At 41.2% G+C, this 144,179-nt stretch overlaps 2 protein-coding genes, 1 long non-coding RNA gene and 2 pseudogenes across 53 annotated transcripts in view; 3 read left to right on the forward strand and 2 right to left on the reverse strand.

Annotated features, from left to right (window-relative positions):
* Positions 1-28,787: 28,787 nt before the first annotated feature.
* On the reverse strand, positions 28,788-45,954 carry LOC117309450 (uncharacterized). Its single transcript, XR_012330474.1, has 5 exons — positions 45,859-45,954; positions 44,575-44,747; positions 40,860-40,990; positions 31,541-31,618; positions 28,788-29,327 (listed from the first exon to the last, which is right to left on the reverse strand). It is a non-coding gene; the product is annotated as an uncharacterized lncRNA (long non-coding RNA).
* Positions 45,955-46,181: 227 nt separating this feature from the next.
* LOC117309426 (UDP-N-acetylglucosamine--peptide N-acetylglucosaminyltransferase 110 kDa subunit-like) lies at positions 46,182-102,105 on the forward strand (annotated as a pseudogene).
* Positions 102,106-105,178: 3,073 nt separating this feature from the next.
* LOC117310007 (U2 spliceosomal RNA) lies at positions 105,179-105,284 on the reverse strand (annotated as a pseudogene).
* A 2,908-nt stretch (positions 105,285-108,192) lies between these two features.
* LOC141278113 (uncharacterized) lies at positions 108,193-111,329 on the forward strand. Of its 2 annotated transcripts, XM_073801653.1 has the most exons (3): positions 108,193-108,279; positions 108,750-108,890; positions 109,122-111,329. In XM_073801653.1, exon 3 carries the CDS (start codon positions 109,136-109,138, stop codon positions 111,071-111,073), a length of 1,938 nt encoding a protein of 645 aa, XP_073657754.1. In that variant the 5' UTR covers positions 108,193-108,279; positions 108,750-108,890; positions 109,122-109,135; the 3' UTR covers positions 111,074-111,329. The 2 variants fall into 2 exon arrangements, with proteins under 2 accessions (XP_073657754.1, XP_073657758.1); XM_073801657.1 differs by lacking the exon at positions 108,193-108,279 and having other exon boundaries at positions 108,782-108,890; positions 109,162-111,329.
* Positions 111,330-140,632: 29,303 nt separating this feature from the next.
* LOC117309453 (metabotropic glutamate receptor 7-like) overlaps positions 140,633-144,179 on the forward strand; it is a 141,911-nt gene continuing 138,364 nt past the window's right edge. For 40 of the 50 annotated variants that reach the window (XM_073801835.1, XM_073801834.1, XM_073801840.1 and 37 more), the window contains exon 1: positions 140,692-141,525. In XM_073801835.1, the coding sequence (XP_073657936.1) occupies positions 140,707-141,525 (819 nt within the window). In that variant the 5' untranslated portion in view covers positions 140,692-140,706. Of the gene's footprint in view, positions 141,526-144,179 lie in introns of all 50 variants that reach the window. The other 10 variants (XM_073801821.1, XM_073801823.1, XM_073801822.1 and 7 more) reach the window with 1 other exon arrangement.

Genomic DNA, 144,179 nt, shown 5'->3' on the forward strand with positions numbered 1-144,179 from the left:
GTGATCAGTCCATGGTCTGGAGACTTGGATCTCCTCACATAGTCCTTAAAGTCAGGGTGAGACAAAATGCCAATACAAATTATATTGATGACAGTATCAATGAGGTGACATTGAGTCCTTTGACCCAACGTGTGTCTGCAGTGTGCCATCCATTAGTAAATGGGCAAAGCCATTTGACAGATCTATCTGATACAATGAATGAATCTGACACTCATATTTTGAAAAACTGAAACTGTATCCATTTGTCAAGAACAGTGGCTACTTGTTCTGCTTTATTCCCCCTGGTAGAACTAGGTAACATTGCAGGCAGTAAGACGTTCCGGCATTTCACCCTGGAGTAGCCCCAAAACTGAAGAAGCTGTCTTATCAGTAGTTAGCTCCTTGTCACCAAGAATATTAAAGTAGATTTGTATGATTAGCAAATTAAAGAGACTGTAGTGCCTACCACTACTGTATTCACTAAGGCACCCAAGTTATTCTAAAGAAATCCTAATAATACATTAGGACCGTTTTGAATATTTTTATTTGATTAGCCGTAATCTTCTAGTTATAACATCCATCACCATTTTGACCACTGAAACTTGGCCTTCTTTTCTTACAGCCTAGCCCTGTGGTCTTGGGCTAATCACTAACCCGCTTAGATACAATTTTCTTCTCTATGAAATAGAAACAATATTATATGCTTTGAAGGACTGCAGGAAGATGAGCTGTAATGTTTATCAAGTGCCTAGTAAGTAGCCTGGCCCATAATAAATACTTGGCTAATTGTAGATGTTAGTTTCATTTTTAGTTTTATTTCCAAACATTGCTCTTTACTTTTGGAACTCTAAAATTTGTTTTGAGAGTGGAGGACTTGTTGTTTGGATTCCTCCAACACTCTCTGTATATTCTGTACTTCTATCCCTACATCATTTATATTAATGGAATAAATGATCTTTGGTCTGGTGATTCCAAGGTGACGAGGAGCTAAGTGGAGGTTCAGTATACACCTGGAAGTATGGATTTTCATGCCCAGTGCAAATGTGGGAAAGGCATTATTCCCACATTATAAAGGGGGTAAAGACCTCCAACTTGAGGAGACTCTGGGTTGAGAGATGAGAGATTTACAGGTACTGTGTTTATCCTACAGGGTACCACAGGGGCTTTTATGTTCTGTAGCAAGAATTTGCACCTTATACCCTTGTAGTTAGAAGTAAAGCATACCACATAACTAATATCTAGTAAGCATTAGAGTTAGAATAAATACCATTTATTTAACGTTTCCTTTGTGTTAAGCATTTTACAGTTACAACATATGGATGGATACTATATTGTAATGGTTAAGAGTGTAGTTTTTTGAGCTGGATAATCCTGGATTGGAGTCTCATCTTTATTACCTCTTTTTTTTTTCTGTTTTATTGAGGTATAATTGACAAAATTGTAAGATAGTCAAAGAGTATATCATGATGATTTGATATACATATCTGTTGTAAAAGGATCCTTCCCATCACGTTAATTAATACATCTAACAGCTCATGACACCTTTTTCCTTTTTTTCTTTTTTTGGTGAGAACACTTAAGTTCTATTCTCTCAGAAAATGTTAGTTATACAATACAGTATTATTGACTGTAGTAACTATGTTATACAGTAGATCCTCAGACCTTATTCATCCTGCAGCTGAAAGTTTGTACCCTTTTACCAGTCTTCCCCTCTTTTCCCCACCCACACCCCAGCCCCTGGCAACCAGTTTTCTACTCTGTTTCTATGAGTGTGGCTTTTTTTCTTTTTAGATTCCATATATAAATGATATCATTCGTATTTATCCTGTCTGGCTTATTTCATCAGCATAATGCACTCCTGTTTCCTCTATATTGTCACAAATGAAAGGATCTCCTTCATTTTTTTAAGGCTGAATAATATTCCATTACCTCTTAAATGAGTGACTTTTGGTACATTGTTTACACTTTCTAAGCCTCAGGGTTTCTTTTCTTCTGTAAAAAAAAAAAAAAATATATATATATATATATATATATACACACACTAACAGGTTATTTTCTGATATGTGGAATGTTTGTTGAATCAACAAATAATTAGTTGAGATCATAAATGTGACACTTAGCACTGTATTAACATTTATTAATACTCTCCCTGTTAATTTCTACAATAAATTGTATAATAAGTAACAATAATAATAGTACTACTAGTAGTTTTAGAAAATGCATAGGATGTGCCAGGCATCCTATACTGTACTACCCTCCTTCATGTGTACCACAAGTTACATGTGGATATCATCTTCCACGTTGTTTCCTTTAAAGAAAATTGAAGCTCAGCAAGATTGAGTAGCTTGCTCCAGATGTGAACTCAGGTCTGAATCACTCCACATATAGGTTCTTAATGACTCCATGTCTTTAATTCCACATCTGCATTTGTTTGTTGTTGTTGTTTTTAACTTTCCAAGCATCTGATCTGAAATTCCTTTCTCTTTGGGGAATTTTCCACTTTGTGGGTCTTGGTGAGAAACAGAGCCTTCCTCTCGTTATACAAGCTGAACATGTCAGATACACTGTTTACTCACATGCTCAGTCTCCCTTACAGATGGAAAACAGTCGGGCGACCTCAGGTTGGCCAACTGCACCCCTCTCTTGGATTTTGAATTACAAATAAATGATGTAAAGAAGCAAGGCCAGCAGTGCTGGGTCAACCTCCTGTTTCCTGTTCCTGCTTGGTAGCAAGGCCAGCTAGGACTTACAACATCACTTTGGCCTGATCCTATAATTGCAATAGCATAGCCTTGGCTTTCGGTTGTTTAGTCTGCTTCTAGTTACTGAGACCTAACCATAAACTTCCAAAAGTTTCCTTTTCTGCTCAAATTAGCCGTATCTGGTTCCTGATGATTACAAATAAGACCTTTCCTGATATACAATGGTGACCTACTTATCCAGGCAGATGTAACATCGTCCTGGCAGGGACAGAGGGCAGGCAAGTTCCTTGAACAGCTGAACAAGAAGAAAAAGACCTAAGAAGGAAGAATTGAAGCCAGTTCTGCTTGTGTTATAATTCTACCCGCAGCTGCCTCTGTTTCACAGACCACATGCTAAGGACCATGTCCCTTCCCCTGTAACAGACGAGCAAAGTAGACCCAGGCCTTCCAACCCAGAGACCAGCTGAGCTGTACCGTGGACAATCTAGGATGTGAAAGACTTCACTCAATGTCTTTGTCACTTGACACATTGTTCCTCTCTTTGGGAAGTAGCTTCTTTGTGTGACAAGAATATGCTAAACCAACACTTAAGTGGACAGAGGTGAAAGATGCCAAAATTAGCTACAGAAAAAAAGGCGTAAAGACATGTATTTTCTGTTATTTGAAGGTGTTAAGACCCCACATAGAATATGAGTCCTTTAAAGGAAAGTTGTGAATGGCCCAGGGAATGTTGAATTTCCATGTGGCAATATGTTCTTGATCGGTCATGATGATGATGATGGTAGCATCAGTAGCATTTATCAGTGTTTCCTGGGTGAGAGGCACTTTATCCTAATGACCTTTTATCCCCATGACGACCCTGTGAAGTAGGAAATACTGTTTCAGCATCTTCAGGGTTTTTCTTTTTCTTTTTTTTTTCATCAGGAATTTACCCTAGATCACAGTTGGGTGGTAGAACGACCAGAACTGGACACTAGCCTTTCCTGAATTCCCAGAGTGTGATCTTAGCAGTTGTATTGCCTGATGCAGAGCCATGTAAATGTTGCCAAAGCAATGAAACGTGTACCTATTTCTAACAGATTCTAACTCAGAAGCTCTGGGGTTAAGTGCAGAGCAGTTGAGTGTGATTGTCTTTACAGACAGTAGATAACTTAAGAGAAGTTGTTTAAAAGTATATTTGCATATTGCACTACACTGTCATATCTGTGATTGGTTAGCTATTGAGTAACTAACACAAATCCCAATCCCATCTCTAATCTCATTCATCTCTTGTATGATATTTGACCTAATTGAGGCAGTATTTTTTTTTGTTCTTTCCCACAAACACACATCGAACATCCAAAACATGCTTACCATTTGTGAGCATATTCTCTTAGTTATTTAGGAGTTGAGTAAGAGTGAGAGAGAAGGGCTTCCCTGGTGGCGCAGTGGTTGAGTGTTCTGCCTGCCGATGCAGGGGACGCGGGTTCGTGCCCCGGTCCGGGAAGATCCCACATGCCGCGGAGCGGCTGGGCCCGTGAGCCATGGCCACTGAGCTTGCGCGTCCGGAGCCTGTGCTCCGCAACGGGAGAGGCCACAACAGTGAGAGGCCCGCGGACCGCAAAAAAAAAAAAAAAAAAAAGAGTGAGAGAGAAAAAGACACATAAATATGAAATACGGTCATCATTTTTTTAATATCCTTTATGTTGTTAATCCCTCTTAGCATTTACTGCCATTCACTCATTTGTATTATTTGGGGTATAGCAGTTTATTCACACAGCATTTTTACATATGGCTTATCATTTGTATTCTATTTTAATAACACTAATAATTATAGACTATTGACAAACTCATCAGACCCTACATATTCATTTCAAAATCATGAAAATAAGGTGGAAAATGAGGTGTAAAGTGGAAAATCTATGTGTATGTTTTCATTGGTGGAATGAGGAGCTACCTGAATATCACTCCTTTAGCTTTTCCTTCAAATGGTGCACTTTTTCCTCCATGCATAGGAGTCCCTTCCATTAGGTAAACAGTAGTCTTGAGGGCAAACCTCAGAAGTAGAAACAGGAGAACTTTTCAGTTATGGTAAAATCAAACATATTTTTCTTCAGTAGTGAAAAAAAAATTCTTCATGAGAAGTTCAACCACCGTGAGTTCCATGGTGAAAAACTTTCCACTTATAGATGCAACTTCCCCCAGAATTCTGAGAAATGTCGGTAGTAGAGAGGGGTGTTGCATACACCTGTTTCATTTCCCTCTGACTTTTCCTTCTCCTTTCTCTATTGACATTAAAATCTATAGTGAAAGCACATAGTAAGCAGTCTAGGACAATTGATATGACATTTGATCTAAATCTCCAAAGTCTATTTTAGATGGGGATGCTATGAGAGTCACAGGAGGGGAAAAAATCTAGAATTATTCTTATGTGATCAAATGTACTAAAATAACAAAAGCAAATCTTATTTCTAGCTAATAAAATCACATTCCTTATATGATGTCATATTATGGCAGAAAAGAAATATATGCATCTATTTTCTTCTATATTAAAACTGCTAAGGAGTGGGGACCAATGAACTAAATCAATTGTTTTGGGTTCAAGTTGTAGTTTTTAGTAGCCATCCTTCTTAGCAAGTTTTCAGAAGCAAATGTAGTTCGTTTACTATCACCACTAAATGTGCAATTGTGTAGATTTGTGGAAAAAAGTATTATCAAATATATGTACTTCAAAATGATTTGTGTAAATTTATCTATTCATATTATTATTCTCCCCAAGTAAATCAAAATCTACTATATACTGTGTTTTTCTTCCATAGCTTAAAAGGGGAATGTATGTTGAAACTTATTCAAATATTTATTCGGTGTCTACTAAGTGCCAGGCACTCTACTAGGCAGTAGAGATGTTGTATTAGAGGTGGAAAATGTCCTTGACTTCCAGAACTGATACCCTTGTAAGAGAAGTACTGGGTCAAACTAAGTCAACAGTTTCTTTGCTACAGAGCTTTTTACGAGTCTTGTGAATTATGAGTCTCTGATAAGGAGATGTAGTGGACAACAGATCCCAAATTTATTTGAAATCTTTTCCTTCATGGACTGTCTCATAGGATTTATGATCCACTGAACACACCTTGAGAGACACTAGTGTTCTGCAGTGGTTAGTTAATTGTTTTCTATTAAACAACTATATACTGAATCCATGATATTATTATCTGGAATTTTTTGGAGGATACAATGATGTACATGGCCACTGTGATGATAAGGGGGTCCAGTTTAGTTAAGAAGAGAAACCACAGGAGCTGTAACTTAATGTAACAAAGAAATACACATATACATATATATATATGTAAATTACTATTTATATAGTATACAGTGTCTTCTGAAGAAGATAGAGTTGTTTGTAACTTGGGATCTCACAGGAGGTTTCACAGAGAAGGTAGACCCTGAGCTGGGCAGAATTTCAGTAAGTTAATTTGGTTCTGACCGTACGATAAAATCGGGTATCTGCACTGGTCAATCTGACCTTGATGGAACAGCATTCCATTTGCAGGGAATAGTGTGATCAAACATGCAGTGGTGGAGATTGCCAGATTGTAATATTCCAGTACCTGGAAAGTGTTGGAACATCTGCTTTCTCCACGGTCTAGAAAAGTGAATCTCGAGTGAAATGCAAGTATAGTGGAGGCCAGTGCTCTTTGCTTTGTACACTGCTTTGATTCTACAGCATGCAACAATGTAGTGATCTGTTTCAGATTGTCATTATTCGAGAGGGTTCTTAGTAACAGGAGTGGAAAAGGAAGACCTCTCTTCCTGTGTTTCTGCCCTATGCTCTTAAGCCAGAAAAGGTACCAACATCACTGACCTGACCTTGTCTCAGGTATCTATCAGGATCTACTAGAATCATTCTAGTGAAAGGTAACTAGACGTCCAAAGGACTTAAAAGATACACTATAACCTTTGTATACTTTATATACCTGGTGAAACAAAAATGTCACCTGAGTGGTCCCCTTCCCTAGAAATACCGGTATGTTTTTCCAGTGCATGGCAGAACTTTGCAGGTAAAACTGGGATAAAGGTGAAGAACAGTCTTAAAATTCTAGTCCTTGAACAGCACCTAACACACAACAGGTTTTCAATAATCTTAGCAACAGTATTCACAAATAATGACCATCAGCGTAACTGCTCTTTTGTGCCAAAATACATTACCATATTACTTTTTTTTCCTTCAGCTTTACAACTTGGGTTCTATTATTGTTTCCATTTTACAGATTAGGAAAGTGAGGCTCAGAGATGCTAAGTCACTTGGGCAAGGTCACAGAGCTTGTAGGAGATAAACCTGCACCCTTACTGTTGGATCCTACAAAGCAGACCATAATTTAAGTCCTTCAAAATATACCTCAGAACATTTGAGTAAATTAATGAATAAATCCTCCTAGTCAGACTGACCAGATCATTATATTAGGTTCAGCTATAAGTGGAGGAAAGTCATAATCATAGTTGGACGGTTAATACAGTAATTTACTTGCTTTGAATTTTCTAAATGATGTTTAGCTGGTAGCTTCATGATGATAACCATCGAATAAAAACAGGCATATTTTGGTGTTTGGAATAAGATCTCATATTGAGTAAAATATATATTGATTCCTAGACCTATATGATGTGAGTAACAAATGACATTGAGATGTCATCTAGAAGTACTCCTGTGCAGTTCATCATGTCAACCCAGCTAATAATTTTAGAATGTTCAGAGTGAATAATATATGCAACCATAAAGCATATTTCTAATCAATGCAAATAATATTTTTCCTATGCTAAACCCAGAGTTAAGTTATAACACGCATCATAAGATTAATGGGCCATTTTTTCTTCGTTACTTTGCTAAATGACTTAGTCTGGAAACCATTCAGAAGGTTGCGAATTGGAGCTGAGCAGTAGTAGTGAGACTGTGCCTCTGATGATGAAACTATTTCCACCCCGACCCCTACCGCTCCCTTCTTGGGAAAGAAGGCGACATTTCTCCTAGAAAAAGTCACAGGTTCATAAGCTGGCTTGTATAATACGTTTGGAGGAATAGTGTGTCTTTTAAGCAGAGCCTATCTCGGCATATAAAATAATTTTTACCTACCATTTAATGAAATTAACACTCACTTTGAGGCTAGGTCTTTTGCCATTTGACTCCTGGATCACGTCTATGGATATATTTTTTTCTTGAGACGAAGTGTGAACCCAATATAGTATCCATCATTCAGTCTATCTAGCTGATGTACATCATCTGAAGCACAAGCTCCCTGAGGCCAGGCACTTTATCTGCTCTATCAGTGTAGCCCTGATGCCTAGTGTCTAGCTTTTGGAGATTCTTAATAAACATTTGTACTGAATAAGGTATGTATATGGTGAGCAAAAGTTGGCTTCCCATTTTACAGTCAAGAGTATCCCACTCATGTTCTGTGAACACTGGATAGCAGAATCTTACTATGTTATTTTTCTGTTCCCTTTGCAAGTTTCCTGAAAGGGCATTCCTGTCCTTAGAATGTCCATCTCCTCCCATCTTCCTGGAGAATAACTCTTCTTTCTTAAATACTTAGCCCCATTATTGACTCTTTAAGATTGAATGTATTACCTCCTTACAAACAGGAAAATGCAGTGCTTTTTTTTTTTTTTTTCCCGACAATTTATCACCAGAAAATTATTCTAACACCTGAAATTCTGGACCTAAAATGCCTGGACTAGTGGTTCTCAAAGTCTGGTACCCAGAACAGCACATCAGCTGCACGTAGGAATTTTTAGAAGTGAAAGTCTTGGGCCCTGCTCCAGACCTACAGACTCGGACACTCTGGGGGTGGGGCCCACTACCTGTTTCAGCAAGCTCTCTTGGTGATGCTGATGCATACTCAAGTTTGAGACCCACTGCTTAGACCTAGAACTTAAGGTTTAGGCTTTGGACAGATCTGAGTCCTAAACACTACTGAGACACTGGAGTGACCATGAGCAAGTTACTTCTGGGAACCTCTTAGCATCTGTGTGCCTTGGTTAGCTAATAGTGATTTAAATTAATTAGAATAATGCACACGGTGTACTCAAGAGAGTAACCAAAGCATGCTTTATGTTCCATAAATTCTAGCTGTTTACCATTATCATCAGTCAGAGCTTACTGACACATCCTGAAGACATTCTTCTAATAAGTGTAATAATGTGGTTTGTAAAATTAACAGCTTAGAAGAGCATATTACGAAGTTCATCAGACAGGGTCTCAGCAGGAAATCAGTGGTACATCAATAAGGATAAATTGAGCCCAATGTAGAGAATCAAGAGATAGTGTAGTGCCCTGGGTTCAGTAAAAGTGTGGCTACTTTACAGGAGATGAAAGAGAAAGGAAGCCTTGCTGGAGAGAGAGTCCTCCCCAAAGATGCTGTGACGCCCCACAGAGAAGCACTATACGTTAGTTGGGGGATGCAGCCAACTCCCAGCAATTTGGCAAGAATTAATACCCTAACTTCACTCCCCTCCTTCATTCCCTACAATCTTCTATTGGTACTCTTCATTGGTGAGCCAAACAGAAGCCAGAGCAAGGACACTTACTAGGATAGGCCATGCAAGCCATCCACATAGAGTTGGGTGGAGAAAGGATGTGGAAGGGCAAATAGGACATATTTCCCGCAGGTGGTGAGCGAGCTGTAAAATCACTCGCCCTTCTGACATCATTGCCATTGCAGGAGCACGGAGGAGCAAGTGGTTAGTTCTGACTTGGCAGATCCAGGAGACTGCAGGACAGCACTGGTATAGGAGTTGGGCTTTAAAGGTAGATTTGAATTTTAATGGAGAGTATGGAGTAAGAAATGGTGAAGAACCAAAGGAAAGGGAGATTCATTGCAAATGGAGAAAAGAAAAGTGGCATAAAGACAAGAGAAGTCAAGACTTATGGAAGAGATAGCAAATACTCTGCGTGTGACTGGAGCAGAGAATGGGTAGACGAAGGCTGGAAGTTAAGATGAAGTCATCCTTGAATAACATTAAAGTTTCCTCCTTTAACCTCAATTTCCACCTTCTACTCCCTTCACTAACATTGGAAAATTAAAAGTGAATTTGACTGGGCTGGTGACAATGGCAGTATGAAGCAAAGAGAGGAGAATAAGAGTAAAAAATTTAGTAGTACCTTGGTGAAGCTGGGTAAATGATGGGTGGTGGTGTCACGTCAAAGCATGGGCAAGTGATTGTGACAAATATAGGCTTATTTCTTGACTATATGACTTCAGTTAAGGTACTTAAGCCCTCTAGGCTGCAGTCTCCCAACCTGTAAAATGGGGATAAAACCTCGCTTCCTCCAAGGTTTCTGTGAGGATCTAATGAGAAATGGAAGTAAGAGTTGAGTCCAGTAATCAGTTTTTAATACATATAAACTAATGTGAGGATAAGTGTAAGAATACTTGCTATCATTTATTGAATACTTATTATGTGTCCAATATTGTGCTAGTCTATTTACATATCTTTTCTCGCTTAGCTTTCTTTTCTCTTATCTGCCTTTCTATAGGCAAGAGATAACTGATGGCTCAGTTATGAGGAAACACAGTTGTGAGGAAAATGTCAGAGGGAAAATGTGCCAGAAAGTTAATTCCTAATGGATCTGTCAGCCTTAAACAGAGCATGTCTGTGCTAAAATGTGTAAAATATCTGTGCTAAAACTACTCAATTGGACAAGTTTTGATAAAGTATTAACTTAATGAATAGGCATAAACAGCTTGGAGCTTTTTGGAGGGTATGTGGTAATATTAGTATTGGTGTGATGACTTTTGAAAGTTCTATGGCGTGTAGAAGTCAAAAAGAAGACCCGGAAAGGGGGAAAACTCTCTCTGAAAGTTATTGGGGAAGTCTGGCTAGTAAGACTCCAAAAGGGAGAATCAGTAAGAGGCCAGGGTATTCATAGGCCTTCTAAGAATGTGTCCATGAGAAATATTTACAATGATTGGATGCCAGAATAAAGGAGAACACTGGCTCCATAAATGGTAACTTATTTTACACAAACAGGCTAATGATAAAAATAATGAAAATCTGATGGATTTTTGAGAGTTTCATTGACCAAACTGAGACAAAAGTGCATAACAGCTAGATGCTTATAGTTTTAATCAGTTCACTTTGGAGTCAAGCAAAGATAGCACCTGAAATGGTAAGGGACGTTTATGCAAGGTCACAAAGATTTTTGGTGGTGCATTTGGGATATAAACCCATTTCTGTAAGAATGCTTTCAGAGGTCAGATGTTTGCTTGTCAAAAATAGCATGAACTTACTTCCAGGAAAAGTTCCTAAGAAAAAATAATTTGAGTAATGAAGAACACTGATGTAACAGTTAATTTAAGAACCCAGAAATAGAGATAAAGAGTAAAGCAATTATGGGTTAAGAGTCTGCATAAATTCCCCTGGAAGGGGGATATGGTCAGAGATGGCAGTTTGAAAACAGTGAGTCACCAAAAGTAAAAGTTTAAATTACAAGCTGTTTTGGGGGTCTTCAAGAGAGATTTTATAGATTGAACAACAACAGCAGCAAGGATAAGATATAACGCTGTCATGTAGACTGCAGCCTGAAAAGGAAGCATTGCAGAGAAAGCCACATCATCCTGAATTTATATTTCCGTGCATTTGAACAGATTGGAGAGCAGTAAAGTTGTTTAAGAGCGAGTGATTTAAGTCAGCCAGCTTGTGAATAATACGAGATATTTTTGCATTTACATTAACTTATGTCCATAAATAACGAACTTTAACAATGAACAAAATCCATAATCCTGATAATGCTAAGAAAACTGGAAAGATACCTTTACCTTGAAAAGACAGGATAAAGAAGACAGCATAGAAATTTAGGGAGATTGCAGTTTTGGAAAAATTATATTAACATTTATTAGCTGCTACAGCTTTGAAATGTGATGATTTAAAGAAAGAAGTAGACTGTTGATTTCTAAAAGGTAATGTGTTGGCTGAAAGAGAAGAGAATCTTGTTGAGACCTAAAGTGTTCTTTTAAGGATATATTTCAATGTCATTTCAAAAAATAAACACATTTCCCATAACAAAACAGTGAGGTTAATGGAATAATGCAGGTGAAAGCTTTTTGGCCCAAAGGAGTTCCATCCTTTGGAACAAAGTTTTATTGTTGAAACACACCATGACCCAGGCCTGTGAGTGCCAGCACAGTGACTGTTTTTACAAGATCTGGTACAATATTCACAGTAGTTCTGGTCTTAGCACTAGGCAAGGATCATTCTTTTTGTATCTTCCTGATTGCTTCCTCTACAGAAATGGGATAATCCCTCCTCTTCTAAACTGGAAAGTAGTTTCTTCCCTCAATAAAACTAGTTTCTTCTCCAGGTTGAGCTTTTCCAACTCTTAGAGGTCTAAAATGAATGATATGAAACATACTATTTTTGCATCTATTTTTATTTAAGAGTTATCTAAGGAGATTTATCTAATAGGAATTTCCTAAGAGATGCCAAAATAAACAATCAAGTTTTCTTTAAAGATCATATATATTATATAACAAGATCCACCTAAGAGTTAAAATATAAGTAGGTATACAATTTAACTATTTGAAGATAATTTTTCTTCTTACCACTGAAGCAATAAGCAGGTAGTAGTACAATTTGGGGAAAACAGTATTTCTGGCTTTTGTTTGTTTTATTTTAATTTGTGATATTCATGAGATCTTTTGTGAAGCCTTTGGGTATATAGTAAAATTAATGGGTTTTTAACTTTGTATTGACTCGTATTTTTGTAGGTTTTAAATTTTCTTCTGGCTTTAATTTATACTATCTCCTTTTACTTCTTCATTGAGAAATAATGTATTTTTCTCAGGATTGCAATCTCAGTGCAGTCCTCTACTTTTCTATTTGTTGGACGTTCTCTTAGACATCTACATTTTTATCTAGTTAGTACATTTCTAGTTTTTTATACAATTGATAAGAACTCTTTAATCTTATGAATTCTTTATATTTTCTCTTTGGAGACAAGATTTATAGGGATTTCCTTGGGCTTAAACTAGAAAGAAAAACGAATTTGCATATGAAATGTTGAAGGCTTTGTTACAAAGTGGATTAACATTATATGTGTGTTTGAAATAAACTAATTCAACCAGAGCACCTTGCTGTTAACCTCCAGATTAATATCTATCATAAAATATGTGCATGCTTCCAACACATGGCATTGCCTCCTATTACTGCATGTCCAGGAGAAGTTGTTTTGTCTTGTAGCAAAAGGCATTAGCTCTTTGCACATTTTTTTTTTTTTTAATGACAGCTATCCAAAAATCAAGCTGAACCCTTGTATGTGAGGACAGAAAAGGACAATTTTTAGACAGGTCTAATATCCAGTTGTACCTTTCAGTCACTTAGAGAGAAGGCTTAGACCCCTGAAGCCCAAAGTCACAGGTTTTTTAGGATTATGGTGGTATATACCTCCAGTTTATAGAAAAAAAATGCGTTGTAGAAAATCCAAGTTAAATTAGGACTAAAATCCAAGTTAAATCTAGAACTAAAGTTTTACTGCCCCAAATACTTGTAAACTCTAGGTTACTGCTCTGTTGTCCATTTCATCAGTTGCAGAATATTGAAGTTAGTCTTTCAATGCTAACAAGAACATAAAAATGCATTATGTCTAAAAGCAGAACATGATTGCCAAGCCAGATCTGCGCATTACCTGAGAGTTTGGGGGGCCACCTAAGCGGCATCTACTTGTTTGCTACTGACCTTCAGTTAGACTTGCTTAAGAATTGTTACAATGTAATAACATACACCGTTATGTACTCTTGAATTTATTGAAAACACACAGCAAATGTGCACACACACACACATACACACCAGCACACCAGCACGCACCTACTCTAGAGCCTAGAATTGTAAGAGTCAGAACTTTTTATTTGCTTCTGGATTAAGATGGACCCTGTATTTCCTCAGCATGCTAATTAGAAACTCTATAAACAATTCAAAACCAGCTTCTTAAAATTCTGTTTTACAAAAATTGATGTTAAATATTGTCCTCAGAGAGTTCTACTCTGACTTTTCAAATTGTTTTTTTCTCCCTTCATGGGATAAACAGTTAGGGTTTCTTTTTGTTTGTTTTTTATCTCTCATTGTAAAAAATTCTATCTTAAAAGCTGATTTATTATTTCTTCCTTAGCATGGATGACATGGGAACAAAGATGATATTTCATCAGTCTTGTTTTTATTTACGTTGAAAGGTTATATATTTCTACTATCTACTGCAATAATGCTAAATATTTTTATAGTACTTGTAAATCTTATGACATTATTTTTTTAGTTTGTATTTAAGGCATTTACTCAAAAGGGACCATATGCTTCAGTTCATGTCACTCTATCATCAGTGTGTATGGTCACTCTATTTTCTAATACTTTTAAGATTGGTTTTGGCCCCGACGTTCCTCTGCCAGATTTATTTCCTTTATTTTCCCCTATATAGCACCATTTGGGCCATTTAATATGTAATTTCCCAACTCACCTTTCATAGTTATTTTAAACATATGTATATATTTGAAATACCGAATTGTTTTGTATTTTCTAATTTTTGCAAAAGTAGTATCGACTAAAAATCACATCCTATTCTTTTATTTTTTCTACACAAAGTTATTGTTTTAAAATTTGTGTTGCTCCATAGAAATTATTGCTTCTGGCCACTGTCTAATATTCCACCATATGTTAATACCATGTTTTGCTTATCCATTACCCTGGTGATACATACTTAGGCTATTTTCAACACTTTATGTCCACCATAAAGCATTAATACACTCTTTCCACATGTCCCCTTGAGTAACAGTGCAGAGTAACAGTGCAGCCGTGGAATGGCTGAGGTAGAAGTCATATATATGCCTTATTTCACAGATTCCTCCCTGGAATAGCTGTACCATTTTCCCCTCACCAGCAATACTTGGAATTTCTCTCTTGCCATATCCTTTGTCACCACATGCTGTTAATCTGCACTTTTAAAAATTAATCAATTTATTTATTTTTGGCTGCATTGGGTCTTCGTTGCTACACTGAGGCTCTCTCTAGTTGCAGCGAGTGGGGTCTACTCTTCATTGCGGTGCGCAGGCTTCTCATTGCAGTGGCTTCTCTTGTTGCGGAGCACAGGCTCTAGGCGCGCAGGCTCAGTAGTTGTGGCTCCCAGGCTCTAGAGCGCAGGCTCAGTAGTTGTGGCGCGCAGGCGGAGTTGCTCCACAGCATAATTTGCACTTTAACTTCTGGAAATTTGGCATGTGTGGATTCATATGAAGTAAGGTGTTTTAATTCTGCATTGCTCTGATTCTAGAAAAGTTAGGTCTTCATATACTTTCTTGCTATTCATGTTTTCCATTCTATGAATTGCCTATCATGACCTTCGCTCATTTTTCTATTGAGTATTGTGTGTCTTTAGAGATATAGAAGTTTTTGTATTCAGATGTTGAGTCCTTTGTTAGGTTTTAGATAATGTATATGTCTTCTACCCATCAACTGTTTTTCAGTCTGACTTTGGTATCCTTTATTGTACATAAAATTCTAATTTTTTATTAAAGTATAATTGATTTACAATATTATGTTAATTTCAGGTGTACAACATGGTGATTCAATATTTTTATAGATTATGCTCCATTGAAAGTTACTATAAAATATTGGCTATATTCCCCATGCCCTACAATATATCTTTGTATCTCATTTATTTTATACATAGTTGTCTGCACTTCCTAATTCCCAGCCTGTATCTTGCCCCTTTCGCTTCCCTCTCCCCACTGGTAACCACTAGATTGTTTTCTATATCTGTGAATCTGTTTCTGTTTTGTTGTATTCATTCATTTGTCTTATTTTTTAGATTCTACTTATAAGTGATATCATTACAGTATTTGTCTTTGTCTGACTTATTTCACTAGCATAATACCCTCCAGGTCCATCTATGTTGTTGCAAATGGCACAATTTAATCATTTTTTATGGCGGAGCAGTGTTCCATTGTATATATATGGCACGTATTCTTTATTCATTTATCTGTTGATGGACACTTGGGTTGCTTCCATATCTTGGCTATTGTAAACAATGCTGTTATAAACACTGGATGTGGGTGCATGCATCTTTTCAAATCAGTGTTTCTGTTTTCTTCAGATATATACCCAGGAGTGGAATTACTGGATTATATGGTTATTCTGTTTTGTTTTTATTAACATCTTTATTGGAGTATAGTTGCTTTACAATGGTGTGTTAGTTTCTAACACTTTATAACAAAGCGAGTCAGCTATACATATACATATGTCCCCATATCTTCTTCCTCTTGTGTCTCCCTCCCGCTCTCCCTATCCCACCCCTCTAGTGGCTACATCAGTTAACATTCCCACCAACAGTGTACCAGGGTTCCCTTTTCTCCACATCCTCGCCAAGGCTTGTTAGTTTTGTTCTTTTTTATGATAGCCATTCTGACATGTGTGAGGTGATCTCTCATTGTGGTTTTGATTTGCATTTCCCTGATGGCTAGTGATGTTGAGCATCTTTTCATGTGCCTGTTGGCCATCTGTATGTTTTCTTTGGAAAAATGTCTATTCAGCTCTTCTGCCCATTTTTTTAAATCAGATTTTTTATATTAATAAATTTATAATTTTAATATATAGTTAAATTCATCACTTTTGCTTCATACAATGTATGCTTCTTTATTTTTCAAAGATCTATTTCATCTCTTACCCTGAAATCACAGATATATTACCTTGCAATTTCTTTTATTCTCTCTAGATTTTATTTTTCACATTTAGATATTAAAACTATTGTATTTTAGTTTTGTACATTAGGTGGAATTATATAACATAATGGTTAATAGAATGATTTCTGTGGGGTTTAAGTTCCAGCTCCACCATGTACTTTTTAGGCTAGTCATTTTATCTCTCATACCTCAGTTTTTCCACCTGTAAAATGAGGATAATAGTTTATGCCTTGTGGATTTTCTTGTGAAGATTAGGTGAGCTATATAGGACTGGGTACAACATAAGTGATATCACTAGGTTAAGATCCAGTCTCATATCTCTTTTGAAAATGAGACTGTTTCCCCAAAAGCTGTAATTCAGCTTCCTCCATTGGACTATAATTCCATCTCTTTCATGTGCCAACTTCCTATCTGTATATAGCTCTATTTCTAGGCCACCTGTTTGATTTGTTTTCTTGTTTGCCATTTCTTCCAAGGGCATCACACAGTTCTTATCTATCATGACTTCCCAATATATCTTAATGTATAGGGCACGTTCTCCATTTTGAGCTTATTTTTCAAAACTACCTTAGCTGTATGGAGAACTTTATTCTTCCAGATACATTTTATTTTATTTTATTTTAATTTTTTTATAGAAGATAGAGCAATCTGCTCTTTTTTTTTTTCTTTTTTTTTGGCTGCATTGGGTCTTCATTGCTGCATGTGAGCTTTGTCTAGTTGCAGCGAGGGATGGGGCAGGAGGCTACTCTTTGTTGTGGTGCACAGGCTTGTCATTGCAGTGTCTTCCGTTGTTGAGGAGCACAGGCTCCAGGCTCGTGGGCTTCAGCAGTTGTGGCTCGTGGGCTCTAGAGTGCAGGCTCAGCAGTTGTGGTGCACCAGTTTAGTTGCTCCGTGGCATGTGGGATCTTCCTGGACCAGGGATTGAACCCATGTTCCCTCCATTGGCAGGCGGATTCTCAACCACTGCGCCACCAGGGAAGTCCCCAGATACATATTAGAATCACTTTTTTATGCTGTCCCTCAAAAAAAAAAAATACAAACAAGCTTGGCCTTTTATTACAGTTGCATTTAATTTTATAGATTAATATAAGGACATTTATATTATTATAGTAAGTCATCTCATCCATACCTGTGATATATATTTCTTTTACTCATGTGTCCTCTAATAAAGTTTTCATTATGAAGATTTTCTGCATAATTTATTAGGTGAAACCCCATACTCTCTATAGGTTTTGTTACTATGGTAAATTCATCTTGTATTGTATCTAGATATTGATGCTATGGAGGAACACAATTGATTTTGGTGTATTAATTTTTTTCCAGCCCCTATGTTGAGCTCTTTTCTTAGATTTAATAGCTTATTGATTTTCCTGTGTTTCCAATGACATACATAATCAAAACAATCTATAAATATGACATTTTTATCTATATTCTTCTAAACCTTCTCTCTCTTTCTATTTCTCTCAATACACAGCTCCAAAAAGTTCGGTTCCAATAGACCAGTAATGTTAGAAATCTTTATCTCAATTCTCTCCTTAAAGGAAATGCTAATTTTTAAAAAAAATTAGTAGTATAATAATTTTTGTTAGTGTATACATGTGCCATGTATTTTTGGTATATAGCCTTTATCAAGGAAAGATAGTTATTATTTGAATCTAGTTTTATAAAATTTACCCTACCCAATAGATTTTGAACCTCATGGGATGCTTTTTATCTCTCCTATCTAAAAAGAATGATGATATGATTTTCTCCTTTTATTTAACTAATACAGTGAATCACATGAATTGATTGGCTGATACTGAACCAACCGTGCATTCTCAAGGATAAACCCACTTGACCAAATCGTATTATAGTATAGATTAGCTTTTGCTGTATTACAAACCACCTCAAAACTTAGTGGCTTAGGGAGATCAGCTTGGTGCTTTGTGACCACCTAGAGGGGTTGGATAGGGAGGGTGGGAGGGAGGGAGACACAAGAGGGAAGAGATATGGGAACATATGTATATGTATAACTGATTCACTTTGTTATAAAGCAGAAACTAACACACCATTGTAAAGAAATTATACTCCCGTAAAGATAAGAAAAACAAAACAACAACAACAAAACCTTAGTGGCTTAAAATAGCAATTACTTGGCCATTTGGGACTGGATTCATCTGGGTAGTGTTTTACTTTTGGTTTTATCTGGGCTCCTTCATGCAGTTTTAGTCAACTGATGGATCAGCTGAGTGAGAGCTGGTCCGAGACAGCCTCACTCACAGGTTTGGTGGTTGGCTTGGACAGTGGGAGCACCTGGTCCACTTGTCTTCAGAACCTAGTGGGCTAGTTCTCGGCAACTGAGCCATCAAGCTCTTTTGCTATTGTCTCATCATGTGGGTTGAGTATGCCAAACCCAGTCCTGCTGAAGTGGTGACTCAGGAATGAGGGTGTCAGAAGGGTATTGTACCATAATTTTTGAAACATCCTATCACAATGTTTTTAATATACCTTAAAACTCTGTGGAATAATAGTGTATTTAGGTTTTTGACTTATATTTTTAATAAGGAAAATTTGATTGTAATGTTTTTTTATATTGCCCCTGTTTGGTATAATATTCTTCTTGCACCTCTAGCCCCATTATTCTAGCTTGGGGTACTTAAAATGTATTGAAGGGGATAGAAATGAGTATTGCATCTTAAATAAAATAGTCTTGGACAAGTGGTTCCCACTTATCACTGAGGTTGTTCAACAGGCTGCACTCTCACAGTGGACTATTGAATCCTTATGCACACCAAGCATTACATCTCACTTATACCTTACTAGCATTCTTGTGCTGGTTCCTTGATTTTAATTTAAAAAGTAATAAGTACTTGAAAAATACAAAGTAAGAACCAAAAACCCTCCATCACCCTAGTCTCTTTCCCTCACAGGGGAAGCAACTATAAAGTTAAGATGTCAATTTAAAAATATTTACAAGATGAAAATGATTCTTAAAAGTCCCTGGGGGCATTTAATCATTGAAGGGTATGCTGAAGAAGGTAAGTGACAGTTTGACCTCCAATCCAGAGACTATTGGCAATAAGTGTAAACAGTGCTCTAAGAACATGGCCTAATAGAACTATAGAACTAAAGAAAAAGCTAGGATTAGGATTATTGGGCCCAAATTCACATTGTTCCTAATGAAGAACCTTAAAATCATGAAATATTGACTGATCTCTAATTCTAAGTCATTCCAGAATGCTATTTTCTATGTCGAGGAGTGGAGTTTGAGAGAGAAATAAGAAGGAATAAAGTCCAATTTGGTTTTAAAGAATCATGGAGAAATGAAGATTATTTCTTTCATAATTTCCCTGTAGATAGAGCTCTTCTATGACTGACTGTTTCACTAAAGCAGGGAAATACAGGGTGTTATCCAGAAAATCATATCAGTTTACTTCAAGTCAGTCCTCTTCTGGGCAAACACATCTTTAACTTCATTTGTATTATATAGTATTTTAAATTATGAATTGTTTTGTCTTCTCAGGTCAGCTTCTTTTAGCCACGTGGGTTTGTTCTCTGTTTATTCCTTCCTCCTTCCCTCTCTTCCTTCTTCTCTCCTGTACTCCCTTTTTTATTAGTGAATTGGAAAGACGATTTCCTTATATACGCTAAACTATGCAATAGCAAAACCCCAAAATATAACTAACATTTTATGAAGAAGACAATAACGAAAAAAAATTATAGTGGAAAAATCTTAGGAAACTGGAAGGAATTTGGGGGTCTTTCTGTCTCGAAGTAGATTTGGAATGTGAATTTCAGGTTCTCTTTTTTAAGGCAGGGTTCCTAGTTGAGGCTTTATTTTGTTTCCAGAAAAACAATCAGCTTACATATTTTTTTTAACAAGGTTTGCTTCACCTTTGGAAATTAGTAATGATTAAAAAGAATATTATATAGTTAAGTGATGTCTAATTTTTTTCCTCATGGGTTCACCGTAGTTCAGGTTATAGCCCTGATCTGTTTAATCCTCCAACAACCCTGAGAGGGAGCAAAGGGGCAGATGTTCTTTCCTCATTTCACAGATGAGAAAACTGAGGTTCAAAGATTCAAAGTGAGGTTAAGTGCTTCTGCCAAGGTCATTCTCTGAGGTGAAGCCGGAGCCAGGAATAGCACCTCATCCTCTTGTTTTCTCTCATGTGATTCTCCATCCGCTGACCCACTCTCACTATAAAAACAAACTGTACCAGGCCTCACACAATCCCTGAAATGTCCTTTTAGTAGGATACTATGGTAGTGACAAGATTGAACAGATATAAAGAATGCTGTAAAAAAGGACCTGTCTTTTTTGTTGACTCCATCCCATTAACTTCCACAGCCACACTGCATGAGAAACATGAGACATCCATTAAGATCATGTTCCCATTAGTGCCCAAAATCTAGCTAGAACTAGATTTTGCAGGAATTGAAGACACATCTTGTGGCCTGACTGCTGAAAATGAGTGTCTCAGGAGTCAGAGAGGCATTGCTGCTCAACGAAGTCAAGAATGCCCTTTGCTAATTGTTTCTCCTCCATTTCTGAGGGAATTTAAATTCATGATCGGCACCATATATTATACTTCAATACTATTCATCATCCATCTTGTACGTATTTGCAGGAAAGAATGTTGCCCAAGTCATTATATCCCGCCATGATTCACAGTCGTATGACTTTGGGTGGCAGCTCAGCAGGAGCTTACCGGTGCCTTAAATCATCCCTGTTGTGGACAGACAAGAGCGTGACCTCTGACTTCCCAAGCTGTCTCTTCATGAAATGAAAATGGAACTGAGAGTTTAGGGGAAAGTGTCTGGCTCTTGTAGTCATCTAATGAGGTCCTCATTTCTAGCTGCTAAGCATGCCCTTTAATTGGTGGTTACTGGAAAATCAATGATAATATAACTGTCCAACTCTTTGGAGCTATTTTCCTCTCTGCTTTCTATCCTGCAAGTGCACGATAAAAGAAACCACCCATTCAGCCATTATCTTGTGTCACTTACTATTCAGAGATCAGTCTTCCTTTATGTGCTCTTTCAGGAAAGACCTGGGTTGTATTTTTCACTTGCATTTCAGGCAGAGAGTAGAGTCCTTGGCACAGATTAAGTCCTCAAAAATGTTAGATGGGTGGTGGGTGGGCAGTTGTTTGCAGCACATGAGCAACTACAGTAGCATTGTGATACATGACACGGAAATGACCTCAGTTAGGGAAATAAATGCCTAGCACATATGCCACCACTTTCCCCTTCCATCTTCATTACAGTCCTTACTAATCTATTATGACATTTTTTCCCATTGGGTCTAGACATGACCTCAGGATCCTTGTAGAATATAAACAGTCCTGTGCAATGTAAACCTTGTATAATGTAAACAATGCTTTACTGTTTGATTTGAGTTGGGACACGAGAAGAATCCTATTTTCCGTCCATAACATAGACGTTGGGAATAATAGCTAATGCTTATGTAAACATATAGATTCATAGGATAGAAAAAATAATTTTTAAGAAATGACCTAGTACAGACTCAGGGGGAAAATATATGTTACCTTGATTATAGAAATTTGGTTCAGCCACTCAGCTTCAACCTTCAGAAATCATGTCACTTTTTATTTTAAACCAACATATGAATCCAAGGTATAGCAAAATAAACCATAAACCTTGCAGAACAGGGCCCTTCTAGATACGATCTCGTTAGGACCTGATCCTCCATGGTTGTATCTACACAGAGGGGTAATGCCAGGTCCCCTACTGGGAAGTTGAATTGGGGGAAGAGATAGACATAGAGGTACTATGGATAATTCTAGACTGACATGGTCATCAAGAAGTCCTATGAAAAATAATTTCTGGTGAGTATAGAGTAAATCAGCAATGAGAAATGGAGAGGATTGGAATTAAGTAGACTCATCACTAGTCCGTGGTTATTACCAGTGTACCAATTTAGCAATGAATTACTCAAGGTAATTGATGCTAGGTAGTCTAACAAACACTCCTGAAAGCCAAGTGTCTTAACTTAATAAATGTTTATTTCTCTTGTCAGAGACCAGTGTGAATTAGGTGGTTCATTCTTAGCAGATTGCTTTCAAGTAGTGAATCAGGAACCCATGCCCCCCTCCACCTTGAGGTGTTGTCTTAAATGCATGACTACCTAAACTACAGCAGAAGGGAACATGGGCAGTCATGCATAATATCTCCTGGCCAGGCCTGAAAGTGGTAGACCCATACACTTTCAACAAGAATGCAAAAACTTGACCTCTGCCTGGCTCCAAGGGAGGTTAGAAAAGGTCATTGTTCTGTGTGTCCAGGAAGAGGAGAATGAATGCATCTCACTAGTCTCATCCATAGCTAAAGGCAGGTAATCTGTGAGAGAGAGCAATGTTTGCAGATGGTGATACATGAAGATTGAGGAAGATTGATTTCTCAATCATTGAGGAGTACTGTTCCATCTAACTGAGTTCGGAATGGTAATAAAGTCATCCACTGAAAACTTACCAATCTAGTTTGTGTGCAAGATATTATGAATTATAGTCTTACCATTAATTTAGCAGACCCACAAATATTTACATCTACCAAGCACCGTGCTGGCAACTGCAGCTTACCAGTACTTCTTTCCTGGGCCCTGGATAATTTCCAGTAGTTGGTATCAGAATCTAAGCTATCCACTTGATGTGGACACTAGTCCCCTTGTAGCCGTCTCACAGGAGCCTTTAACCATTCGTGGCCAAAAACAAAGGAAATGGGCAAGAGTTACTGCTCTGCTTATCAGAAAGTGTCTCCTAAGGTCTTGTCTCCTAAATCATTTTTCTGGCCCCTTTATACTAATTCTTTCTTTATTCACATTTCTTGGCCTACTGAACACTATAATCAAATCCTCCCTCAATTTTCTTTTTCTGAAGTATATAAAACTACATTTTCTTCAGCCTTTTTTTAAACAAATGATAATTATCTTGTTTATTTGTATTTGGAAAATCTAATGAGGTCACATATTTAAAAATCACACTACTATCAAAAGATAAATAGTAGTAGTAATTCCTTCTGGAATATTTTTGCCCCTCATCCAACCAATGTTAGGTCCCTTACGCCCTTTCTTAGCAACTTTTATTAATTTCTTATGTGTCTATCAGAAGTTTTTTGTGGCAGAGGTACATGTGTATGTTTCAGAGGTTACTGTTGTCATGAATTCACAGAAGCCAGAGCCTGGAAAGCATTAAGTGGTCCTGAGCACCCCATTTCCACTGAGAGAGCGTAGCAGTGCTCAAACGGCTGGGTGTCCTATAATTCAACTCAATTCTGGCACTATCTACCTGTAGATAGCATCAGATCTCACATGTTAAGGGCTCAGTCCAGCAGGAATGCACACACACACTTCAGGTGTCAGTCACCAAGTATATGTTACACCTGTGCTTCTGACACTTGTACCACAGGTCAGAGGTTCCAACGACCCCCTTCTTAGCTTTAATTAATTTGCTCAAGTGACTCATAGAACTCACAGAAATATTCTATTAACTAGATTAACCGGTGTATTATAAAATGATAAAACTCAGCAACAGCCAGATAGAAAACATGTATAGGACGAGGTATGGGGAGAAAGCATGGAGCCCACTCTCCCCAAATCTCCATGTGCTCACCAACTGGGAAGCTCCCTGAACCCTGTCCTTGGGGGTTTATGGAGGCTTCAGTACACAGGCGTGACTGAATAACTCATTGGCCATAGGTGATTGAGCTCAGTCTTGACTGGCTCTTCCGTGCCCTGAGGTCAAGGGGGTGGGACTGAAAGTTCCAACCTCTAATCACAAGGTTGGCTCCACAGGCTGCCTGCTCCCTTCCTTAGGTGCTTTGCAAGGATCACTTTGTTAACATAACAAAAGGCACCATTATCATCTCATCACTTAGGAAATCCCAAGGGTTTTAGAAACTCTGTGGCAGAAACTGGGACAGAGACCAAAAATATAATTCTTATTACTCCTAAAGCACAGTTATCTAGGTAAATGTTTGTATCACCCCAAACAGGCAGTAGTCACCAGGGAAAATAAGTTAATTGCCAGTCTTTTCTATTAATTTTTAAAAATCAGATTTAAGAAGAGAATTTTTTTAATGGCCAGTGAAAATGTCTCTTACTTTAGCTCTTCCCTTTTTCTACTTATTATTTTTTCAATTTTTAGTTTAGTTTTGAAAAGTGTCTTTAAGTTATTTTAAGGTTAGAACCGAACCTTCCAGGGTTAAAAAAAATATTGCGTCTCTTGAAAGAGATTATTTTAGACTTAGTGAAATGGATTTGATGCTAGAGAACATGTGACATCATACATTTGACCTGTTTGAAATGATTTACATTATATTAGCTATATTTTAAGTCCAGCAACTGTAACCAAAAACAAGAAAAAAAAACCCTACTAATTAAGGCAACTTTGCAGATTGATGGCATTAGATTATCAATTAAGATCTCAGTTTTAAACCAGATTTTTCCTCTAAATAGTGATCCAAAGAACACTAGTTTTATGGTCATTCTAATTAGTCAGACAGCCTTCTGATTGTTTAGTGCCTTCACTTGAAGTTTGTTAAATATTTTGAATAGCACCTATGCTCCCATGGGACATTAGTGAATGTGAAGTCAACAAAAAAGAAAAAAAAGTAAGAAAAAGGATTTTGTAGTAAAATAAACTTGAGAAATCCTGGGTTCAGGAAATTTAAACATGTTTCGTGACTGGAGGACTTTTGAGATGTGGAATGAGCTATAATGTGCTCTGTGAATTTCACTGTTAAGTAGAGTTTGGTCTGAAGTGTTTTTAAACTTTATTTGGCTCTACAACCTTTTGTCAGTGGAACATTTTAAAGGACTCTTTGTTTCTAGCAACTTTGGAAAATGCTGTTCTGGTCTCAGTTAAGCCGTTGAAATCTTAGCATTTGGAAGGAGATCCACACACAAGCTCATCCAATTTCTGGTACAGAAATCTACCATGTATCCATGCTATAGGCTCACTAGCTGTGGATGAGTATTTTGATAACAAAATGCTCACTACCCATAAATCAGCTGATTCTGTAGTCGGAATGCTGGTCTGTTAGGAGGTTTTAACTTTTTAAGTGCCTTTTACTCTTAGAAAATTTTAAGTTTTAAAATTTTGTCTATTGGACCTAGATCTGATCTCTGGATTAAGATAAGTCCTACTCAAGTAAAAGAATCCTTATTTTTCAAGGATGATTTGTACATGAAAAAAAAAATCCATATACTTAAAATCATCTGTAAATAGTGACTGAAGAGTAGTTGAAAATGCATTTGAAAATAATTTTCATTTGTCAAAATATGTTATTATATAAACGAATCCAGTATATTTTCTCTTATAGCCAGTAAAATTTAGGTTAAATTTTAATTAAGCACAAGTGCTACAATTAAAAAAAAAGAATTACATTCTGTTTCGAGTGATTATTTCAGCAAAACTGGTTTATGGGACAGTAAACCGTCCTTCCCTGCATGTTCAATGTTAGCAGCTGAAACAGGCTAATTCTGGTAAAAATTCAACAGTTTTCCAAGGCCTTCTCTTAATTATTTGATACTCAGTTGTTTTTTCTTTTACTTCTATTGTATCTCGTCTTTAAATTGTTAACTGCACATCCTCATTTATCAGTGGCTTTGTATGTTTAACCCAGCAGATCTCTGGTATTATTTACAATGGCTTCATGATATTATATCTTTAAAATTCAGAATTTCACTTTAAAGTTGATTTGAATTTTATTTCTATTATACGGTATTATGTTTATGTTATGAATCCATCTGTGAGTAATTTTCTGAAACAGGATGAGCAGTTTGCTGACTTAGAAGGGCTGGAATCTATAGACACCTTAAAATTAGGATGTACATAACGAATAGTTGGATGACAAGAAACCCTGTTATATGAAAACAGGAATAATGAGTGTTCCAAATCTTATCTTTTGTGTTCTTACTTTTCTCCAAAGGTTAGCTCTAGAGTCCTTAATTCTCCATTCAGTATTAAATTATTGACTATTTTGCCACAACTACTGAGCCTGTGCTCTAGAGCCTGCGAGTCACAACTACTGAAGCCTGTGTGCCACAGCTACTGAACTCCATGCACCTAGAGCCCGTGCTCTGCAACAAGAGAAGCCACCACAATGAGAAGCCTGCACAGCGCATAGAAGAGTAGCCCCCGCTCACCGCAACTACAGAAAGCCTGCGTGTAGCAATGAAGACCCAACACAGCCAAAAATAAAATAAATACATTTATTTTTAAAAAAGTGGATGTATTTAAAAAAACCCAAAAAGGTCCTACTGTATAGCACAGGGAACTATATTCAATATCCTGTGGTAAGCCGTAATGGAAAAGAATGTGAAAAAGAATGTATATAAATGTATAACTGAGTCACTTTTCTGTGCAGCAGTAATTAACACAACACTGTAATTCTACTATACGTCAATAAAAAATAAATTTTAAAAAACTGCCATAAAAATCACTACAGAAGGGGGACTTCCCTAGTGGTCCGGTGGTTAAGACTTCACCTTCCAATGGAGGGGGTGAGGGTTCGATCCCTGGATGGGGAGCTAAGATCCCACATGCCTTGCGGCCAAAAAACCAAAACATAAAACAGAAGCAATACTGTAACAAATTCCGTAAAGACTTTAAAAATAGTCGACATCAAAAAAAATCTTTAAAAAAATCACATAAATCAGAAACAAATGAAACATAATAAAGTCCACACATTAAAAATAAAGAGCATGGGTTCTGGTCACATCCCAGCTTCTCACTCACTTACAGCTGTGTAATTCTGGGCAACTCACATAATGTCTCCTCATCTATAAATGGGTATGGTAATAGTTCCCTACCTCATAGTGTTGCCGTAATCCATAAACACGGTTAAGTGCCTTGGTAAATTGTTTGATGCTCTCTGGTTATTGTGAATTAAAATATGTCAATGGCTTCTGGCCATACGATTTATAATAGTTTGACAGTTAACCAAATGGTAAAATTTTCTATTTATTATTCCCATCTCTTTTTTACCCCTTACCCTGTTTTGTTGTTTATGTTTTCTCCCACCACAGAGTGTTAGTTCCAGGAGAGTAAAAGCTTTATTTTGTTCACTGCTGAAAGCAATAGCACCCAGAAAAGTACTGTACATATGAAGCCCTCAGTAAACACTAGCTGAATGAATGGTGCAAACTGTCACAAGGAAAAATACACCAAAACTTTCATTATAATAAAAAAGTATAGATAAATCTTTCTCTAATGGCTTCCAGTCTACTTTAAAACACCATATGCTATAATAAAAACATAAGTAATTTATTAAAATTTGAATGCAAAAACATAATTTTAAAAGATTTAGACCTATGTTAGGTGTGATGGAATATGGATGCTTTCTGGAAATTCACAATCAGATCCAAGAGTATCACTTTCAGAATGTTCTAGTAGACTGAGTTTACTTTTAGTTGTCTTTGAAGAAACAGTCTCTATTGTACTCTTTCTTAACAGAAATGTGTTTTTTCGAAGACTCACTTCTAATTGGTTCATTAAGCAAAGAATTATTTTGCCCAATTCCTTTGCTTTTCTGCTTTACAGGTGAGTCAGAGCAGGAATGCAGGTCCTTCCCAGGTTGTTTCTTAGCAGAGTAGTTTTTGGTATATTATGCTCTGGTCATTTTCTCTGAAGAAGACCTGCTATTTCTAGGTAATTCCTCTTCTTTTCTTTGACTTCCAGTTCCAGAAATGACGTCTGCTGAAGGAGAACATGTTCTAGCAATGAAATCTTCAAGACTCCTGCCGCTGCTCTGTGACTGCGACCCCCAGGTTGTCTTTGGAAGTTTCTAAGGCCTCCTGAGTAGAGACTGGAACATGGAAGGAGTCGAGAGGCAAAGGAATCCCAGCATCACCTGTAATTTTCTGAAACTGGAGGGAAAGACAAAAGACAAGACAAAAATTCAGTGATGAACAAAGCCAACCATTAAAAAGTAGAGTTCAAAACTTCAATGTTACTCTGTGATCTTATTATTAACACAGTCAATTGATTCTTCAGAAGATTTCAGAGCCACTTTTTCTCTAATTATATCCTGCCAAGTGATTCTCAGCTTAACCTAGCTATATCCAAGGCTGTGTCCGCTACATTTTCAGACTTTGGTGACTGGGGTAGTTATTACCCATTTCCTTTCCCTCACTAAAAATAAAACCCTACTCTGTAAGAAAATTAATTTCTTTGCTATCCTCCAGGCACATGTAAACAGTATATAATATAGTTTGTGACCAGACTGTGTTCTCAAGCTGTCAGTTCCCAAGACCAGTCTGAGATTGGCTGAGCTGGGCGAAGGGGGCTCCAAGTGAGGCTGGAGGAAAAGCTGACAGGTTTCCCCTCCCATTCCCATGACCAGGTGAGTCACTATAATATCTTACGTATCAGCTATGTCAAGATTACTTATTTTAAAAATTATATTAGTACGTGTACCTCCATTAGTGTTCCTTCATTATTAAGCTGACTGCATACAAATAGAAACCTAGATAAAATATGAATAGAACAGACATTTATACAATTTAAAATTTGGAATATTTTCTGTAATGTTTTCTTTCTTCATTAAGGAGAGTTTGCTTTAACTCATACATTTTCTAAAGAACTTCCAGTTTTCTTATGTACAACAATACAGTATCATGAAACGGGCCCACATTTACTAATCTCAGATTTGGAGAGGACTCCAGAATCTTCTAGCTCCCGAGCATGTGAACTATTAGAGACTGACCATTATTATTTTCTCTCTGACTTGGTCATTTCCTTTTTGCTAATCACTCTTAGAATCCTTAAGTGCTGTCCTCTCCACTTGGAGATTTTGCGTTGGTCCTGGGGCACTCTGCTTTGATTCTGATTTTTCTTCTTCAAGTGCCTTCTTTTTTTCTTTAGGTGGACTACTAACAGTAGAATTCATCTGGGGACGACCTAGTAAATGAAAATCTGACTGATCTATACCAGCCATTGTGGCTAGCTGCCCAAGCCTGGACCAGAGGAGGAAAGGAGAAAAGACAAAGGTTATTATAATCACAGAAGAGCAGTTTAGATTTCCCCAGACCTACAATCATGAAATACTTATAAAATTTTAAAAGCCAACATCCTACTCCACACTATAAGCCTCTCTCTCCCCCAAATTCTCAGCCCTTTCCAGATTCATCCTCTAGGAAACATCCCACTGTCTCACTAGCAGCTTCAACATGTACCACGCACCCCGTCCACTGCCAGTCACACCTCCATTCCCACACTTCTTTACCTTTCCTCCAGTTTCCAAGAATGTGTGTGTTCCTTCCTTCCCAACACCAACTCATTCACTGACAAAACACCACTCCATCAACTATCAATCTCCACTTCCCTCTTTCAGCAAAATTGCTCACGGTTGAGAACCACTGACCTATATCTTCCCTGCAGATTAATAATAATTTTTATGTCTAAGACAAAAATAACTTTAATTCAAACTTATCAAACCAGCAAAGTAAATGAAAGATAGGAAAATTCTTACCCATTCCCGAATATTTTCAATGAAAGCTGCCTTCAATTTAGTCTTTACAAAAAACTGTCCCTACTAATTACTCTGTCTACAGGTTACTCTTTTATAATGGGCTCCCCACTCTACCAAAACAGGCTCCCCTATTTGCATTTCTTAAAAAATTTAATTCCTTATTTTAAAACGTCAACTATATTACCTATAATTACACTAAATTTGGCTAAATATGGCCACGTAAGTGATGAAAATTGCTCCAGTTCCTCAGCAAACTACCATTATAGTCGCAAAGAGAAGAACGCCATGAAGAGAAATGAACTAATCCAGCATCTTTAAGGAGATCCAAGAAAGCATGGAACTTCTGAAAAGAATTCTCAATGCTGCCTAAAACACCTTCATCATCCAGGATCATGCTTGTCAATGAGTGGACATGAAGGGCTTCAGACAAAGAGAAATTTACATTTCTTAACTGGGCATTTTCATGTTCCAGCTATAAAAGAAGACGGAAAATGTCTGACATGATTTTTTCTCATTGTCATCAAAAGTAGTCTTGTCTAGTTTCAAGTAACAAAACTAAAACACTCAAAATGTAATTAATCTGTAATTAACCTAACTCTCCACCAGTAAAGACAGAGACCATATCACATAATAACAAAAACCCCAGGCACCCAACAAAGTTTCCTATATAACGCTTAGGTGGTATATAAATAAACCAAAGTTATCATTTTATTAATGATCTTTCACAAAAGATCACATTTCTAACTGGTTAAATTCATAATGGAGCCTCATTCCACATTAGAAAATTGCCTGCTTTAAGTTTCCCTTAAATTAGAAAGTGAATTATAGAATCTGATCTGAACAAAACATATTACAACTCTGCTGAATGTTAAGAATTAACTTTAGTGAGCAAAATATCTAATGCTTACGTTTAAAAGTCCTAAATTATACCCAACCCAATTTATTAAATGTACGATCACCAATGTTTTCTTTGGCTCCTTCAAAATATTCACTCCCGTGCACTCTTCCCCTTCCGCTCATCACCTATGCACTTAAAACCCCCTATAAGCTCAACTCCAGTATTTCTCAGAAAGGCTGTTACGTTCATGATGCCCCTTTTGCCTTATATAAGCAGGTGCTCACCATTTATTGAATGAGTGTCCGCCAATCCAGTGGATGCACTTTGAAAAATTCCTGCCTACACTCAACCTCTGATAAAGTATATTTAGATACAACTTTTTAGATTATGCCCTGCTTTCATGCACATTACCTAATGTAATTCTTATAGTATATATTTTTATCTTTCATTGCATTCTTAGAAGTTTTCCAATATCTTAAATTTATTTAAATGATTCACTTTCCTAATTCATTGCCAGGAGAGTCTCATCATGTCTTTTATGCTACTGTATATATAGTATATGCACAAAAAGTGCTTTCTTGAATCAAAGAATCATGAACAGAACATAAGCTAATGTCATAAAGCACGCACGCGCGCGCACACACACACACACACACACACAACGAGATTTTCACATTTTTAAAAACATGCTTTCTGGAATATAGATCATATGATCACTAAATACCAGTAAATGCAAAAGTCCGTATGATACAACCAATTTGCAACATATTACAGTTTTAGTTTACAAGCTATGTGTATATGGATTAAAATCAAATCAAAATAAAACCAAAACACTCCCAAAAGTATAAGAAATTGTTTACTTCATTGACTCATTTATCAGCCTTCAGTCTTATTACTCTTTCCTCCTTTAACTGCTTTAGGCACTCCTCCAGGTTTTCCTAAACAAACAGAGTAAATGTTATAAGTAATTCGTAGTATAATATCCAAAAGCCTTTCCAGCTATTGGTCTCATCAGGATTTAGGGGCAGAGCCAGAAGTGAACTCAGATTTTAGTCTGCTACTGGTAATATCATACCATGCTCGTGAAATGAATTATCAAAATCTATCAAATTAGCATAGTAAAGATTTATTTAAATTCCACTTTTTCCAACATAAATTTGTGGCAGCCCATCATAAAAGGCATATGCGTATAACATAGCAAGTCAGAAATAAGAAGACCAAGAAAGAAAAATTCTATTTTTATTTGTGGGTCCCTTTATAGCAGGAAGTCCTATTAATGAACATGCTTAACATACCTGAATTGCATAACTGCAGATTCAAAAGGATGTTTTTAAAAAGTAATCACTTTTAAAGCAATTTACAGTCAAGCACTGTTCCTGGAGTTCCCTGGGTATCAAATAATCTAATCATCAAAACACTAAGAGGGGGCTTCCCTGCTGGCACAGTGGTTAAGAATCCGCCTGCCAGTGCAGGGGACACAGGTTCGAGCCCTAGGCCGGGAAGAACCCACATGCCGCGGAGCAACTAAGCCCGTGTGCCACGACTACTGAGCCTATGCTCTAGAACCCACGTGCCACAACTACTGAAGCCTGCGCGCTAGAGCCTGTGCTCCACAATAAGGGAAGCCATCGCGCCGCAACGAAGAGTAGCCCCCGGCTCGACGCAACTGGAGAAAGCCCCCGAGCAGCAATGAAGACCCAACGCGGCCCAAAATAAATAAATAAAATAAATTTATAAAACAAAAAACCCTACGATCACTAACTCCATGTTATTTTACAGATGAGGGAAACAGAGGCAGAGAAGTAGAGTAAGTAGAGCAGCACAGCCAAGGTCGCACCACTAAGTAGCAGAGCCACACCGTGGACTCAGGAAGCTGGGTGCCATTCCTGCTCACAGAGGTGGTAGTCTTCCCATTCACCAAGGTCACTGAAATAAAATGAACACTGATAAACTCTATTAGGAGTTTTAGGAACTAAGACACTTTGGTCCGTGAAGTGGGGACACTGCTTGCAATAGGCAGAATTCTAACAGAGCCCCTAAGACTCCTACTTACTGAAGTACACAAACCTTCCACTTATCCAATCAAACTCTAAATCTAGGTGCTGTAGTGAAGGGATTTTGCAGATGGAATTAAGGTTCAAAATCAGTTGATTTTTTTAAGATAGGGAGATTATTCTAGGTGGATATGGCCTACTCAGGCACCCCATGAAAAGGACCTGAACTCTTCCTGAATTGAAGTACAAAAGGGACAAGAGGGAGACTCTCCATTGCTGGCTCTGAAGAAGTCAAATGCTGCAGCAGGGAAGGCAAGCGAGAGGCCTCTAGGAGCTGAGACTGTCCCCCGACTGACGGCCAGCAAGGAAATGGGGACCTCTGTCCTGCAACTGCAGAATCTGAATTATGCCAACAAGCCGAAGAAGCCTGGAGGCATTCTTTCCCAGAGCCTCTGGATGCTAACACAGCCTGACTGACATCTTGATTTCAGCTCTGTGACCCACACAAACTATGGTGAACATCCAACGTTTGGGGCTCAATGTCTTACACTTAAATTTCACGTGCTTTAACACTCTCAGGAGGGAACCCACATGTTCCCATGTGTATCTGAGCAGGAAACCCAGTCACGCTGTGCCTGGACTTCTGACCTGCAGAACTGTGAGCTAGTCAAATAGGTACTGTTTTCAGTCAGTAAGAGTGTAGTAAAAGAATTAATATTCTACTCAACCTCCAGGTTCGTGAACAAAATAAATGACTGTCATTGTTGTAGGCCACTGTTTCGGGGTGGTTTCTTATGCAGCGATAAACAATCAGAATACCTATACTTATGAAAACAGTACGGTATATTTATACCTTTTAACTGCTCTGAACAATCACTTAAAGAATGAGGAACTCTATTATATGCCATCATTGGGAGAGGAACTGGTATCACTTTCTGGAGAGTAGCTCTTGGTACCTAACAACAATCCTACATCAGGAGTTTACCCTAAGGAAATCAAAGATGTGGGCAAAGATTTATCTACCAACATGATGTCATAAGATTGTTTATAACCAAACCCTAGAAGAAAGCTAAGAGCCTCCAAATTGGGACTGGTTTAAACAAAAACAGCTCACCGTCTGAAGGAATGCGCTATGAAGCCACTAAGAAAAGAATGACAACAGGTGTCAACCAGAGTTAATGAATGGGCTTCAGGAGTTCTTCTACATTCATAATGTATCTGTGCGTTTTTCCTGGGAGACGGTGCATAAGCTTAATCAAATTCTCTGATGTAGAAGAGTATTTAGTGACATGGCAAAATATTTTTGATACTTCTTTAAGACAAAAGAGCAGATTAGGTGTGTGTACATGCAGAGGTGCCTTTTATTTCCTTCAATGAGTTGTTCATTGTTTTCAAAAATTTGCTCAACGAACATATATTTTTATGTTCAGATCATGTTCAAAAAACTGACAGTCTAAGAACTTCAAATTCTTTAATGTTTCATTACTAAAGCCAGCCAAGTTTTCAATGGGGAAAAAGGGGAAAAAATTGCAAAATTCCTCTACTTTCAATATAATGGTTCAATAAATCTTCAAAACCGATTTTAAAGAAATTCTAAACAAATAATCAAACAAACAAAAAAACCCTCACCACAGTCAGAGGAAAGTAGAGTAAAACATCCTGACTGGTTCTAAATAGCACATCAAAGTGCAATTACATGGAATAGTTTCTCCCTCTAATGGAGGGAATTAGTACACAGTATTAAATTTTTGTGAAAAACTGTGTCCCCTTACTACAAAGTATTCATAATTCATGTCCCTTACATGGAAATATGGAACCAAAAAAGTTAGAAAGTAAAATTGCTTGATATTCTATTACTTAAGTAAGACTAATGATAAGGCTTTGGAATAATTTTCCTTCCTGTCATCTGCTCTCCTTCCTCCCTTCTGTACACCAGCTAGGGTGATTTTTCTGGGACAAAGCTCCCATCGTATTGGATATCAAATTTTATGTTCACCTTTTCTCCATTTAACATTGAAATCAATCATTTCTCATATAATCAGGGGATTCATAACCTTGATTTTTTTGTGTGGGCTACAAAATATTCCACTGAGTGGGTTTACTGGTTAACCATTTTACACATTTAAATTCTTTCCAACTTTTCAATATTATCAGACAAAATAACCGTTTTTATGCATGAAGGTTTTTTTCCATATTGAGAATAACGTTCTTGCAATAAATCCATAAAAATGAGTTTCACGTCAAAGCAAATGAACATTTTTAAGGCTCTGAGATACCTATCTCCAAACTTCTTTCCAAAAGATGTCTGAGATTTTATACTGCCATCCATCAGCGATGTATCACTTGGTATATAACCTCTACTATAACTGTTGGCTTATTTCCTCACTTAGAGTGCAAGTTATCTGAAGATAGGGGGTGTATTTTATTAAGTGTTTATTCCCAGCACCTGTGCCTAGCACAACGTAGACGGTCAATAAATAATTGCTTAATAAGGAAAATCCCTGCCAATACAAGATGTACGTGTGTGAAAGACAGACTGTGTGCTTTTCTCTAACTGGACAGATGAAAACTTGTCATCTTCTTTAATGTGCAATTTTTTTGCTTATAATTAGTAATTAAATTTCTTTTTTAGATTGTATTGTAAAAATTCAGACTCTGAGGCAAATGGGCCTGGCACTACCCATTAGCTATATAACCTTGGACAAGTTCTATAACTCTAGGCCTCAACTTCCTCATCTATAAAATGGAGATAAGCTCCCACATCACAGAGCTCTTGTGAGGATTACATGAGTTAAAACACATATAAAATTAGAAGAGTGCTTGGTACACAGCATATGTTCAGTTAAGGCTGAATGAATGAACATGTGAACGCAAGCAGTAGTGAAGGGCTTAAAATGAAATAGTCTCATCCCACTCCCACATCCAGCAGTCAAGAAGCAACCGATTCTTTACTCAGGTTTTTAATTGTAAAATACGATAATGTGTACTGAGAAGTGCTCAGGACAAAACTGTCAATGTGACAAATAAAAAAAGAATACTTACATAACCACTACTCGAATCTGAAAGTATTGATACTTGTCAGCATCTCAAAACGGCCCCCCCCATATCCTTTTCTCATCACAATCTCCTTTCCTCTTTCAGGTTAAACACCATCCTCACTTCTTGACAATCATTTCCTTTAACCTGCATTCATCCCTAACAAAAGAGTTTAGTTTTGTCAACATCTACCTTTATGTAGAGGATCATAGTATATGAAGTCTTTTCTATCTTATTTCTTTCTCTCAACATTGGTTTAAAAAATTCACCCACATTGCTGCCTGTAGCTCTAGTTCATTCAATTTTATTGCTGGATAGTTTTCCCACTGTACGAATACACAAAATTTATTTAATTTTTGACTCTTAATAGACATTTGGTTTGTTTTCAGTTTGTGCTAATGCAAATCATGGACAGGAATCCTGCTGTACTGGTTATTCTGATGCATTTACACAGGGCTGCTGGCTCACAGACTATTTATATACCTTCAGTTGATGGAGAGTGCTAAATGCTTTCCAAAGTAGTTGTGTCGATTTATACTCCAGTATAAACAGGGTAGAAGATTCCCATAGTACTCCAGGTCTACAATACCTGATACTACCACACTTTATTTATGTATTTGTCAAACTGATTGGCATGTAGTTTCATTGGTTTTGACTCACTTTTCTCTTATTACTTAATGAAGTCGTACACTTTTCTCTGTTTACTGGCTGTTTGGATTTCCTTTTGTATGACGTTTACATCAACTATTGTTATTTTTTATTATTTTTAAATTATTATTTATTTTTGGCTGTGTTGGGTCTTTGTTGCTGCGTGCAGGTTTTCTCTAGTTGCGGCGAGCAGAGGCTACTCTTCATTGCAGTGGCTTCTCTTGTCGTGGAGCACAGGATCTAGGCACGCAGGCTTCAGTAGTTGTGGCACATGGGCTCGGTAGTTGTGGCTTGCAGGCTCTAGAGCACAGGCTCTGTGGTTGTGGCGCACAGGCTTCGTTGCTCCGCGGCACGTGGCATCTTCCCGGACCAGGGCTTGAACCCGTGTCCCCTGCCTTGACAGGCAGATTCTTAACCACTGCGCCACCAGCGAGGTCCAACTATTGTTATTTTGAATTCTTCTCCATTTCCAAGTAACACTCTTACATGACTATTTTCTCACTAAATTGGAGGCATTATCTATTCATTTCCTATTTTACTAAGTAAGGGTTTAGTTCCTTTACACTGTTTCCACACTGCTTAGTAAAGTTATGTCATCATTAGTTTTCCACTGCTCAGGATCTCTTTGACTTGTAGTGATATACTTAAAAACCTAAATTGTTGATCAACTATAAATTCTCTCAACGTCACGCTTTGTAAAATGAGGACATTCATACCATCTTTCCTTCTTTCTACCTCCTGTCTACCTTCCAGACCTAGCTTTTACATTGTCAAAGTTGAAATTTATATTCTGTTCTATGTGCAGTTAAGTCTTCTGTTATTTGAGAGTCAGTAGGGAGTAAGGTTTAAGAGAACAGGCAGAGAGCCTAAACTCAAAGCCTCGATCCAACCCTAAATTAGGTACAGCCTGGGCAAGTTCCTTCCCTGTTTTAGCTTCCTTTTCACAAAAGTGGGAATGCGGCTTCCCTGGTGGCGCGGTGGTTGAGAGTCCGCCTGCCGATGCAGGGGACACGTGTTCGTGCCCCGGTCTGGGAAGATGCTACCTCCCGCGGAGCGGTTAGGCCCATGAGCCATGGCCGCTGAGCCTGCACGTCCGGAGCCTGTGCTCCACAACGGGAGAGGCCACAACAGTGAGAGGGCCGCGTACAGAAAAAAAAAAAAAAAAAAAGTGGGAATGATATTAGCACCAACCTCATAAGGCTATTCAGAGGATTAAATGAGTTAATATATGCAAAAACACTTAGAGCCTAATATATACTAAGTACATACTAGTAGTACACAATACATTTCAGTACATACCAAGTTAATACAAATACATACTAAGTATAGGTTAGTTATTTGTTATTACATGCAAGTTGACAATAAAACCGGCAAACCGAGACAGTATTGCCATTATTACAATTACATTAATATTGCCCGCTGCAGATGTACTCTCTCTGTGTATAGACTACACCTCGTTCCATACTGTGTCAGTGTCACTGCCCTTGTGCAGGGTGACCACATACCCCAAGCCGCCTTGGGCTGTTCCAGTTTATACCTGTTGTCCTGATGTTACAGCATTAGAGCACCTCCTTACACTATTGAAGTGTTCTGGTGTGGACAACAAATTAGATAGGTGGTCATTACCCCTGTGTGTCACTGAAAAGGGGGACATCTATAGTGTCAAGTTTAAGTGGATTCATCTATAGTGTCAAGTTTAAGTGGTTAAAAATCAACCATAGCTTAGTTTGCTTCAGGTTTATGTCCGTATAGCCTTTTCTCTGGAGTTCAAGTTCCTTCTCCTCTTCCTCTCCCTCCTCCCTTCCAACAGTGCCTAATAGCTAGTAAGTACAATATGCCTCAAGGTGTTTCTAAGCTCTCAATCACACAATCAATAGAAGCCTCTCCAATCTAGACTATCTGCTCTCTGCACTGAATCCCCTATTACCCTACTTCTTGGTTTATTGCCTCATATTGCTGGATTATTTCTATAAATAGCTTAAGGTGTAGCACAGGAGGTCAATTTTTCAAATATCTTTGTGTACAAAATATCTTCTTCAGCCTCCACTTATGACTGATAGTTTGGCTGGATACAAACCCCTAGGGTGAAAATTATGTGCCTGAAAAACTTTGGAGGTATCTTTCTAATGCCTTCCAGGATCCATGGTGCTGATGACAAGTATGATAAAGTCAGATTTTAACATTTTTTTTTAGGTGACCAGTACTTTTCTCTCTGGAATGGATGTATCCTCTCAGTATTTTATTGTATGTTAATTTATTTTTTCAGTATTTTAATGTTTCACAGTGAAGGATGCCTAGGTATGAGTCTATTCCTGTTTATCTTGCTCAAAAATTGAGTAACTATTTTCAATCTGAGGCCTGATGTCTACTTTCAGCTGTGGGGAATTTTGTTGCCCTTTGATAGCTTCCCTCCGTTGTTTTTCTGGGTCTGGAGTTTCCAATAGTAACATGTGGGATCTCCCAGATGCAGCCTCTCTAACATATTGCTATCACATTTTCCACTGTGTCTTTCTTTTTCATGTACTGAGAAATTTTTAAAATTGCTCCTGAATTTATTTCAGCAACCGTATTTTCATTTTCAAGAGACCTCTCTTGCTTTCTGACCATTCTCTTTTTAATTAACACCCTAGTCTTATTTTATATTTGCTAGCTCTTTTTAAACCTCTCTCAGGATACTAATTAGGGATTTTTCTTAAATTATTTTGTTCCCTAAATTGTCCCTGGTCCTACCAGGATATGTTTTCACTCTTTTTTCCCCCTCTCTCATGTTGTAAGCTTTAGTCAACTATCAGGCAAATGACAGTTATTTTCTATTGAAGAATGAGTGCAGAAAGCTCCCTGAAGTCAATAACTGATTGGTTTCTTATGCAGGAAAAAGCGGGGAGTAACTGTAATAGGATCTCCCCCAAACACAATTTTCTAGGGTGTAAAAACTCACACTAGCTGCCCTAGTTCTCGCCAGTTTCACTGTTTTCAAAATGAAATCATCTCATTTCAGGAGTGTGAGGGTGGGGCTGGGAGTCCACTCCTCCAAACACAACCCTTCAATGAGCTCCCCTATTTCAGTCACACTTTTAACTAACTCCACCCTCTCTCCTACATGCCCATCTGAGCATGGGGCTACTTCTGCAGGTGGGGTCAGAATCCTCCTCAGTTGCAGGTGGTCGCTGTGCATATTCTAGGTGATGCTTTTCCTCTGTTCTACTGCTTCAGTTTCACACTCTTCCACTTGTCTTCCGTCTTTCAAAACTATGTTGAAATCTCTTGATTGTTGTGGGCTTATATACTTAAACACTTTGATACCATCATTGTAGTGTCTCGTCAAAATGGAGAAGAGCTAAAAGGGTTCTCAGTGCCTTCTGAATCTGCTATTCTGTGGTCCCAGTGTTTAAACTGCTTGGTCTTCCCCAGTGTCTATCATTGCTTTTAGAAATACAATCTCCTGGTCTACTCGTGAAGGAAATGAATACAACACATCTAAAATGACAAGGAATGCGGGTAGATGCTCTAGGGTCTTCTCATACTCTGCCATTTACTAATAAACCACTACGTGCTACAAATTGTAGTGCTCATTTATAAAACGAAAGGGGGTAACTCTACATGAACTATAGATTTCTCCTACTCTAACGTTTCATAATTTTCTAAGTTCTTTTCTTAAAATTTCTCTATATTATCATTAATTTTAATTAAAAAAATAAAAATCTAACTTTCTCTTTTGAAAATCAAAGAGTTAATTCCCATAGTCCTACAATAATGGGATAATTAGTTCTGAAACCGGTCAAGTTTCATACGAAAAGAAAATCATATTAAATAATTTTAAAAAATTAAACATGGACTTTGTAGCACAAAGACAAGGTCCCCCCCAAATGGTGTTCCTTTATTTACTAGAAATGTTCAGCTCTGCATTAAAGTTGAAATAAAATAAATATATTATTTTTGAGGTGCAAAAATTTCTTATGAAAATCCATTTTTCTTTTCTGTCCATACAAACAAAAGTATGGAATGACATTAGAGGTCAGGTTTGTTTGGTAATATAATGTAGCTTCTTGATATTTTTTATTTTAGGAAAGGAGAATATCAAAATCAAAACTTTTTTCAACTTTACTTTTATTTAAAATGAGGCCATATTTTCCTCTTATTAAAACAGAGTTCAACTAGAACTGTCAATTTTCTCATCTGTAAAACAAGAACCCTGAATCAGCTGACTAGATTCATTCAGAACTCAATTTCTTTATCTTATGATCACTACGGTTCTCCCTAAATCTAATATACTAAGGTTCTAAGGAAAGGAAAATATATTACTAACGACATGTTTTGATTTTTATTTCTTAGAGTTCAAATGTCCACCATTCACCTTGGTCTAAGCTTAAGGAACCATTCAAGGGGATACAATGAAGATGGGAGGAGAAAACAGAACCCTCACACCAGCTGTGGCGTGTTGCAATCAGGCTGCTGTTTGAAAAATAATCTTCTCTATAGCTTTAAAGTGATAACTTTGTACCTGCAATGCTTCTTGTTTCAAACTGATTTTCTCTGGCTCTTCCTGAACACTTTCTGAGGAATCATCAACCTCTTCGATTTCTGAGGAGGAAGGACTCTCTACTGTCACAGTCACAGGAAATTCTGATGGACCTGAGTGTCACAAGAAGAAGATAGGAAACCACAGAGTTGTTAAACTAAAGTGCAAAGAAAGAAGACAAGATTGTATAAAAGACAACACAAGCCAGATACCAAATATCCAAATATTAGAGGACATTTAACAAAAGTGATCTGAGGTATCATTATTTATAAACGTCTCTCACTGCTCCATGGTCTAAAAGAGGCAATGACTAAGTAAAATTACAGGAACTTATCTTTGCTATGTTACTGTACAGACCTCTGTTGTACATGGTTAGGATTAGTAATGGGAATTGCCCATATTATTTTATTAAGTTTCTTTCACAGAAGCCAAGTGAAGATCCAAGGTAAACATTTTTTCTCAGATCAACTTTATACTGCAAATGAAAAATTTATTCTTCACCATCAGACACAAACAGTCTGGAAGAAAATGTAGTTTTACAGAGGAAAATACATCAGTAAAGGGACTGATAAAGAATCAGAAGAATAATCAGAAAGTCAACATATCTAAGCTGGGAATAATAGATGTTAGAATTTATAAAAGTAAATCACATACACATATATAACTAAAACTGACCCATCAGAAATTTCATCTTCTCATCACCCTTAAGCCAAAACTAGGGTAACAGTAATACAATTCTCCCATCAAGATTCACTGCCACTGCAATGCTGTTCAACTGGACATTTCCAAACATTTAAAACCTGACCTGGCCACAACTCCATAAAAGTCTACAGATCATAAAGAAGTGTGCTGGGATTATATAACCACGCAGAAGACAAGTCACTAGGACATCATTTTGACAACAAGCAGCAAACCCTGCAGCATAGGAAAACCCTAACAGGAGAACGCGGTACACACCCCTCTCTCTGGGCATGCAAGGGCAGGACTGACACCCAAGATGCTCTTCTCTCAACCTCAGCAGTGGTGCCTTTCACAGAGCAACTATGCAGTCTCCCAGAACCACTGGGAAGGAGAATCTGATACTGACAGTATTAGCTTGCCATGAGGCCATAAGCTAGGGAGTGTGTGTGGCCTTGGTGAGAGAGCAGAGGTTTGGGAGATGTTGCTTTATATTGGCTTTCAGATCAGGAGTTTGTACACATAGCCTGCAAACAACGTTTCTTGCAAACATATGAACGTTCTTGAGTATGAGAGCTCCATGTGAGGGGTCAGAAATGGCAGTCAAGTTCGTTTCACGGGTAACAGCTGATTTGCAGACTGGACAACAGGCTTCCTTGTTTACAGACAACCACAAGGCTGCCAGTTGTGTGCCAAATCCACACAACTACACCGTTGCACTGGGAGAGCGACCAAACATGTTTTACATGATTTATTTCAGAGACGGAAATGCTTCTTGTAAGACTCTGTCCGTTTAAAAAGCAAGAGTGACCATCTACCTTTCCCAGTTCAAGCCCTATATATCATAAATATGATAGCTAAACACCAGCAACTGATTACATACATCACGAGCTTTGATGAATGGAAAGCCCCTAAAAAGAAATCAACAAAACAAAGTTAGATCTTGATGTAAATACATCACCAGTTAAACCCAGTTAATACAACTATTTAGTATTATGTACAGTATCCATATAGAATTGTGTATAAAAATAAATAAGCTCAAAGCAAGGACCTGGAGGGCTCTGCTATGGAGAAAACTGAACACAATTCAGCCGGCTGGCTTGGTAATAACTCTCTGAACTGCTGAGAGGCCCCTTCAGTTCCTATGTTCAGGATGCTTGAGATTTCAGTCTCACTTCTTTAAATGGTGATATTAATCATTCTCTAATTTACCACCCTGTATGAGGAGGATGGACCTGAGATTAAGTGTCTCAGGAAGAAGATAGGAAACCACAGAGTTGTTAAAGTGCAAAGACTGGGGATTCAACACTATAGTTTATGCAACAGCAATTCACATCCCCATTTGGTCATATTCTTTCTACAAAACAAAAGATGCACTCACATGTATTAAAAGACAAAAATTAACTGCCATCTGTATCAATATGTTAATGTGCTTCAATCACATATGTTTTCATGAAAGTTTAAACATAAAATCACCTTTAAGATCTTGGCCATGTAATCTGCTCCCTGCCATGTCAAATTATACCCCGTGAAGTTTACTGTCTTAAGAGTGATAGAGTTCTTTATACCTTGACAAGTAACTAAAAGGAAAAAAAAAAAACGACACACACAATAAGATGAAGAGCCTATACATTTGTCAATCTTCACTTATTTGCTTTTCTTGAGTCAATTGGAGGTTTACAGCCACATTCTTAAAATCATTAACTACAATCTTCCCAAACAGGTAACTGATGAACTGATGCATTCTAAAACTTGTCAGTAACAAAGTGTTATTCCAGTTTACAGCAACAGTTTAATTCTATTCAGTACTAAAACTGAATACACTGGATACTGCAAACTTTCTTCCCAACCACTCAGTAAAGTACTACATACTTTTGAGACAAAGGAAAAAAAAGAAAAACCTAAAGAGCGTAAGACTTCCGATTTTCATTTCCAATGATACATGCCAATCTTGATGATCAATCAGCGATGTAAATGTCAACTATAAACCCAGTATTTTATTAGCTGCTATGCAGTATACTAGAGCAATAGAAGAGGGAGGACCTCAAACCCTCTGTTCCCTCAAACTGAAAGGCAGGCTTCCTTACCCCTTCAGGCCACTACTGGACACAGGGAAGGCACACTAATGTTTCAGGACCCTAATCAAGAGTCACCTGCTTTGTGATTACTTCCATGACACACCCTCACCGACACCACTAAATTTGCTGCTCCTATGGGACGTTACGTGTATTTCCTATTTAAACACATACCACAGTGCATTATAATTATGATTGCAGATAGATGAGTTTTTTGCTTTTTTTTTTTTTTTTTTTTTTTTGCAGTACGCGGGCCTCTCACCGTTGTGTCCCCTCCCGTTGCGGAGCACAGGCTCCGGACGCACAGGCCCAGCAGCCACGGCTCACGGGCCCAGCCACCCTGCAGCATGCGGGATCCTCCCGGACCAGGGCACGAACCCGCGTCCCCTGCATTGGAAGGCAGACTCCCAACCACTGCGCCACCAGGGAAGCTCAACTTTTTTGCTCTTTACATCTTGCTATTTCCCTTCCCATAATATTTCTTGAAGAGAAACCATAAAAATATAAACAAACACAAAAAACAGAAAATATACAAAACATGTGGTTTGTGGCTTAATACAAACTTAAATAAGATTAATTCTGACAGTATCCAGCATGACAAACTTCCATGGTACAAATGAGAATGGACCAAGGTTTGAGCAGGTACAGGAGACAATCCAGGCATGAACAACACCAAGAAAAGGTAGATGGGAAAAGGTAGACAGACATGGTGAGTAGGAAATCACGAGACCAGTCCGATGGGAAGAGACTTAAACAAGACTGAAACTCACTTTCTAAACCTCCATCTCCAACTGGAGAATTCACAGGACACAGGTGCACCAAAGAAGCCAATTATTCAATCCCTTTAATGGGGAGGAACGGTTTAAACTTTTTTTGGTTTCGTTTGCCCCAAAAGCACCCCAAAAGCAACTATCAAATTTTGGGAGGACACAATGAAGGCTTACCTTTGTTAACATAGTTAAGTCTCTCTCTCTCACAACTAGCCCACTTAGCTCCACGTTGCTTAGCGCACCCGACGCACCTACACAGCATTTATGAGCTTTACACAACTGGAAGGTCACATCTTTATTCCATATCGCAGGAACACGACTTCTGTAAACTTTATTTCTGTCACAACCTAAAGCAAAATTATTGTAAAATGAGTGATTTAAACCATACATTTTATCATCATTTAAAAGTATCTAAATAAAAACAAAAGCATCTGCTCTGTGCTAAGGATTAGAAAGGACTCCTGCCCTTAAAGCCTTCATTAAGGAGGGACATGTATAAACTCAAAATTTCAATCACATGAGATAAATAAATGTAACCTTTATACGCAGAGGTTCCTATGGAGGCAAAAAGTTATGTCTAAGTGATGGCTTCATGGTAACCCTGAAGTACAATCTAGAAAGATGAGGCTATGCAGAGTTGGAGTAGGAGGTGCATTAACTGCAGAAGGAACATCTGTGAAAACATACTCAAGCCTGACTCCTGCTGGGCACTGTAAATGCTGCAGGTGGGGATGACTATGGGCCAGGGGTCCAAGTACAAGTAGAGACAGAAATGAAAATAGAGATGTTGGCCGAAGCAAGCCTGGGAGAGAGCATGGCTTGTACCCCACAGGTGATGAGGCCTGGGGCTACCACTGGCTGAGTAAGGGTGCCTCCGCTGATTAGAAAAAGGCACCCCACTGCTGAAGGACCAATTAGATTAAGGGAGTGATCACAAAAAGCTCCCCTTCTTCAGGGCAAAGAGCCCTATGAGGCTTGGCCAAACACAGTTCAGACTACACGCCTCTGTGCAGAGCACACACTGGGCGGCTAGTATGCACTAACTCTGTGTGGGCAAGCCATTAGCAGCATTATTTTAAGCACATCTTTTTATGGTAGAAGATCACTCAACACGAGTAGGCAGATGAACTTAGAGGAACTGAACCAGGGGCTACAAAACCACCCAGGAGTTTCTGCCACAGTCTGGGCAAAATGTAATATGGATGAAGAAGCAAATTTAGGAGAAGGCCAAAATCTACAAGCTGGACCCATTGGATGGAAGACATAAAGCAAGTTCAGTGAAGGAACTCTGAAGAGAATGGGCTCTACAATAAATTTTTCTTACATTCAATGTAAAATATTAGGCAAAATTAAGTACCGTGGCCTTTCAGGTCCCTTCCAGCTCTAATTTCTTTTGATTTCTAACTTACTACTCTGGTTAAGTAAAGTCCCTTCAGAGGTACAGAACACTTCTTATACCTGAATGGGATGCAAAGAATAATCTGACTTCTCTTCACCAGGGGATGAATTGAACTGTCCTTGCAGAAGAGATAACAGATGGTGTGAACCCCAGATCCTAGAAAAGGGCCAGGCACATGATAAGTATTCAGCTTTTCGAAAACAAATGAACAATCATTTCCTCTCCTAGATCTTCACACCCTTCCTCTGCTGGCTACTTTCTCTCAGCTTATAAACATCCTCAAATATACCCACTTAAAAAACTCTCAGACCTATGATTCTTTGGATATTCTTGTGGATAACCTAAGTCTCTACCCTGCCTTCAAACACCTGTCCTCCCAAAAGCCCACATCTGTACCTTGGGCCCAGACCTATCTACCAGGCCCCTCTAAAGCACTGAAGATGAAGTAAGATCCTCTCGCGACCCCCAATCCCTTTCTACTGTGCTCTGTATCTCTCAAAAAGATGCAGCTGTAAACTGTCACCCACGCTTGCTGCCCTCCCTTTTCTAACTGGTCACCAGGCCTCACCCATTCTCTCTCAGATCTGCAAAACCCGGTCCCACCTTTTATAACTTAAGTGGGACCCTTAGATTACAATTCACCCTGCACCCAATCAACTGCCTTCCACATGGAGGTCCAAGTGAGCCTCTAAACCAGAATTCCATTTCACTGTTCTTTGGTGTTTCCTGCAGCCTTCAGGATAAACATCCAAACTTCTGACAGGACAAACAAGGCGCCTTTCTGTTGGGCCCCGCTAAGTTTTCAGTATCAACTCTCATTTCTCTCCCAAACCCTGAGTTCCAGTCCTGTATATTAGTTTTGCCATATTTTCTTACATTTCTCAAACTTCAACACACACTGCTTTCTCCTGCCACCCCAGGAGCTTCTACATATCCTTAGAAAGGACGGCACTTCCTCCAAGAATCCTACCCTGAACTTTCCCTTCCAAGTTTCTGTGCTCTGCAAAGGGGAAGGATGGCGGGAAGGGATACATTAGGAGTTTGCATTAACATATACACACGACTATATATAAAATAATCAACAAGGACCTACTGCATAGCACAGGGACCTCTACTCCACACACTGTTACAAACTGTACGGGAAAAGAATCTGAAAAGTAATGGATATATGTATAACTGAATCACTTTACTGTACACCTGAAACTAACACAATATTGTAAATCAACTATCCTCCAATATAGAATAAAAATTAAATTAAAGAAAAAGAGAGATTCTGTGCTCTGTAGCAGCAGAACTCACTTCTTCCAGAGCACTGACTCCTGTGCTTGTGTTTACTTGCTGCCCAGTAGAAGGGAAGATTACCTAGGGCAGAAGCATCGTCTCCAGCAGCCCTTGGTTCTGACAACTCATTCATGTGCCAGGATACTTTACACACATAACCTGCTTAATTAATTCTAAGAACCCACAGAAAGAGTGGTTTTTAATGTCATTTTACAAGTGTGGGGGTTGTAGTGCAAAAGAAACCTGTCCAGGCCACAGAGAGCATCAGCCCTGGAATTCAAACCCTAAGCTGCCTTGACACCGGTGCTCTTTCCACTATATATGATACACCTATTGAAAAAAATTTTTTTTTTCCTGAGCCCTGTTGGAATGGAAAGGAAATGAAGCTGGGATATATCCATTTCCTAATCGCTTTGGTGTGTACCAGGCAAAGTCATTCAACAGACCAGGTAACATCCGTGCAACAATTAACGATGCTCCAAACTGTGCTAAGTGTTCTACTTTGTAGAGTCTAGAAGCATTAACACAGTGCATCCTTGTAACCACCACGGAGGCTGGGTCCTGTTAAGCCCATGCTACAGATGAGAACACTGAGACCTTGAAGCCTTAAGGCACTCGGCCGGGGTCACCGAGCTGGCAGGAGTCCTAGGCCGCACGCCACATCTAGTGCACGCACACCCGGGCACTGCGCACCGGTTCTAGTGCCCACCCTCCACCTTTAACCATTTAAAACCCCGCTTCTCAGCGCCCACACGAGGGCCCCTAGAAGCGGGAAGTACAAACCTGTCTCGACAAGCCGTGGCTGGAAGAAGCTCTGGATACAGATCAGGGGCAGAGGGTGCTCAGGAGCGGCGCCCAGTCTACCCCGCGGAGGCGGTCGGCATTAAGTCCAGCAGGCCCTCCCTCAGGGAAGGCCGCACGGAGTGCAGAGGCACCGAGTCCTGCAGCGCGCACAGGTCCTCAGAGCGCGAGAAGGAGTCGGCCGCGCTGTCCGGGCGCAGCTTCACCGAGTGATCAGGGCCTGAGCGCGGCCTCGGGGACTCTGGCTGCAGACAGGATGCCCACATTCGCCTGGGGGCCCCGGCTCGCCTCCCGGCTCCTCGGGCGCCCACCGCCCGAGGGCTGCGGCCCCGCACCGTGCGCAGGACCGGCGTCGCAGCCAGAAGACAAAGGGCCAAGGGCCCCAGCTAGGCCGGGCCCTCCATGCCGCGCTCCGGAGCCCACGCGCGGCCTGGTGTCGGCGCGGGCATCAACTGCCTCCCGAGCCGCGGGGTTGCGGTTTAAGCCTCCGGGCGGCGCCCGTGGGGGCGGGACTCGAGGACTTCCGCGCGCTCGCCGTGCGTCCGCACGCAGACCCGCCTCCCAAGACGACGCGGCCTGAGGAGCAGCACGGAGACCCGCCTCCATGATGATGCGGCCTGAGGAGCGTGGCGGCAGCTTCGAGACTACGGCAGCGCGAAAGGTAGGCGGTGTGGAGTGATTGGGGTACGTTTGCTGACTGATCCAAACAAAAGTGAGACATGGTTGTATCAGCGCATTTTAAAAGTAGTTAAACTCCCGCTAAGTGTCTGTGCTCGCCCCGCCCAGGAGAGAGCTTGAACTCCCTGAGGGACACAGGAAAGGCTGAGTGAACGTCTGCCTGTGGTCCCTTACCTGGTGCACGGGTGTGTGAATTTCTGCGGAGAGCTCTTAATTTCTGTCGTTTCTGCTGACTTGACACGGTGGTTGGCAAACGGTGACGTGTTCCGTGCATTCAGGACATGATCGTGGTTCCTAATAATCACTATGTTTTGTCCTGACACCTCCACAGAGAATTTACTACTGAATATCCACTTTAGAGAAGAGAAACTGAGGCGTAGGAAGTGAAGTGACTGAGTAAGAGGAAGGACTCAGACAATTGGTGTTAGTAAATTAACCCTGCAAGGAGGCCGTTAGCCTGCGGTGGCTCTAGTGATGCGGGCGCCCACTTAAACCAACCAAAATCTAAGCCTGTCAGCGCCTCAGGGTGACGAACACCGCTGAGGACACCCAGTCACAAACCACCAACTAGGCGTTAAAGCCATAGCAAATCACTCGTTTCCTTGCTTTGCTTCTGCCCTTTTAAAATAAACATCTCTGCAGCTCCTGTGGCTGGAGTGCTCCTCACCTCTTCCGCTTTGTGCTGCCTGAATTGAATCTGTTTTTGCGCACATAAAGTGTTAAAATTTTAAATATGCCTCAGTTTGTCTTCTAAGATTGGCCGTAGAAGTTGGATTTGTGTCCAGTTTCTAGAGCAGTGGTCGTCCTCTGGTCAGGCCTTAGGCGTTACGTGTACAACGTTCCTCTTCTACCACCACCTTCTGGATGGCTCCACCCACTACCAGCTCCCACGCATCAGTTCCCCTAGGTGTGGTCAGCAATGGGTTTTACATGCAGCGTGCTCACATTATAACATCGCAGACACTCCTCCGTCCTCCAGCCAGCGTGTGAAGTGAAACATTACCATTCCTGTTGAAGAGTCTCTGGTGTGACCACTTTCCCAGACACAGCCACTCCCCAGCTGACCCTGGGTAACGACTCTTCTGAACTTGGTCTCCATCACTGGCATGGATGTCTTTCTATGTAGGCTACATTTTTAAGTATTTTTAAGCTGCATATCATACTCTATTTTGTTTTCTCTTGTTACTTGCTTTATTTAGTGTTATCTTTGCTAGGTTCATCCATGCTGACACGTAAAGTTCTGTCTAGTTCATGTACTTTCCTCGCTACGTAGGATTCCCATGTAGGGAAATACAATAATTTATATGTGCATTTTCCTGTGGATGGACATTTAAATTGTTTCGAATTTTAAGTATGATTTCTTTTTAAAAAAAATTTTATATCCTTTTTAAAGGTTACTTTACATTTACAGTTATTACAAAATATTGGCTATATTCCCTGTGTTGTACAATACATCCTTGAGCCTGTCGTACACCCAGTAGTTTACATCTCTCACTTCCCCACCCCTGTATTGCCCCCTCCTCCCCCTCCGCACTGGCAACCATTAGTTTGTTCTCTATATCGGCGACTCTCCTTCTTTTTTGTTATATTCGGTCGAATGTTGTATGTTTTAGATTCCATACATCGGTGATATTCTACAGTGTTTCAGAGTTCAAAAGACTCTCACAACAGAAACCAAAAGACAAGAGCCATTTTACATTGATAAAAAGCATTTTAACTATGTAGAAGCAGAAAATGAAAAGAAAGAACTTTGCATTAAATTTAATTAAAGCTTAGGGAGATCTTTGTGGTATATTAGTGAAATTATTTGTGGAAATTTAGCCATGTACATTGTGTTGGAGAGGCACCAAGAGTTCAAGAATTCTCACAATTTGAGTACACAATTGCCTTACATATAGGCATGGTGGCAGCCACTTACATAACAATGATTTGGAGGATGTTGTGTTAGTCAGCTCTTGCTCTGATAATGCTTTAGAACTAATCGACCCAAAACTCAGTTACATAAAGAAGAATTTATTTCTCTTGGACCTATTGGCTAGCTGCAGTGGCTCTCTTTTAGACCTCTAGATGGCTGGTTTTGCTCTGTGTTTTGGGTCAGTTTGAGGTCTGTAACACACATCTTCCTCTGGAGCCCAACTGTGAGGCCACAGCTCCCAGGCCCTGTCTTCTCACAAAGTTCACTGAAACATAAGAGGTGAGCCCAACTGCACAAGCCCATTTAAGGCCTCTGCTGCTCATTGAAGGCCATCATGTCTGCTCACACTTCATTGGCCAAAACATGTCACAGATCTAAGCTGTATTTAGAATATGTGTATTTGTTTAAAGTTGGGTGCCCTCACAGAAGAATATTGCATTTTGGACAGTGTTACCTTAGCATTTTCATTGGCATTTGCAAACGTGATAAACGCCGTGTGCACTTTTTCACCTTTGAGAACTTTTTGAAATTGTGGGACCATTTCTATTGGAAAAGAGGAAGGTACACTTTAGAACTCAACTCTAGTTATGGCATTGTTGGGAGAAGAATTAATGAGATAAGGTCAATACAAGTGAAAGATTTGGGATCACATATTCATCATTAACATTAGCATTCTACAGAACATTCCTAGAGAATTGTGATGCTTGCTTTATGTGCTTTCTATCATAAATCATTAGAATTTGACCAAGACACTTCAGTGAAACATACATCATACAGCACATCGCATTTTAGTTTTTCCTACCACTCCACAACTTATCATCAATACTTCACCATAACTCAGAAACAGAAACAGAAACTGAGTGAGTTCATTGTTAGCAGACGGGCTTCACAAGCAATACTAGTGGAAGTTCTTCAAATGATAGCAGACAGTAACTCAAGCCATACAAACAAAACAAAGAATGCTGACTAGAGCAGTTGTGTAGGGAATTATAAAAGATACTGTAATTTCAAATTTCTTCTCCTTTCTTCTCTTAACTAATTTAAAAAGTAAGTGCCTAAACAATATGACTATATTTGGACTGTTCTCTATATAACATAAAGAAATATCATATATTTGATGATATGGCACAACGAAGGCAGTGAGAACACAGCTGTGTTAGAATAAAAATGACAGTAGATCATAAGCTGATTCCGCAGGAAGAAAGGAAGAGAACCAGAAATGGTAAATAGATTAACCCGACAAACTCAAAAATATTTATTTGCTCAACTTTCTTCTCTAAGCTCCTTGAAAAAATAAGCTTGTGAGAAGTAATAATTATAATAATATGTTGTTAAGTATGTAACATATATAAATGTAATAAAAACAAAAAAGAGGGGAAGGCATACAGCTCTATAAAAGTACAGTTTCTGTTTCTATCTGGAATGAACCTAGTAAAAATCTGAAGAGATTCTGAGATGTATTTCATAAGCCCTAGTGCAGCCATTACTCAAACAATGTGGTTAAAAATCATTAAAGGAATTACATGTTACAGTAGAAAATATCTACTTACTATAAAAGGAAAATGGAGGAACAAGAACAATAACAAAAAAACAAAAACATGAGACATGTAGAAAACCAAAGGTAAAATGATAGACATAAATAAATCCTACCATATCAATAATAAAAACTAAATGTAAATGAATTAAACAGTACAATCAAAAGGCAGATATTGTCGAACTGGGTATTAAAAAAGGTTTTCTATAGGAGACACTGCTTGGATTCAAAAGTCTAATGTGTACAAAGTAAAAGGATGAAAAAATACACATCATGCAAATAGCAACCATAAGCATTGTTGAAGTGGCTATACTAATACCAGAAAAAATAGACTTTAAAACAAACAAAAAAGTTACTAGATATGAAAAGGGACATTTTATGATAAAGAAAGGAGAGATACAAAAATCTTTAACATATTTGCCCTGAATAGGGTAAAACCAAAATACATGAAGAAGAAAATACCAAAATCCATGAAGAATTGAAGGAAGAAATAGATAATTGCACAACATTAGGTAGAGGCTTCAGTACTCCACAGTCAATAATGGATAGAACAGTTAGGCAGAAGATCAACAATGATATAGAAAACTTGGACAAGACTATGAATTAACAAGACCTAATAAATGTTTACAGAACACTCAACCAAACAGTAAAATACTCATCCTGCTCAACTACATGTGAAACGTTTTCCAGCATAGATGACATGCTAGGCTGTAAGAGAAGAGATTGAAACCCATATACATTGCTGGTGGGAATGTAAAATGGTGCGGCCATTTTACAAAACAGCTTGAGAGTTCCTGCAAGTGTTAAACATAGAGTTACCCTATGACCCAGCAGTTCCACTACTAAATATATACCTAAGAGAAATAAAAACTTATGTCTGCACAAAAGCTTGTACGTGAATGTTCATAGAAATATATTTCTAACAACAAAAGGTGGAAATAATTCAAATGACAACCGGATAAATGAATAACCAAAATGTGGAATATCCATACAATAGAATAGCATTCAGCTATAGAAAGGAATGATCTACTGATCCATGTTACAACATGGATGAACCATGAAAGCATTATGTAAAGTAAAAGCAGCCACTCACAAAAGATCACATATTGTACGGTCCCATTTATATGAAATGCCCAGAATAGCAAATCTGTAGAGACAGGAAGTAGATGAGTGGTTGCCTAGGGCTGAGTGGTTTGAGGAGATTGAAAAAAAGCTTGTTAATGTGTAATGGGTTTTTTGTGGGGGGACAGAAATCTAAAATTGGATTGTTGTGATGCTTACACAAGTCTTTTAGTGGTTACACTGAGAACCACTGAATTGTATACATTAAAGTGTTGAAATTATGGTATGTAAATTCCATCCCAATAAAGCTATTAAAATTATAATAATTTTATATTTATAAATTTGAAAATTCATTGAAAATTCTTTTAAAATGCAAGCTAACAAGACTAACCCAAGAAAGAAAAAATATCTCAAAAACCTATATCTACTGCAAAAGTTGTTTGTATAATTAAGTACCTTTACAGAAAATGATTTCCAGGGATAAATGGCTTTCCAAGTAAATTGTTCCAAATATTTAGGGAAGAAATATTGGTAATCTTACATAAAAATCTTCCAGGAGACAGAAAAGTATATATTGCTCAAAATATTTATAAGGCCCACATAAGCTTCAGATCAAAACTAAAAAGAATATTACAAGAGTAGAATCACAGGCCAGTTTCTCTTTTGAACATGCATGCAAAATGTGTAAACGGAAGCACAAACCGTATCTATGGTATGTAAAACAATCATATATAACAATCAAAGTAGCTTTATTCTAGTAATGCAAGGTTGGTTTAATGTTCAAACATGAAACTGATCCCAGGAATGAATTAGAGTGGGATAACAGTCATTTAAAACAGAAGTCTTGGGACTTCCCTGGTGGTCCAGTGGTTAGAACTTGGCGCTTTCACTGCTGGGGCCCTGGGGTCCAATTCCCGGTCAGGGAACTAAGATCCTGCAAGCCATGAGGCAGGGCCCCCCCGCCCAAAAAAAAGGAAAAAAAGAAGACTTAAGCAGGAGAAGCACAAGATCGAATAAACATAAAAGATAACAGCTTAGGAAAAGTAGGTGAAGATTATGGAATATTCTAAAATTTTAAAACAAAAAGAAGCATTTAAAGATTCAAGAGGATGTGACAAATATTGTACATAGGCAAAAAATAAAATAAAATAAAATATACGGATGATGGGAGCCCAAAAATCCAGATGCCCATGTCCTGTCTCTGAAGATTCTCATTCAATGGGTTATGGATTTCCTCTATGTTTAAAAACCTACAGGTGTTATAAAGCAGAAACTAACACACCATTGTAAAGCAATTATACTCCAATAAATATGTTAAAACACAACCAAACAAACCTACAGGTGATTCTGATATGATTCACAGACAATGTAAAGCTTCTGCTTTACAGGAAATAATACCAGATTATTTTGTTATTTTATAGTTACATTAACAAGTTGTACTACTGTCCGGTAACTCTGATGTCAAAATGCACTCCCCACTAGGGATATAAAAGGAACTAATAGTCTGTACGGCTACTTGGTGGCAGCATGCATGTATTGCCAGGGCAATTATTGTAGGAATCCAAATGAGTGGAACATTTTAGAATTGGAAGACTACATACAGATCATCTAGTCAAGCTTCCAACTATTATAGTTGTGAAAACTAAGGCCCATATAAAAGAAATGATTTATCTCCAAAGAGCGTTAGTGAAAGAGTATGAAATTAAAAATATCTCTGAACTTTTAATTTAGTGCTGTTTTTATTAATCTCATGTATTAGCTTAAACTTCAGTGTGACAGATTTGGGATTGAATTCTTGCTCAGCTTTACTGATTGCGTGCCTTTTAGTAAGTTACTAAAACCCTTTTTTTTTTTTTTAAAGTAGATTTATTTATTTATTTTTGGCTGCGTTGGCTCTTCCTTGCCATGCGCGGGCTTTCTCTAGTTGCGGTGAGCGGGTGCTACTCTTTGTTACGGTGCGTGGGCTTCTCATTGTGGTGGCTTCCCTTTGTTGCTGAGCGCGGGGTCTAGGTGTGTGGTCTTCAGTAGTTGTGGTTCACGGGCTCTAGAGTGCAGGCTCAGTAGTTGTGGCGCATGATCTTAGTTGCTCCGTGGCATGTGGGAGCTTCCCGGACCAGGGCTCAAACCCGCGTCCCCTGCACTGGCAGGCAGATTCTTAACCCCTGCGCCACCAGGGAAGCCCTACGAAAACACTTTTAACTTCGCTTTTCACATATGTAAAATGGTGAGCCTTGGCTGATACAGAATATGAGATAACCTAGCACTGTTCTTAACACATACACGTAATTAACATTTTTTGGCTCTCATCCCTCTTAAACAACCTCTATCCTCTTGACAATGAAGGTGTGTTTCAGCTAGCAAAGCACCCTAGAGCTGAACACATTCTGGCAACAGATATAGGATTCTTTTTCTTACTGGTGGTTCTTTATACCTGATATTTGAACTGCACTGAAACATGAACATCTCTTGTTTATACTGTATTAATGGATTTGATAGATGATTTTTAAAAAGTAATATGCAGGAAAAGAAAAGTAATATGCAGGAATTGAGCTGCCTTACTCTCAAGAAATACAATTCGATAGTGGTGGCTAAAACGATAAACAGTGTTTGCACAGGGAGTCCATATTGGATGTGAACTACCTGTACTCCCATTCGTCTATTAAGAATAAATAGAATCCTTTCAAAATCTGTTTTAAAGCGCAGTTATTTCCTTCTGACTCATTTAAGTTACCTGCAAGAAAAAGACAATCTCCTGAATCCTTGCTTAAAAGGCTTTTAATATAAAGCAGATAATTTTTTGCAACATTTCCCAAACTTTTCATTATCAAATTGGCTGAGGTTTCTCAACAATTATCATTTCACAACAATATCTCCATTTTCACCTTTTTAAAGAATTGCCCCGTAGATGTGCCCTTAAAACAGAGCTTCACTCTCAACATATTTTAAGTTTTGTATTCAAACAGTATGAAGAAAACAGGATCAGGGAATTCAGCCATAAAAGTGAATGGATTACTGATACATGCTACATCATGGATGCAACTAAGTGAAAGAAGTCAGGCGCGAAAGGCTCTATATTGTATGGTTCCATTTATATGAAATGTCCAGCAGTGCCAAATCCATACACATGGAAAATATTATACATTAGTTGTTGCCAGGGGTTTGGAAGAGAGGGAAATAGGGAATGACTCCTCAAAATGGGTGTATATTTCCTCTTGGGGTGATGAAAATGTTTTGTAGTTGGACAGTGGTGATAGTTGCACAACATTGTGACAGTAGTAAATTCCACTGAATGGTACAGTGAATTGTAAAATGATCAAAATGGTGGATTTTGTGTTATGTTCATTTTACTACAATAAAAAGGAGAAAGAATTAGGGAAAGACTTAGAGTATGGGAAACTAAGGTGAACTGGTCAAGAAAAAGACAGCTCTACTGTTCAGTGTTCTCTCAGCTCTCCCAGTGCATTGATCCTCAGCAAAAAGTAGCCTGAACTTGTCGATGATAGTCATTCAACACAGTCCAGGGAAAAGTAAATAAAATAAAACCCAACTGTTCTTCTTTAGCACATCTATGAAAGGTTAACTTGCTGCTCAGCCACGTGGACATTCATGAAGACGTTTCACTTTAGGTGTCCTCTACTTCAGTACTTTACTCACAGCTCATTCACACATGTAGGCAACAGCATTCCTTAATTGGATGGAATCTGCAGTGCTGGTTGTGATGGGTCTCATGAAAAGAAAACGGAAGGAGGAAAAAGCCTCCACATTGACTTGGTGGCCTTGACGAAATGGATGCAGAAGACAGCTTGAGTGTCAAACTGGAAACTGTTATTTTCCTTTTCCTTTTCTTTTAATCTTTCCTATCAGGTCTCCTGCCCACTTCCCACCCCCTTCTCTCAAACAGGAAAGACACTAATTAGCTGCTTTTTTGTGTTTTTGGTAAAACACCTATTGTTTTGCGTTTCTTGTTGTTCGGTGAACATTATTGTTTTTACTGCCAAATGAGCTTCAGTGGTTGATGTAGGGGGTCTCTTGGGAACTTAACTTTTTCCAGTTTAAGTGGAAAAGCTTTTTTGTTTGAATTGGCTTTTACTGGGTGCTTCAAGGTTTGCTCTTGGCTGTTTGAAGGGGGACTGAATAGCACTGTGTTTCCTTTGAGGTTCCAATGAATAAAGGATCCTATGTCCTGGGCACTTTTTGTTGATTTTGCTGTGTGTCCTATCTAATAGCCAGATGCAGATTCCAGGAAAATGACATATAAATGAATATAAGTAATCTAATATTTTTACAATTTGCTTTGGCCATACTCCTGCTCTTATTCTACTTGTAGCAGATGGCTTTAAAGAGCATTAGCTATGTATATATTAAAAATAATATAAATATACCAATATTAAATATTATATTGATGTATAAATGTAATATACTAATATTTATATTAATGTATAACAATTATGTATATTAATATATATTTTTGCCTAGCATATATTTTATACAACATACATGAGTAATGAAATGTATTTATATGGTTAATATGTTCGTAATATTAATATGATATATCCTGTAATATTGATTATAAAACAATTATATCATAATATATAAATATATAATTATTATCTGATATACTACACTATAGTTAATATATTCTATATAACACAATATATAATGTATTAGTATAAGATAATTGTATTATATAATATAAATATAATACATATATAAAACTATATATCTTTTAGTTATACATTACAGATACAAGTATGTATAGCTATTTATAATTTTATTTACATAGGAATCTGGTCATCATAACAATTGATGTAAAACTATGCAATATTTTCAATCAAATGGGCCTTAACCTCACTGCCTACACACGACTACTTTTAAAATCTTGAACCCTGTCTAACTCATGCTTCCATATCTCTCAACCTGCTTTTCTACACATGCACGTAGACACACATTTATACACGATATATATGTATACTACCACTTTTCAGTTCAATGTATATAAAATGTATAATGATATTCCTGTGTATGTATACAAATATAAATCAAAAATATGTGTATAGGTATGTATTTCATATGTTTATATAAATATATCATACAAATAATGTATGTGTATATAAATACATGACTGTATACATACATACACAGAAATATACTTATTTAAACAAAAGGGACCTAAATAAACATAGTTCTCTAAGAATAAAAATGTATGTCTCACTGTTTCAATAACAGTTTATAGTTTTCTACTGTATGTGCTTCTACAATTGTTATAAACAATTTCCATTTTTGTTGAATGTTTTAATATTTTGCCTTTTTTTTTTTTTATGGTACGCGGGCCTCTCACTGTTGTGGCCTCTCCCATTGCGGAGCACAGGCTCCAGACGTGCAGGCTCAGCGGCCATGGCTCACGGGCCCAGCCGCTCCGCAGCATGTGGGATCTTCCTGGACCGGGGCACAAACCCGTGTCCCCTGCATCGGCAGGTGGACTCTCAACCACTGCGCCACCAGGTAAGCCCAGTTTTTTGCCATTATTAATGAAGTTCTGAAGAATACTGTGTGCAAGATTACTTGAAAAACTCTCCTAAAAGAAAAGGGTTAGGTATGCTAGGTTAAATGTACACAACTTATTTTTAAGCGCGTGGTTGATTTTGGAAGTGTGCCGTCAAAATTTCCAGGACCCATGAAGGAAGGGTGGTACATGTGTGAGAGTGATAGCTCTATTAAGAGTGGATTGAAGATCTTGATAGCTTAGAACAGAAGCTGGAAATCCTGTTTTTATGGAGCCAAATGGCAAATATTTTAGGCTTTGTAGACCAAAGAGGCAAAATTGAGGATATTATTTAGGTACTTAGGTAACCATTTAAAATGTTACCAGTTAAAACGTGAAAATTATTCATAGCTCATAGGCCATAAAAAATAGGCAGCTGTCTGGATTTGGAATACAGGACGTAGTTGAATGACACACCTGGTATAGAGACTTGTTTTTAAATGGCCATGACCACATGGGAGGCAGGAGGTAAGACTCCATCCCTACTAGATGGGAAGTTAGAACTAAACCTACCTATCCCTGGCTTCACCTTTAATGAAAGTGTGTGCCAGGAGAAAAAAATATCTGCTGGCAAAGGGAGACTAAGAGCAAATTCTCTTGGCCTCTGCTCTGGGTAGGAAACAGGTAGGAAATCTTGAGAATTCTGAACCGAAGATCTGTGTTCACAGTGTTTGGGTTGCAAATTTATTTGCGGTCTTGCAAACAGAAGCTAAGAAATTAACTTAAAATGCTCCCAAATCGGTGGTATTCCAAACACAAAACTAAACCCTTTCTGGAGAGGTAGACCTTCAACACAGGCCTATAGCGTTCCCACAGATAAAGTTTAGCTAAATGTGAGCTCATGATCTAAATTTACACAATAATGAAGAAATCAGCTACAAGTGGAGAGAATCAGCAAAAACAAGTCAATACCAGAATTAAATTCCCAAGGCCATCCATCAGATGTTGGAATAATCAGGTGCCAGGCAGAAAATATACATAAAACTAGAACTGAAACAAGGAGCAAGGATGTTTTAAAAGACTGGGTAGGACCTTTAAAACATTTTTAAAGTACATGTCATTGATAAAGCTAAAAACTCGACGGTCGTGTAATACAGCAGATTAATCGTGGAGAAGAGTTGAAATTATGCTGTTTTTTAAAATATGGCAGATCAGATTTCCTGCCTAGTTACATAAGTTGATTTATCTTAAGAAAATACACAGTATTTTAAAGACTTATTGGCTGTAAAATAAGTTAAGGGTATTTCAAAGGGCTTCTCTGCAAAGAAAAGTGAGAAGTAGCAAAACACAGAAAGTCGAGGGGAAAAAATGTCAGTATATACATTGCTATAGGGTGAACTAAACCTTAGGCCAGCAACTATGAGGAAGAGCTGACCCTTAGATAAGTACAACTAAGCTGGAATCTTCAAAAAGTTCAACTATTTATAACTAAAAAGATTTATTAAAATTAATAACCAAGTGTTTTAATTGACATCAGAAGAGTAAAACAATAAAGCCCTGAGAACATAGAAAAAATAGACAATAAAGATATGAGCAGAACTTAATAAAACAGAAAAAAGTATAAAATTGAGGTGATTTAGTAAGTCAAAAGAATATTCTTTGAAAAGATTTAGAAAAACACAATTTGATTAAGCAAAACAAAAACGTAAGTAAATACTGTACAGAAAGAATCAGGACAGTGTTATAGCAGAGAGTACAAACAGAGAATATATGAAATGCCAGTAAATTTGAACATTTCTGTAAAGTGGACAATTTCCTAGCTCCTAAAGTTTACCAAAACTGACACAAGAGGAAATTTGTAGCTGGAGTTCTTGCACCAGTAAAGGAATTAAGTCAATAGTTTACAAGCTTTCACCAAGAAAATACCAGACCCGGCCAGATCATTTGGGAGGTGAATTCTATCCAACTTCTGTTAAACAGATAACATCAATATTAACAAAGAAAAACTTCTAGGGAGTAGCAAAGGAAGAATGCTCCTTTATTCATCTTATGAAGTCTATGTAATCCTAATAATGAAAATAGATTAGGACTGTAAGGAAAAAGAAAATTACAGGTCAAATTTACTTGTAAATATAAAAGCAAAAATTTTAAACTATGCTATTAGCTACCCAAGTTCACTAGAGTAAGAAAAAGCATGAGCAAGTTAGGTCATCCAATGAATGAAAAGGTAGTTTAATGTCAAGAATATATATCAATAGATTGAAATCACCACATTTTATTTCTTTCATGTGTCTCTTTAAAAAACTGGTAAGTACTTATATTGATCTCTCTTGTACTAGGCACTGTGCTAAGTCACTTACATATTTACTCCTTTAAACCTTCTATCATCCCTGGGGGAAAGTTCTATTTTGCTTCCATTTCTTAGCTAAGACTCTAACCCCCAGGAAAGTAAAGCAGCATTTGTAAGTTTTTGTGGATGGTCAGTGACGGGACCAGTACAGGAACATCCAAAGTCTGTGCTTGGAAGCAGTGCCCCATGTTGACACTCACATTACAGATGAAAGGAAAGGAACCATGCACTTACCATATAGATTAAATCTCACATTACAGGTTAAAGGAAAGGAACCATGCACTTACATTATAGATTAATACCCACATAGCAGATTAAAGGAAAAAGAAACATGTGCTTCTCTCAAAAGTTGTAAAGAAGGCATATCCATTTCTAAATATATTTCCCAATTTCTTTTGCTTGTTTTCTGACCTTTGTAGTGCATTTTGCCATGAGGAAAATTTTAATTCTTATATAATTAAATGTATCCTTTTTTCTTTGTATCTTAGAAAGGTATTCCTCATGAATAATTTATTTCACGTCTCCCACGTTTCTGATACTTTTACACTTTCATTATTTTTTCACTTTTAACTAGTTGCTGTATCTAGAATTTAGTAATGATAGCCATATTTTCCCACTTTTGTTGAATAATTTTTGCTACTGATCCAAAACATGAATTTTATTTTAATCTCAATTCCCTTATGCTCTCGCATCTAATTTTAAGATGCTTCCTATTCCATTGTTTTGTCTATCTAAAACGAAATGCTCCCTAAAAAATAATGTAATTATAATATAATAAATATAATTAGTAAACATAATACAATATATAATAAATAACATAATATAAAATAACAAAATATAATTTACCATATAACAAGGTCAAAGGAGAGCAAAAGTATACAATCACTTGAAATATCCTCCAAAAGATATTTTATAAAATTCAATATTCATTTGTAATTTAAAAGAAAGGGTAAAATAGGGATTGATGAATGCTTCCAAAATAAGAAGAAATTATATGTCTAAAAGAGAAAGAGGTAAGTGATAGACTTTAGTAACACGGGCAATAAATGCAGGACAAGATGAGGATGCCTGATGTAATGTTAAAGAAAAAGTATTATGTAACATTGTTTTTGCAGCACTGATGAATTCACTGAAAAGAGAATCTCATAGAAAAGAGTATCTCGTTCTTCTTAATGTATGTACACTCGTCCATTGCGTGAACATAACAGCTTATTTAACCAATATGTTACTGATCTGCATGGGAATTTCTAGGTTTTCATGGAATTTTATTATGCACAGTTGTTTCAAACACTAGGACTTCCTCTTATGTTTATATCTTTTGAAAGAAACAATATCTCCACAGATGATTTATCTGTGCTGGCTGCTAGCTGACTTTGGGTACTTCTCAGTTCTTCCCTTTACCTTCCTAGTCAATATGAAAACGGAAGGCAAGAAGGTCTCCTGTTTAGAGACTGTAAAGATAGGTCTTGGTGATAAAGTCTTGGTGGTAAAGGCTAAAAGTATTAACCCAGAACAAATGTTTTTCCAGCTGTAACTGTGTGTGATTCCCTTGGCTTGATTCCGTAGACGATGTAACACAAGACTGTAGAATCTGCCCTCAAGGTGCTTCCAGTAGGATGAGCTAAGTCAAGTAAGGTGGCATATCTAATTCAAGACAAAATATCACGTCTCCTTTTCTCTCCTGGCAAAACTTGGTGGAGTGAATGTAGAAGTCACTGTATGCTTTAAATTAAAGCAACACAATAAATCGTGTATTGGAAGGTGATTATTCTGGTCTCTTTGTGGAGACGAATTGGAAATTGTCTAGAAGAAGGAAAATTAGGTTAACCAAAGTTAAACTCATAAATAATTGAGCATTAATTAAATATCTGTGGTCTGTGTTTCTCTTTGATCATAATTTCTCCCAGTTTATAGACCTCTCTGATACCTGATTAATCCTTGTCAAAGATGCAGTTCACAATGATTATTACTGTGTATTAGGTTTTGCCTGGGCCCTGAAGGAACTATCCTAAGTTACCTGCTATGATTGTCACTTGATTTCCTCACAGAGAACAATCAGAACTTCTTGTCTTAAGTGACTTGGAATGTGAAACTAGTTAGTCTCTTAGATACTGTTAGAGGACCCTACAGAGCCCATTGGTGAAAGTATGGAAAACATTGGGCTTCTTAAAATTGATTCTTGTAGTGCTTCTGGAAAGATCACTGAACCAAAAGGATAACAGTGTTTCTGGTTCTGTTGTTAGTGTTCTCCATGGAAAGATTGCTGAAGCTTCTGCGCTCAATTTCCTTCCCCATGTGTGAATGTCACTGAAAATATCCAACTCCATTCTATCCCCATATAACTTCAGAAACTAAGCAAAATGAAGACTCAAAATTCATTTCAAATAATGAAATGAATATATAACGTAGAATGGAACTGGGAAAATACCTGGTTTAAATTCTGGAAAGTACCAACTATACAATTCTGGATAAGTTGCTTCATCTTGCTTAGTCTAATTTAATGCCCATCTCACAGGATGTTATGGTGATTAATTTAATATCTTTGTATAACGTACAGTGTTATGTAATTTCTTCTTGTTTTTCTTGAGTAAATTCATATCCTTAAGCAACTCACTGTAAACAATAGTTACTTACTTGCTTAAATTACTCTTATCTTCTATTATCAGCTGAATTGTGTCCTGCTCAAGTTAATATGTGGAAGTCTTAACCCCCAATACCTCGTAATATGACTGTATTTGGAGATAAGGCCCTTAAGTAGGTAACTGAGGTCAAATGAGGTCAAATGGGTGGGCTCTAATCCAATATGACTGGTGTCCTTATAAAAAGAAAATATTAGGACACAGACATGCACAGAGAGAAGACCATGTGAAGACAAAAGGAAAACATGGCATCTACAAACCAAGAAGGGATACTTGAGAAGAAATCAATCCTGCTGACACCTTATCTCAGATTTCTAGCCTCTAGACCTGTGAGTGAGTAAATTTCTGTTGTTTAACCTCCTCAGTCTCTGGTACTTTGTCATGGCAGCTCTAGGAAACTAATACAACTTTTTATGGCCTCCTTGTCTCAAGTTGAAAGTTCAATATTTGGCATCATAGCTAGGAAACAAAAATATCTACATTCCTTGTTGTAGTCTTTCTTCCCCATTCTCATTGCTAGTAATTTCCATATTTGGGTCTGTTTTCTGTGCCTTGTAAACAGAGCGTTACGCTCATTTCTAGTCTTACTGCTAATATACAGTAAATGTGCAGATACCGAATAGATTTTGGAGAAGTGCAACATATAGTTGGTACATGTGTGTATGTGTGTGTATTCATATAATTTATACTTTTTCTCTATTTTCTTCCTTTGGTGAGCTAAGATTCTCTGCTTTTGTGACTAGTACTCCTGAATAGGAGTACTAGTGATAGTTGCACAACATTGTGACAGTAGTAAATTCCAGTGAATGGTACAGTGAATTGTAAAATGATCAAAATGGTGAATTTTGTGTTATGTTCATTTTACTACAATAAAAAGGAGAAAGAATTAGGGAAAGACTTAGAGTTTAGGAAACTAAGGTGAACTGGTCAAGAAAAAGACAGCTCTACTGTTCAGTGTTCTCTCAGCTCTCCCAGTGCATTAATCCTCAGCAAAAAGTAGCCTGAACTTGTCGATGATAGTCATTCAACACAGTCCAGGGAAAAGTAAATAAAATAAAACCCAACTGTTCTTCTTTAGCACATCTATGGAAGGTTAACTTGCTGCTCAGCCACGTGGACATTCATGAAGACGTTTCACTTTAGGTGTCCTCTACTTCAGTACTTTACTCACAGCTCATTCACACATGTAGGCAACAGCATTCCTTAATTGGATGGAATCTGCAGTGCTGGTTGTGATGGGTCTCATGAAAAGAAAAGGGAAGGAGGAAAAAGCCTCCACATTGACTTGGTGGTCTTGACGAAATGGATGCAGAAGGCAGCTTGAGTGTCAAACTGGAAACTGTTATTTTCCTTTTCCTTTTCTTTTTATCTTTCCTATCAGGTCGTCTGCCCACTTCCCACCCCCTTCTTTCAAACAGGAAAGACACTAATTAGCTGCTTTTTTGTGTTTTTGGTAAAACACCTATTGTTTTGCGTTTCTTGTTGTTCGGTGAACATTATTGTTTTTACTGCCAAATGAGCTTCAGTGGTTGATGTAGGGGGTCTCTTGGGAACTTAACTTTTTCCAGTTTAAGTGGAAAAGCTTTTTTGTTTGAATTGGCTTTTACTGGGTGCTTCAAGGTTTGCTCTTGGCTCTTTGAAGGGGGACTGAATAGCACTGTGTTTCCTTTGAGGTTCCAATGAATAAAGGATCCTATGTCCTGGGCACTTTTTGTTGATTTTGCTGTGTGTCCTCTCTAGTAGCCAGATGCAGATTCCAGGAAAATGACATATAAATGAATATAAGTAATCTAATATTTTTACAATTTGCTTTGGCCATACTCCTGGTCTTATTCTACTTGTAGCAGATGGCTTTAAAGAGTATTAGCTATGTATATATTAAAAATAATATAAATATACCAATATTAAATATTATATTGATGTATAAATGTAATATACTAATATTTATATTAGTGTATAACAATTATGTATTATATTAATATATATTTTTGCCTAGCATATATTATATACAAAATATATGAGTAATGAAATGTATTTCTGTGGTTAATATGTTCATAATATTAATATGATATATCCTGTAATATTGATTATAAAACAATTATATCATAATATATAAATGTATAATTATTATTATCTGATATAATACACTATAGTTAATATATTCTATATAACAATATATAATGTATTAGTATAATTGTATTATATAATATAAATATAATACATATATAAAACTATATATCTTCTAGTTATACATTACACATACGAGCATGTATAGCTATTTATAATTTTATTGACATAGGAATCTGGTCATCATAACAATTGATGTAAAAATATGCAATATTTTCAATCAAATGGGCCTTAACCTCACTACCTACACATAAGTACTTTTAAAATCTTGAACCCTGTCTAACTCATGCTTCCATATCTCTCAACCCGCTTTTCTACACATGCACGTAGACACACATTTATACACGATATATATGTATACTACCAGTTTTCAGTTGAATGTATATAAATATATAATATATAATTATATTCCTGTGTATGTATACAAATATAAATCAAAGGTATGTGTATAGGTATGTATTTCATATGTTTCTATAAATATACAAATAATGTATGTGTATATAAATACATGACTGTATACATACATACACAGAAATATACTTATTTAAACAAAAGGGACCTAAATATAGTTCTTTAAGAATAAAAAGTTATGTCTCACTGTTTCAATAACAGTTTATAGTTTTCTACTGTATGTGCTTCTATAATTGTTATGAACATTTCGCATTTTTGTTGAATGTTGTTTTAATTTTTTGCCTTTTTTTGTTTTTTGTTTGTTTTTTTTTTGGTACGTAAGCCTCTCGCTGTTGCGGCCTCTCCCGTTGCGGAGCACAGGCTCCGGACGCACAGGCTCAGTGGCCATGGCTCACAGGCCGAGCCGCTCTGCGGCATATGGGACCTTCCCGGACCGGGGCACGAACCCGTGTCCCCTGCATCGGCAGGCGGACTCTCAACCACCGTGCCACCAGGTAAGCCCAGTTTTTTGCCATTATTAATGAAGTTCTGAAGAATACGGTGGGCAAGATTACTTGAAAAACTCTCCTAAAAGAAATGGGTTAGGTATGCTAGGTTAAATGTACACAACTTATTTTTAAGTGCGTGGTTGATTTTGGAAGTGTGCAGTCGAAATTTCCAGGACCCATGAAGGAAGGGTGGTCCATGTGTGAGAGTGATAGCTCTATTAAGAGTGGATTGAAGATCTTGACAGCTTAGAACAGAAGCTGGAAATCCTGTTTTTATGGAGCCAAATGGCAAATATTTTAGGCTTTGTAGACCAAAGAGGCAAAATTGAGGATATTATTTAGGTACTTAGGTAACCATTTAAAATTTAAAATGTTACCAGTTAAAACGTGAAAATTATTCATAGCTCATAGGCCATAAAAAATAGGCAGCTGTCTGGATTTGGAATACAGGACGTAGTTGAATGACACACCTGGTATAGAGACTTGTTTTTAAATGGCCATGACCACATGGGAGGCAGGAGGTAAGACTCCATCCCTACTAGATGGGAAGTTAGAACTAAACCTACCTATCCCTGGCTTCACCTTTAATGAAAGTGTGTGCCAGGAGAAAAAAATATCTGCTGGCAAAGGGAGACTAAGAGCAAATTCTCTTGGCCTCTGCTCTGGGTAGGAAACAGGTAGGAAATCTTGAGAATTCTGAACCAAAGATCTGTGTTCACAGTGTTTGGGTTGCAAATTTATTTGCGGTCTTGCAAACAGAAGCTAAGAAATTAACTTAAAATGCTCCCAAATCGGTGGTATTCCAAACACAAAACTAAACCCTTTCTGGAGAGGTAGACCTTCAACACAGGCCTATAGCGTTCCCACAGATAAAGTTTAGCTAAATGTGAGCTCATGATCTAAATTTACACAATAATGAAGAAATCAGCTACAAGTGGAGAGAATCAGCAAAAACAATCAATACCAGAATTAAATTCCCAAGGCCATCCATCAGATGTTGGAATAATCAGGTGCCAGGCAGAAAATATACATAAAACTAGAACTGAAACAAGGAGCAAGGATGTTTTAAAAGACTGGGTAGGATCTTTCAAACATTTTTAAAGTACATGTCATTGATAAAGCTAAAAACTCGACGGTCGTGTAATACAGCAGATTAATCGTGGAGAAGAGTGAAATTATGCTGTTTTTAAAAATATGGCAGATCAGATTTCCTGCCTAATTATATAAGTTGATTTATCTTAAAAAATACACGGTATTTTAAAGACTTATTGGCTGTAAAATAAGTTAAGGGTATTTCAAAGGGCTTCTCTGCAAAGAGAAGTGAGAAGTAGCAAAACACAGAAAGTCGAGGGGAAAAAAATGTCAGTATATACATTGCTATAGGGTCAACTAAGCCTTAGGCCAGCAACTGTGAGGAGGAGCTGACCCTTAGATACGTACAACTAAGCTGGAACCTTCAAAAAGTTCAACTATTTATAAGTAAAAAGATTTATTAAAATTAATAACCAAGTGTTTTAATTGACATCAGAAGAGTAAAACAATAAACCCTGAGAACATAGAAAAATAGACAATAAAGATATGAGCAGAACTTAATAAAACAGAAAGAAGTATAAAATTGAGGTGATTTAGTAAGTCAAAAGAATATTCTTTGAAAAGATTTAAAAAAACAAACTTTGATTAAGCAAAACAAAAATGTAAGTAAACAATATACAGAAAGAATCAGGACAGTGTTATAGCAGAGAGTACAAACAGAGAATATATGAAATGCCAGTAAATTTGAACATTTCTGTAAAGTGGACAATTTCCTAGCTCCTAAAGTTTACCAAAACTGACACAAGAGGAAATTTGTAGCTGGAGTTCTTGCACCAGTAAAGGTAATTAAGTCAATAGTTTACAAGCTTTCACCAAGAAAATACCAGACCCGGCCAGATCATTTGGGAGGTGAATTCTATCCAACTTCTGTTAAACAGATAACATCAATATTAACAAAGAAAAACTTCTAGGGAGTAGCAAAGGAAGAATGCTCCTTTATTCATCTTACGAAGTCTATATAATCCTAATACTGAAAATAGATTAGGACTGTAAGGAAAAAGAAATTTACAGGTCAAATTTACTTGTAAATATAAAAGGAAAAATTTTAAACTATGATATTAGCTACCCAAGTTCACTAGAGTAAGAAAAAGCACGAGCAAGTTAGGTCATCCAATGTAGTTTAATGTCAAGAATATATATCAATAGATTGAAATCACCACATTTTATTTCTTTCATGTGTCTCTTTAAAAAACTGGTAAGTACTTATATTGATCTCTCTTGTACTAGGCACTGTGCTAAGTCACTTACATATTTACTCCTTTAAACCTTCTATCATCCCTGGGGGAAAGTTCTATTTTGCTTCCATTTCTTAGCTAAGACTCTAACCCCCAGGAAAGTAAAGCAGCATTTGTAAGTTTTTGTGGATGGTCAGTGACGGGACCAGTACAGGAACATCCAAAGTCTATGCTTGGAAACAGTGCCCCATGTTGATGCTCACATTACAGATGAAAGGAAAGGAACCATGCACTTACCATATAGATTAAATCTCACATTACAGGTTAAAGGAAAGGAACCATGCACTTACATTATAGATTAATACCCACATAACAGGTTAAAGGAAAAAGAAACATGTGCTTCTCTCAAAAGTTGTAAAGGGGGCATATCCATTTCTAAATATATTTCCCAATTTCTTTTGCTTGTTTTCTGACCTTTGTAGTGCATTTTGCCATGAGGAAAATTTTAATTCTTATATAATTAAATGTATCCTTTTTTCTTTGTATCTTAGAAAGGTATTCCTCATGAATAATTTATTTCACGTCTCCCACGTTTCTGATACTTTTACACTTTCATTATTTTTTCACTTTTAACTAGTTGCTGTGTCTAGAATTTAGTAATTCTATGATAGCCATATTTTCCCACTTTTGTTGAATAATTTTTGCTGCTGATCCAAAACGTGAATTTTATTTTAATCTCAATTCCCTTATGCTCTTGCATCTAATTTTAAGATGCTTCCTATTCCACTGGTTGTCTTGTCTATCTAAAACAAAATGCTACCTTAAAAATAATGTAATTATAATATAATAAATGTCATTAGTAAACATAATACAGTATATAATAAATAGCATAATATAAAATAACAAAATATAATTTACCATATAACAAGGTCAAAGGAGAGCAAAAGTATACAATCACTTGAAATATCCCCCAAAAGATATTTTATAAAATTCAATATTCATTTGTAATTTAAAAGAAAGAGTAAAATAGGGATTGATGAATGCTTCCAAAATAAGAAGAAATTATATGTCTAAAAGAGAAAGAGGTAAGTGATAGACTTTAGTAACACGGGCAATAAATGCAGGACAAGATGAGGATGCCTGATATAATGTTAAAGAAAAAGTATTATGTAACATTGTGTTTGCAGCACTGATGAGTTCAGTGAAAAGAGAATCTCATAGAAAAGAGTATCTCGTTCTTCTTAATGTATGTACACTTGTCCATTGCATGAACATAACAGCTTATTTAACCAATATGTTACTGATCTGCATCTGGATTTCTAGGTTTTCATGCAATTTTATTATGCACAGTTGTTTCAAACACTAGGACTTCCTCTTATGTTTATATCTTTTGAAAGAAACACTATCTCCACAGATGATTTATCTGTGTGGCTGCTAGCTGACTTTGGGTACTTCTCAGTTCTTCCCTTTACCTTCCTAGTCAATATGAAAACGGAAGGCAAGAAGGTCTCCTGTTTCGAGACTGTAAAGATAGGTCTTGGTGATAAAGTCTTGGTGGTAAAGGCTAAAAGTATTAACCCAGAACAAATGTTTTCCCAGCTGTAACTGTGTGTGATTCCCTTGGCTTGATTCCGTAGAGGATGTAAGACAAGACTGTAGAACCTGCCCTCAAAGTGCTTCCAGTAGGATGAGCTAAGTCAAGTATGGTGGCATATCTAATTCAAGACAAAATATCACGTCTCCTTTTCTCTCCTGGCAAAACTTGGTGGAGTGAATGTAGAAGTCACTGTATGCTTTAAATTAAAGCAACACAATAAATCGTGTATTGGAAGGTGATTATTCTGGTCTCTTTGTGGAGACGAATTGGAAATTGTCTAGAAGAAGGAAAATTAGGTTAACCAAAGTTAAACTCATAAATAATTGAGCATTAATTAAATATCTGTGGTCTGTGTTTCTCTTTGATCATAATTTCTCCCAGTTTATAGACCTCTCTGATACCTGATTAATCCTTGTCAAAGATGCAGTTCACAATGATTATTACTGTGTATTAGGTTTTGCCTGGGCCCTGAAGAAACTATCCTAAATCACCAGCTATGATTGTCACTTGATTTCCTCACAGAGAACAATCAGAACTCCTTGTCTTAAGTGGCTTGGGATGAGAAACTAGTTAGTCTCTTAGATACTGTTAGAGGACCCTATAGAGCCCATTGGTGAAAGTTTGGAAAACACTGGGCTTCTTAAAATTGATTCTTGTAGTGCTTCAGGAAAGATCACTGAACCAAAAGGATAACGGTGTTTCTGGTTCTGTTGTTAGTGTTCTCCATGGAAACATTGCTGAAGCTTCTGCACTCAATTTCCTTCCCCATGTGTGAATGTCACTGAAAATATCCAACTCCATTCTATCCCCATATAACTTCAGAAACTAAGCAAAATGAAGACTCAAAATTCATTTCAAATAATGAAATGAATATATAACGTAGAATGGAACTGGGAAAATACCTGGTTTAAATTCTGGAAAGTACCAACTATACAATTCTGGATAAGTTGCTTCATCTTGCTTAGTCTAATTTAATGCCCATCTCACAGGATGTTATGATGATTAATTTAATATCTTTGTATAACATACAGTGTTATGTAATTTCTTCTTTTTCTTGAGTAAATTCATATCCTTAAGCAACTCACTGTAAACAATAGTTACTTACTTGCTTAAATTACTCTTATCTTCTATTATCAGCTGAATTGTGTCCTGCTCACGTTAATATGTAGAAGTCTTAACCCCCAATACCTCGTAATATGACTGTATTTGGAGATAAGGCCCTAAATAGGTAATTGAGGTCAAATGGGTGGACTATAATCCAATATGACTGGCGTCCTTATAAAAAGAAAATATTAGGACACAGACATGCACAGAGAGAAGACCATGTGAAGACAAAAGGAAAACATGTCATCTACAAACCAAGAAGAGGTACTTGAGAAGAAATCAATCCTGCTGACACCTTATCTCAGATTTCTAGCCTCTAGACCTGTGAGTGAGTAAATTTCTGTTGTTTAACCTCCTCAGTCTCTGGTACTTTGTCATGGCAGCTCTAGGAAACTAATACAACTTTTTATGGCCTCCTTGTCTCAAGTTGAAAGTTCAATATTTGGCATCATAGCTAGGAAACAAAAATATCTACATTCCTTGTTGTAGTCTTTCTTCCCCATTCTCATTGCTAGTAATTTCCATATTTGGGTCTGTTTTCTGTGCCTTGTAAACAGAGCGTTACGCTCATTTCTAGTCTTACTGCTAATATACAGTAAATGTGCAGATACCGAATAGATTTTGGAGAAGTGCAACATATAGTTGGTACATGTGTGTATGTGTGTGTATTCATATAATTTATACTTTTTCTCTATTTTCTTCCTTTGGTGAGCTAAGATTCTCTGCTTTTGTGACTAGTACTCCTGAATACTAATCCCTGAATTTAATTCACCAAAAATTGCCAAAAATAATAATAATATGGGGAAAGAGAGAGTGATAGAGGGAGAAGAACAAACAATCAGGCAAGGGCAGTACTGTGAATTATTAGGGTCTTATTAATAAGATTATGTTAGTCTAGAGGAAATGACCGTAAATATCATCAGTGAGCCCAGTTGGTCTTTACTGACTGCTAGACACATCCCTGAGTTCTGTTCTTAGTCTCCAACTGTGTGATTACTACTGTCTGGAAGTATTTGAACAACTAAAGGCACTTAATGGAAAAGGAATATGTCTTTAGAGAATCAACAGTAATTTTTCTATCTGATTACAAAGGAATGTTGACTGTCTGGAAACCTCAGTCATATTTGTAAGCAGGAAAGCATTGGTTATTAAAAGTGGATGATGTAAAGAGATGAGCAGAAACTTTGGCGATAGGTATACCTGGATTTAATTCTCACTCCTACCGCTTGGCAGGTGGATAGCCTTAGGCAAGTTTCATACCTCCCTGAAATTCACTTAATTCAGTCTGTAAAATGGCATAATAACTTATTATAGCATCCTTTTAGGAATTTTAAATCAGTTATTGAAATAAAAGTACACAATATATAGACAAGTATGGATTCCTCAATAGGTGTTTGACCTTTCATTTCTCCAGTATCCCACCCGCATCAAATAAAGAAAAATACTTTTTTTTTTTCTTTTTTTTTGTGGTACGTGGGCCTCCCACTGCTGTGGCCTCTCCCGTTGCGGAGCACAGGCTGCGGACGCGCAGGCTCAGCGGCCATGGCTCACGGGCCCAGCCGCTCCGCGGCACGCGGGATCCTCCCGGACCAGGGCATGAACTCACGCCCCCTGCTTCGGCAGGCGGCCTCTCAACCACCGCGCCACCAGGGAAGCCCCAGAAAAATACTTTTTAAAATTTACGAATATTTCATTGTTCTAAAGTTAAAGCCATAAAAATAGAAATAATCAAATGGCCTACTGTCATACCATTAAAAGAAAAAAAAATAGGTGTTCATGAGAGTTCCATATTAGAATACAAGTTCCTTAGGCACCTGTTTATGTATGCTATTCTGCTCTTTACAATAAATAATAAAATTCAAAAGACTTAATTCCTCACTTTTAAGACTTTATTAGTTTAGAAAATTACATATTGACCTATGCTAAATTTTTTACCAACCCATGCTAATGAATTCAGTACAGAAAACAAAAAACACTGCACTCAAGCAAACTTCATATATATATCTATATCTACCTATCTATCTATATATATATTACTTAAATGCATTTATATCCATTTATATCCTACCATTTATAGGATACCATTTATATCCTACCATTTATATTTCTACCATGTCTCATAAAGCATTGTGGTAACTCAGCAAAATACAGACAATCAAATGTAATGGCAAAAGCACTTAATATAAACAGGGCCAAGGAAACGTAGACAGAAGATGAAGAAAAGATGAAGGAAATTTGAACAGGAGGAAGTGTAGTTAATCGAGTTGTATGTTTTGGCCTTAAGGGTCTCTGTGTGGGAACTTCCCTGGTGGCACAGTGGTTGGGAATCCGCCTGCCAGTGCAGGGGACATGGGTTCGAGCCCTCGTCTGGGAAGATCCCACATACCGCGGAGCAACTAAGCCCGTGCACCACAACTACTGAACCTGTGCTCTAGGGCCAATGAGCCACAACTACTGAAGCCCACGTGCCACAACTACTGAAACCCCAGCGCCTAGAGCCCGTGCTCTGCAACGAGAGAAGCCACAGCAATGAGGAGCCCACACACCACAATGTAGAGTAGCCCCCGCTTGCCCCAACTAGAGAAAGCCCATGTGCAGCAACAAAGACCCAACACAGCCAAAAATAAATGATAAATAAATTTATTTTTTTAAAAAAGGATTCTCTGTGGATAAAACAACATGTAAATAATTGGTTACAAAGCCACAGTTATTTGAAGGTGCCAGACTGCACATTAACAGTCTGACACAAAGGGACAGCACAGGAAAACTATTCAGAGATAAAGATTTTTAAATCTTTGCAGTTTGAAACCTTTTAGAGTAAGTATAATGAGCTCGACACACATTTCAACACTCCACATGTTAATCACATGTTCAAAGTATGTCTCAAAGTCACTGGAAATAGTTGCGGTCTCTCTCTCTGATATGTAAAACAGATCTGTGATGTGTAAAACTCAGGAGGTATTGATATCCACTTTTTGGCATCTGAACAGGAAACAAAGTTGTTTTGCAGTGATAATAAAGAATGAAGTAAATGCAACAGTCAAATAAAAGACAAAGTACTGAGGGAATGTATTAACAAAACGAATCCAACTAAATTCTGGTGACCTGGGGCCTACGATTGTACACACTGCATGGAAATACCCCAGCCTAAATACTGGCATAGGAGGAAGGGTACTGCTAAGCCCATCACAGTATAATCCTTTTAAATGTCCCTTTCAAGGTTGTCTCCGCTCAACACTGAGTATAGGATATCTTCCCATCAGGCAGAAACACTGGCTGCGCAATGATTGACCAAGAAATTAACACACTAATGAATAAATGATGCTAATTTATTTCTATCCCTGACAACGGGAAACAGCACACCCTCTGTGTCAATGGTATGTCCTCTTTCCCACTTTTCTAAATGGTGAATTACGTTTTTCCCTTCATTGCTTTATATCATGTGTGGCAGGCATGATGGGAAATGGCTACCAATGGTTCTGTTATTGATTTCTACCTTCATTTCACTGTGGCTAAAGAAGATACTTTGTATGCTTTCAGTTTCTTAAAAATGTTTTGGTACTTGTATTGTGGCGTAACATATGGTCTTTCCTGGAGAATGTTCCATGTGTACTTGAGAAAAATGTGTATTCTGCTGTTGTTGAGTGGAGTGATCTATATATGGCTGTTAGGTTTAGTTGGTTAAATGAGTTATTCAGTCCCCCTACCTCTGTACTGATCCTCTGTCTAGATGTGTTATCCATTATTGAAAGCAAGGTATTGATCTCCAACCATTATTTTAGAACTATCTATTTCTTCCTTCAATTCTGTCAATGACTGCTTCACATATTTGGGGGTTCTTTGGTACATATATGTTTATAGTTGTTATATCTTCTTGATAGATTGAACTTGTTATCAACATATAGTGGCCTCCTTTTCCTCTTGTGATAGTTTTTGATTTAAAGTTTATTTTGTGTGATATTAACGTAGCCATCCCAGATCTATCTTCCTTCCTTGCTTCCTTCCTTGCTTCCTTCCTTCCTTTCTTTTCCTCTCTCTCTCTCTCTTTCTTTTTGTTACTATTTGCATGGGATATTTTATTCTGTGCTTTAACTTTCAACCAACTTGTGTCTCTTGAAATCAAGTGAGTTTTGTGTGGACAGCATAAACTTGGATTATGGTTGTTTTTAAAGTCCATTCTGCCAATATTTATCTTTTTATTGGAGAGCTTAATCCACTTACTTTTTCAAAAATTACTTATGAGGAGGAACTTAATTCTGTCTGTTTCCTGGTTGTTTTCTGTATGTCTTATGCATTTTTTGCCCCTCATTTACTCCATTACTGACTTCTTCTGTGCTTAGCCGATTTTCTTGTAGTGAACTCTTGATTCCTTTTTCATTTCTTTTTGCATAAAGTCTATTGATATTTTCTTTGTGGTTATCAAGAAGATTACATTTACCCTTCAAAAGTTCAATCAATATCATTTGAATTGAAACCAACTTCAATAGCACACAAAAACTCTGTTCCTCTACAGTTCCATTCCTCCTCTTTACATTATTGTTGTCAAAAAGTACACCTTTATACTTTGTGAGCTCAATAACATGGATTTATTATTATTTTCTGCATTTCTTTTTTCAATCAGGTAAGAAATAAAAAGTAGAGTTACAAGCCAGTAGCACAATACTGGCTTTAGTGTTTGCCCATGTATTTATCTTTACTGGAGATTTCTATTTCTTTATACAGCTTCGAGTTGCTGGCTAGTGTCCTTTCATTTCAACCTGAAGGTTCAATTTAGCATTTGTCATAGGGCAGTGTTAGGAAGTTGTAAAACAAACGCCCTCAGCCTTTGTTCATCTGGGAATGTGTTAATTTCTCCCTACGTTTTGAAACCAGTTTGGCCAAATATAGAATTCTTGGTGGACAGTTTTTTCTTTCAGCACTTTAAATATGTCTGGCCTCTTGCTTCCGTGGTTTCAGATAGGAAATTAGCTATAAATCTTTTTGAGGATCCCTGCTTTGTAACAAATTTGTTTTTTCTTTCTCCTTTGGGAAAAAAGATTCTTTCTCTGTCTTTTGGCATCTGAGAGTTTGATTATACTGTTTCTTGTTGTGGCGTTCCTTGAGTTTCTCTTAGTCCTGAAATCAGGCAAAGATCTACAGCAAGCAAACACATACTGAACCAGGGAAGAGGCAATTTGAAAATGGCAGGAAAGCTTTGTGGCATTTTTACTTGCCCTTGCCCCATCCACTGTTAGTGTAGTGATGGTCTTAAAGTGGTGGAGTCTTGATGCAGTGATAGTCTTAAAGTAGCAGCAGATCATTCCTAGTATGGGACCCTCAATCCTGCTTCAGGAGGGAGCAGAAGAGACCGTACTCTCAGATTATTATGTGTATCTGTTCTAACCTGTCTGGGAGCTACCTGAAGGACTGACAGAAGATGCTTAACTCTGTCTTAGCTAACTTGGAACACAGTGTGGAAAAGCAGCGGTTATTGCTCAAGAAAAGTGCAAGGTGAACTAACAAAGCACAGATGGCTGGGGCAGAAGACTGTGCATTGAAATACAATAGACCACATAAGATGCAGGAGCAAACATTGGGGGAGATTCTTTGGGAACTTAGAACATACAAAACGTACACATGTGTCCAGAGAAATTAAGAAAGCCACATGCATACTCAAGATCAGATGCATGTTCTGAAAACGTCAGGGGAGTCTCTAAGCTTTTACCATGGGCTGAGCCCTGAGCTCAGTGCAGGTCAGCTAAATGTTGAAGGAGTGATCCAGTAATCTGCACAATGGGGAGAGGTGTGTGGTTTTGAGTGTGCATGTGGATGTGCTTGTGTATATTTGTTTTTGTTTGTCTTAGGTGCAGGAATTCAAGGACATCTCTGTCAAAACATTAGCTAAACATGAACTAAAGGAACAAGACTTCAGTGCCTACATACGATAAGGAGTACAGTCATTGCAAAAATAGTTTGGAAAGGTCCCTAAACAAACAGACTACTACAGCCTTCAACAATCCAAAGCCCAGAAAACCCTGGGAAAGTCAGAGAATCTGATTTCCATAGACACCACATTATAATATTTGAAAGCCAAATGTTCAACCAAAAAAATCACAAGGTGTATGAAGACATGGAAAAGTATGGTCCATTTAGGAAAACAAATTGATGAAACCATCCCTAAGGAAGCCCTGACTTTTCTCCATTGCATATTCTTGCCTCCTTTGTCATAGATTCATTGACCATAAGTGCATGGGTTTCTTTCTGGTCTCTCTATTCTGTTCCAGTGATCGATGTTTTTGTGCCGGTACCATACTGTTTTGATTTCTGTAGGTTTGTAGCACAGTCTGAAGCCAGGGAGCATGATTCCTCCAGTTGTGTTCTTCTTTCTCAAGACTGTTTTAGCTATTCAGGATCTTTTTGTGTTTCCATACAAACTTTAAAATTATTTGTTCTAGGTCTGTGGAAAATACCCTTGATATGTTGATACAGACTGCATTGAATCCGTAGGGATTCAATGGGTATGGTGGTCATTTTAACAATATTAATTCTTCCAATCCGTGACCATGGTATATCTTTCCAGCTGTTTGTGTCATCTTTCATTTCTTTTATGAGAGTCATATAGTTTCCTGGGTACAGGTCTTTTACCTCCTTAGGCAGGTTTATTCTTATGTATTTTATTCTTTTTTTGCGATTGTAAATGGGATTGTTTCCTTAATTTCTCTTTCTGATAGTTCACTGTGAGTATATAGAGATACAAAATTTATATATAGAAATCTATTGTATCCTGCAAGTTTACCAAGTTCATGTTTGAGCTCGAATAGGTTTTTGATGGTGTCTTTCAGATTTTCTATGTATCATGCCATCTGCAAACAGTGACAGTTTTACTTTTTCCTTTTCATTTTGGAGTCCTTTTATTTACTTATTTTTTCTTGTCTGATTGCTGTGGCTAGGACTTCCAAAACTCTGTTCAATAAAAGTGGTGAGAGTGGGCATCCTTGTCTTGTTCCTGATCTTAGGGGAAATGCTTTCAGCTTTTTACCATTGAGTATGTTAGCTATGGGCTTGTCATATATGGCCTTTATTATGTTGAGGTATGTTCCCTCTATGCCCACTTTCTGGAGAGTTTTTACCATGAATGGATATTGAATTTTTTCAAAAGCTTTTTCTGCACCTATTGAGATGATTGTATGGTTTTTAGTCTTCAGTTTGTTACTGTGATGATAAGAGACCTAAGACAGCTACAGAGGCTAAGTGACCTTTCCTTCCCTGAATGGGTAGGTATCCTTGTTCTGCCTTCTAATTGAGTTAGTATCTGAGTAAAGAACTGCCAGGTGTCATTTAGTTCACAATACACTGCTGTGGCAATATAGAAATGAATTTGCCTAAGTCATTTGGCTTTTCTCAATTATAGTAAATGAATATACTGAATGAATACTTCAACTTAAGGAAATGTTCTTAAAAATATATTAACGTAGGCAACTTCAGTGGAGAACTGAAAACAAGAAACATTCAAGTAAAGGGTTGAAATAAAAGTACACTCAGTTGTATCCAGTTTCCTCTTGTAAATCTCTCTTTTTAATTTGAGTGGACAGTCACTTGAGAATATCTGACTTGGGGCTAAGGAAATCTAAGCCTTCTTGGCCACACTGTATTCTCTTATGTCATTTACTAAAGACACCAGTTGGGTTGCTGAAAAAAGAGTGGGAAAAATCAATCCCTCACATCCAAAGGGCGGCTCTTGAAAATATGTGTGGTGTTGTAGTTATTTTGCTCTTCTGGCCTCAGAAGTTCTAATCTTAACCTTAGCCCCTCATGGAGAGAGACTCTGTAAACCAATTCCCACATTACTCATTATGTGACTGTTGAAAAAGAGAAACCCAGCTCTTTTCCTGTGCTTTCAACCAGTTATCTTCTTCAAAAATCTGTTTGGATTGTTATACCTTAATCTTGCCTGGCAACGGACTTATGGGAAGGTTCTTACTGTTTGAAAGTTTGGTGCCAGTATCTGCAAAGAAAGAAGAAAGTGAAGAAGGAAAGATGTGTTTATGAAACATCCCAATAGTGAAGGTGTGTGAAAGCAACTTTTGAAAAAGTTAATCTGTCAGAGTTTAGCCATATTATTACGTTTTATTTTATTCATTGAAAATAAATAATTATCAATGAATCCTTTCTAGATTTTCTAGTTTCCTAAAGTTCCCTGTATTCACATTCTAAGAGGAAAAATGCTATTTTAAGTCACTGCTCTTCACCTTATATTATTTATAATCACTCCTCGTGACTTCTTGCTTCCAAGAAACGTGATCATGAGAAGTGTCCTTTGTTTGTCTTTGTGGAATAAGTGATGAGGATGCATCCTGGAGACCTGTGAGATGTTTAACTTGTGGCATAATGAAACTAGGATGGAGAGTTCTGGAAAGATCTGGAAAGGTGGCTTGTAGAGTGTGGCCAGATGTGGGAGAAGAGAGACGTACAGAGAGAAGGAGAGGAAATTTTCGGAGGGAGAAAATGAAACATAATTAAATAAGTTTTGTTCTGTGGTGTGGGATGCAAGCCTTTCTCTCCCCCTTTCCTTCACAATCTCTTTGTTAAAGACTCTGTTTTTCATTAGTTTTACTAAGATAGTATTTGCTATTTTGTTTGGATACTGAGAATGGAACCATGGGAACAGTTACATTTGGGTTACCTCTGACTATCTTTAATGAAGAACATAAATATTGGCCACACTATCTATGCACATGCTATCACCATGCCTTTTTTTGTTCTCTGTTCATATATCTAAGTCCTCTTCTTTCTTTAAGGTCAATCTCAAATCTCATCTGAAATGTACATTTATTGATAGATTCAACCCATAATGAACTGTCCCTTCTTTGTCCTCCTTATGCTCTGATTATTTATAAAAACTCATTTTTGAACTTAGAAACTGTCCAATATGATATATTAGTTATTTCATCAGCATATGTTATATCCTCAACACAATTATACGCTTTTGTGGGGCTGGGATCATACATTCTGTAATTTTTCTCAGTACTTACACTTACTTTGATAAAAAGCGCATTCATTCATCTAAACATCATTTATTGGGTGTTAATTAAATATCACAACTCAGTAAATATTGTCTGAATGAATGCATGCATGATTGAGGGAGTATGCAATAGGTAGCCTAATGTACCGCCCAATGTGAGAAAACCAAAAACATAAACACAAAAGCAAGCCAAAAAGTGGACCAGGACTTTCTGTAAAATATCCTGCTTTTTGTTGGATGATGCCATGAAAATCAAGATGCTCCTGAAAGGTCTTAATAGCTGACCAAGAATAGTAAACAATTGAAATTCTCTCAGGCTTCTTCAACCCTATCACTGGACACATTTATACCTCTCAGCAATGGTATTAAAAGAAGAGATTAATAAAGCTTTTATAGATGAGTTGATAAATCTCTAAAGATTTAAGTCTTCATTACCTCCTAGGTTTTCTCTATTTTGGGTTTCCAAAAGATTTCAATAAACCACAAGATAATTAAAAATTAGACATTATCTTTCTTACCTTGACGTTTTTTGATGGTAAACACCTTTTTATTGTTTCCATAGTGCTGCTCAATTTCCACCAGTACAGTACTTAAGTGAATTTTGCTCTGGATGGTGGGATATGTAAGATGTAAATTAATTGTTTGTATATGTTTTAGAATTCTTCAAAAGGGCCTGGCCATGGAAATGCATTGAATATTACTTAAATAACTAAAGTAACTTCCTCAGAATTATTATTCTATTCTGGTTAGGATACTCTCTGCTCTGGTTTGTTAAAATTTCCCTTTAGAGTGGTTTTAATTTTGTTTCTGATAGGGTCCTAGGATTTATTGCCACACCCATCCTGCATCTGTTTTTCTTTGAATTACTCTCCTTGCAGTTTCTGATTCATACAGGGCCTTACAGGTTAGTGACAACCTGGCCATCACAACGCTGGGAAGGAGAGGCCTACTTTTCAGAGGTGTTGATGTTTTCTGTACCTGAAGGTTTTCAAGAGATATCAATCTTCCTCACCACCTCCCTTGGCCCTCTTAATGGACTAAGCAGTTCCTCGTGAAATTTCTGTAGGATATCTGTACCAACTTCTCAATATTGTTCCATCCTGAGTCTAAATTCCTGGCCTCAAGGTAATGTTAGATTTCTAGCTCCAGCCCCTATTTACATAAGGCCTATACTAAGGAACGGAACCCACAGACATCAGTCCGCTCTTCTTTCTCTGGATTTAATTTCTCTGTTACTTTCTGAAACATGCAGGTGTTCCTTTCTTTCTTTTAATCTCAGCTATGTCCTTTTAACTTTTTCAAAATTGACCCAGAATTTACGTGTGTCTCCAGTAAGAGTACATTAAATTGAGCTTAGTCTGCTATTCTACTGGCATATTTGAGATCCAGATAATTTGCTACTTAACTGGATTCAATGACCTGCATATTTCAGGCATCTAAAACTCGCCATGTTCCAAATTTCCCTCCTTATAGTTAGTAATTTTCTTGGGAATCTGGATGAGATTAAATGGAATAAAGTTAGTGAGTGGCCCAGGAATGCCTGAAAGTTTGTTTGTCAGAGTGGCCAGGGAAAGTTAAGCAAGGAAGAAAAGCAAATGAAAAACAGAATCCCATTATTATGGCTGAGTTTACTCCCATGATTCCATGCAGAGCTCTCTGTAGAGCTGGATTGGGTTATAACTTATGCCAGAGCTCTACGTGGGGCTGACACCATCTCATGCCAAGCTCTCAGTTCTGGGCTAATGTCATCTCTGGTCCACTCTGTGGAGTGGAAACTTTGGAGGAATGGCCAATGTGTTCTGCGGCGTAGGAAGAGGGAAATTGTGAATGTGACTTTCTAAATTGTAGAGGAACTAACCACTGTAAATGTGCCTTGAACTATGTTGTTTAATTTGACCAGTCAGATCAATGACTTTCCCCTTGAATGAAATGCTGCTACGTATATGAGCAGAAAAACAAAACTGGTATAAGGAACAGATAGCTAGTGGGAAGCAGCCACATAGCACAGGGAGATCCGCTCGGTGCTTTGTGACCACCTAGAGGGGTGGGATAGGGAGGGTGGGAGGGAGGGAGATGCAAGAGGGAGGAGATATGGGGACATATGTATAACTGATTTACTTTGTTATAAAGCAGAAACTAACACACCATTGTAAAGCAAATATACTCCAATAAAGATGTTAAAAAAAAAACAGGTATAAGGAGATGGAGAGACTGGGAGTCTTATTTTCCCACCAATTAACTTTGCCCCTGACCATGACCTTCCCTTTGAGTCTCTTAGACCTTGGGGATGATCGCAACCCCTGGGTTGGTTGACGGCAACCCCATCTTCACTAGAACCTCTATAGTTAACTTTGATTTTTCCCACTCCGTCTATCCATCCCATGTGTGCAGTCAGACATTTGATCTTGGACTTTTCCTGACAAAATATGCTTGAATATAACCATTTCTTTTCACTCCCACTGCTACTGCTATTGTCACTGCCTTAACTAGGGCTTTATCTTTAAGTTCTTTATATAAATATATAAATATCTATATATAAATATAATATACAAATAAATAAAATATCATACTAATTCTGGTGATTTTAAAGTCTTTTCTTGATAAAGACTTTTTGTGATAAAGATACACAATATCTTATATAAATATTTTTGTATTATCTGTTCTTTTCTTAGAAGTTTAGTCATATGATTCTAGCTCTTGGTTTGTCTAGAACTTTTTGATTGAATGCTGGCTATTTTATTTGGCTTTTTTTGTTTTTCTCAGTGGAAACGTTGTTTTGCTTCAAAATATTTTATTCTACCTGGAAGTAGCAAATCTTCAAATTACAATTTTTTAAATGCTTTCAATTATCAATACTATAGGTGTCACAAAATCTAGAAAAATGACATTTAACAATGAACTACTGCCAGATGTGTCTCTATACAACTTTTCCCCCACTCTTTTAGCTATATATTCTTTAACTGCCTCCTCATACGACAGTTTATATATTTTCGAAATAAAATTTTAAGAAATAAACTTTGTAGTGTATAGACATTGATTTCTTGTACCATGGTTGATTAGAATTTGCTTCTAGTTATTAATAGTTTAGAAAAGTTTATTTCAGCTTCACAATTTATTATTGATAATGTCACATTAATTTTCATTGTTAACTTTGAGAAAACCTCTATGGATTACTTCCTCATAAATATTTACTATTATAAATGCATTACTGATTTCAGTACTGCTATAGGTTTGTGCATTACAGGGATTCTGATAAAATACTCATTCACACCATTCCATTACACACATTGTTGATGGAGTATATTCTTTTATTTATTTATTTATTTATTTATGTATTTTTGGCTGTGTTGGGTCTTCGTTGCTGTGCGCAGGCTTTCTCTACTTGCAGAGAGTGAGGGCTACTCTTTGTTGCGGTGCACAGGCTTCTCATTGCGGTGGCTTCTCTTGTTGCAGAGCACGGGCGCTAGACACACAGGATTCAGTAGTTGTGGCTCGCAGGCTCAGTAGTTGTGGCTCACGGGCTCTAGAGCGCAGGCAGTGTAGTTGTGGCACCACGGCTTAGTTGCTCCGTGGCATGTGGGATCTTCCCGGACCAGGGCTCGAACCCTTGTCCCCTGCATTGGCAGGTGGCTACTTAACCACTGCGCCATCAGGGAAGCCTCTGGAGTATATTCTTGACAGAAGAAAATTTCCGTTTTGACTAAGCATTGATGAAAACTGAATCTTTGACTTATCTTTCACATGCCTGATGATTGAAATAATTTTCCACAGAATAGCTTCTGGTTTTGTACTTTTCAGTTCTTTTTTTCTTCTTCAAACGCACATGCTTTGAGAGCTCTGAAGTGCAAGACATGGCTATATTGTAAGGTGGTTTTTGTCCTTATGCTTCTGTGTCTTGTGCTAGGTTAAGTCAGTAGAGTAGTCAGTATGAGTACTGGAAGTTATTCCTGTAATGGGATGGTATATAGTCAATTACATATGGCGGTGTCTGAAAATCACATAATAGCCTCACTTAAAACATCTCCTTAGGGCTTCCCTGGTGGCGCAGTGGTTGAGAGTCCACCTGCCGATGAAGGGGACACGGGTTCGTGTCCCGGTCCGGGAAGATCCCACATGCCGCGGAGCGGCTAGGCCCGTGAGCCATGGCCGCTGAGCCTGTGCGTCCAGAGCCTGTGCTCCACAACGGGAGAGGCCACAACAGTGAGAGGTCCGCGTACCACAGAACAAAAGAAAATCTCCTTAGCCAGATTTCAAAAAAGCCTGTGGCCATTCCAATATGATCCAACATAGCGGAATATGATAGAAGGAAAATTGGCAAAGAAAGAGACGCTGGTCTTACCTGATGGAAGTTAAAATATCTCACTTTTGACAATTTTGCAAAAACCTATAATTACCTGAATTAATTTCTAGGGTTCTTCACAGGACCTAAAAAGGAACCCATAGAGTTGTGGAACAACAATAGAAACTGCTGTGATGAGAAGCCCGGGCACCGCAACAAAGAGTAGCCCCCGCTCGCCGCAACTAGAGAAAGTCTGCACGCAGCATTGAAGACCCAACGCAGCCAAAATAAAAATAAAAAAATAAAAATAAATAAATTTATTTTTTAAAAAGTAATACTCAGGTTTGAGGCATGAGAAATATGATGAGAAATTAGCTAATCCTTTCAGAACTTTTAAAATATCAAACTCAGTCTCTAAGATTTTAGCATTATATACAACATCGGTTACTTATTAGTGGTTTGGGAAGGCCAATTTAAAATTTTCTGAACTTACTGTATTGAAATTCACAGCCCTAATGTTTTCCACATTGACTATATGAATGATGAAGTAAAGTCAATCATGTATTTCCTTTCCAACTGGGCAGAAAACAAAATTTTGAAAAGTGTTTGGACTACTGACTTTTGATTTCTTCTAAGGCAAGTGTATAGGTAATTTTTATTCCCTGATTAGGAGAAAAATGGTGGAAGAGGGCAGGGTTAAGAATTAAGATTTCAAGAGCGTGAGAGGTAGATGGCCAACTAGAGTTCCTAAGGTTTGGTGCATGTAACTGTTGCCGCCGCTTAAGCCTGTCAAAGCAGTGGTACGGCTGCTGCCCTCGTATTTGCTACCTCTAGAAACATTCTTGCCAGGAGTGGCGGCAGCGGGACTCAATTACCCCCTTTTATCACTCTCTGCAGAAGCTCCAGATGGCGTCTTCCGTGGGCAACGTGGCCGACAGCACAGAACCAACGAAACGTATGCTTTCCTTCCAAGGGTTAGCTGAGTTGGCTCATCAAGAATATCAATCAGGTGATTTTGAGGCAGCTGAGAGACACTGCATGCAGCTGTGGAGACAAGAGCCAGACAATACGGGAGTACTTTTATTACTTTCATCTCTACACTTCCAGTGTCGAAGGCTGGACAGATCTGCCCACTTTAGTACTCTGGCAATTAAACAGAACCCTCTTCTGGCAGAAGCCTATTCGAATTTGGGGAATGTGTACAAGGAAAGAGGGCAGTTGCACGAAGCAATTGAGCATTACCGGCGTGCATTGCGTCTCAAACCAGATTTCATCGATGGTTATATTAACCTGGCAGCCGCTTTGGTAGCAGCAGGTGACATGGAAGGGGCAGTACAAGCTTACGTCTCTGCTCTTCAGTGCAATCCTGATTTGTACTGTGTTCACAGTGACCTGGGGAACCTGCTCAAGGCCCTGGGTCGCTTGGAAGGAACCAAGGCATGTTATTTGAAAGCAACGAAGACGCAACCGAACTTTGCAGTAGCTTGGAGTAATCTTGGCTGTGTTTTCAATGCACAAGGGGAGATTTGGCTTGCAATTCATCACTTTAAAAAAACTGTCACCCTTGACCCCAATTTTCTGGATGCTTTTATCAATTTAGGAAATGTCTTGCAAGAGGCACGGATTTTTGACAGAGCTGTGGCAGCTTACCTTTGTGCCCTAAGCTTGAGTCCAAATCATGCAGTGGTACCTGCCAACCTGGCTTGTGTATACTACCAGCAAGGCCTGATAGATCTGGCAATAGACACAGGCGAGCTATTGAATTGCAACCACATTTCCCTGATGCTTATTGCAACCTAGCCAACGCTCTGGAAGAGAAGGGCAGTGTTGCTGAAGCAGAAGATTGTTATAATACAGCTCTCCGGCTGTGTCCCACCCATGCAGACTCTCTGAATAACCTAGCCAATATCAAAGGAGACCAAGGAAACATTGAAGAGGCAGTTCGCTTGTATCGTAAAGCATTAGAAGTCTTCCCAGAGTTTGCTGTTGCCCATTCAAATTTAGCAAGTGTATTGCAGCAGCAGGGAAAACTGCAGGAAGCTCTGATGCATTATAAGGAGGCTGTTCGAATCAGTCCTACCTTTGCTGATGCCTACTGTAATATGGGAAACACTCTAAAGGAGATGCAGGATGTTCAGGGAGCCTTGCAGTGTTATACTCGTGCCATTCAGATTAACCCTGCACTTGCGGATGCCCACAGCAATCTGGCTTCCATTCACAAGTATTCAGGGAATATTCCAGAAGCAATTGCTTCTTATCGCACTGCTCTGAAGCTTGAACCTGATTTTCCTGACGCTTATTGTGATTTGGCTCATTGCCTGCAGATTGTCTGTGATTGGACAGACTATGATGAGCGAATGAAGAAGTTGGTCAGCATTGTGGCTGACCAGTTGGAGAAGAATAGGTTGCCTTCTGTGCAGCCTTATCATAGTATGCTCTGTCTTCTTTCTCATGGCTTCAGGAAGGCTATTGCTGAGAGTCATGGGAACCTCTGCTTGGATGAGATAAATGTCCTTCATAAACCACAGTATGAACATCCAAAAGACTTGAAGCTCAGTGATGGTCGACTGCGTGTAGGATACGTGAGTTCTGACTTTGGGAATCATCCTACTTCTCATCTTATGCAGTCTATTCCAGGCATGCACAATCCTGATAAATTTGAGGTATTCTGTTATGCCCTGAGCCCAGATGATGGCACAAACTTCCGAGCAAAGGTGATGGCAGAAGCCCATCATTTCATTGATCTTTCTCAGATTCCATGCAATGGGAAAGCAGCTGATCGCATCCATAAAGATGGTATACACATCCTTGTAAATATGAATGGTTATACCAGGGGTGCTCGAAATGAACTCTTTGCTCTCAGGCCAGCTCCTATTCAGGCAATGTGGCTGGGCTACCCTGGGACCAGTGGCGTGCTTTTCATGGATTATATCATCACTGATCAGGAAACTTCACCTGCTGAAGTTGCTGAGCAGTATTCTGAGAAACTGGCTTATATGCCCCATACTTTCTTTATTGGTGATCATGCTAATATGTTCCCTCACCTGAAGAAGAAAGCAGTCATCGATTTTAAGTCCAATGGACACATTTATGACAATCGGATTGTACTGAATGGCATCGACCTCAAAGCATTTCTTGATAGTCTCCCAGATGTGCAAATTGTCAAGATGAAATGTCCTGATGGAGGAGACAACGCAGACAACAGTAATACAGCTCTTAATATGCCTGTCATTCCTATGAATACTATTGCAGAGGCAGTTATTGAAATGATTAACAGAGGACAAATTCAGATAACAATTAATTGATTGAGTATAGCAATGGACTGGCAACTACCCAGATCAACATTAAGGCTGCCACTGGAGAGGAGGTTCCCCGTTCCATTATTGTAACCACACGTTCTCAGTACTGGTTACCGGAAGATGCCATTGTGTACTGTAACTTTAATCAGTTATATAAAATTGACCCATCTACTTTGCAGATGTGGGCAAATATTCTGAAGCGTGTTCCCAAAAGTGTACTGTGGCTGTTGCGTTTTCCAGCAGTAGGAGAACCTAATATTCAACAGTACGCACAAAATATGGGCCTTCCCCAGAACCGTATCATTTTTTCACCTGTTGCTCCTAAGGAGGAACATGTTTGGAGAGGCCAGCTGGCTGATGTCTGCTTGGACACTCCACTCTGTAATGGACACACCACAGGGATGGATGTCCTTTGGTCAGGGACACCCGTGGTGACTATGCCAGGAGAGACTCTTGCTTCCCGAGTTGCAGCTTCCCAGCTCACATGTTTAGGCTGTCTTGAGCTTATTGCTCAAAATAGACAAGAATATGAAGACATAGCTGTGAAACTGGGAACTGAGCTAGAATACCTGAAGAAAATTCGTGGCAAAGTCTGGAAGCAGAGAACATCTAGCCCTCTGTTCAACACCAAACAATACACAATGGACCTAGAGCGGCTCTATCTACAGATGTGGGAGCATTACGCAGCTGGCAACAAACCTGATCACATGATTAAGCCTGTTGAAGTCACTGAGTCGGCCTAAATAATGACTGTGTGCACAGGAGAATTACCCTGTACCTGAGCCTCAACCTTCTGGGGGAAAGGGAACTACTTTTTCCTTATCTGTACAATACCATGTTGCAGATGGGTGACAGACAATAATAAGAAATAGCACAGCCAGACTTGCTTCCTGCATGATCATGATCACGATAGGGAGAGACACAAGAGATGGGAAACTGCTGTTCCACAAGGAGTCTCCATAGAATTTTGCAGCAGCCAGGTGTCTGGAAGGTCTGGAAGGTAAGTCTGGAAGGTCTGATCTCCCTTGGTCTTCCATGGGATGGATGGTTAGTGTGGAAGGGAGATAGAGATTGCCCAGCCGTTTTGTGATTATCATGGATTGATTGAGTCTTCTGAATTAATATTTTTCTTTATATTTTGGGTATTGGAGCTTTTAAAAATGTTTGGTTTCAGGTATTTTTATTCATGTGAAGTGTATATGATTCTCTTTAGATAAGGTTTTAAGCTAAAATATTCCTTGTTTTAGTTTCTGAACTCTACAGATAAATGGGGACTTTGCTGGTGTAGTCTTTTTATAGGTTTTGTAAACCACTTGAGCCTATATCAGTCATTTTAGTGTCTGACATAATGTTCGGAACTATCAGTGCTTTGTTGGTTTATAGATGATGGCTTAAATTCTTTTCCTGGTCCGTTTCCTTCTTCCCTTCCCCCCACTTTAAAAATCCTGTAACTTGACTAACAAAAAACCAAGTCTGATTCAAAACCTCCCAGAGTGTTTCTCTTAACCGCATCATCTGGTGCCAAATGAAGATTCTTAGGAGTGATTATTAATTCTGAAGGGCACAGTTGTGGTACTGTCACTGATGATAACGATAATGGATTTTTGGCCTAGAGTGCTGACATATTTCACCAGTGTTTTACCGTTGACTGCCCCTCTATGCTGCTTCCAAAAGTCATAGTGTGTGATAAGATTTTTACTTTCATTTCTAATGTTGTCTTTTTTTTTAGTGAGTCCTATTCTTCCTTTTTCTTTCAGCAGAAATGAAATCCCAGATAAGTATAAGTATTCAAATATTTGATCAGTAAGTCACAGTTATCTCCAGTACATTAAATAACTTTCATCAAAGAAACATGTTATAGGTAAAAAGCTCTGAAGGACCAGCTATGTATATGATAATTATGTTGCAGACCTTCTAGGGTATTATATATAATAACTTGTCTTCTGGGCGTGGTCTTGAAGTCTTTATGGATTCAGTCTCAGTAGTAGCGAACTGCACTGCTACTTGGTTTGGAGTACAAATTAGACTTTAGCCCTCCTGGAGGTTGAGTTTTTGGTATTGAAAACCATAGGAATGAAATTATTGTATTTCAGCAAAGGATCGAGGGCTTGAGGCTTAAACAAGGCAACATATGTGTGGGAAGCATTCAGCCTTGAGAGCAGGCTACGGACATGCCAGGCATGCGGCCGCTGCTCGAAGGGACTGTCCCTACTTGTTCCCCTCCTTATTCCATTCCATGGGAGATAAATCACCAGGGCCCAGATATCAGAAAGAATGTAAAATTTGACAAGCAAAGCTGTCTCCCCCCTGCACGTGCAGGTTATTTTTGATGATTCTGGGTTTATGGGTTTTCTCCCAGGGAAGTTAACCTTGAGCCGAGACAGTCTGTAGATAATGTAAACCACCATCTGGCAACCTTCCTTTTTCTAGTCTATTTAATCTGGAACTGTAGCATAATGACTTTGGAATTACTCTTGCTGTATTACCAAAATTTTAAACTAGGATATTTTTGACAAATGCGGTCCTTAGTTAATTTTTAGAGCTACAAACTGTCAGATGGCTCTGAAATAACAATTGTATGGTTATTCTTCAGGGTGATCACAATATGGTAATGACGTTGAGGTATCACTAAAAAGCAGGAAGGTGTGAGTCTTCCTTTGGTTCCAGAGTGAAATGCGAGTTGGAGTTGGAAAAGAGGCCCACAACCAAGTGTTAGAGAAGGAAATGTGAGGTCATTAGTGAAAAACCAGATTGAAGTTAAAGTGAAGAGGCATGAGGAAATGGTCAACTGTTAAAGTATTACAAAGATCATCAAGAAGCATATCCATGAATGTGGTTTGTATTGCAATCTGCTGAAAAAGAGACAAATATCCTGGCCTGGCCTTCATGGAGATTATATTTTATTGATTCTGATAATAGATTATTGTTGAAAAGGGCCTCCTATAAATTATAACCATGCAAAGGCAGCAAGATAATTTTTTTTCCTTTATGTATGTGTTTCTCATTCCTACTCACTTCTCTCTTAGGGGAAGAGAAAATCACAAAAAACAAAATTGTCAAGTCTCAGCTATTCCTTTTCAAAAATAATTTTTTTTGCAAATTCCAGTGGAGGCAATAGGTTAACTGTTAAGATTTGTAAGGCTCAAAAAGCTAGATTTTTACAAAGTGTAGCCAAATTTTATTCCATACATAATAGCTTTGGAAAGAATATGTGATGATGCAAAGTAGGAAAAAGGTGGTTTTTCTTCCGTGAATGGCTTCACTGTGTTGGGAGAAGAGGCACAGAAGAAATCAAAGTAATTAAACATGGGGTGAGTTTTCCTGATAGGGGACTCTAGTGCTTTAAAATAGACTAGATAATCCTAGGGATAATCTGAGGGTAGAACAGACCAATGCCTCATTTCCAATCTGGTACCCTGGAAGAAAACAGTGTATTTCCTTTGAGGTCTTGAGAGGTTTCTCTTCTGCTTTGTTTTATTTTTGGTTCATTTTGTAATCAACCTTATTAAGGTATCATTTACATACAATAAAATTCAGACATTTTTAGTCAACGGTTCAGTGACTTTTAATTAATGTATACATTTGTATAACTACCACCCCCATAAAGATAGATAACAATCCTAAAACCCTAGAAAGTTTCCTCCTAGGCTTTTGCAGAAGTATTCCCATCTCCCACCCCAAGGCCACCACGGATCTGTTTTTTATCTTTAGAGATGACTTTTGCCCAGTTTAGAATCTCATGTAAGTTGAATAATACAGTGGGTGCCCTTTTGATCTGGCTTCACTTGCTCAGCATATGGTTTTTGAAATTCATTCATGTTGGGATGTTTTAAACCAGGACTTTAGCCTGGGTGGCTGATGTTGTCTGAAGGCACCTATAGGTACATCTGAGTCTCTGGCATTGTCACTGTCTGTTCTTGGCTCAGTATTTTCAACTTTACTAAGAAGCACAAGGTTGAAGTAAGGAAGATCACTGTCAGTATAATGGAGGTGAAGTGGGTTCTGTTATATAATATTCTCAGCATAAATTGACCTGCTTGGAATCATTGTGTTGATAATCGACAAGAATACTCTTCCTCCAAAAACCTTGATACTATAAAACTTCTAAAGGACGCTGTCCTAGGACTCTTTTAGTTTTCATTTTTTGGGAAACATTTCTGGAGAATTCAAATGCTCACAACCTGAAAGAAGCAATTATTCACCTGAAGGCTGACTCTGCTAAAGTTGAGTTGTCCGACTTTTACATACTGATAGAACCCAAATAGCCTTGCAAAACAATGCTCTCTTATTGGATATAAGCATATAGATTGTTTAAGATGGACGTGTATATGCAGTAAAGTGAAAAAACAAAGAATCTTTGAGTTTCCCTTGCTGGGTTTTTTCATTTTTTCATTTAAGTTTCTATAGCATATGCTAATAATTCACAGTAACCTCAGGGTAGTTTTAGGTCCACTCTTTACATAAATGTTGAAGTACTCCATACCCACCTTTTTTCTACCTTCCTTCTTTTCTTCCATCTTTCCTTTCTAACTTCTTATAATCCATTATACTTAATCCTGCATTTGCTGAGGTGGCAATTAGTGTATGAAAATACTGTGAAATTTTGCTGTTCAGAATGCATGTTGACCAAATTCTATATTGAGAAAAGGTCTGAATTTACCCAGAGTAACCCTTTCTCAGCGTCTTTGAATAAAGGCCATAGAAAATGGGCTATATATAGTATCCTGACAGGTATGTAGAATTCATAGCAATTGCCCTCAAAGAGTTTACCTAGCGTAGATGCATATGAATGCATTTAATAATTGCTTTATTGGCAGCAGTGCCAACATACACAGTCTATTTTGTTTTATATCATTCTCATTACCTGCTCTTTACCACTGTATACATTGCTAATGGCGTGGTTTCTATGGCTTGTGAATTTCACGGCCAAGTAATATGTAATTTATTGCATACTTCAGTGTAGAACATGGAGACTTCATAAATTTTCGTGTGCTCTTTGCCCCTTTGGAATGTATTACACTGAGATCAGGCAAAGTAATAAATTTATTTCAAATGTGCGTGATAGGTAGACATCAGTTAGGACTGATGGGCAATATTTCTGCTTCCAGCAACATAACAATTTTTAAAGACTAAGCCATTGAACGTGGAGTTACTGAACATGGGACTCAGTTCACTGGGATCCTTCTTAGAAAAATAAAGGACAACTTGAATTGGATTTGTGTGGCTTATTCAAGTAGTAACTAATCAGCTACATCTTGGTGAACTTAATTTGTCACAATCATTTGGTATTTTATTAACTCTCTTCCCCCGACTCTCACGAGAACGGATCATGAGTATCTTAAAACATACTAAGTCGTCTTCCATCCCTGTTAATCTAACTACACAAGCACACTTTCCTTATCCAATGCAACTTACTGTCTTTTAGAGTGGCTGGGGTTTTAATTCTCTACAAAATTAAAACCAGCAAAGAGAAACATTTTCAAGGAGCCACCACATTGTAGAGCCTTAGAAAGAAGACTTTAGAATTAAGGACAAATATATCATTTTATAGCTAAAGCACCTGAGGCCTAAAGTAGGCAAGTAACCATCGAGGTCAGGGAAAGGGGTTGAAGATCAGGTTTCAAGCTGAGAAAGAGTCTCCAGGAACTCAATCTGAGCAGGTCAAAAACTGAAAGGAGACCACGAATGTTCTGGGAAGGCTGGCATCTGGCCTCCAGTGTGGGATTCAGATGGGGAGTGGTTCCTGGGGGAACTGAGCTTCTGCAGTAGGCAGAGAAGTCCACCTCATCTCTGGAAAGTGCCACTGACATCAGGGAGTTGAGGGGAAAGAGCAATGTGTTCCAGTCCACCTGAGAAAGCAGGCCAGTCTGATTAACTCTGAATTTAGGCTTATTTCAGGTACTTCTTGAGAAAGAACTTGGACAAGAGCAAGTCCCACGCAGCCTCTTTTAAATCCATGCCCAGTATTTTCTGGTGGAGCTGCTTAAACCCTCCGAGTGACTCCAGTATTTTAATTTCACTCTGTTTAATTCCGACAGTTCTATGATTAATTATTTAATGGGCAAATAAGTAGGGTCACAAAAGAGTGTGACTGTATTTTACAGGATGAGGATGGGCGGAGTGGAGCAGTCTGGAATAGGACATCAATAAAAAGGGATCTTGATAAAGTAGAACGTCTATTAGAAATGGAGAGGAATTCGCAAGGAAATTAGTGCCTGACACCACGCCCTTCTCTCTGCATGTTTAGAAGCTAGTTTCTAATTTTATTTTCATAGGAGATGTGCCTGTGATGAATTGTCTTTTACCTCCACACTATTTATCACATGGACATATTGTGAAGTTTGTGTGAGAGAAAGCAAGTATTAGAATTTGTCTTGCAAGCAGCTATAAGCACTTCCTGGAACAATCTAGGATAGAAGGAAAAGGAAAGGAAGGTGGAAACAAAGGAGAAAGACAGCTAATGATGCTGGAGTCTCTCGCTGGGATTTGTGGTATCTCATTTTGAAACTAAGTACAGAAAGTCAGAACTTGACTGATTGTTTCTTGATCACGGTTTGTTTTCATTTTTGCTTTTTTCTTCCTCTCTCATCAGTTATTCCAGCCAGTGCCATGTCATTTTCAGTTTCAGTAAGCATGCCTGTCTTGTTTCCATTTGCATTATTCATGCAAACGTTGATTGAACTGATGACCCCGAGTTATCAAGGAAACATTAGATACACCAATGGATACATTTCTTAATTTTAGAAAAAAATTACCGAGTGAAGGTTAAAATAACTCCTCTTCAATTTGTCATTTATAAAAACTTCTCGTAACATACAATACCTCATTGCCTAACAATGCCAGATAAATGAAGAATTCCTATGTATTCATGAATGCAGGCTAGTCTGTATATTTTTTGGCAGGTATGACCATTACCGAGGGTAATGGCCTTGTTTGCTGGCCATGTCCTGTCTCCTAGAAAGTTGTACTTTCTGTTGTCTTTCAGTTGGTCCATTGGATATCAGAGGTGAATTTATAAAACTATACTTCCCTTTACACTTACTTTGTTTTCTTTTGTTTTGTTTTACTTGAAGTATAGTTGATTGACAATGTTGTGTTTCAGGTGTACAGCCAAGAGATTCAGATATATATATTTCTTTTTCAGATCCGTTTCCTTTATAGGTTATTACAAGGTATTGAATATAGTTGCCTGTGCTATACAGCAGGACCTCGTAGTTTATCTACTTTATATATAGTATACACTTACTTTGTGTGATCCACGCTGGTCAGACCACATAATTATTTTCACTTCTGATATAATTTTTTCAGGTCCAACCTCAAATCTTTGATGAGAAGATATTTTAAAATAAGTTTAGCATGTGTGTGCTCTAAATCCAACAGTAGTTATTAGAGATATGATTTTGCACTAGGTATTCCTCTCTTTTTTGTTCTTGGCCAACCAGTTGAAAATTAGTTTTTATTTTCTGGTTGGTTTGCTAGATGTTTATGACTATAATAAAAGTCTTAAATTTTGTCTCATATCTCAAAGCACAATCTGAATTAGCAATGGATATTGTGCTATACATAGGGGCTGTGATATATATATAGTTTCTAACTTCAAAAACATATAACCTAGAAGGGAACACAGACACATATGCAGCAATTATGGCAACTGCATTTGTTTACTAAGTGAAATAGCACTGAGATGGATAAAGTGCTAGCAAGCCTTGAACAGGCAAATCAGCTTCAAAAATAGATGCGCAGTTCTTTAAAAACCTTTTTAACATTTTTCCAGGTACATGTAGAATATAACTTAGCATAAAAACGGTATGGGTTTGAGGATATGGGGAGGGGGAAGGTTAAGCTGTGACAAAGTGAGAGAGTGGTATGGACATATATACACTACCAAACATAAAATAGATAGCTAGTGGGAAGCAGCCGCTTAGCACAGGGAGATCAGCTCGGTGCTTTGTGACCACCTGGATGGGTGGGATAGGGAGGGTGGGAGGGAGACAAAAGAGGGAGGGGTTATGGGGATGTATGTATATGTATAGCTGATTCACTTTTATAGCAGAAACTAACACACCATTGTAAAGCAATTATACTCCAATAAGGACGTTAAAAATAAATAAATAAATAAAAGAAGACCAACTCATCCTATTAAAAAAAAAAAAGAAATTCTCTTGTCCTGGATTCAAGAGAAGGGATGAAGTAAAAGGATGAGGAAGAACAAGAAGAGGAAATGTGAGCGTGGAGAGGGTAGGAGGAAGAGCAGAAGGCAAATAAGTGTATGTGCTTCCCTTGCCATCCCTGACTTTTTTTTTTTTTTTGCTCTTCAGGAAAACCCAAAAGCCAGAGAAGAGCACGGAGGTGGTCACCACTGCATGTGAACAAAAAGGTGGAGAGAAGAGAATGGTGGTAATCTGCGCAGGCAACTGGAGGATGACCTGAGTGCATCTCGCCAGGGAACAGTCCCCGTTCCATAGAACCCCTGAAGATGCCAGGCTCTTATGTTTAGATGGGGGGCCGAAGGTGTCTGTGGGGTCACCACATACATCACTCCTGGAGGTGTTGTTCACATTGTGTTCTATATAAAGAGTGTCCCTGGTGAGGTTCAACATCTCCCTCTGCAGGACCCAGCCTTGCCCTCCCAACCCGCCAAGGTCAGCAGGCAACATCCCCAGTTAATCACCAGGTGTAGTGAGATATCTGGAGTGGCCCTGGTACCCCCCAGTTCAGGCGTCCTGGGGAAAGGGTGAGGAGGACAGAGGCACCGGGGCTTCTTCTCACGCAAGCAGACAGCTCACCTGGCCCAGCGCTGCTGCATCCCTGTGGGCACGCGGTAGCCCTGGCATCCGGTAGGGGACACTGCAGGATCCACACCTGGCTGGGATTTGCCCAGCCCCTGGGGACCCCGCAGCCTCTGTGGAGCCCCACTGAAGGGCCTGGGTCACCTCATGGCACCATTTCTCAACCTGAGGTTCTATAGATTTTTCATAGATGTGTAAAAATTGAATACAACACACACACAAAATGAAGGCAATTCAAAGCAATGCTAATTTAGGATGAGTTAAAGGGCCAGGATTCCAAGTTAATTATGACGTTAAAATTAGATAACAAATACATCTGGTTTTATTACACGCTGAAAAGCAGTGTCTTCTACAAACTTTTCATGTTGGGATACAGCAAAGCTATAGAATTTATGATTCTATGACCACAGCATCAGGATATTTTTAAATTAAAAAGCACAGGCAAGTTTGGCTGGGGTGTTAAAGAAAGAAAAATGATTATTAGGGGAAAAGGGAACATAGCGGTTCTCTGCCCACTTCCACTGTGCTGGTCTCATGATGGGCCGTGTTGCATGTGGGCTGGAGGGACAGGGTCACTACTCCCACGTGTGTCATCAGACCTCCCACTCCTCACGGCGCACAGGGAGGGACCCACACTTTTCACCCTGGAGCCCCAGAGCCTCCCCTTTCCTCTGCATCACTTTCACTGTTCAGGGGACCAGTCACTTGAACGCCGCCCGGCCAAATGCCCAGGTTAAATCGCCCCTGTAGGACAGGTCTCTCTGCTACCAGAACACACTTGGCAAAGAGCAGCAAACAGGCCCCAGTGCCCTGGGGATGTGAGCCCTGGGGATGTCAGGGCCCAAAGTCACTTGCAGGGTCTGAGTAGCCCCCTGGGTCCCACACACCGACCCCAGGAAGCCCACCTCCCCACTGACTCCAGTCCCTGCCTTTGTATGGCAGGTTCTGGTCTGACACCTGTGAAGACTGTGACCTGGAGGCCTCAGCCTGAGACTCAGAGGGGATGGAGCTTGTGCAGCGTCTGGCAGCTTAAATGAGACACGAGGCCAAGGAAGGAGGAATGCCTCTCTGCTCCCCCTCCGCTCCTGAGTCAGCTAGTGAGTGCCGGTTACTTCCTGTTGGAGCTGTACAGATTTAGCATAAATTTTAGATATAGGTCTTACTTTTAACAGTGAAAGGCTGTTACATCAAGCAAAATTGATCTCCTCCTCAGTTTTTTTTTAAAACACTTCTATGTAAGATAACACACAAGTATAGAAAAGCACCCTCCGCAAAGGGAGGGCTCAGTGAATTACAATGGGCGCTCCACTCTGGGGAGCAGTAGTTTTTCCCTCTGTAAAAGCCCAGATGCTTCTGAGAAGCTCCTCTCAGCTTCCTTACTCTGGCCCGACCTCCACAGCGGAAATCCCAAAGGGACTGGATTCTCCCAGCCCTCCAGCGCCCTCCACTACTTTCTGATTGTGCTGCCACACTCATTTTGAGTTGTGTGTAAATCACTGCACTTGGAATATACGTGGAGTAACTGATTTCATTCTTATAACTGAATAAGTTAGCACTTATTCTTCTCCCCTTCTACAGGGGGCAGCCAGGGTGCTGGGGACGTCCTGTATATTGAACTGGGTGTTGGTAACAGATATGTTTATATTTACAAGAAACCATAAAGCTCTACGCTTAAGGTCTGTGACCTGTACAATACACCAAGGAAACTTCAATTAGAAAGAGATGCCAAAAAAATTTCCCCACAAAACAAACTTCAGGGCCCGGTGGCTTCCTCTAATTTCTACCAAACATTTAAGACAGAAACGATGCCCGTCTCCTACACACTCTTCCAGAGAACAGATACAGAGGGAACACACCCACACTGCTTTCATCGGACCAGGAGAATACTGATGTCATACCAGCAGCAGATATTACAGGACAGGAGAAATTACAGGCTAAACACTTCTGAATGTCGATGTCAAAATCCAAAAGCAAATATTAGCAGTCTAAATCTAGAGGTTTTCAGAAAGGAAGGAAACTGGGATTTTGTGGTGGTATTTCCAGTGGTTGATGTGAACAGGATCACTGGGTGTTTGGGTGCTGCCTGGGAACGTGGAGAGAAGGGACAATGCCATCGGGTTAGTGGAATGAACATTTGGTGACAGATTAGGAGGGCCTGGGTCATCCTCAGAGACAGTCCTGGGATGGGGTCTCTAGGCTGTGGCTATGGAGGGGTCCCTCTAGAAGGGCATGGGCCTCTCTCCTGTGCCACTGCAGGGTCTAGGGATGGATGAGGAGTTTGTAGGGGCTGGTTTTTGATGAGGAAGGATAAGCAGGGAAGGTGCGCCCTCAGAGCCAGTGCAGCCACGGCCCCTCCCCAGCCAGGCCGTAGCCCAGGCTACTCAGACAGTTGCTCACATCAATAGTCAGGCGACAGTGGGGCATGCCAGCTTCACCCACTAAACCACCAAGCACAGCCCAGCAGGCCACTGTCCTCATTAATCAGCACTACCTGTGCATCCAGGGCTGGTTGTTGAAGACCAAGCTAATTTGTTAGAGACGTGCCATGTGGGCAACTGGCTTGGAGAGACCAGGGCTCTGAGCCACGTGGAGACAAGCCGACCACTGGTCAGACCACCAGGAGGCTCACCCAGTGTGTGAAGACGCTGAGGGAGGAGGGACGTAGATGGGACCCCCTGATCCTTCAAGGGACCTTCTTTCAGGGATATGTAAGAGCTGTGGGGTCAGGGATCAACATGTAAGGGAGGCAGTGGGTCAGGCATGGGCCCTCCTGTTGGCTCAGACCCCTCCTGTCCTTGGAGCAACCATGGGGCAGGCAGGAGGATTGGGAGGATGGAGGGAGGGGAGCCCTGGGCTCAGGAGTCCAGTGCACCATCTAGAGGATTCAGGGGTTCAGGGATTTCTGTCCCAGGGAACCAACTACATTCCTGTCCCACATCCATCTGTCATCAGCTTTGCGACTCCGGGATAGTCACTTAAAATCTCAACATTTTAGTGCCATGTACCATAAAATATGGTTCACAGCACCTGCCATGAGTTCCCCACGGGGCTGATGTGGGGATCACAGGAGATGATGACAGATATTCTTCACAAGCTCTAAAGCATCACACCCATAACCTTCCCCACTCCCCTGCCCTGTGGCATCCAGGTCCCCTCTCTGGAGGCAGCACTACCACATTTCTTGCTTATTCTTCCAGACATTTAATATTTGAACACTTAGGTAGCACTTATGAAGTAACCATCATTTTTCATCAGGGTCTACCTGATTTGCTGTATTAAGCTTCATCATGTAATACCAATAAGTGGGCCCTATTAACATTTCCGTTATCACAGAACAAGGAACTGAGGACAGAGGGTCTGCATAACTTTCCCAGGTTCATGTGGCTTCTGGTATGATTTGAAACCAGACCATCAGGCACCAGCCCCCACTCTGTCGGTCACTGTGCTGTGCTCCCTTTCTGTATTATCTCACTAAAAAAAGTCATGTCTCCGTGCAGTCAGCCTGCTGGCTATTTTAAGTGCACACCACATTGCAACACCCTCTTCTCAGCCCAGCTTCGATTCACTTGACTCCCCTAGACTCCCCTAGGAGGCTGGTGAACAAAGAGAACAGACGTGTGACCTGGGAATGAATTGACACCTCTGCATGGTCTTCTCCCAGCAACATATCAATAGTTCTCTCAGTTTTTGTTGTGTTTTCCTGGATCATGACTCGGGTACCAAGAAGAAAAGGAAGATTATAAAGGAGTCAAACACAGGATGCACAAGAATATCATCTGCGATCAAGATAATCTGCTGGCCATCCGCAGCGGTGGTTCAGGCACATCAGAATCAGCATCTGGCCAAACAACAGGGTAGGGACACAAATAGCACCCCCACTAACCACTCCACTGAAGGTACTGTGGAAATAATATCAGCAAGTAGATTCAGGAGCAATGGCTGTAGTTTGTACAGCAGAGCCTGGATCTGGCTGAGGGAGGATTGGGCAGGGAAGGTGCCCACTCAGAGCCCGTGCAGCCACTGCCCGCTCTTAGCCAGGCCTTAGTCCAAGCTGCTCAGACGATTGGTCAGTTTCTAGTCAGTGAGACCCTGGGGGCCTGTAAACTTCATCTGTTAAGCCACCAAAACACCAGCCCAGTAGACCCTGTTCCCAGCTAATGAATATTAACTGCTCATCATCCAGGTTTGATCAGTTGAAGATGATGCTAATTCTCTGTGCAACTGTCATGTGGGCAGTTGGTTTGGAATGTCCTGGGTTTTGAGTCAGTTAGGGAGTCAAGTAGACTACTGGTCATTCAGGGTGGTCACCTGACCACCAGGAAGTCTCACTGCAAATCAGCTGCTAGAATCAAGTGCTGAGGGGGAAGGGAGGGAAGATGCACACATATTTGGATACCCCGGTCCATCAGGGGGTCTGCATTTGGGGGAAAGACATTGCATTTGGGGTCAGGGATTGAAACGTAGAGCCAGGAGGTGGGTCCAGATTTGAGCCATTCTCTTGGGCCAGGCACCTCCTCCGAGTACCAGCTGTCTCCCTGCAGCATCCTTGGGGCAGGAGGATGTGGGAAAGGGAGTGAGGAGAGCTCTTGGTTTGTGTATCCAGGGCATGATCTCATGTCCATGTGTTCAGGAATCTCTATCCCTCCCCTGCCTCAGACCCATCACTCATCAGTGTTGTGACTCTGGGCAAGTTACTCAATCTGTCTAAATTTCAGTGCCCTGAACCATAAAATATGGGTCACAGCCCCTACTCTGCCCACCCCACAGTGCACCACAAGAAATAATATTCTTTCCATGAGCTCTAAAACTTCTTACTCATGTCATCAATGTGAAAAAGTAGGCTCTATCCTCCTGTTTGTAGCCTCCTAGGTGCCCTTTCTGGAGACAACCTACTTATTCTTCCAGGCATTTAATACTTGAACATTTATGTAGGTAGCACTTATGAAGTACCCATCATTTTTCTTCAGGCTTTGTATTTACTAATTTTTAGCCTCAGGACATAATACGAATAAGCAGGTCCTACTAATATTTCCATATCACTGGCCAGGGAACTGAGAAACAGAAGGGCTAGGTAACTAACCTTCCCAGGTACAGGTGGCGTTCAAATAGGATTTGATTGCAGGCCATCAGGCACCAGCACCCATACTCTCCCTCATTGTGTTGTGCTGACTTTGTACTTGTCTCATGTAAATAAAGTTATTTTCCCCATGTGATCAGCCTGTTGGGTATTTTAAGTGCACGCTAAAATGCAAGGTCCATCTTCATAAACCCTACTTTGATTCAGGGGACTCCCCGGGCAGCTAGTAATAAGGAGATCTGAAGTTTGACCTGTGAATAAGTTAAGACTTTTGCCAGGAAGATGTCAACACCTCTCACTATAGTGAATGTATTTCCTAGGAACTTGTTTCAGGAATATGAAGAGAGAAAGACAAGGATTCAAACCAAGGATACATATGGGGATTGATCCTCCGTGAAGAAAATATACTGGCTGGCCCTCACCGTCATTCACAGCTCAAAATGAACATCTAGTCCCAAAAGGGTTGAGCCTCAAATATCATCCCATACAAGCCACTCCATTGAAGTCACTGTGGGAATTCCATAATGAAACTGATCAAGAGTAATGACTATAAAAATATTGTCATATTATCTTTTGATTGAGATATAATTCATATTCCATCAATTCATATATATATATATATATATATATATTTTTTTTTTTTTTTTTTGGCGATATGCGGGCCTTTCACTGCTGTGGCCTCTCCCGTTGCGGAGCACAGGCTCCGGACGCGCAGGCTCAGTGGCCATGGCCCACGGGCCCAGCCGCTTACGCGACATGTGGGATCTTCCCGGACCGGGGCACGAACCCGCGTCCCCTGCACCGGCAGGCGGACTCTCAACCACTGCGACACCAGGGAAGCCCCACATTTTTTTTTTAACTGTGTGATTCGGCTGCTTTTAGTGTACTCAGGTTTTGCAATGAACATCTCTAATTCCAGTACATTTTCATCATCCCCAAGAGAAACCTCATGCCTAGTATCAGTCATTCTCATTCTGTCCTCCCCTTTCACCCCAGCCCTGGGTCTTTCTGTCTCTATTGATTTTCCTATGCTGGACATTTCATATGAATAGAACCACACAATGTGCGGACTTCTGTGTCTGACTTTTGCAGTAAGCAAAATGTATTCAAGGTGCATCCAGGTTGTAGCATGTATCTGTCCTTCACCCTTTTAATGGCTGAATAATATTCATTGTATGGATATAACACATTTAATTTTTCCATTCCTCAGTTGGCGAATAGTTGGGTTGTTTCCACTTTTTGGCTATTATGAATAATGATACTGACAATAGTAACACTCATGTACAAGTTTTTGTGTGAACATATGTTTTTTATTTCTCCTGGACATATACTGGGAGTGGAGTTCCTGGGCCATGCTGTATCTCTGTGTTGAACTTTTTGAGGAACGGCCAAACTATTTTCTTTTTCATATTTGCACCAGCGATGCTTGAAAGTGCCAATTTCCCCACATCATTGCCAACCCTTGTTTTTAAAAAAATTATATGGCACAATAGTGGGTATGAAGTGGTATCTCACTGTGGTTTCAGTTTGCATAATTTTGACTAATAATTTTGGACATGTTTTCATGTGCTTATTGGCAATTTGTGTCTCTTCCTTGGAGCAGTATCTATGCAGATTCTTTTTCTCATTTTTAAAATTTGGTTATTTGACATTTTATTGTTGAGTTGCCAGTGTTCTTTACATATTCTGAATACTAGGCTTTATCAGATATATGACTTGCAAACATTTTCCTTCATTCTGAAGGTTGTATTATGTCTTTCTTGTTGGTGTTCTTTGAAACACAAAGGATTTTAATTTTGATAAAGTCCAATTTCTTTTTCCTTTTGTTGCCTGTGCTTTTGCTATCATATTTAAGGGTTCATTGCCAAATCCAAGACTATGAAGATTTATCTCTTTTTTTCTTCAGAACTTTGTATAGTTTAGCTCTTATATGTAACTCTTTGATCCATTTTAAATTCAAAGTCTATTTTGTCTGATATTGGTATAGACACTCCTGCTCTCTTTGGTTACTATTTGAGTTTTCTCACTGAGGTTGGAATTCCTTTTTCTATCCTTTAACTTTCAACCTGCTTGAGTCTTTTGATCTCAAGTAAGTCTCTTGTAGACAGCATATAGTTGGATCATATGTTTTTACCTATTCCGCCAATCTCTGTATTTTGATTGGAGAGTTTAATCCATTTACATTTAAAGTAATTGCTGACAAAAAAAAGACTTATTTCTGCTATTGTGTTGTTTCTTTTCCATCTGCCCAAAGCTTTTTTGCCCCTCATTTCCTGCATTCCTATCTTTCGTTGTGTGTGTTTAGCTGATTTCTTACAATAAAATATTTAAATTACTTTCTCACTTCCTTTTGGGACTATTCTATAGCTATTTTCTTTGTGTTTAACATGGGGATTACCTTTAACATCCTAAAATTAAAACACTCTAATTTGAACTTATACCAGGTTAAACTCAACAACATCCAAGTTCTTGAAGCTAAAAGAGCATCCTACTATCTCAATGCAAAAGACCTTCTCCAAGACACACTGCAGTTTCTGCCTGGCTGGGACATTGCCCCAGAGTGAGGTTAAGTTTAAGGAGTCGAAGGAGGCATACATTTCCATCCTCTGGATCACTGCTCACCAAAAAATACATAATGCCAGGCACATATGTAATTTTGAATTTTCTACTGAACACACCAGGAAAATGAAAATGGTGAAGTCAATGTAAATAATAGATTTTTAATTCAGTATCTGCAAAGTGTTAGAATGTTTACATGTGGCACGAGAAATGTGGTCATATTACGAAGGCTTGAGAGCCGCAGTGGGGCAAGATAGAGGACAAACAGCATGCACTTGAAACTCTAAGAAGTGAACGCTAACAGGCAGATGGGGCCTGGAAGTCCAAAGTTGAATAACAGCCCATAACAGGGTGATTATGGTGGGTTTTTTTTCCTGCCTCTGTCTCCCAGCTTAGGCAAGGCACGCAAAGTCCAGCAACAGCTGAAAGTTAAAACCATGGGATCGAACCTTTTATTTCTAGCCAGACAAGTGAGAAAGTGGGGGGCTTGGATGTTGAGGAGTGAGGGGGTCATCCCCATTGGTCTTTTTCTCCCCAGTTACCACATCTCCCCTGCAACCTCAGTGATGGCAGAGGCCTTCACTGAGAAATGGCCTGTGTCTCTGGACAAAGGAACAGGTTAAGAGGCTCCTATTGTCTGAAGAGTGTGGGGGCATGCCCGTTATTTTCCTTTCTTTTCTCTTGCTATTTAAATTGACAAGAACAGATACTACACTTGATCTTAGCCGAAAGGCTGAGATGAAATAGACAAAATAAACTTTAAGCTAAAATTACTGTCAAGTATAAATTTTACTAATCTAGTAATTCCAAAGGACCAAAGAGCAGGGCAGTGGCTTTATTGAGAACCCAGGATTTCCGAGTGTCCACCGTGCTCAGTCACTTTTAAATCATCAGCACAGCCCTATAATTCAGAGATTTAGGTGAAGTGACTTGCCCAGGGTCACACAGCTAAGTGAGAGTCTTCTGGGACCAACAGTAACTTTTGCAAAGGCGTCTCTTGCTATACGTAATCACTGCCACCATCTGACACTCACATTCTTTCTTTTTATACTATTCTGTTTCCTTGGGTCAAAGAATCCGACCCCTGAATTAAGGTTAAATAGCAATTAGTGGCAGATCAAAAGCCAAAATCGCTTCAAGATATTCTTTTAATTCCCCCAAGTAATGCCTTTAGTCACAAAAATATAGAACAATATAGAAAATTACAAGTGACCTTAGTGTTCACAGGCAAGCACTAATACATTTTAATGTACCATGATCATATTAAAATAGAAATAACTATGAAACATTTTCTGCGGAGAAGCAGCCCCTGTGGCAGGCAGCAGAAAGGGACAGGAAGGCTGCATGGTGCCCAGGCCCCCAATGCTGGCCTAGGTCTCACCCTGCAGGTCTCACCCTGCAGCTCACTGTTGATGCGCCGGAACGCTGCTTCCTTCTCCGAGTCTAGGTCTTCAGTGGCGACAGGGAAACCCAGCTCAGGGCCTGGGGGCAGCCTCAGAGGCTCCCCTTGCCTGGTGCGGCAGCAGAGGAATCCTGCGTTTTCGGGGCCTGGGACTGTCAGATGTGCGGGAGCCGTTCCTCCAGGGCCCTTTCTGCCCTCTTGTTGCCTCTACATCTTGGTCAGGCTGGCTTTTCCTCTGGGAAACCACCAGAGCTGCAGAGGGCGACTGGAGGGCCCTCCTTGCTCCCTTTCTTTGCAGACTTTTGGAGCAGCCCTTCCGGTATGGCGGGACTCCTCCTTCTCTTCACTGGTAGGAAACCTCGGTGGAGACTATATGAGTTCGTGATGGCGTTTCTTTGGGGGCAGGAGCTCATACAAGTGGTCTGCGGTCTCCTGGTGGATCTGTCTTCTGCCCTCTTGGCGTGGAGGTCTCTCTGCAGAGGTCCAGGCCTGGGCACGAAGAAAGAGTCCCCCAGGGGCCTAAATGCAGATCGTGCGCCCCCGGTGTCATTGGGGCCGCTTCTCTGGTCTTCGTTCCTCCCTGTGACTGTGGGGACTTCCTCCTGCTTGGCCATCCCTTGCCCGCTCTCTCCCAGGGCCCTCAACACCGTCTTCTCTGTGCTGTAGTTCAGGACACAGCTGGGTGTCGTGGCCGGCACTGGCTGACCCCGTGCCACACTGAGAGTGACTGTGTCCACTGCGGACACTGAGCTGCGGGACGTCGTGGAGGTGCGAGCACCCATCACTGCCTTCTTCCGATGGCCTCGCCTGCAGATGGAGATAAGGACCCCCAGAAAGGAGCGCAGGGTCTGCGGAACGGTAGAATGGGGTCTCAGAGACTCTGTGGCAAAGCGCAGATGCAGAGTCACTGGACACTTGTGGGCTGGCTCTGCGAGTGGATAGCCGGCCATAGACAGCTGGGTTACCCGGGCCGGACCATGGGAAGTCGGTGGGCGCGGGGAGCGGGCTGGGGGCAGCCGAAACCTCCTGGCAGGTGCTGGTCCCCCAGTGCCCGGGGCGGGGGTGAGGGGCAGGGCCTACCTAAGTAACTGCCCCTAGAGAACTTGGGTGAGGTCGGTGCCTTGGATAGAGAGCTGGGCTCCGAGCACTCTCCTTCAGCTGCCAACTCGGCCAAAAGCGGAGTGCGCTCTCTTTGGCCTGTTGCTGGGATGCAGCTCTGGAAATGTGAGCGAACAATGGGCGTGCGTTGGCGGGGCGCAAAAGTTTAGGGAGGGGTGGCGCATGCGCAGAGTACACGTCAGGCCCTGGGGCGCACAGGTGAGGATGCGCGCCCCTGGACCGTCTAGCGCTTCTGAATCTCCCCGGGGGTCTGAGGGCTGGAGGTGTTTGCCTTGAGGGTGATGAGCTTCTTGGCAGGGCAGCTGCCCCTTCTCCCCCGGCCGGCTCTAACTGTACAGGATGGGTCCCCGGCCACCAGAGCAGGAAAGCTGGAGAGCAGGGTACCTGGCTCAGCAGCCGCCGCCCGAGGTGGCAGATTTGGCATCAGCGCCTGTGCGTCCGCCTGCCCTCCCACCTGGTAACATTGGAGGAGAGAGCCGCTAAGAACAGAAGTGCAAAAAAAAAAAACCAAAACAAACAAAAAAACCCCAGAAGTGCCCAAGCCAACCAGATCCTGCTTGGGGTGACAACTGAAGGGGCAGGCAGGGCAGGCTGGGAGGGACGTATATACCAGGTCCAAACCCAGAAAGATCTGAAATGCACGAGTCAGAATGAAAGTCCAGAATCATCCTTGGGCTTTGGGCTGAGCTGGAAGTATAGCCAAACTCTTCAAGGTCTCCAGCTCCACCTGCAGTTTCTGCCTGGCTGGGACATTGCCCCACAGTGGGGTTAAGTTTAAGGAGTCTTAGTTCCCCTACCAGGGACTGAACCCGGGGCCCCAGCAGTGAAAGTGCTGAGTCCTAACCACTGGACCGCCAGGCAATTCCCTGTATATGTATGAAAAAAGGATACCACAGTCTCAGAGGGTGGCGTTGACGTCATATAAAGGTGACACATATGACAGCTATAACAAAGAGTGGAAGGTAAAAGAATCTATATGGATGTAAGCCTTCTGAATTTTATTTAATTGGTAAAATATTAACTCTAGACTGTGAAACAATACGTATACATAGTGTTATTCCAAGAACAATTAAAAAATGACAAACTCAAGAAAATTGGATAACCTCAATAGTCCTATATTTAGGAATTGTGGACAAGATAGCTAAAACATTCACATATGTGTTTTGTGAAAAGTTTTTCTCTTGGTTAATTGCCTAGGAGTGGGTTTTTGGGTCATATGGTAAGTATGGCCCTCTCAGCCAGCCCTGGCCACCACTTCAGGTGTCACCCCAGCAGGATCTGGATGGTGTGGGCACTTCCGTTCTTAGCGACTCCCCTCCAGTGCCGCCAGGGGAAAGGGCAGGAGGACGCAGAGGCGCTGCTGCCAAAGCTGCCGCCTCTTGCGGGAGCTGCACAGCCAGCGACCTTGCCCCACTTTGCTGGGCGGGGATCCCGTCCAGTACAGTTAGTTACCCCGACAGCACTGGGGCGCGGCCAGGGGAGAAGGGCCAGCTGTCCTGCCAAGAAGCTCATCACCCTCAAGGCAAACACCTCCAGCCCTCAGACCCCCGGGAGATTCAGAAGCGCTAGACGGTCCAGGGGCGCGCATCCTCACCTGTGCGCCCCAGGGCCTGACGTGTACTCTGCGCATGCGCCACCCCTCCCTAAACTTTTGCGCCCCGCCAACGCACGCCCATTGTTCGCTCACAGGTTTCAGAGTATAAAAAGGCAACAGGCCAAAGAGCGCGCACTCCGCTTTTGGCCGACTTGGCAGCTGAAGGAGAGTGCTCGGAGCCCAGCTCTGTATTCACGGACCGACCTCACTCAAGTTCTCTAGGAGCAGTTACTTAGGTAGGCCCTGCCCCTCACCCTCGTCCCGGGCACTGGGGGACCAGCACCTGCCAGGAGGTTTCGGCTGCCCCCAGCCCGCTCCCCGCGCCCACCGACTTCCCGTGGCCGGCCCGGCTCACCCAGCTGTCTATGGGCGGCTATCCACTCGCAGGCCGGCCCACAAGTGTCCAGTGACTCTGCCATCTGCGCTTTGCCACAGAGTCTCTGAGACCCCATTCTACCATCCCGCAGACGCTGCACTCCTTATGGGGATCCTTATCTCCATCTTCAGGCGAGGCCATCGGAAGAAGGCAGTGATGGGTGCTCGCACCTCCACGACGTCCCGCAGCTCAGTGTCCGCAGTGGACACAGTCACTGTCAGTGTGGCGCGGGGGCAACCAGTGCCGGCCACGACACCCAGCTGTGTCCCGAACTACAGCACAGAGAAGACGGTGTTGAGGGCCCTGGGAGAGAGCGGGCAAGGGATGGCCAAGCAGGAGGAAGTCCCCACAGTCACAGGGAAGAACGAAGACCAGAGAAGCGGCCCCAATGACACCGGGGGCGCACGATCTGCATTTAGGCCCCTGGGGGGCTCTTTCTTCGTGCCCAGGCCTGGACCTCTGAAGAGAGACCTCCACGCCAAGTGGGCAGAGGACAGATCTGCCAGGAAACAACAGACCTCTTGTATGAGCTCCTGCCCCCAAAGAAACGCCATCACCAGCTCATATAGCTCCACCCGAGGTTTCCTGCCAGTGGAAAGAAGGAGGGGTCCCGCCATACCGCAAGGGCTGCCCCAGAAGTCTGCAAAGACAGGGCGCGAGGAGGGTCCTCCATCGCCCTCTGCAGCTCCGGTGGTTTCCCAGAGGAAAAGCCAGCCTGACAAAAATGCAGAGGCAACAAGAGGGCAGAAACGGCCCTGGAGGAAGGGCTCCTGCACATCTGACAGTCCCAGGCCCCGAAAACGCAGGATTCCTCTGCTGCCGCACAGGCGAGGGGAGCCTCTGAGGCTGCCTCCAGCCCCTGAGCCGGGTTTCCGGGTCACCGCCGAAGACCTAGACTCCGAGAAGGAAACAGCGTTCCGGCGCATCAACAGAGCGCTGCGGGGTGAGACCTATGCCATCGGGGACCTCGGCAGCTCTCCCCAGCACAGGCAACCGAAAACTCCAGCCTTTGCCTCTGCTCCAGGCCCCCCAGCTTCGGGCGGCCCCGCACAAGCATCTTCTGGGTGTTCATCATCCAGAAATTCCACCGTGGGCACCCATGCCAGCACACAGCTGGGTTTTGGGAGCAGAGCGGCTGCCCTAGATGATCTGAGCTGCATGTTTGCAGCTCTCAGCGTGACATCAAGAAAGAGGGGGCCCCCGAGCACCACACACAGCAATGGGGGCAGCGTGGGCCTGAACTCCTGGGGCCCTCCTCACCAGAGCCACCCCATGGTGACCACGGGACCCAGACCTAAGAAGAAGCCTGGGTTTGGAGGCACTACTGCCCCCATCTTAATGCACATCCCTGGGGGCCCTGATTGGCAGCAGCGAGGAACCACCGCCTGTGGCAGCTCTCCCCAGCAGAGGAAACGGAAAGCCCCAGCCTTTGCCTCTGCTCCCGGCCCCCCAGCTTCGGGCGGCCCCGCACAAGCATCTTCTGGGTGTTCATCATCCAGAAATTCCACCGTGGGCACCCATGCCAGCACACAGCTGGGTTTTGGGAGCAGAGCGGCTGCCCTAGATGATCTGAGCTGCATGTTTGCAGCTCTCAGAGTGACATCAAGAAAGAGGGGGCCCCCGAGCACCACACACAGCAATGGGGGCAGCGTGGGCCTGAACTCCTGGGGCCCTCCTCACCAGAGCCACCCCATGGTGACCACGGGACCCAGCCCTAAGAAGAAGCCTAGGTTTGGAGGCACTGCTGCCCCCATCTTACATCACATCCCTGGGGGCGCACCCAGGCAGGGCCCCCCTACTTCCAGCGGAGGGCGCAGCCCATGCCCAGCCAAGGCTGACTTTAGGGGTGTGTCGGTTCCGGCCTCTATTCCTATCAGCCTCAGCTCCACAGTGGGCACAGCAAGGTGCAGCCTTGCTCTTAGGGCCCCCTCATCACCTGCCCAGGGCTTGGCTGGACAAAAAACCACTGGGCCATCGACCAAGTCATTCTCCTCCAGGTCTCCATTCATTACCTTGGGGTTTAAGAGGAGGAAGTTGGCCTGAGCCAATAACTTTGCGGCGAGGCCATCAGTGTCCACCTCCTCCCAGGCTGGGCCTCGTGTGGACCCTGTTTCGATGTGAAACTTACAATAAAGCTTTGTTCTTGTTCTTTTGCATAATCCTCACGTGTCTGTGATCTGTAGATCAAGTGTGGAAAAGCACTGGCTTGTATGAGTGGTAACATGGAAAGCCAGACCTGTTGACAGTTTCCTGTGACCCTGCTCATGGGTTGTGAAGAGTAGCACAACAAGATGGCTACAAGGGCCCTATATTAAAAGTGTGTTTTGAGTTTAAACGATGCAGCCCGGAATAAAATGGGCCCAGAGGGAGGGGTAAACAGGGAGGGTCATCCTTGTCTGTTGTAATTGCTACTTCCCACCCACCTCTCTGGCCTGGAGGGGGCTGGGTCATCCCGAGCACACACCAGCCGCAAATACTCTACACGTTTAGTATTTTCTAATGTAGCAGTTTCTTTGACTTTTTTTGTTTTGCTTTAATAGGTCTTAGACAAATCATTTACATGCACATCTCACTCGGAGAGTATATGTCCATACAACCTAAAGCAATCTACAGATCCAGTGCAATCCCTATCAAAATTCCCATGACATTTTTTACATAAATAGGAAAAACAATCCTAAAATTCGTATGGAACTGCAATAGACTTCAAAAGCCACAGCAACCCTGAGAAAGAAGAACAAAGCTGGAGGCAACACTTTTCCTGATTTCAAATTATACTACAAAGCTAGAGTAATCAAAATAGTATGGTACTGGCATGAAAACAGACACATACACCAATGCAACAGAATCAAGAGCCGAGAAATAAATCCACACACATACGGGCAACTAATTGACAGGGATCCAAGAATACTCAACAGGGAAAAGATAGTCTCTTCAGTAAATGGTGTTGGCAAAACTGGATACCCACATGCAAAACAAAGAAAGTGGACCCCTATCTTACACCATTTGTAAAAATTAACTTGAAATGGATTAAAGACTTAAATGTAAGCCCTGAAACTGTAAAACTCCTAGAAGAGAACATAAAGAGAAAGCTCCTTAACATTGGTCTTGGTGATGATTTTTTGGGTATGACAACAAAACCACAAGCAACAAAAACAAAAAGCAACCAATGGGACTACATCAAACTAAAAAGCTCCTGGAGAGCAAAAGAAACAATCAACAAAATGAAAAGGCAACCTAGGAATGGGAAAAAATATTTGCAAACCACATGTATGATAAGAGGTTAATATCCAAAATCTATAAGGAATTCAAACAACTCCATAGCAAACAAACAAACAAACAACCAAAAAACAAATAATCTGATTCTAAAATAGGCAAAGCAGGGGACTTCCCTGGTGGTGCAGTGGTTAAGACTCCACACTTCCACTGCAGGGGGCATGGGTTTGATCCCTGGTCAGGGAATTAAGGCCCGCATGTCATGCAGCGTGTGTAAAAAAATAAAATAAAATAGGCAAAGCAAGACTAGGAAACAACTAAGTGTCCAACAGGTGAATGGATAAAGAAAATGTGACATATAGATATAGATAGATGATAGATAGATAGATAGATAGATATAGATAGATAGATAGATAGATAGATAATGGAATTTTATTCAGCCACATGAAAAGAAGGAAATCTGCCATTTGTGACAACACAGATAGACCTTGAGGGCATTATGCTAAGTGCATTAAGTCAGAGGGCAAAACATAAATACTGTATGAGATCACTTATATGTGGAATCTTTAAAAAAAAGAAGAAACAACTCACAGATACATAGAATAGACTGGTTGCCAGAGGTGGGAGGTGGGTGAAATAGCTGAAAGTGGTCCAAAGGTACAAACTTCAAGTTATAAGATAAATAAGTCCTGGGGATGTCATGTATAGTGTAGTGACTATAGCTAACAATATCGTTGTGTATTTGAAAGTTGCTAAGAGAGTAGATCTTAAAAGCTCTCATCCCAAGAAAAAAATAATTTGTTACTGTGAGTGGTGATGTATGAAAAGCCATGGAAGAAGCTTAAATGCATATTGCTAGTTGAAAGAAACCGGTCTGAAAAGACTACACACTGGATGATTCCAACCATATGACATTCTGGGAAAGGCAAAACTATGAAAACAAGAGGACATGTGGCCCCAGTGGACACCACTGTCTCTCCTTTCAGGAGCCTCCAGGTGCTGGAGACCTTCCCTCCTGAGATCCAGGTCTTCATGAAGGACTCTAGTGGCCAGGGCAAGCCTTACGCCATTGACCCTGATGACTCCATCCACGACTTGAAAGAGAAGGTTGAAGAGGCTGGAGGACCTTACATGGAGGGTCCCGGGGCCAGAAACTGTGGAATCAATAGCTTCTCAGACTGCACATCAAGGATTGTGACACCATCATGCTCGTTAAGAGAGGCCCCACATCCCCACGAGTGCCAAGATCAGGCTGTTCATTTTGTAGACTTCTATGGTCATGTCCCCCTAGCTCACCCCTTTCTACCAGACCACTGTGCTCTTTCTGAAGCATAAATAGAAACAGAATCCTCCCCTGCTTAAAATTCTCCAATGGCTCCTATTACCTACAGAATCAAGTTCAAGTTCCTTTGCTTGGCATTCAGGGTTCTTGACCATTTAGCTCTTGCTGACCTCTCAGTCTCTCCTCGTCACTCTCAAAACATACCAGACGTGGCCAAACACTTGCAATTCCAGAACACTGAATGCTGGCTCACAACTCCATGACTTTGAGTCAACTTTCCTTCTCCCCCATGTTGTCACCATTCAAAGTTCAAACCTCTAAGTTATTGATTCTCAAAAGTACGGACCCCAGACCAGCAGAATCAACATCATCTGGGAACCTCTTTGAAATAAAAATTCTCAGCAGCTAGCCCAGAATTACCTGAGTTAGGTTCTCTGGAAGTGGGACTCAGCAATCTGTGTCTTAACAAGCCTTCCAAGTAATTCTGAGCAAATATGGAAGTTCCAGGGAGTTAACACCCCAGGGAGTAAGCCTTGGCCCATTGAAAGACAGGAACCAGCGAGTGCAGTGAGTGCATACTCCCCTCCTCCACCTCTCAGGTGGATAATTTTGAGGCACGTTCTGCATTGCTCCTTAGAGGGTCCCCAGTGGGATCAAAGCTCAGCTGCCCACAGTAGTGATCAATTTCATGATATTTCTTGGACTGTTTTTTCCTCCTTCTCAATCCCCCACACCTGTCCCTTGGGATCATTTCCCAAAACAAGTCTCATGCAAATCCTTGTCTCAGGCTCTGCATTTGGAGGAACACAAGCTAAGAGAAAACCTATCTTTATGCATCTTCCTCCTTCCTAAAACCCAGGCCACACCCTTCCTAACTACTAGCTCTTCCCCCACCACCATAGAAATGTGCCCAACTGCATGGCATTTCTACAAACCATAAAACCAATATACAATCGACTGCATGTTCCCCCTTTTTTTTTTTTTTTTTTTTTGCGGTACGCAGGCCTCTCACTGTTGTGGCCTCTCCTGTTGCAGAGCACAGGCTCCGGACGCGCAGTCTCAGCAGTCATGGCTCATGGGCCTAGCCGCTCCGCGGTGTGTGGGATCTTCCCGAACTGGGGCACGAACCCATGTCCCCTGCATCGGCAGGAGGACTCCCAACCACTGCGCCACCAGGGAAGCCCCATGTTCCCTTTTTAAATCGTTTTTTTTTTTTCTTTTTTGGCCACACTGCGAGGCCTGCAGGTTCCTAAATACCAGACCAGGGGTTGAACCCTGGTCCCTGTCAGTGAAAGCCCAGAGTCCCAACCGCTGGACTGCCAGGGAATTCCCCCTTTTGAAATCTTGAAAGCTGCTGAACTCCCAGATATCTCATGAAAATGAATAATGAAATGAATCAAAACTAATATGTAAGGTCTATTGAGCAAAGTGGTGGCTACCAGTGGGGAGAAGGAAGTGGGGAGAGGCAAAATAGGAGGACGGGATTAAGAGGTACAAACTACTGTGTATAAAATAGATAAGCTCCAAGGACATATTGTACAGCACAGGGAATAGAGCCAATATATTATAATAACTTTAGTTTTTCAAAGGTTTATTATTTATTTATTTATTTAATTTATTTTTGGCTGCATTGGGTCTTAGTTGCGAGACACAGAATCTTCATTGAGGCGTGCGGGATCTTTCATTGCAGCACGTGGGCTCTTCGTTGTGGTGTGGAGGTTTCTCTCTAGTTGTGGCCTGCATGCTCCAGGACACATGGGCTCAGCAGTTGTGGCGTGCGGGCTTAGTTGCCCTGCCGCCTGTAGGATCTTAGTTCCCCGACCAGGGATCAGACCTGTGTCCCCTGAATTGGAAGGCAGATTCTTTACCACTGGATCACCAGGGAAGTGCCTATAATAACTTTAAATGGAGTATAACCTGTAAAAATATTGAATAACAATGTTGTACACCTGAAACTGATATAGTGTTGTAAATCAATTATGCTTCAAAAAAATGTTTTAAACTAAGATGTAAGGTCTGAATGTTTGAATAACTTTTGTTTGAACAACTTTTATATTGCCTTGAAGCTCATTATCTGTCATTATAAACATAGGACAAATGTTTGGAATCTCACTTTATTGTTGACTTTGGTTTGCGAAATTGCCACTGCTCTTTAAACAGTTATAATATAGGACTGTTTAAGGACCAGGCACTACCAAACTTTGAAAATATGCAGACTTTTAGAATTTATGTAATTAAAAATGTGATTCTTTCCATTTGGGGTTAGCCAATTGGAGAGTTTAAATTGAAACGTGTCATGATTGAGGGTTTTTTTTTTCCCCCCAAATGGTATTTAAGACAACAAACACCCTCCACCCCACCACTTCCTCCAGCTAACACCTGGTCTTTCTCCTCCCTTTCACGACAAAGTTCTTGAAAGTGTTATCTACACTCCTGGTCTCCATCCTCCTCCCCCAACTTACTCTTCAACCCCGCACCTAAGATCTGGCTTCTGCTCCCAGCTCTCCCTTACATTTCACCCACAATGATCACCAGTAGCCTCTTGGGTGCTTCTCAGACCTATATTCCTGAACTTATCGGAAGCATTAGGCAATGTGGACAACTATTTTAAGCTCTCTGGCTTAAACAGCTACCCTTGTAGACCTCCCCACTTCCCACTCCTCCTTGTATCTTCCTCCCTTTGTTAATAGTACCCTCCATCCATTACCCAGGTACCCAAGCCAGAGAGCTGATAGCCATCCTGTCTTCTCCCTCACCTCCTACCTGTAGTCACCAAGTCCTGTTCACCCTTCCCCCAAGGTAGACCTAGAATCCCATCCCTTCTCCAGCCAAGTCCGGGTCACCTTCCCTCTCACCTGGATCACTGTACAGTGTCCTGACACCTCTCCCTACATATCTACCCCTGCCCCCTGCAATCCATCCTCGCCACAGAAGCAGCCAGACCAATCTTTCCAGAATGGTCATTTCACCTCTGGTCGCTCCTCTGATTTGCCACTGCCCTCAGGACAAAGTCAGCGCAGATTCACCTGATATGTGACCCAGTGGATCACTTTCTCTTTCCTAGAACAATGTTTCCACTTGGCTATCAAAACACACTCCGGATTTTTCTTCCACCTCCCTGGCTACTCCTTCGCATTCTTGTTTGCCGGATGCTTGCCTCTCCCCAATCACTTAATACTATTAAGTGTTTCAGGGCCCAGTCACTGGTCCTTTTCTTGCCTTGCTCTATACTCACTCCCTTGGTGAACCCACCCAGCCTCATGGCTTTAAATATATCTATGCTGGTCATTTGTATCTCAACCCCAGACTTCGTCCCTGAAATCCAGACTCAAATATGCAACTCCCTAGCCAACTCGGATCTCACTAGACACTCAAGTTTGCTTCCAAAGCCGAGCTCCCGACCTTCATGCCTACACTGTGCCCTGGCCCAGTCTTTCCCTTCTCAGTTAAGGACAATTCTATCCTTCCAGTGCTAAGGCCAAAAGCCTTAGAGTGGTCCTTGACTCTAATTTTTCTCTCACATCACACTCTATCCTTTAGCAAGACCTGTTTATACTCAAAATATAGCCAGTGAAATGATATGAGGTCTGGGATTCACTTCCAAATAATACAGGAGGGGAGATGTGGATGGAGATATCATTGAAACAAGATTGTCTGTAGGTTGGGACTTCCCTGGTGGTCCAGTGGTTAGGACTCTGGGCTTCTACTGCAGGGGGCATGGGTTCAATCCCTGGTTGGGGAACTAAGATCCCGCGTGCCGGGTGGCCAATAAAAATTAAAATGGGCAGAAGACCTGAATAAACATTTAAAAAACTGTCTACAGGTTGATAATTGTTGAAGATGGGGGATGGTACGTGGAGGTTCATTGTATTATTCTACTTTTGTTCATGTTTGAAATTTTCCATAATAAGAAAATTGAATCATACCACTTCTCCCTACCTTTCACTGCTACCATTCTGATCCAAGGCGCCACATCTCTCGCCTGGACTGTTGTAGTAGCTTCTTAACTGAATTCCTGCTTCTGCTCTCACCTCCACTCCCCACCCTCTGCTTTTAATCCAATCTTCCCACGAACAGCCAGTGTGATACCGTTAAAATGAAAGTCCATCCATGTCCCTCTTCTGCTTGGAACTCCCCAGTGGCTCCCCATTTCAATCAGAGTAAAAGCCAAAGTCTTAGTAGTCTTCAAGATCCTACACAATTTGCCCCCTACCCTTGTACTCAAACCTCATCCCCTCCCACTCTCCCCCTTTGATCATTCCATTCCAGTCACACTGCTATTCCTCAATCCCACCAGGCATACTGCCGCCACAGGGCCTTTGCACTTGCTGTTCCTTCTCCCATTCTTCTTTAATTGTTTTTATTTATTTTATTGTTTTTAAATTTTTGGCTGAGCCGGGTCTCAGTCGCGGCACACGGGATCTTTCGTTGGGGCGTGTGGACTTCTTAGTTGCCGCATACAGACTCTTAGCTGCGGCATGCATGTGGAATTTAGTTCCCCGATCGGGGATCGAACCTGGGCCCCCTGCATTGGGAGAATGGAGTCTTACCCACTGGACCACCAGGGAAGTCCCACTTTCTCTCATTCTTCCCTCTGACATACATACCGCTCACTCTTCGCCTCCTTCATGTCTTTGCTCAAATGTCTCCTTTTCAGACCTTCCCTAGCCACCTTTCTTGAGACTGAACCCCTGAACATTACCAATTCTCACCCCCCCACACACACGTAGTCAGTACCTTTTAACCTCTTTCCCTGCTTTATTTTCCTGATTAGCGCTTATCACCGTCTTAATTATTATAATGTTACTTATTTATCCTGTTTATTATCTGTCTCCACCATTAGAGTGTTAGCTCTCTGCAGTCCGAGAATTTTGCCTATTCACTGCTGTATCCCCAGCACACCTGCCTGGCACATAGCGGGCACTCAACAAATGTTTGTTGAATGAATGAATGAATGGCATTCCGAGTTTCAATCCCTGCCCACCTGTCCAGGCACAGCTCTCCCCTCTCCCCTCCCTGCCCTCCATGCCAACGTGGGTCTGACAGCCGAGTCCTGGCACATGGCAGGATGATTCACACTTCTCAGCCTTATCCTGTCTTGTGCCCTCTGTCTCGTGGCCGCATTCCCAGTCTTTTAAGATTCATCTCAAGCAGGTGTTCACTGACACCACAGGTGACCCCAAAGAAACTCTTCTGCCTGAATTTCCACCAAGTTTCTGTGCCCTCTTTTCTCCTAGTACACAGGACACTGGACTCTCTGTGTCTCCTCTGTCTCCCCCACTGCTCTGGGAGCCCCTGGGGCAGGAACCACGTCTTACATTGTCTTCTTTGCACAATGTCTGGCACCCAGCCAGCACTCAATAGATGTACAGTGAACGAATAACAATACTTGCATTTACTTAATGTTTTCTCTGCTAAATGTTCTCTTGCTTAATCCACACAACCTATGGGGTAGGTATTATTCTTAAACCCATTTTAAGGATTATTTCTGTGAGGGTCAGAGAGGTTAAGAGTCTGGCAAAGGGCAGACTGGAATTCCAGAGTTTGTTCTGCGGAACCCTAGAATTCCCACTGTTCAGCCCAACCTCCAGCGAGTGCCTGCTCTTACTGAGCCTGTTTTGGGTGACAAGCTTGTGGGGATGGGATTGGTGGATACCATCCAACTCCCATCTCCTGGGGGAGTTGTCTTTCCCAGGGCCATCCTCAAGCCAGTTTCAGTTTCCAAGTTGTAAAAGGGAAACTAAGAGGTGAGAAACGAAACCTACAGCAGAAAGGGTGACTAAAAGCCCCGCCTGTTAAGGTGGTTTCACCCAGTGTCCCTCGGTACCCCAGCTGCAGTGAATGGCCTCCAGGAAGAGGATCCCCTGGTCAGCCAGACACCCCTTGTTTCCTCTCCACTCTGGTCCTTTGTTCCACAGGGTGCTGGAGGTCAGCTGAGGAGGAGTCCCCTTAAAGAAGAGTGTGTGTGCCAGGAGCTGGGTAGGTGTGTGGGTATAGATCTAGCCACCAGTGGTACTCTCAAGACAGAGATGGCAGTGCCCCCGGAGCTCTTTGTCACCCCAGCTTCCAGGCTGAACTCCTTCGTGGCTCACTGCCTGCATCCCAGCCAGAAGTGGAAAAAAGAGGTGTTGGAGACTGTGCAGACCGTGGAGCAGTTCCTGAGGGAGCAGAGCTTCCAGGGGGAGCATGGGCTGGACCAGGAATCAGGGGTGCTGAAGGTGGTCAAGGTGAGACTGGTTCCCTCCATCCCCAGGCCAGGGCTGGGCAAAATGCAGCTTGTGGGTCTACATCCCTGAGGATGCTGGGACCTGTTGCCTCATTATCTCTAGCCCATGCTACTGACATCTCAAGACACTCCATCCCAATGCACTGCTGCCTTGAGCAGAACAAGTCCAGTAAGGAAGCTAATAATAATAGTGTACTCTTTTGGATGCACTAGCCTAACCCCTTAACATGTATTATGTCTAATTTGTGTACCCTGTGAGGTGTGTATTATTCTTTTCCCATTTTACAGATGAGCAGAATGGAAACTCAGTGATTTAAGATCCATAATGACCAAACGCAATGCAAGGTCTCTGATTGGATCTTGGTGTGAATGGACCATCTGTAAAATATAATTTGGGAACAATTGGGGAAATTTCAATATGGCCAGAATATTAAATAATATATATATATAAGGGAATTGTTTTTTTAATATTTATTTATTTTATTTTTTTATTTTCTTGGCTGCGTCAGGTCTTAGTTGTGGCAATGCGGGATCTTTTGTTGCAGCGTGTGGGCTCGGGCTTCTCTCTAGTTGTGGCGTGCGGGTTTTCTCTCCCTAGTTGTGGCGCGTGGGTTCCAGGGTGTGTGGGCTTTGTAGTTTGCGGCACACGGGCTCTCTAGTTGAGGCGTGGGAGCTCAGTAGTTGTGGCACGTGGGCTTAGTTCCCCTGCAGCATGTGGGATCTTCGTTCCCTGACCAGGGATCGAACCCGAGTCCCCTGCATTGGAAGGTGGATTCTTTACCACCGGACCACCAGGGAAGTCCCAGGGAACTGTTTTTTTGAGGCGTAATAGTTTTGTGGTTATGGGGAAAATGTTCTCTTTTGTTGGACACAAATGCTAAAGTATTTAGGGACGATGGTCCTTAGCGTTTGTAATTTACTTTAAAGTGGCTTAGTTGAAGCAAATATGGCAGAGTTTAGACTTGTTGAATCTGGGCGGATGTATAAGTGTTCATTGTATTCTCTTTCTATTTTTCTGTTTAAAATTTTTGATAATGGAAATTTTTTTTTAATGCAAGCTCAGAGAGGTGAGGTCACTTGCCCAAGGTCACACAGCTAGTGGTGAAGCTGGGATTTCACCCAGGATCTATCTTACTCTGCTCCAGGCTGCCCTCACTGAGCATTTTTCCCCCAAGCCCTTCCTGCAGCTGCATCATGTCACCTCCTGTCCTAGCTAGGATAATAATGCAAGAGGGTCAAAACTAGAAAGGTGTGATGAGAAAAACAACTTTGAGGAAAAAATTTTGTTTTTCTGAGTGGCTGCCGAGGCATTTTACAGTATGGTGACCCTACTAACACCAAAAGTTCAGAGTCTGGACTTTTAGATAGGTTTAGGGTATCCCCACAGGTTCCTGCTTTGCCTTCCCCGGTGGAACCTTTTAATATAACCACTGAGTGGGCTTCCCTGGTGGTCCAGTGGTTAAGACTCTGAGCTTCCACTGCAGCGGGCATGGATTCGACCCCTGGTCAGGGAAGTTCTGCATGCCACACTGTGTGGCCAAAAAACATAAATAAATAAAATTTTTTAAAAATTTAGAGCTAAGCGGGTTTTAAATAAAAGTTTTTAATGTAAATTGAGACAGCCACTATGGAGAACAGTATGGAGGTTCCTTAAAAAACTACAGATAGAACTACCATACGACCCAGCAATCCCACTACTGGGCATATACCCTGAGAAAACCATAATTCAAAAAGAGTCATGTACCAAAATGTTCATTGCAGCTCTATTTACAATAGCCAAGACATGGAAGCAACCTAAGTGTCCATCAACAGATGAATGGATAAAGAAGATGTGGCACATATATACAATGGAATATTACTCAGCCATAAAAAGAAACGAAATTGAGTTATTTGTAGTGAGGTGGATGGACCTAGAGTCTGTCATACAGAGTGAAGTAAGTCAGAAAGAGAAAAACAAATACCGTATGCTAACACATATATATGGAATCTAAGGGAAAAAAAAAAAAGAAGGTCGTGAAGAACGTAGGGGTAAGACAGGAATAAAGACACAAACCTACTAGAGAATGGACTTGAGGATATGGGGAGGGGGAAGGGTAAGCTGTGACAAAGTGAGAGAGTGGCATGGACATATATACACTACCAAACGTAAAATAGCTAGTGGGAAGCAGCTGCATAGCACAGGGAGATCAGCTTGGGGCTTTGTGACCATCTACAGGGGTGGGATAGGGAGGGTGGGAGGGAGACGCAAGAGAGAAGAGATATGGGAACATATGTATATGTGTAACTGATTCACTTTGTTATTAAGCAGAAACTAACACACCATTGTAAAGCAATTATACTCCAATAAAGATGTTAAAAAAAAAAAAACCACTTAGAGTTAAGCCTGTGAAAAGTTAGTAGCCTCTGCCCCAATCACCTTGTAAGGACTAGGTGCTTGCTACCCCGCTCTAGCTCCTGCTGGCTTGTGACCTGGGGTGGAAGACTGCCCTTCCCCCGGCTCACTGTGTCCCTTTGCTTCTGGGATATATAAGTAATAAATCATTTTTTTTATTTTTTAAATTAATTTTTGTTGGAGCATAGCTGCTTTACAATGTTGTGTTAGTCTCTGCTGTACAGCAAAGTGAATCAGTTACACGTATACATATACCCCTCCTTTTTAGATTTCTTTCTCACTTAGGTCACCACAGAGCATTGAGTAGAGTTCCCTGTGCTATACAGTAGGTTCTCATTAGTTATCTATTTTTGAAAGTAATAAATCTTATGACGCTACTCCCTTTGTATGGGTGTATTGAAACTGCACCTTTCCTCCAAATGACCCCGGGGGTTTCATTTCCCCACAGAGGGAGTTTGGATGCTGAGGGAGCTACCTGCCCACACTGTGTGGGCGGCTTGTGCCCCTGGCCAACGAGAAATGAACACTTTATTTGGGCTTTAAACTCTCCCCCAACCCCTGAAAATCTGGTAAGCTGTGCTGGTCCACAAGAGTGAATGCTTGTCCTTGGGTTTGAATAGGTTTGAACTGAAGCAAGTCATGAAGCCTGTTCTAGAACGCTCTTCCCTCTCTGCCTATATCTTACCACTGGAAAAGGTGGGGAGGGCAGCACAGGCACAGCCTTCAGCGGGATGGGCTCTGTGCCATTCCCAGCCCTCTCACATAGGACAGAAACGCCCCGCCCCTGCCAATTCCTGAGTTAAAGCCCTCACTTCTAATGTGACTGTATTAGGAAATAGGGTCTTTAAGGAGGTAATTAAGGTTAAATAAAGTCATAATGGTGAAGCCCTAATCAGACTGGACTCGTGTTCTTATAAGAAGATAGAGACATCAGCGGCCTCTCTCTGTCCATGCACACACACAGGTAAGACCATGTGAGGACTCAGTGAGAAGGCAGCTGTCTGCAAGCCAGGAAGAGAGGCCTCAGAAGAAAGCAACTCTGCTGGCATCTTGATTTTGGACTGCAAAATTCCAGAACTGCGAGAAAGGAAATTTCTGTTGTTCAAGCCTCCGGTCTCTAGTATTCTATTATGGCAGCCCAAACAGACTAATGCACCATTTTATGTTGGCTTTTTTCCCCAGGAGAACAGTACCTATAACAGTAGACTAGCATCCTGGTCCCCAGGTCATTTTGGTTCAGTTAAATTCTTAAAGTAGCACTTACATCTTACCTCACACTGAAATAAATCCTTTTGTAGCATGTGAGTGGCACAGAGTGGAGCTTAAAAGATTTAGTGGGCCATCAGGCTCTCTCTAACCCACCCCTTGAACCTGTCTTATACCATCTTCTTTGCTTCCCAGTCCAAACCCTGTGTTCCAGTCTTTTCCCTGTCCCCCATTTATAGTGCCCACTCCTTCCTTGCCCAGTTGGAATTTTCTCTAGCTTCCATGCCGACTGCCCAAACCCCATCTCTTCTTCAGGGTCATCCTAAGCCCTACATCTTTGGGGCCTCTTCTCAACCTTCCAGCCAACCTCTGCATCACTCTGGTACTTCCTGCCTTTGCAGAAATTTAACAGAAAGAGAGGAGGGGATTGGAGGCACTGTGCCTAAGATCTCAGGTGGATGAGATTCTTCCCTGCAAGCCAAGTGTCCGGCTGTAAACAATACCTTCAGGGCCTAAACAGTGAATAGAGGGATAGAAAGTGACTTGACTTTGGTGTATGTATGTGTTTATACCCATATATGTGAAGTCTGTGCTCTTGGAGTAGAGCCCCATTCATTTAGAGAAAAAAGAGCTTGCTCCAAATTCCCCATCTGGAACTAGCAATTTGTCCTTAATGAGGCACATGTATAACACAGGTTATAGATTAAGACTGACCTGAAGAGAGCACACTGACTTTCGTCTAAGCACCTCACACGTCAAAGACAGCTAGACGTGGAAGAAACCAAGAAATCAAGTGTAGGATTTCCCAAACTGCAGTCAGTTACTAGCCACATTAATAACTGTTTTAAACCTTATTCACATTGCATCAAAGGGATGCTTTGATGCACTGCTGAGGTCTTCTCAGCAAAGCTCATGGGAATTTGGTATATGAGGATCCACACTAGCGATCCATTTCATCGGTGTCAATCTTTCTGGACAGTTTGGGTGGAAAGGACAATTCCTGAAGGTGTGATACCTTCACCGCATGTACTAGCATTGGGCCTTGCTTGTGTGTGTGTCACCGACTTCAGCCTTGCTGTAGCAATAATAGCTAAGATACTGTAGAGCTGAGAGGCTATTTAAGTATTTATAGATATATACATAAGGTAAAAGCACCTAACTTTTTTCTACCTATTGCTTACTTTCCACAGCGGTGTACACACCACACTTTAGGAAACAGTGATGTTGTCCAATTTGTCTTCTCATTTGAAGATGAGAAATGAAGGTCTGGAGACCTTTCATTGCTCAAGGTCATTCGAGTGTTTAAGGGCAGGATGCTGGGGTTCCTGACTTCCAGGGAACCTAACTTTTCTCTGAAATTATACTGCCCCTTAATCTCTTAGCAGTACATAAAACAAATATTGGTGACCTCGTGACATGCCAGCCCTCGGGTGAAATGGAGATCTGTGACTGGCTCTCAAACTTTTAAGAAATGGGAGTCTAGGAAAAAAAAACCCCAAAACAGTCATGCAAAGACTCACTGGGCTGGGAGGGGAGCCTGTGGTCGTCTAGCTCAGTGCTGGGCTGAACCCTGGATCGTCCAAGGAGGGTCTTGGAGGCCTCTCTGGAGGCCAAGAAGTCAAGGCATAAGGGGGAATAAGGCAGGTTTGCTTCTGTGTCTTCATGTTATTTTCATGTAAGATAGCACTGAAAATTTCAAAAGTAACACTGGAAATGTGCTGTGCTTGTCCATTTTCATCGTATAGATAATGACATGAAGGCTCAAAGGGGGATCGTGTTTTGCTAGTTAATAACAGACAACATTCCTCATCCAGCATTCCTATAGCTTAAAAAAGCAATAGAGGCAAGTGGGTCCATGAACGTGGGTTTTGTGGTCATGCAGATTTGAACTTGCATCCCAGCAGGGCTTGAATGGAGTTTTTCTCTCCAAATTAGGCAAATTGTTTCTCCAAGGCTCACGGAGTGGTCACTGTTGTTATAGGGGAGTGAGGTAAAAGCATTTTCTTCACCATATCCTGCCCCAGACATGTTATCTGAAAGGAAGGAAAGAAGGAAAAATGGGAGGGATATATGGAGAAAGAGGGAGGAAACTAAGGTGGCAGAGAACATTCCTAAAAGTCCTCCATGTTACTTCTGCTGTGCTTCCACACGCTCCTTAGGACCTTGCTTGCCAACAGAAATGTTGATTAAGCACTCTGGTTCTTATGTACGTTCTGCATTGGGAACACTTATAGTTAGGTTTCAGGGCTCTGAACTCCCCAAACTGGGGAACTTGTCATTAAAAGGTCCTTTTAAAAAGCACAAGTGCCCCCAAGTTTAATGGCATTAGATTTTGGCAATGATTTCTTGAATATGACACCGAAGGCACAGGCAACAAAAGGAAAATAGAGAAATTGACTTCATGAAAATGTTTAAAAATCTGTGCATCCAGACCCTATCAACAGAGGAAAAGGGCAATCGCAGAATGAGAGGAGATGTTTGGAAATCACATATCTGATAAGGGATTAATATCTAGAGTGTACAGAGAACTCCTAAAACTCAACCACAAAGCAAACAACCTGGCTAAAAAATGGGCAAAGGACTTGATTAGACATTTCTGCTAAGAAGATACATAAATGGCCCATAAACACCTCAAAAGACGCTCAGCATCAGCGATCATTAGGAAAATGCAAGTCAAGACTACAGTGAGACACCAGCTTACACACATTAGGGTGGCTACTGTGAAAAGAAAAAATAACAAGGGTTAATGAGGATGTAGGAAATTGGAACCCTGTGCACTACTGGTGAGAATGTAAAACGGTACAGCCATTGTGCAAAATATTATGGTGGTTCCTCAAAATTAAAAGTAGGATTACCATATGGTCCAGTTCCACGTCTGGGTGTATACCCAACATAACTGAAAGCAGGTTTTGCAAGATACTTTGTATACCTATGTTCATAGCAGCATTGTTCACAATAACTAAAATGTGGAAGGAACCCAACTGCCCACTGACAGATGAATAGATAAGCAAAACGGGATGTATACACAACAGAATATTATTCAGCCTTAAAGAGGAAGTTCTGACACAGGCTACAACATGGATGAATCTTGAGGACATGATGCTAACCTACCAGTCACAGAAAGACAAATGCTCTCGATTCCACTTGTATGAGGCACCTAGAGTGGTCAAGTTCATACGGACAGAAAGTCGAATGATGGGCGCCAGGGGCTGGGGGTAGCGGTTGCTGGAGGGCAGAGAGTTCCAGTTTTTCCAGAAGAAAAGAGTTCTGGAGATTGGCTGCCGCACAACGTGAATCTCCTGAACGTTTCTAAACTCTACACTCATAAGTGATACGATGATACAATTTTATGTGCATTTCACTACAAATAAAAACAAAACATGGACTTCCCTGGGGGCACAGTGGTTAAGAATCCGCCTGCCAATGCAGGGGACACGGGTTCGAGCCCTGGTCCGGGAAGATCCCACATGCCGTGGAACAACTAAGCCCGTATGCCACAACTACTGAGCCTGCACTCTAGAGCCTGCGAGCCACAGCTACTGAAGCCCGTGTGCCACAACTACTGAAGTGCATGCACGTAGAGCCCATGCTCCGCAACAAGAGAAGCCACCACAGTGAGAAGCCCACACACTGCAACGAGGAGTAGCCCCCGCTCGCCACAACTAGAGAAAGCCCGCGCACAGCAACAAAGACCCAACGCAGCCAAAAATAAATTAATTAATTAATTTAAAAATTAATTTAAAAAATTATTAAAAAAATAAAACACCAAACACAAGTGGCCCTCGGAGACACAGTAAATATTTTTGCCATTCACAGTTCAGAGCTGCCTCATTGTCAGGGTGCTAGTCTTCAGTCAACTAGCTGAGAACTGGTACGGAGGGGATGGGAACTTCCATGAAAGAGCTTCTGAAGCTAAGTAGCCTGGTCCATTTCCTAATTTCTTCAACGAATATCTGAGTGCTTGCTGGAGCCAGTCACTGTACTTGGTCCTCGAGATAGACAGCTGTGAAAAAATTATACAGAGAGCCTTGCAATCTGGGAGTGAGAGGTGGGGTAGGGAAGGACCCGCAAATGAAAGCATGGAAGTTTTTAGCATGTTACCAGATGATGCAGGTTACGGGAACAATAAAGCATCAAAGGGAAAGAGGGCTACCCTAATTAGAAGGGGACATGTGGACAGACCGGAGAGAGCAGCCCCTGTAGATACGGAGAGAAAGAACATTCTAGGCAGAGAGAATAGTAAGTGCAGGAGGCTATGGGGAGGGAGCTGCTAGGAACAGCCAGGGACAGCTCACCAGTGTCTCTGGAAGGGCTTGAGGGAAGGGGAGGGACGGTGTGTGTGTGTGTGTGTGTGTGTGAGAGAGAGAGAGAGAGAGAGAGAGAGAGAGAGAGAGAGAGACAGACAGAGACAGAGACAGAGGGCGGGGATGGGGAGGGGGAGAGAGGGAGAAGACTGCTTTTATTCGAATCCAGATGGGAGCCTCTGAAGGGTTTTGAGCTCTGAGCAACACGATCTGACTTGGGACTTACCAGGATCACCGTGACCACTGTACCTAGAACGGATTGAATGGGAGGGGGCAAAGCAGAAAAACGCATTTGAAAGGGGTGCACAGAAGGGGAGAGCAGGGCTGGTGGGACCTGAGGGGAGAGGTTTTCTGTCTCTTGCAGGGTGCCGGGTAGGGTTTAGTCTGGGTGTGGCCGCCCCGCTCCCCGTCTGCAGCACTCTGCCCTCCTCACCTCCTGTAAACGGAGGCTAAGTACATCCTTGAGGCTCTCCCAGCGAGTTGATGGCCTGCCTGGGACAGTCCTGAGTCACAGCCCCTTGGCTGTCGCCAGCTCCAGGGATGCTCCTGTCCTGAGCATTAACCTCCCTCAGCAGGAGTCCTCATTCTCCAGGGAGGAAATGGATATCTCACTGCTGCGGGCTCTTAACTCCTATAAAGCTGCAGGACAAATGACTCACTGAACATGCTTCATGCAGGGAGGAGTGGGTAATCTCAGAGAAGGGAATAAAACTTCTCAAAACTCCGAACCGGGGGATTGCGGAGAAGCTCGCTGTCTTCTCTCTTGGGTGCCTGTGTGTGAATCGGGGAAGGAGAGGGCGGGCACCGACTTGGGTCTCGGTTCGCCCCCGTGGACCATTCTTCCAGGGCAAGTTTTTCTTAGTGTCACTCGATTTCCTGAAGTGGGAGAATGAATACCCAGTGTAGAAAAGTGGGAAGAAAAGCGTGTTAGTTAGCATGAAATATGGTCATCTGATGACTTGTCCATTATGTATTTGAGGAAGCGGAGATTCTGAAGACCTTCACCTACCCAAGGAGAGGAAATTGCCTCTGTCTAGACCAGGACCTCTTACTTTTGCCACTGGTGACATTTTGTGTCCGATAATTCTTTGCTGTGGGCTGTCCTGGGCATTGTGGGATACTCCTACAGTATCCCTGGCCTCTGCCCAGCGGACGCCAGCAGTCCTTCCCCAGCTGTGACAGCAGAAATGCCTCCTGAACTTGTCAATTGTCCCGGGGGCGGGGAGCTGGGGGGAGGGCGGCAGAGTTGCTCTGGGTTGAGAGCCCCTGACCCAGGCTCAGCAGGCACATGGGTGAAGTCAGGACTGTGTATGTCATGTCCTCTCTGGCTAACAATAATTGATGGAGTTAAAACTAATAGTGGCTTCTGCTTGGTCACTGGGACAGCAGAGCATTCACTGCTCTGCCTTGAGAGAACAATTTTCCTGTGTTTTAACTAATAAGGCCCTTGTGACGGCTGGATTCTGGGCACCCCAACTAATAAGCGTGCCGATAAGGCAAAGAAACCAAAACCAACGTCCTCCCTGATTGCCAGGGAGGGGGCATGTTTTCTTTCCCCTCCCTCTCCTGGATCCATGCAGTAATTAGCCAAAGTAAAATGAATTTTAGCTCATGCTTAATTGCCTTTACAGCGTACTCGCCAGCACGGATGCAGTAGTGCTAAACTAATTTTTAAAATAAATTTTAAAAAATTTATTTATTTTTATTTTTGCCTGCCTTAGGTCTTTGTTGCTGCACGCGGGCTTTCTCTAGTTGCGGTGAGCAGGGGCTACTCTTCGTTGCGGTTCGCGGGCTTCTCATTGGGTGGCTTCTCTTGTTGCAGAGCACGGGCTTTAGGCGCGTGGGCTTCAGTAGTTGTGGCACTTGGGCTCAGTAGTTGTAGCTCGCGGGCTCTAGAGTGCAGGCTCCGTAGTTGTGGCGCACGGGCTTAGTTGCTCCGTGGCATGTGGGATCTTCCCGGACCAGGGCTCGAACCCATGTCCCCTGCACTGGCAGGTGGATTCTTAACCACTGCACCACCAGGGGAGTCCCTAAACCAATTATTTTTTTAACTTTATGGCTTTAAATAATCCTTGGCTCTGAAATTCCCTGTACCCCTCAGCTACGTAACCACAGGCCCCTCTGCCCTAAATCCTTTTCTTATACTTTTGTAGCTTTGTAAGCAAGGTCCCTCTTTAGGAAGACATAATCCCTTCTCTGTAGAAAACATGAAAGACCAGAACAAATCAAGATTTCTCCATGGAGAATTCAGCTAGCCCTGTGCTTAGCTCCAAACAAGGAAATCCATCTCTCTAGCAAGCATGCCATTACCCGGACTAATGCCTGACTTGAATAACAAGCAAATTGTTGTGCTTTTAATTGTACCCTGCTGGGTCACAAAGCTTGTGAGAGAGGAATGTGCCCAGCTTCTGCAGGAGAAACAGGTCAGGCCTCTAATCCTCCTTTTCTGTCACCTTCCCCTCCCCCTTTCCAATCCTTTCTCTTCCCAGCAGAGCAGAGGGACAAGAAAGAGACAGCTAAATTATGTTTAAAATGGAAGAGTTTAAAAGAAGAAAAACGGTGGTCAGTACTGACTTGGGAGAGGATGCATTATCTATCCACAGCCTCTGCAGTGTGGCCCATTTGAGGACAATCAGTGTTCTCACCGGCTTGCTGGAGGGCGATATCTGCGAGCCTAAACCAGGCTTTCTCAGCCTCAGCACGACTGCTGGGTGGGGTTGGATGCTTCTTTGCTGTGGGCCTGTCCTGTGATGGAAGGACTTTTAGCCTCGCGTAAGCTGTGACCATCCAAAGTGTCCCAAGACACTTTCAAGTGTCTCTTGGGGGCAAAATTGCCCCTGTTTGAGAACCACGGCCCCAAGTCCTTCCATATTGGGATGTACTTGCTCTCTCTCCCATTCTCTACCCCCCACATACACAAAACCGAAGAAAATCATGGTTCCTGTGTTAAAACTGGGGAGATCAACGTGCTCTTCATGTAGGTAGAATGAGTGGAAAGGAAAAAGACGCTGACTTGTGTGTAGGCAGGGGACAGAGTGGGAACCCCCTCAACACCAAGACTGAAAAGAGTCTTAGGATGTGGGTGTGTTTGTGGCTCCCGCTGGGAAGTGGCAATGCCCCTGGTTGAACAAGCCAACTTTCGAACGCCTCTACCCTGTGCACTTTGGAATAGGGCTTGCTGTTGGCGAGAGGAGGAGTGATGGCGAGGCTGCAGAGATGAAGGCGCCTCTGAAGGTGCTGACTGTCTCCTCCCACACTACTTGGGACAGGGGAGAACTACCCAGCTTCACAGAGATACCCATTGCTCAGACAATGACAATCCTGTCTTGGACCTAAACATCGGGATGAAAGAGGGCTACTGACAAGACAGACGTTATGCAAACATGGGGTTGCACTTTCATTACAGACATCGAGGCAAACATTTCACTCCTGGTGATATAATGAGACCTCCCTATTTTTAGGAATTTACAAGAAGCATTATTGCTTGTCCTTACCGGCCAGAAGGAAAGGCGGGAGAGCGAGCACACTGCAGTGAGCCCCCATATCCACTAGACGGCGGTGTACATCTTCCTCAGAAGCCAGGCGGGCAGCGCTCCGGGCAGCTCGTTGGCCTAAGCAAGACAAGGGCCACTCTTCTTTTGGGAGACAGGCGTCTCCTCTCATTGTCGGCACAAACAGCCCCAAACAATTGCACTGACCACTCAGCTCTAAGCCATGTTCCAGGGCACTGCCGTCTGTTCAGGAGTGAATGCTGGGGAAATGAACCACGCTGCTAATTTGCTTGATTGGGGGCCAAAGTAAGATCTCAAGTGACAGTGGGTGTGATTTATTTTTCCAACAAGAATAGGGGCAAAGCCATTTCATCCCACCCCCACCCCCCACCCCCGACCCAACTGCTACCATAAATGAAAGCAATCACCTAATTAGTCCTGAATTACTAACTGGCAGGGTAAAGATCTGCTGGAATTCAAGCTGAAGTGGGGAGTCTGGAGAAAGGGATGTGATTTCTGCAGGGGAGGAGGGGAGGGGTAGGGCAGGGTGGGAGGGGCGGGAGGGGAGGGGAAGGCCTGAAGCCCATTGTGAGGTCCTGCGCCCCTGTGGTCTGGGGGCCGTGCTGGCCCTGACCCTGGGAGAAAAAGAGGCTCAGTGATGTCTTCAGGCCGTTCATTTTGTGCAGGAGAATGACTTTATAAACTGAAGGAAAAAGAACCTGTTGGAGAAAACCTATCCGAGAGTTTCTCTGAAAATGCTACAGATGGAGATGCACAGCCCTGTGGCGCCTGGCCACCCCGCTGCTGGTGGACCCCCCAGGAAGGTTCTGTCATGGAAACGACAGGCAGATCTAAAACCAAGTTGGGCTTTACGTCATTAAGAAATCCCCCAAAGGAATGGCATAAAGGCCTCCTTTCACACTTTGGGTTTTGCATGTGTCCTGAGGAAGCGCCTCTTCCCCAGCTGAGACAGCGCGCTGTCCCCGCGACCCAGTGAGCGGCCCTCGTCCTGCGGGGAAAGCAAAACAGCAGCGGGGTGGGGGCGCGCCCAGAGCTGCCCCTCTCGCAATTGATTTGTTCAGGGGTGACTTCTTGAGTTCTATTTAGATGTGACTTTAATCGAAGTGCTTTCCTAAGGCGATTTATCACAACTGTGAACCGTCAGTTTGCACAGCTGCTGCTCTTTTAGGGAAACGCACAGGCTCGGGAGGCGGAGGGGCCGGCGCGGGCTCCCCTCTTTCCCACGGACCGGCCCGCGTGCCCCTCGCACACCAGAAATATGTGCACCGCGTCTTCAGAGGCCGCCGCTTCTGTGCTCGGGCTCCTCTTCTGTCTCTGGCTGCTGAACAGCCATCTCCTCTCTCCTGGGAGGAGCAGCTGGTTTCCTTTTGGGGCGCTCCCCTTCTCCCCGTCTCAGCTCCTGCAGCGGAGACGAGGCTGCCCCTCTCTCCCTGCACGCTGTGGGCTGGGTGTGCAACCCGGCTCGGGCCACAGTCCCCCCCCCCCCCCCCCCCCCGCGTCCCCGCCGACCCCGCTCGGCGCCCACCACAGCCGGCAAAGCCCACACGGGGCGCTCAGTTAAAGCTGAACCTTAGGTGAAAACCACGACTTTTTAGCGTGTCTTCAACATTGCATGCAACATACTTCTACTAAAACAATTACTGTTTATCTGAAGTTCAGCTTTAACGAGGCGGGCATCCTGTATTTTGTCTGGCAGCCTTCTAGGGTCTAGAGAAAATGTTTGTCCTGAGCAGATCAAATTGGAATCAGCCTAGGACTTTTAACTGGAGCTTTGGGGAAAAAATACTTAAAAGGTATCTGTTGGGACTGCTAGGCTGGTAGGATTCATGCTTGCAACCGCTGGGAGCCAGCTTTGCTATCATGTGGGGAGAGCTGCTTGAACTAGAAGCCAACACCACAGAGAGCAGACCTGTTTCACTTGAACAGGTGGATCCAGCTGTTCTTGAAGCTGGCCCGGTGGGTGGTAGAGGTCAGGGTGCTGATGGCCAGGAGGGATATTAATTTCCTACCCCTCAAATCTGGGAAGTGAAAACAGCAGGGCTGAATGTGCCCACGGGGCATGGCTTCTGTTCAACTGGAAGAGTGGTGAATGGCTATTGGGTGACCCAAACAGTTGGTCTACTATATTCTTACTTTGTTTGCTAATTGTTTTGCTGCATGTAAACTCTTTGTTGCATTAGCTCTTGTTCATGACGTCATGTCTGGAGGCAGGGTCTGATAGACTTACATGTGGAATTGGAGACTTAAATTTCAAATCTGCCTCTGTCTGGTTGAGTGGCTTTAGGGTTCTCGTAACCTCTACAAAGTTGAGTTTCTGGGTCTGAAACCTAAGGACAGAGGTTATCGTAATCCATTTGGACTGCTATAACAAAATACCAGAGTCTGGGTAGCTTATGAACAACAGAAATTTATTTCTCATAGTTCTGGAGGTTGGAAGTCTAAGATCAGGGTGCGAGCAGATTCACAGTCCGGTGAGTCTCCTCTTCCTGGGTCACAGTTGGCGTGTTTTCTCTGTAACCTCCCATGGCAGAAAGGTCGAGGGACCTCTGCGGGGTCTCTTTTATGAGGGCACTAATTTTGTTCATGAGGGCTCTACCCTCATGACCTTATCACCTCCCAAATGCCACACCTCCTGATACCATCACTTTGGGGGTTAGGATTTCAACATATGAATTTTGGGGGAGGCAAATGTTAAATCTATAGCAGAGGTACTTTCCCCATAGGATGGGGGAGAGGGAAAGTATGTAAGCACCTGTCATAGGGCCTGGTGTGGAGCAGGTGCCCCATACAGATGTTACTACAAAATATTGAGTATAGTCCCTGTGCCATAGAGGAGATCCTTCTATCTATTCTATGCCTTCTTTGAATGACCGTAGCACTTGTTGTATCATTTTTATGTCTGTTGTTGCTTTGTGACTGAAAACGAAAAATTTCTATTTGTCCATGTCCTGGCCCTTACATAAAAATGTGTTCATTTATCTATTTCATATTTATTGACTACATCTTAGACACCGTGTTAACTGCTGGTTCTAGATGTTAGTAAAATATAGACCTTCCTGCTCAAAGGGTCACAGTATTTGTGGGAAAACAAAAAAATGAACAACCTATGTCTCAAAGAGCTTTGTACTTCCCAAAGAGAACACACCTCGTAGGTACAATAAATACATGTATCATATGTAAATGTATAAATAGTTAATGGGATTATACACCTGAGATAACTGCTTTCCGATTCTGAGGAAATGATGATTATATTTCACCAGGAGCTCAATACCACTCTGAGAATGAGGGCTTAACCCCCGACTTGACTCACTGCATCGCTTTCCTATATAAAAATACACAAGTCTGTACATATGCTCTAGAAAAAGGCTTATCTGGCATGAATTTCAGATAGCAAGAAGAAAACTTCAAGAGGTTCAGAGAAGCATCCAGAAGCTCAGATGACTGTCTGGCACTAATACAACTTGCTTGACAGGAAAATAGAGCTGCAAATCTCACAAAATCAGATGATCTTTCAAGAATTTCAAAACCTCCTGCTATTAATTGGAAATCCTAGAAGAATAGCTTCTTTTAAAATGTACTGATAATATGCTTTACAGCTTAATATTCAGAAGCCTATGTTTTGGCTAAGTGAGCTTCAGGAAGGAAGGAAATTTGCGGTTTACCTCCACTTACTTTGGAACCGCTGGTTCCAAACATCTACTTCTATGCACAGTCATCTTATCATCTGTAAAATGGAGGCAACTCTAAGACAGCAGAGTTACAGAGATGTTGCACAGCTCCATGTGTCATTGTCGTCATTTGTTTCAGAATACCAATAACATCTAAGCGACTACTGAAAGAGTGCTATATTATTTGGGGTCATCTAGTGCAGCTCTGTCAAAGTAAAGAAAAGGGACCTAGAATGACTATAATTTTCCCAAGAGGACACAATTATTTTATGGTAAATCTGGGACAAGAACCCTGATCTCTTGGATCCCATTCCATTGTTCTTTCATTGGGTTCTGAACAACCCAGAGAAATAAAGAGAAATAAAACTCCTGTGTGCTGTGTCACTGGTACAGGACATGGCAAGATTGGAATTGGAGCACTACATATTAAGAGGTATCTGAGAAATTCTTCAAACTAATTGAGATATATACCAGGTACATAGAAAACAGTATATTTTATGATGATTCTGTGCAATGAACAGAACTGGTAACACACACTGGAAGGTGAATTCTCATCTTCTGGCACCTTGAAAACGCCCCCTCAACATACACGTTAAAATAAACATTTGAACTGGGTCGTATTTAATTCTGCATGCTCTTGTAAGTCAGCAAAATATTCCATATATCATTTAAGTTGTCACTCACTTTTTAACTTGACTTTCAATTTCTAAAAGTCTTTCCAAACATAAAACAGAGGTGGGAAAATGGTATATGGGAAGCTGCAGAGATGAAATAAGCTTATTTCATTAGGCATAAGGATGAATATCCAAACAACTTCTTCATGGCTGAAAGTGTGCAAATCTACTGTCTTCATTTTGTAGTCAAGGCTTCTGGAAAAATATGCTAATGGATTCCTTATTACCCAAATGCCCCATATCAGTTTCAGTAGGTATCATTATATATTATGGAAATTTTTCTCAGTGACAGTGAAAGACACCCTGACTGAACATCCCCCTGCCCATGACACAGAGATGATGGTCTCAAGCTATCTTGAAGGCATTGGAGCCCACACTATCCGTTACTAATATTAATGGAGGATAAAACTTCATATTCTGTTTGCTCTATATTTGTTCAATCACTTCTTCCCTTCATTAAACTGGATGGCCCATAATTGAGTCTGTAGTGTGTCTATCATTGGAAACTGAACAAAGTTTTGTTGGTTTTATTAATGTCATACGTTCCTAGGGAGGGTCTATTCAATAACTAAGTCTAGTTTCACAGTTACAAATAAATTATGATGTAACTTTGAATAAATTAAGTTCATCATAAAGGAAGGATACTGATAGTTGCTACTACTCTTTCCTTGAGGGGCTCTCGTAAGGCACTAATTAAAGTAACAGAGGTGTATATGTATGCATATATTTTCAATGATATTTGTACAGACTTAAAAAGAACTCTACAGAATGCATTATAAAAACCTTAACGCTGTGTGTCCCTAGTTCCCAGCTCTCTCGTTAGAACTACTTAAATGAACACAATCTTATCTGTTAGGATAGCTATCAGAGTACTCCAAATACTACTTCTTGCAGTACCCTGTCCCAACCATTTGCCATCCTCTTCCCATTAGTCCTCAAGTCAGAAGCCCCGAAGATCTGTTCATTAATTTATGAACACATTTCTTCATCCAGCCAAGAAAATTGATTGATCCCTTACCAAATTTCAGGCACCATTCTTCAGTATGATTTATAGGCATGTTCAGGAAACACAGCAGTGATTAACACAGATGAATATAGTCTCTCTTGAGCTGAGGGGGGAGACAAAAGTAAACAAGCAAATATAAAATCATAAGTATAGGGCTTCCCCGGTGGCGCAGTGGTTGAAAGTCCCCCTGCCGATGCAGGGGACACGGGTTCGTGCCCCAGTCCGGGAAGATGCCACATGCCGCGGAGCGGCTGGGCCCGTGAGCCATGGCCTCTGAGCCTGCGCGTCCGGAGCCTGTGCTCCGCATTGGGAGAGGCCACAACAGTGAGAGGCCCGCGTACCGCCAAAAAAAAAAAAGCTATGAAAACAAAACCTATGGATGGAGACCTACATGAAAGATGGAAGAGTATAATAATGGCCAGAGTACATTACTGTGGCAGAAGCAGCAGCCCTTAAGGAGGACAACTTTATAAATTACAAATTGGATTTAAACAGACAGGGAATTGAAAGTGGAGACATTATTTTCTGCAGAAGATGATGGACAGGGGAGAACAAAGAAAATAAAACTGAGATTGTTAGCAAAATACAATGCTAAGCATGTAAGTTAGGACTGAGTCCTTAACTTTCATTTTTATTAATGAGTGGGTGAGTATAGATTACTGACTACACAGAACCAAGCCTGGGAACACATTTTATATTTATGATCTTTGTGCCTAAAACTAGATTCACCTGCAATTTAATATGACACTAGGACAATGACTGGCCAAGTTTTAGATTAATCACTCTTACACAAAGATTTTTCATTCATATAATCTCAAACAAATACTGCGTCACCAATTAAGTTCCAGATCCTATGCACTCTGGCTGAAGATAGAAATATCTTGCAAGCCCAGCATCACTTTCCTCTTTCTCTGGTAACAAATCACACTTTCTATTATGACAATGGCCCCAGTTATCGGCCCAGGAATAAACACTTGACTCAGGAAGAGCCAATTAAAGCCCTCCTTTAGAGTTGATCGAGAGCTTGAAGGTTAGAGTATTTCAATCTTATGAAATTTTTGTAAAACAAAATTATTTCAAAATCTACTAATTATTCTTTAAGTTCTAGAAACTGCATTCTGTGACTAAGAGGACAATTTATTTGCCGTCGGTTCTGCTCTGCCCACTTTATGTTTCTGTTATTGTGAGATAAAGGCAGTGGGGAATGGCAAGCCAATTCTGATTCATTCAACACATGAGTGCTTCTTAGGTACAAAACACCATTCTGAACATTGTCCGAGCTAAAAAGGTAAATAATACCTAGCCCCTTACCCTCAAGGATCTTCCAGCTTAGCAAGGGAAATAAAACATGCACACAGATGACTGCAACAAAAAGAAGATAATGATTGCTGCCAGACGTTGGGGAGAATGAGTAGAGCAAAGAGAGAACACAGAATAAGGCAACATTCAACAGTCAGCCAAGAACTATTTGTTGAGCAATTGCAAGCTGTGACCTGGAAATGGAAGAGGAGAACATAGATCTTCACATGGGCAGGTGAAAAATCAAGTGTTATTACTTGTAACACAGCTCTTCAAATATATTTTTTGGCACCAAGTGCCTACTAAATAGCCTTAAATTAAAAACTAAATAAGGATACAGTCTCTATCAAATATAGCCTCAGGTACTGATGCCTAAATACTAGGATCACAGTATTTGTGTTCCCAAGGATGCCTTTCTATTGCTTTGCTTCTTTCCCCCTTTCCAAATTAGCTAATGCTGCCTTACCAGGATATCTATTTCACTTGTTCCAGCCTTTTTGATCCAATGTATTGAATAGCAGAATAGGTGAGTTACAAGAGGATATTTTGACTTCAAACAACAGAAATAAAATACTATATAATTTAAAAAAAGAGGCAATCTTTCAGGCACATGTGGATCCAGGAGTTCGCATGTTCTAACCAGGTCCCTTTCTCTCTTCCCCACCCCTTCTTCTCTCTGCCTTTTCTCCTCTCTGGTAGTTCTCATTATGGGATTCAAATATTCCCCTGTTTATGTGGGAGCTTCTGGCACAGCTGCGGGCTTATACCCTCGCAGCTCCAGGGCTGGCTGGAAGGGGCGGGCGCATCACAGCATAAGGTTGCACAAGGTGTGCACTTATATAGCAGGGCATCACATCTATGAGGGATTGATGATCACATTGTATACAGGGGTAGCTTCGCATAGTTTTTACATCACTTTTCTTGAAGATGGCAGTAAAATGGTATGTTTTTACAAAATCAAATAGTGTAACGTTGTCCAAAAGATATACATAAAGCATTTAGAAGAAGGAGGCTCCTTTTTCTTTTAACTCCGGCACGGATTGTCTATTGGACAGTGGTAACCCTATGTCATCAACCTCGTTACTCCAGCAGAAGTCCAGGGATTAGCCCTGCATAACTCTTGTTAGCCTCTATTCCCTTCCTTGAACACTGTAGCCAGAAGGTTTTTTTCCTCCTCAAACCTTAAGTATTGAAACCTGGAGGAGGGGCATGTCTGAAAAGAAAATGATGGACTGGACTCTCCCTAGAAGGAAGATAAATGGGTGGTCAAGAAGAAAAAAAATAAAATCCTCTGTACCAGGAAATGTTTGGGGTGTTTTTTGGGTATCAAAAAACGGGTGCCCTACACATAAAGCAACAAAGGATATTGGTCTAAAAAGAACACCATGGCCCAAGGTGCATGACCTATTTCAACAGAGGATTTGAAAGTTAAAAGTTAACCTGTAAAACATTCAATTCAATTTCATCATTTTACAGATGGGCAAAGTAAAACTCAGGCACAGGAACAGAAGTGCCAAGGTCAGACAGGTGGTTGGTGGAAGAGACAACCAACTTCCCAACTTCTGACTTTTTAGGTGTGTGTGTGTGTGTTGTGTTGTTTATGTGCAAGGACATTTTTCTTTAGTACACTATCATTACAACAGAAAGTATAGTCTTGTTTTGGTTTTCTCTGCGCCCTCAATTCTGTATAAGACAGTTTCGCTGCCCTCCAACAGAAAGGCTCAGCAAGAGTAGAGACCACCATAAGCAGTACACGTGGGTACCAAGGGCAGATACATTGCCCTTCCTTGTGTAGGAACTAGGGCCACTTGTTGCTTTAATGGGCCAAGTTTGGGCTGGACCTGCAGGAGGGGACACCTTTGAAAAACAGCTTCCTAACTGCACTACAACCTGCTCTGGCATCCTGGTTCCACTCCCCAAACCCCCCAAATCTTCAGCCAGAAAAAAAAAAAAAGAAGAATGGATCACTGGATCGATGGGGAGATTTCTGTCTGCTCCTCCTACTGCCACCTCTTTCTTGCTATTTCCTGCCCGAGGAAACCTGACATCAGCCCAAAAGCATCTCTGGAAATGGGTAGGAGGGAGCCTTACACCTGTCAGCGCCAGAGAAGAAAGTGCGCTCTGCAGAGTTCTCAGTTGTTCCATCTCTTGCGATGAAAGGAAGAAAAGGAGCGAATCCGCCACAGATTTACTGGAGACCAGGGTTACTTCATCCGGCTCCGGCCACAGTAACCCCTGAAGACCAAAGATGCATTTCCATTCCCAGCATTTCTTGTTGGCGTCTTTCCCTACAGGCTAGCCCAGTGCCTGGCCCCGGAGAAGTCTCTGCGTAAAGGTTCTTTAGGTCATAAATCAGGCTCCTGTGTGTATGTGTGTTTTTCTTAGGAAAAACTGGCACAGACGAATTAGCAGTACAGACTGGGGTCTCCCTACTACCCTTCATGCTTGGCGGCATCACCTTCGACTACCTCGCATTCTCCCGGCGCTGACAGTCCCGGCTCCGGACCTCAGGGTTGGAAGCAGTCAGCCCCAGCTAGAACCGCCCTGTCCGGGGCTGATGCCACCCTGTGCCTAGAATGTGCGTGTGGGTGCAGGCGGGCGAGCGAGCGGCTTCTACAGTGAGACCGAAGCAGGAGCTCAGCCTTCGCCTGCGACCTGCAATCCCCAGATTCCCTGGGGACCTCGAAACTCCCAATCGGAGGTACTCCCCCCCCACAGCCGCCCACCTATTCCCTCCCCCCTTACCTCAGCACTCAGCCCCTCCCTGCGTGATGATGCAAAACCGTGGGGAGGGTGGGCGCTGGGAAGGGTGGGGAGAGCCTGAGAGCGAGCGAGGGTGGGAGGGAGTGGGCGGAGGAGGAGAGGGAGCCGAACGCGCATTTAAAGCGATAGCCATGCTCGCTCTCTCCCCAGTGCTGGGCTGTTGGAGAGCTCGAGCTGCAAGCCACCGAGCGCGAGCTCGAGCGCGGCGCGCTGGCCGGGGAACCCAAGAGCGCACGGCGCCCCAAGATGGCAGGCGCCGCGGGACCCCCCACCCTCGCCGGCTGCCCTTTCCCGGGCGCCCCTACTCTCCTCGCCCGCAGGAGACCCTGGGCTTCCCCGGAGGAGCTCACCCCAAGGGGCCAGGACTCCGGCGAGCCCGCCACCGTCCTCTCGAGTGCCGCCGCCACCACCGCAGCCGCGGGAGCAGCATGGTCCAGCTGGGGAAGCTGCTCCGCGCCCTGACTTTGATGAAGTTTCCCTGCTGCGTGCTGGAGGTGCTTCTGTGCGCGCTGGCGGCGGCGGCGGCGCGCGGCCAGGAGATGTACGCCCCGCACTCCATTCGGATCGAAAGGGACGTCACCCTCGGGGGGCTGTTCCCGGTGCACGCGAAGGGTCCCAGCGGAGTGCCCTGCGGCGACATCAAGAGGGAGAACGGGATCCACAGGCTGGAAGCGATGCTCTACGCCCTGGACCAGATCAACAGCGATCCCAACCTGCTGCCCAACGTGAGGCTGGGAGCGCGGATCCTGGACACTTGTTCCAGGGACACTTATGCGCTCGAACAGTCGCTCACTTTCGTCCAGGCGCTCATCCAGAAGGACACCTCCGAAGTGCGCTGCACCAACGGCGAGCCTCCGGTTTTCGTCAAGCCCGAGAAAGGAGTTGGAGTGATTGGGGCTTCGGGGAGTTCGGTCTCCATCATGGTAGCCAACATCCTGAGGCTTTTCCAGGTAGGGGGGCGCTCCCTCCGGGGCAGAGCGCGCCGTAGCTCCCCGCGCTCTTTATCCTGAAGGCTGGCTTGGACTCCAGGGGTGCGGGGTCTGGTCAGCCTTCGCTCATTTCCACCCTGGAGATCCTGCCGAATCCCTCCCACCTCACCCGAGGAGGTACTTTCCCTGCTTGATTCATTTCCCTTCCATCTCTGCCCTGTCCGCGCTCCACTCCATCCGGCTTGACATTCTGGATTTATGGCCCCATTGACAAGAAACAGTCTCCGAAAAACAAGGCGATGATTAAATGGGTTTGCATTCGAGTGAAATATGGTTCCAAAACAGGCTTGTAAAAGTGCCGGGCTCCTGTGAGAGCCACTTAGGCGCAAGGAATATGAAAGATGAGAAGACGCCTAGAAACTAGGCATTTCTCAACTCCCCAGCTTCCCTGCCCCAAGCCGCCCGACAAGCTGCAGCTCCCTTGGAAAATTTCGAGAAGAGCTTAGGGAGGCAGTTCTTAAACCGAAGGCTAGGTCTTCACCTACATTTGGACGTGAATTGCCCATTTCGCTCGGGTTGGATTTCCCGACCTGTAACCTGTCTCTGCGAGGGCATGGGGCGGAAGGCGTGGGGACTGTCCTCAAGCGGGGAGAAGCCACCCGCAGACGTGCCCCCAGGTGATTTGCTCTGGGCAGTTGTTTGCACCGTCTAAACTGCCTTTGCGATCCGGCCACTGGCAGGAGCCGGGCGATCAGCTTTCTACTCCTGCCAGCTCAGAGCCCGGAGGTGAGCTCATGCTAACTGCGAGACACAGTCGCTTTTTCTGCACCCACCCTGTGCCCATCCTTTCCCACGAGCTCCCTAACGCAGCCCCCAACCCCAGTCCTGGGTTTTGAGGACGATTCTCAGAGCCAGACAAGAAGGCGCCTGGCGGGAGGCAGTAGGGTGCGCTGAGCAAGGCCGGGCGGTCCTCTAGCTCCGGGTGCAGGCGGGCAACGGCGGAAGAATGCGAGGACGGCGGAAGATGCGAGGACGGCGGATCGGGCCCGCTGAGCGGTGGGCGGTGCTGCAGTGCTCTCTCACCGCCTGCTCCCGCAGCCTCGGCCCCACGGCTCCTGTGCCGCCCTGGGTATAGATGGATGGCTTCTGGATGAAGAAATTGAGTTTCAGGGTCTGCGTGACTATGGGTTCTCTTGTTTCTCTGTCTTTCTTCCTGTGTGTCTCTCTCCTTGTGTCTCTTTCTCCCTGCTTTTTTTTTTTTTTGTCTCTCTGTTTTTATGTTCTCCCTTTCAATTTCTGCCTCTCTTTTCCTTCTCTACCCCTATCTCCAAGTTTTTTGTTCATCTCTGTCTTGAAGTGATCCTTTCCTAATGCACAGCTCTCTCCCTGCCTGGTAGGACCCAAGCTCAGTTAGTCCCTTCTCCAGATGTTCTGGCTGACCCTTATGCTCCCCGTAGCTAAAAAGTCGGCTCCCTCTCAAGTGCCTTTCCTGAAGCATGTTGGGTTTCTGGAGGGGACTCCTTGTGAGATTCAAGCTGTCACTACATCAGCACCCAGGGGTATGAAGTTTGTGTTTGTGCCAGAAGGAGGGGTGCCTGTCTAAAGCTGCAGCCTGGTATGGCCCCTCTGAGCCTCTGAGCATCCCTAGCACCTGTTGAGTATGCCACCTCTAGATGTTTGCAAGGTCAAAAGTGCTTCTGGGCAGCCTTCACTTTGAGGTAATGCTTTCAGGAAGAGCCTGGGTTGTTGGAAGCAAAACCCAGAAGCACTTCCTTTACCTCTGAGCTTAAACTAGAGAACCTGAGGAGGCAGCGCTGCAGGGAGGATGAGGCCAGAGGTCACCTGAGAACCACAGGGGCAACTCACAGTATTTTTACTGGAGCTCTGGGGGTTGAAGGCACATTTGCTGTTTGACATTTTAAAAATTATTTTGGTGCCTTCACTTGGAGCTTGGGAGCTTGCAGATGGGCCTGCCTGTCGAAAAAAGAGTGAAATCTTAAAGTCAAGAGAGAGCTTGCAGACTAGGTGAAGGATTGTGTTTGCTGAAAAAGATTCCAGGGGGAGCTGATTCCTTCTCTGGTGTGTGGATCTGAGGCACTTGCAAGAAAAGAGAACGCTTGCCTTATGCTTAGTTCCCCCGTTCCCTGGGCTGGGAAGGAAAGGAACGGAATGCCAGCATTAGCAGTGTGCGTTGGGACCAAAACCATTCAGAGAAAACACTGTCATTTTCCTCTAATTTGCAAATTGCAGCTATTCATGTTGGATTGAACAGCTGAGGGAAAAGAGCCCCCAGTTTTCACCTGCATTTATTGAGAAGAGGCTGGTAGTAGGAGGGATGCACCAACTTGTGGCTTGTGCTGCAAGCTGGATATAAGCTTGGTGTGAGCATCCTGGTTAACCACTGCCCATGTTCAAATATACAGAGATAGATTCCAACAGTCTCTTCCAGTAGCCTTATTTTTGCGTGTGATCTTAGAAGCTCCTGGCATGTAAGTCCAGTCCCCAGTTTCCCAGCCTCTGTAAACCTGCAAAATGAATAGAGAGAATAGTGGAACACAGACCCCTTGTTCAAAGACACAGTCACTTTAGGGAAAGAGGAAAAGAACGGGTAGGTGAATCTTCTCTGGGATTGCAGGGCTCAGCTCAATGAAGACTGTCCTGTATAAAAGAAACTC

Source organism: Tursiops truncatus, chromosome 1, assembly GCF_011762595.2.
Source record: "Tursiops truncatus isolate mTurTru1 chromosome 1, mTurTru1.mat.Y, whole genome shotgun sequence".
Lineage (NCBI taxonomy): Eukaryota > Metazoa > Chordata > Mammalia > Artiodactyla > Delphinidae > Tursiops > Tursiops truncatus.

Excerpts from the sequence above, each read along its gene's own strand:
- LOC141278113 (XM_073801653.1), top strand. The coding sequence starts at position 109,136 with ATGGGGATCCTTATCTCCATCTTCAGGCGAGGCCATCGGAAGAAGGCA.